The sequence below is a fragment of the Knufia obscura genome (genome assembly GCF_036327395.1).
Source record: "Knufia obscura strain CCFEE 5817 isolate CBS 148926 chromosome Unknown scaffold_23, whole genome shotgun sequence".
NCBI lineage: Eukaryota > Fungi > Ascomycota > Eurotiomycetes > Chaetothyriales > Trichomeriaceae > Knufia > Knufia obscura.
In genome coordinates this window covers 1-136,264 of record NW_027042709.1, presented here as the reverse complement: position 1 = coordinate 136,264, position 136,264 = coordinate 1, and the positions used below count along the sequence as shown (strand labels likewise).

At 51.6% G+C, this 136,264-nt stretch overlaps 40 protein-coding genes across 40 annotated transcripts; 20 read left to right on the top strand and 20 right to left on the bottom strand.

The window, feature by feature from the left end:
- Positions 1-762: 762 nt before the first annotated feature.
- On the bottom strand, positions 763-2,415 carry PMZ80_011020 (uncharacterized protein; the record flags this gene model as incomplete). Its single annotated transcript, XM_064879408.1, has 1 exon — positions 763-2,415. One exon carries the CDS (start codon positions 2,413-2,415, stop codon positions 763-765), a length of 1,653 nt encoding a protein of 550 aa, XP_064724847.1.
- A 7,348-nt stretch (positions 2,416-9,763) lies between these two features.
- On the bottom strand, positions 9,764-11,350 carry PMZ80_011019 (uncharacterized protein; the record flags this gene model as incomplete). Its single annotated transcript, XM_064879407.1, has 1 exon — positions 9,764-11,350. The coding sequence occupies one exon, from the start codon at positions 11,348-11,350 to the stop codon at positions 9,764-9,766; it is 1,587 nt and encodes a 528-aa protein (XP_064724846.1).
- An 854-nt stretch (positions 11,351-12,204) lies between these two features.
- On the top strand, positions 12,205-15,435 carry PMZ80_011018 (uncharacterized protein; the record flags this gene model as incomplete). Its single annotated transcript, XM_064879406.1, has 3 exons — positions 12,205-12,700; positions 13,293-13,299; positions 15,216-15,435. The coding sequence occupies 3 exons, from the start codon at positions 12,205-12,207 to the stop codon at positions 15,433-15,435; spliced, it is 723 nt and encodes a 240-aa protein (XP_064724845.1).
- A 962-nt stretch (positions 15,436-16,397) lies between these two features.
- On the bottom strand, positions 16,398-17,797 carry PMZ80_011017 (uncharacterized protein; the record flags this gene model as incomplete). Its single annotated transcript, XM_064879405.1, has 2 exons — positions 16,398-17,336; positions 17,387-17,797. The coding sequence occupies 2 exons, from the start codon at positions 17,795-17,797 to the stop codon at positions 16,398-16,400; spliced, it is 1,350 nt and encodes a 449-aa protein (XP_064724844.1).
- A 6,864-nt stretch (positions 17,798-24,661) lies between these two features.
- Positions 24,662-27,812, top strand: PMZ80_011016 (uncharacterized protein; the record flags this gene model as incomplete). Its single annotated transcript, XM_064879404.1, has 7 exons — positions 24,662-25,664; positions 25,720-25,905; positions 25,975-26,268; positions 26,321-26,671; positions 26,722-26,776; positions 26,825-26,851; positions 26,906-27,812. 7 exons carry the CDS (start codon positions 24,662-24,664, stop codon positions 27,810-27,812), a joined length of 2,823 nt encoding a protein of 940 aa, XP_064724843.1.
- Positions 27,813-29,511: 1,699 nt separating this feature from the next.
- Positions 29,512-30,522, top strand: PMZ80_011015 (uncharacterized protein; the record flags this gene model as incomplete). Its single annotated transcript, XM_064879403.1, has 1 exon — positions 29,512-30,522. One exon carries the CDS (start codon positions 29,512-29,514, stop codon positions 30,520-30,522), a length of 1,011 nt encoding a protein of 336 aa, XP_064724842.1.
- A 2,160-nt stretch (positions 30,523-32,682) lies between these two features.
- Positions 32,683-33,555, top strand: PMZ80_011014 (uncharacterized protein; the record flags this gene model as incomplete). The annotated part of the gene is made up of 1 exon (XM_064879402.1): positions 32,683-33,555. The coding sequence occupies one exon, from the start codon at positions 32,683-32,685 to the stop codon at positions 33,553-33,555; it is 873 nt and encodes a 290-aa protein (XP_064724841.1).
- Positions 33,556-35,335: 1,780 nt separating this feature from the next.
- On the top strand, positions 35,336-35,652 carry PMZ80_011013 (uncharacterized protein; the record flags this gene model as incomplete). The annotated part of the gene is made up of 2 exons (XM_064879401.1): positions 35,336-35,345; positions 35,474-35,652. 2 exons carry the CDS (start codon positions 35,336-35,338, stop codon positions 35,650-35,652), a joined length of 189 nt encoding a protein of 62 aa, XP_064724840.1.
- Positions 35,653-39,068: 3,416 nt separating this feature from the next.
- PMZ80_011012 (uncharacterized protein) lies at positions 39,069-39,596 on the bottom strand (the record flags this gene model as incomplete). Its single annotated transcript, XM_064879400.1, has 2 exons — positions 39,069-39,335; positions 39,588-39,596. The coding sequence occupies 2 exons, from the start codon at positions 39,594-39,596 to the stop codon at positions 39,069-39,071; spliced, it is 276 nt and encodes a 91-aa protein (XP_064724839.1).
- Positions 39,597-40,593: 997 nt separating this feature from the next.
- On the top strand, positions 40,594-41,628 carry PMZ80_011011 (uncharacterized protein; the record flags this gene model as incomplete). The annotated part of the gene is made up of 1 exon (XM_064879399.1): positions 40,594-41,628. The coding sequence occupies one exon, from the start codon at positions 40,594-40,596 to the stop codon at positions 41,626-41,628; it is 1,035 nt and encodes a 344-aa protein (XP_064724838.1).
- A 4,450-nt stretch (positions 41,629-46,078) lies between these two features.
- Positions 46,079-47,800, top strand: PMZ80_011010 (uncharacterized protein; the record flags this gene model as incomplete). Its single annotated transcript, XM_064879398.1, has 1 exon — positions 46,079-47,800. The coding sequence occupies one exon, from the start codon at positions 46,079-46,081 to the stop codon at positions 47,798-47,800; it is 1,722 nt and encodes a 573-aa protein (XP_064724837.1).
- A 3,161-nt stretch (positions 47,801-50,961) lies between these two features.
- On the top strand, positions 50,962-52,970 carry PMZ80_011009 (uncharacterized protein; the record flags this gene model as incomplete). Its single annotated transcript, XM_064879397.1, has 2 exons — positions 50,962-51,332; positions 52,307-52,970. 2 exons carry the CDS (start codon positions 50,962-50,964, stop codon positions 52,968-52,970), a joined length of 1,035 nt encoding a protein of 344 aa, XP_064724836.1.
- A 281-nt stretch (positions 52,971-53,251) lies between these two features.
- On the bottom strand, positions 53,252-53,539 carry PMZ80_011008 (uncharacterized protein; the record flags this gene model as incomplete). The annotated part of the gene is made up of 1 exon (XM_064879396.1): positions 53,252-53,539. The coding sequence occupies one exon, from the start codon at positions 53,537-53,539 to the stop codon at positions 53,252-53,254; it is 288 nt and encodes a 95-aa protein (XP_064724835.1).
- A 197-nt stretch (positions 53,540-53,736) lies between these two features.
- PMZ80_011007 (uncharacterized protein) lies at positions 53,737-56,235 on the bottom strand (the record flags this gene model as incomplete). The annotated part of the gene is made up of 2 exons (XM_064879395.1): positions 53,737-56,085; positions 56,137-56,235. The coding sequence occupies 2 exons, from the start codon at positions 56,233-56,235 to the stop codon at positions 53,737-53,739; spliced, it is 2,448 nt and encodes an 815-aa protein (XP_064724834.1).
- A 2,915-nt stretch (positions 56,236-59,150) lies between these two features.
- PMZ80_011006 (uncharacterized protein) lies at positions 59,151-62,415 on the top strand (the record flags this gene model as incomplete). Its single annotated transcript, XM_064879394.1, has 2 exons — positions 59,151-59,727; positions 60,938-62,415. 2 exons carry the CDS (start codon positions 59,151-59,153, stop codon positions 62,413-62,415), a joined length of 2,055 nt encoding a protein of 684 aa, XP_064724833.1.
- Positions 62,416-63,341: 926 nt separating this feature from the next.
- Positions 63,342-63,827, bottom strand: PMZ80_011005 (uncharacterized protein; the record flags this gene model as incomplete). The annotated part of the gene is made up of 1 exon (XM_064879393.1): positions 63,342-63,827. The coding sequence occupies one exon, from the start codon at positions 63,825-63,827 to the stop codon at positions 63,342-63,344; it is 486 nt and encodes a 161-aa protein (XP_064724832.1).
- Positions 63,828-64,092: 265 nt separating this feature from the next.
- Positions 64,093-64,728, bottom strand: PMZ80_011004 (uncharacterized protein; the record flags this gene model as incomplete). The annotated part of the gene is made up of 2 exons (XM_064879392.1): positions 64,093-64,237; positions 64,292-64,728. 2 exons carry the CDS (start codon positions 64,726-64,728, stop codon positions 64,093-64,095), a joined length of 582 nt encoding a protein of 193 aa, XP_064724831.1.
- A 1,072-nt stretch (positions 64,729-65,800) lies between these two features.
- Positions 65,801-66,394, top strand: PMZ80_011003 (uncharacterized protein; the record flags this gene model as incomplete). Its single annotated transcript, XM_064879391.1, has 1 exon — positions 65,801-66,394. The coding sequence occupies one exon, from the start codon at positions 65,801-65,803 to the stop codon at positions 66,392-66,394; it is 594 nt and encodes a 197-aa protein (XP_064724830.1).
- Positions 66,395-67,520: 1,126 nt separating this feature from the next.
- On the top strand, positions 67,521-68,393 carry PMZ80_011002 (uncharacterized protein; the record flags this gene model as incomplete). The annotated part of the gene is made up of 2 exons (XM_064879390.1): positions 67,521-67,701; positions 67,981-68,393. 2 exons carry the CDS (start codon positions 67,521-67,523, stop codon positions 68,391-68,393), a joined length of 594 nt encoding a protein of 197 aa, XP_064724829.1.
- A 473-nt stretch (positions 68,394-68,866) lies between these two features.
- On the bottom strand, positions 68,867-71,268 carry PMZ80_011001 (uncharacterized protein; the record flags this gene model as incomplete). Its single annotated transcript, XM_064879389.1, has 2 exons — positions 68,867-70,903; positions 70,930-71,268. 2 exons carry the CDS (start codon positions 71,266-71,268, stop codon positions 68,867-68,869), a joined length of 2,376 nt encoding a protein of 791 aa, XP_064724828.1.
- Positions 71,269-72,311: 1,043 nt separating this feature from the next.
- On the top strand, positions 72,312-73,721 carry PMZ80_011000 (uncharacterized protein; the record flags this gene model as incomplete). The annotated part of the gene is made up of 1 exon (XM_064879388.1): positions 72,312-73,721. The coding sequence occupies one exon, from the start codon at positions 72,312-72,314 to the stop codon at positions 73,719-73,721; it is 1,410 nt and encodes a 469-aa protein (XP_064724827.1).
- Positions 73,722-77,589: 3,868 nt separating this feature from the next.
- PMZ80_010999 (uncharacterized protein) lies at positions 77,590-78,413 on the bottom strand (the record flags this gene model as incomplete). Its single annotated transcript, XM_064879387.1, has 2 exons — positions 77,590-78,299; positions 78,350-78,413. 2 exons carry the CDS (start codon positions 78,411-78,413, stop codon positions 77,590-77,592), a joined length of 774 nt encoding a protein of 257 aa, XP_064724826.1.
- A 48-nt stretch (positions 78,414-78,461) lies between these two features.
- On the top strand, positions 78,462-79,813 carry ICP55_2 (aminopeptidase; the record flags this gene model as incomplete). Its single annotated transcript, XM_064879386.1, has 3 exons — positions 78,462-78,469; positions 78,768-79,583; positions 79,633-79,813. 3 exons carry the CDS (start codon positions 78,462-78,464, stop codon positions 79,811-79,813), a joined length of 1,005 nt encoding a protein of 334 aa, XP_064724825.1.
- Positions 79,814-80,936: 1,123 nt separating this feature from the next.
- On the top strand, positions 80,937-81,581 carry PMZ80_010997 (uncharacterized protein; the record flags this gene model as incomplete). Its single annotated transcript, XM_064879385.1, has 1 exon — positions 80,937-81,581. The coding sequence occupies one exon, from the start codon at positions 80,937-80,939 to the stop codon at positions 81,579-81,581; it is 645 nt and encodes a 214-aa protein (XP_064724824.1).
- A 345-nt stretch (positions 81,582-81,926) lies between these two features.
- Positions 81,927-84,602, bottom strand: PMZ80_010996 (uncharacterized protein; the record flags this gene model as incomplete). Its single annotated transcript, XM_064879384.1, has 8 exons — positions 81,927-82,082; positions 82,129-82,539; positions 82,584-82,656; positions 82,715-82,901; positions 82,955-83,801; positions 83,852-83,970; positions 84,024-84,130; positions 84,190-84,602. The coding sequence occupies 8 exons, from the start codon at positions 84,600-84,602 to the stop codon at positions 81,927-81,929; spliced, it is 2,313 nt and encodes a 770-aa protein (XP_064724823.1).
- Positions 84,603-87,443: 2,841 nt separating this feature from the next.
- On the bottom strand, positions 87,444-89,299 carry PMZ80_010995 (uncharacterized protein; the record flags this gene model as incomplete). Its single annotated transcript, XM_064879383.1, has 2 exons — positions 87,444-89,111; positions 89,162-89,299. 2 exons carry the CDS (start codon positions 89,297-89,299, stop codon positions 87,444-87,446), a joined length of 1,806 nt encoding a protein of 601 aa, XP_064724822.1.
- A 2,503-nt stretch (positions 89,300-91,802) lies between these two features.
- PMZ80_010994 (uncharacterized protein) lies at positions 91,803-92,577 on the bottom strand (the record flags this gene model as incomplete). The annotated part of the gene is made up of 2 exons (XM_064879382.1): positions 91,803-92,501; positions 92,551-92,577. 2 exons carry the CDS (start codon positions 92,575-92,577, stop codon positions 91,803-91,805), a joined length of 726 nt encoding a protein of 241 aa, XP_064724821.1.
- A 1,463-nt stretch (positions 92,578-94,040) lies between these two features.
- PMZ80_010993 (uncharacterized protein) lies at positions 94,041-94,565 on the top strand (the record flags this gene model as incomplete). The annotated part of the gene is made up of 2 exons (XM_064879381.1): positions 94,041-94,070; positions 94,122-94,565. The coding sequence occupies 2 exons, from the start codon at positions 94,041-94,043 to the stop codon at positions 94,563-94,565; spliced, it is 474 nt and encodes a 157-aa protein (XP_064724820.1).
- A 1,530-nt stretch (positions 94,566-96,095) lies between these two features.
- PMZ80_010992 (uncharacterized protein) lies at positions 96,096-98,879 on the top strand (the record flags this gene model as incomplete). Its single annotated transcript, XM_064879380.1, has 1 exon — positions 96,096-98,879. The coding sequence occupies one exon, from the start codon at positions 96,096-96,098 to the stop codon at positions 98,877-98,879; it is 2,784 nt and encodes a 927-aa protein (XP_064724819.1).
- Positions 98,880-102,919: 4,040 nt separating this feature from the next.
- PMZ80_010991 (uncharacterized protein) lies at positions 102,920-103,320 on the bottom strand (the record flags this gene model as incomplete). The annotated part of the gene is made up of 2 exons (XM_064879379.1): positions 102,920-103,024; positions 103,081-103,320. The coding sequence occupies 2 exons, from the start codon at positions 103,318-103,320 to the stop codon at positions 102,920-102,922; spliced, it is 345 nt and encodes a 114-aa protein (XP_064724818.1).
- Positions 103,321-103,591: 271 nt separating this feature from the next.
- On the bottom strand, positions 103,592-104,692 carry PMZ80_010990 (uncharacterized protein; the record flags this gene model as incomplete). The annotated part of the gene is made up of 1 exon (XM_064879378.1): positions 103,592-104,692. The coding sequence occupies one exon, from the start codon at positions 104,690-104,692 to the stop codon at positions 103,592-103,594; it is 1,101 nt and encodes a 366-aa protein (XP_064724817.1).
- A 1,676-nt stretch (positions 104,693-106,368) lies between these two features.
- Positions 106,369-108,145, bottom strand: PMZ80_010989 (uncharacterized protein; the record flags this gene model as incomplete). The annotated part of the gene is made up of 2 exons (XM_064879377.1): positions 106,369-107,003; positions 107,047-108,145. 2 exons carry the CDS (start codon positions 108,143-108,145, stop codon positions 106,369-106,371), a joined length of 1,734 nt encoding a protein of 577 aa, XP_064724816.1.
- A 149-nt stretch (positions 108,146-108,294) lies between these two features.
- On the bottom strand, positions 108,295-109,206 carry PMZ80_010988 (uncharacterized protein; the record flags this gene model as incomplete). Its single annotated transcript, XM_064879376.1, has 2 exons — positions 108,295-108,942; positions 108,991-109,206. 2 exons carry the CDS (start codon positions 109,204-109,206, stop codon positions 108,295-108,297), a joined length of 864 nt encoding a protein of 287 aa, XP_064724815.1.
- A 1,580-nt stretch (positions 109,207-110,786) lies between these two features.
- Positions 110,787-111,119, top strand: PMZ80_010987 (uncharacterized protein; the record flags this gene model as incomplete). Its single annotated transcript, XM_064879375.1, has 1 exon — positions 110,787-111,119. The coding sequence occupies one exon, from the start codon at positions 110,787-110,789 to the stop codon at positions 111,117-111,119; it is 333 nt and encodes a 110-aa protein (XP_064724814.1).
- A 2,769-nt stretch (positions 111,120-113,888) lies between these two features.
- Positions 113,889-115,148, bottom strand: PMZ80_010986 (uncharacterized protein; the record flags this gene model as incomplete). Its single annotated transcript, XM_064879374.1, has 1 exon — positions 113,889-115,148. One exon carries the CDS (start codon positions 115,146-115,148, stop codon positions 113,889-113,891), a length of 1,260 nt encoding a protein of 419 aa, XP_064724813.1.
- Positions 115,149-123,229: 8,081 nt separating this feature from the next.
- PMZ80_010985 (uncharacterized protein) lies at positions 123,230-123,850 on the top strand (the record flags this gene model as incomplete). Its single annotated transcript, XM_064879373.1, has 1 exon — positions 123,230-123,850. The coding sequence occupies one exon, from the start codon at positions 123,230-123,232 to the stop codon at positions 123,848-123,850; it is 621 nt and encodes a 206-aa protein (XP_064724812.1).
- Positions 123,851-124,888: 1,038 nt separating this feature from the next.
- Positions 124,889-125,407, bottom strand: PMZ80_010984 (uncharacterized protein; the record flags this gene model as incomplete). Its single annotated transcript, XM_064879372.1, has 2 exons — positions 124,889-125,074; positions 125,120-125,407. 2 exons carry the CDS (start codon positions 125,405-125,407, stop codon positions 124,889-124,891), a joined length of 474 nt encoding a protein of 157 aa, XP_064724811.1.
- Positions 125,408-126,874: 1,467 nt separating this feature from the next.
- ure1_1 (Urease) lies at positions 126,875-129,505 on the bottom strand (the record flags this gene model as incomplete). The annotated part of the gene is made up of 9 exons (XM_064879371.1): positions 126,875-126,955; positions 127,027-127,186; positions 127,261-127,306; positions 127,369-127,385; positions 127,464-127,792; positions 127,873-128,209; positions 128,260-128,475; positions 128,532-129,319; positions 129,401-129,505. The coding sequence occupies 9 exons, from the start codon at positions 129,503-129,505 to the stop codon at positions 126,875-126,877; spliced, it is 2,079 nt and encodes a 692-aa protein (XP_064724810.1).
- A 1,496-nt stretch (positions 129,506-131,001) lies between these two features.
- PMZ80_010982 (uncharacterized protein) lies at positions 131,002-131,835 on the top strand (the record flags this gene model as incomplete). The annotated part of the gene is made up of 1 exon (XM_064879370.1): positions 131,002-131,835. One exon carries the CDS (start codon positions 131,002-131,004, stop codon positions 131,833-131,835), a length of 834 nt encoding a protein of 277 aa, XP_064724809.1.
- A 3,316-nt stretch (positions 131,836-135,151) lies between these two features.
- PMZ80_010981 (uncharacterized protein) lies at positions 135,152-135,580 on the top strand (the record flags this gene model as incomplete). Its single annotated transcript, XM_064879369.1, has 2 exons — positions 135,152-135,315; positions 135,457-135,580. Coding segments are annotated over 2 exons (288 nt in total), but the record flags the coding sequence as incomplete, so codon positions are not given.
- Between the last annotated feature and the right edge of the window lie 684 nt (positions 135,581-136,264).

The window sequence follows — 136,264 nt, the reverse complement described above, 5'->3', positions numbered from 1 at the left end:
TTGCATGCTGGAAAATCCAACCGCAGAGTGCCACGTCGCATGTACGTAACGTCCCACGGGAAAGTGGTTGTCATTCTGACAGTTCTTCTGATGCAAGGCAAGCCGCAATTTGTAGAGGCCGACGACCAATTGTGTCAACCGTTCATGATTTTGTTACGTGGGCAACGGTAACAGGAGGGCAGACTGAAACGGCTCATAGCCGAAACAAAAAACAACTATTCGTGACCAGCGGAGGAGCAATAAGCAGGGCGTTAGCACATGATCTCTAACTCTAACGCCCAACGCCCGGAAGGAGCTCGAGACCCCCGTTTAGGGGCCCGTGGCGCAAGTCAAAAGTTGGTTTTAGCGACCGTAGTTAGCTTTGCTAATTTGCAAATGGGAAAGAGCCTGCTGCAGAATTGCAACACATTATTATTCCAGTCTATGTGTAATAGACTACTGGGCCCTTGAAGGTACACAAATATCCCTCCAATGTTGGTGGTTTCGCCAGCCAGAACAACGAGGTAATAGACGTGAAGCATCAAAGAGTTGGAGTCATGCGTCAAGCATGCAGATCAACAGACACGTGGAAATGAGATAGAATTGTTTACAACTGCTTTTGCAGGTTAGTCCGTAAATTGATGTACGTTGCAGCTATAGAGTAGCTATAGAAAGTAGCTTGCGTGGAATTAGGCTCGTGGCTGCCACATCGCTCTTCTGATCTTGCTATGCGGCTGTTGCATTTTCATCCGTAGCCTGGCCTTCCTGAGGTTTCGATCTAGCTTAGAAATAGTCCCGATTCGTGTAAGGAACACGATGCCAACCACTGGTCAAATTCCCCCTGAAGTTGTAGTGAGGGTCGTAATACTCAGGCTGAATGTTGTACCCTTCATCCACTGCTTTGACAACAAAACTCCTTCCCGCTAAGCGCCTTGGCAAAACCAGCCTCCATTGTGTCCAAGCCCACCTCTTAGAGCCTACTGCATTATCTGGCAAAAGCTCGGCTTGTGTCCATGATCTGCCATCATCTGGGCTCACATCAACTCGAACGATCTCACGTCCACCACCTGCAAAGGCATAGCCTTTGACCTCGATAGCATCCTCTTCGAGACCGTAAACTTGTCGCAGCCTATCACCCTTGGGCAGGTCTTTCAGCGAGACAATAGCGCTTTGTACGGGTGTTTCTTGTATTGCCGGAGCGGTTGACCAATCCACGTCCGCACCACTTTGATTGGGTCCGAAACACTTGTAATCTCTCTGCTGCCATTGCGATTGACTCTCCTCTTCGGACAGAGTGATTCGTTTTAACCACTTGACACTTCTCGCTGCGACATGTCCAGGTACAAGGACCCTCAAAGGAAAACCGTGGTCTTGACCAAGTGGTTTTCCGTTCATCTTGTGTACCAGTAAGACGTCACCGTGTCGACTCAAAGCCTTGTCGATGGGTATAGATGAACCATATGCTTCTGCACCTTGGAATTGCACATGCTTGACATCGTCGTTTTCTGCGTCCTCGGCATGAAAGCCCGCATCGGCAAGGACATCTTGCAGCCTCACACCTGTGAACTGTGCAGTGCTCATTGCACCGATGCCCCACTGTAAGCCATTTGCGTATCTCGAGCCTTCAGTCATGTGTTTCCGCCTGTTTCCCGAGCATTGTAATGTGGTAGTGACATCGACTTGCCTGAACTTCTTCAGATCCTCTAGACTGTACTCCTTCTCCTCTCCATCCGGCAATTCGACGGTAAAGCGGTGCGACTTCTCATCCAATCTTGGAGCCCATAGATGATTTCGAACATAGAATTTCTCTGACGGCGTGATGAACTTATCGAGGGCGTCGACAGGTGTCTCAGCATTGCAGGGTTTGGCACTGTGAACTTTCAGGCTCTTATCACGTGGAGGGTCCTCTTCAAAAGGATCTTCAACGTCATCCTGTGGTACATGTCCATCAACGAGATCTCGTGGGTCGACGTCACCGATGTAGTACTGTTCGAGGATGTCATACACCTCCTGCTTCTTGTGGATACTGAAGATATCCCAGTATTGATCGATCACGCCGCCAACAGCACGCAGGATAACCTCCCCACCAGGATGATTCGGAATCCAATCTGTAATGTCGTACACCTTGGCATCGCGAACTACCCAGCGTGTATCTGATCGGCGGCTATGTTTGCGTACTTCAGACATGCGAATCTTCCTAGGCGCTTCTTCTGCCAGAGCTTCAGCTTGTATATCTTTGCGGTAGAAGCAGGACGTTGTGGTCACTATAGCAAAAGCAGCTAAAGTAGCGACTGGCACAAAATTGCGTAGCGGTGCATTGCCATTCCTCCATGATTGCGAGCTTGCGACACGTTTTTGAACCGTCACAGCTGGACGAAAAGGGGGGCCGCCAGCCCTTCCTAGCGGTGCGAGTATTCGAAGATGAGCACGCTTCATGCTGCAAGAGGCGACAAATGCGTTAAGATTAAATGGCAAATTTGAACAAATGTAATGTTAGAGAATGAGACCGATGAGGTCTATCGTCGTTTACAAAACTACTGTCCTGTTGCTAGCGTCTTAGCTTAAGAGCGCGAATTTTGATCCTTATAGTAATTTTAGTATAGATTAGAAGATAATAGCTTATATCCCTCGTTATCGCCTTATATCTCGCTTATATAACTAGATTTTAGTATTATTTGTTTAGTATACCTACTTACTAACCCCGCTATAATAATTCCTAGCGTTAGCTTATCGTAGATCTATTATAAACTACTTTAATAGATAAGATAATCGCTTAAATATATATTTCTAAACGGTAAATTAATAAATAAAAGTATAATATTACCGTATTTAGTATATACTCCCTAGATTTATACTTAAGTACTAGAAGACCGTGTAAGTTCGTATCCGCTATAGGAAAGAGATTAGAAAAGTATATATTTAGCTCTTTATAGTTACTAATACTTAATAAGATATAAACACTAATTATAAACGAGTTTAATATTTAGCTTAATACTTTTATTATTAGTTATTATCTTAAGACGCTTAATCTTACGTATAAGAAGAAAGATATCACGATGCTCCTTTACTCTTAGGGTAGAACCTAAGGAGGTTAGATACAAGGCGTTGGTTTAGCAGTTAGTACGTGTTTGGGGATAGTTAGCTAGAATAAGTAAGATGGAGTGCTTAAGGGGTTAAGTAAGGTGATTGAGATTGACTACGGAGTCAGTAACAAGACTGACGAACTATGAAAGGTAGTATCCTATATACTAGTAATGAATGTGCTGTTGCTTAGTGCTGCTCAGTATGCTCAGCGTGCTCAGTACTGATCACGACTGATCATGGTGATCACACTGATCACTTTGTATCACGTGACCCTGGCGCCTTACCTCCACGTGCTAGGCGTCCGCCTAACTTTCCCATATACCTAGAGTGGCCGCAGGTCGGTCGTGATTCGTAACAAAAGAGAGGGTATACCTAAATTAAGATAAAGCACTATATAGGTTTCTAAGCGCATTTTATACCTACTTATACGGCTAGATAACTCGTATTCCTTAACGAAATAGTATATAATAAACTGTCAAAAGTGTGGTACCGCCACAACCCGCAAAAGTACAATTGTACCCGCAAGATATGGCGATTCGACCTAAGTACCTAAGATTCTCAACATAAACGTAGCCTTAATAAATAATAGGGTTAATTACTAAAGGGTATCGTATATAGGATATAATAGTTATTAGTAAATAGATTAAGGAACTAATTAATATTACCTATAATTAGTATTAATAGGTATCTCTATTATAAGATATTCTAAGGCTCGTTTAATGGTATATGTGGAAAATGGTAGGTAGCGGTAGGCGAATATTCGTAGAATGACTTGTATTCTCTATCTAGAGGCGGTATCTAGCCTATCTATATACCTATAGGAGGTACAGTAGAGTGGCAAGAAATAACCCCTATTAACCCCTATTAACCCCTATAGAAAGGGGTAGAAAGGGGAAGTGGAGATTAGCTAGTCTTTTAGCCGGTTGGCTAGATTGGCCTAGCCAGTTGGCTAGCGAGATCAGCAATCCTTAACTCTAACTTTGTTCCTCCACTTTGCTAGAGTACCTATAGCCTATTCTTGCCTATATTCAACAGTATAAGATTCGTGGATTTTATTATAAAGGTATTAAGTAAATATAAAGCTTTTCTAAGGCTAAGATGAGTACTTATAATAGATAATTACTTAATATATTATATAAAAGAGATCTAACCTCTCTATAAGTAGGCTAGAGTACGTCTTAAATACCTACTATTCTAATTTTTAGACTTAAACTCGATTAAAGAGTCGTTTATAGTACTTAAGTTATAGGTAAGATAAAATTAAGAGCTTAGTACTAGATTTACTTATTTTAGATTATTTTTAAACGTTATAGTTTAATAATATAATCTTAAATACTACGCGAAACATTTATTTAAAGGCTACGGTTATACAGTAACTATCACAATAGGGGTTGCTTGAGCCTAGGGAAGAGTGATTCTAGCTAATGTCTCCATTACCGCTATCTTCTGATATCGACTGAACGCTGAGGAAGTGAAGTTCCTCAGCGCGAGGGCGCAGGCGATAAGCCTGTGCATCACGTGCCATGCGCATTCCATGCGCATAGCGTCATCCATCTCCGTTCACCCGAACGGAGTTCACTTGTACAGCCTTGCTGTAACAACTATCCTCCCTCCAACAAGGCGCTCGTCCCGAGCCCAGTAATCTTGATTGACCATTTGACCTGTCTGTCTTCATTTCGCGGCGCAGGCGCTGCTCCTGCGTTGAACATATGTGACACTTTCACTTTGATTCCTTTACTTTGCCCTTGTTGTTTGTTACTTACATGTTGTCACCACACAATGATAATTGTATGGCAACGCATTATTGTGCGGTAGTGACGCGCCATGAATGTACATGTAGTTCGCTGTCGCTTCGTTTATTTTCGTTTTCTTCTTCGCTACATAATTTTCACAAAGAGTAAGAAACGGCTGGCATCTCTTCCGCTGCGCCTACGCTAAGCCTATACTAATGTGTCGCAGTGTCTGCAACAGTCGATTCCGCGCCCGGCTCGACCGCGGCCGGCTCTCTGGGTAGTGGTAGTGGTGGTAAGCGTCCGCCGCCCCAGCGTAGCGCTAGCGAGTCTCCGCCGTCGCCGCCTCTAAAGCGCCTTCGGGTAAAACCGCCTTCGGGCAAGAAAACGTGGTGTCTTCGCTGTGTGCGTGCTCTGCGCCAGGGTACCAACGGCGCCTCGGCAGGGCCCTGCCACGTTAAGCCTAGCCGGTCCGTGCGGTGTACGCGGTGCTAAAGTGGCCGCAAGAACTGCCTCCCCGTAAGTGCAGCGCTCTCGCCTCGCCTGCGCATTACGTTCGCTAATATCTCAGCCCCCCGCCAATATGGTCTCCGCCGTGGAGTCTCTGGTGAGGTTGGCTGGCCGCGTCCAGTCAGGGCGTGTCTCGGGCGATGAGCTGGAAACGGCTCTCGATACGTTCGAGAACACCTTGGCTGGCGCGCAGGCTGCCGCCTCGCCCATTAAGCTGTCCCTGCGCCCCTCCGCCGCTGCTCCTGCGCCTGCTGCCGCTGTCGTCGCCCCTGCCGCTGCCACTGGCGTTGAGCTTGGGCTCAACACCCACGCTGTTCGCGTGCTGGCCGAACTCTATGCAAGAGTTATAAGTTTCCACCCTGCGCCTCTCCTGCGCCTCGTATGCTGACCTCCGGTGCAGCACGACCAACCCCTGCCTGTGTGGCCTGAGCAGCGCCAGCTGTCTCTTGGCCTGTCGTCTTCTTCTGAGGAAGAGGAAGACCCAACGCCCTCCCGTCGCCGCTCCGGTGGTGATCCTGCGCCTCTCCTCCGCCGTCGCCCAGCGGCAATATCACCTGTTGGTGGTGAGGAGAGCGAGACAGGCGATTCGCCGGCTCCGGCCAGCGATCGCGACATCGTCTCTCCTGGCGGGGGCGGGGTGCCGGACGTCGAGGAAGTTCTGGCGAGTGAGGACGAGGAGGAGGAGGAGGATATGCTATCCTTAAAGTACCTCCGTATGAGAGCAGCCTACGGGAAGCTAGCTGATCCCTTCCTAGGGCCCTTCGAAATCATTACTCGAGCGGGTAATAATACTTATAAGTTGAAACTGCCTCCGAAGTATGGGTTACTGCATCCCACCTTTCACGTCTCCCTACTAGAGCCGTACGTACGCCGCGAAGGTGCAGCGACGCCGGAGCCTATGAACATCGAAGACGACCAGTAGTAGGAGGTAGAAGACATACTTAAAAAGAGAATCTCAAAAGCTAGGAAAGAGCTCTTCCTCGTGCGCTGGAAGGGATTCTCTACTACAGAAGACACATAGCAATCAGAAGGAGATCTAGGGAATGCAAAAGACATTCTAGAAGAATTTAAGAAAAAACAGAATGCGATTAAGCCCCAAGGCCCACCTCCAAAGAAAAGGAGGAGGTGAAGCGCCACCTTGGCGCAACCGAAGCGCCGGCGCAGCGCCGCAAACTATCAAAACAAACAAAAGAAAAAAATCCACAAACAAAAGAAGGACGGCACAAGGCCAAACACAGCGCACCACCAGCGCACCACCGGGGTCCCGAAGGTGCCACCCCTACCTCTTCGTCCTCTTCCCCCTATTCCTCCTCCTCTTCTTCCCCTTATTCCGCCCCTAGAACCTCACCGCAGGCACTCACGCAGCCGCCACCCCCTCCTCCTCTCCAACCTCGCGCTCTTTTGATGGCTTGTCCCTTGTCATTCGTCTGATCAACATCTTCTCAGCTTACAGGCCAGCCGAGAGTGGTGCCTGCAGACCTCTTGCTAGGCATCAACATTGCGACGATACATCGCGACAAAAGGCTACTTACCTTTTCAGCCACCTAAAATAGGCATCCATGAACAGCTGCTTGGTCGCACTTCGAGAAGCCTTTCCGTTGGACATGATGGGTGGGCTTAGAGCGACGAGCAACCACCGCGGGACCCGATCTTGCCGAGCCGACCAGGACATTAACGAGAACTCTGTCCTGCGAACACATGCCACTAATGCTTCCGAGTTGATATCCAGGGGCGACAACCTTGCCAACTCGATGTCAATCAACATGTATGATACCTCGTCACGGTATGGCTGGCCGGGCGCGAACACAGCCCATAATCCTTTCGAATTTGAACCCTATCATCTTGGCATGAACAACGACATGTCGGAGCCGTTATTGTGGTCAACACAATTTGTTAATGACGAAGTCAACCCGTTCATAGGTATGTAGTGCAGGGGGAGACACAAGTTCTCACGATGCTCGAATCGAATTGGTCCCGAAATGCAGCCGGCAAGGGTGTAGGCGCATCTCGTGTGCTTGCCGTCCGATCCGGTCGATCATTTCCAATCATGACATAGGCTAGCCCCACGACAAGGACTACCATATGCAGAAAGCTTTGCTGCGACACGACACAAGTGGCAGGAAGTCACAAGATTCCGGAAAGAAGCCTCAAGCTAGGTGAGGACAAGCTCTTGTACAGTCTAGAGTTTCTTGTGAACCACACATCAGACTTGTGTCAGTCCCAATTATGGTTGTCCTCAAAACCTGATTCTACAACATCCACGACAAAAGTAATGACTCTGTCAATTGAGCTTTCAAGACCTCCAGCAATCCCATACAGTTTTGGTGAGACTATCTGTGGCATAGTCAAGCTTCATGCCAAGAAGGAAGAGGAATTTCAGACAATTTCCATCTTCTTCCAAGGTCATACCATCTTTGTGGGGAGGTCTTCACAGATAGACGCGACAAACAACCCTCGTGATAGGAGGTCATCAGCGTGCTTGTTTCGACAGCATATCATATTGCGACAAGGCGGGTCTCCCCTTCAGCCAGGAAAGCATTCGTGGCCATTCTCCTTCAAAATTCCATCTCACGCCCAGTACTGTGACACCGTGCAAGGTCAACACGAGTTTGGCTGGTTTGACTCACAGAGTCCGTTCCTTGGATCCGCAGATGCCGAATCGCACATTCTGCCGTCGACGTTCGAGTACTGGGGCAAGAATCAGTGTTCTGTCAAGTACACCATCGAAGCTAGGCTCATTCGAACAGCTAGCTATTTGCTGCTTGGTGAGCAAAACCTCACTCATGCCAGAAGAATCATTCTACGTCAGGCGGGCGCTGCGGCTACCACTTCGTTCTACGATACTGCAGCTGCCAGTTCCGAAAGCCAAACAATCAATATTGGGTCTTACGCAGAGGGTCATGATTTGGGAGATAATCTTAAGAAGGCCTGGAATCGTCTGAAAGGATGCGCGATAAACACTCATTTTAAACAGACCATCCCAGAATCTCAGATCAATATTGCTGTTGAGCTGCCCAGAGTCTTGATCCTAAGCGACACAGCTCCTGTTCACATCTTGGTAAATGCTACTCAGGACACACTGGAGGAGAGCACCAATCACCCTAGCGAATGCACAAATGGAGATCTGCAAATCAAGTCCTTCTCGATAGATTTGATCCAACATACAAAGGCTCGCCTGGACAATTGCACATCGACGGATATACGCTCACTGACACTTGCTCAAGGGTCCTGTATCGTCCCTGTGACGAGGAGGGTACTATTTCAGGGGTCTCTAAGTCCTGAACATCCAACAATAACGACGTACAACGATGACGCCATGAAACAAGCACAACTCTACAGTCCAGATGTCGTACGTTCCAGCAGCATTGCCGCATCAACTTCTACAGCCTCTTCACCCGCTAGCCTCTACTCGACATCCACGGACGCTGTCTCTGGTCGAGATTCAGACTTGGCTGGGCGCAGATATTGGAACCAGAGTGCGAGCCAAGATCCAAGAACACTTATTGAGGTGTCCAGACTCGATCGTCCCGGAGTTCACGACATACAATATTTTCCAAGCCTACAGTATGCGGATCAAACTTACTGTAGAGCGCAACGGCAAGACACGCAGATTCGAGAGGGGAGGAATTGGCATTCGACTCGTCGAGCGGTACCTCCCATCAACGCTTCCGTACAACCAAGTCCCATTGGATAGAGACTTAGTAGTTGCTATGGGTAATACGAGTCCAGATCTCCACAACGACCCTGGTGACATTTTGGGGTCGTTCGAAGGATTGAAAATTGATGTTTTGCCTCCTTATTCTCCACGAGTTCGAGTTTAGCTGTGGAGTCCCCAGCATTGCTGCATTTTGGAAGGGGTACCGGAGTACGGATGAGGCGGAACCGTTGGCGAACGGCACGGTGCTACGTACGGTGGGAGTTTCTCGATACCCTTAAGCAGAGTTATTCAACATGTTACGTTCGTCCCAGAAGCACTTGGTCCAATATTGCGGCTAGTCATAGTCAGTTTCGATGCTACCTACTTACGTTGGCATCAAATAATGACCTCCACGTAACACGGCTAAATGATCAGTGCTCGTTACTTGCGAAACCCTGTGCCCTTCTGAAACCTCCCTGGTGCTTGTTTCGATGGTTCAAGGTTCGTTTCTATACTAACAAGTAGCCTAAGAGCTCGCCTCTATCCGCCTAGGTCTATTGCCTAGAACACCTCTGATTTGATCAAATCGATATTATGGGAGTGTCCTTCTTGATTAGGTTTAAGGCCAGGCCTTGAACCATGCGTACCTTCAGTAATATAATTGGAGACCACAAAACACCGAGGAACTGGTTGTGGAAAGCACTGTTAACAATCCGAAAATGTAGTCTGAGCATCGGAACACACGTGTATCTGCTCATTTGGGGCGACATTTGTGAATCCTGTACAATCCGGCTCGCCCGGCGGCCAATCCTTGTTTACCAATTTACGCTCTGTAGCCACAACGGGCGTTGAATCCGCTGGTCCAGGCCACAGACCCCATGATTGCTACTTGGAGACCCAAAGCAACACTAACGGTCATCAGGCCATAGAACCATGCATTTCGCCGCCGCAAACCATTGAGTTCCGCGACCCACGTGCTCACCGTCGTTGCACAACCACAGAATCCTTGCATGACCCCTTCAAGCACAGCACACGGATTGGCATCGCCGTTCGACACAGACGCGATAATGCTGGTCGTGTGCTGGAGGTTATAGCACATCCCTTCGATGCAGGTACCGAAAACGTTGACCGCAAATGTTCCGAGAGGAAAGCTGGGGATGCGCGAGTTCAGATGTTTGCTGGCGTAGAAGCGCAGGAGACAACCGAGGGGGGAGAAGATCAGTGCCATGGTTGCACGACGGCGCCAGTCTGAGGCAGGTGGCCATATGGTGAGAAGGACTGCGCCCAACCAGCAGCCAAAGGCTATGGGAACGATTAAGACGTCGAGGTAACGTTGAATGAAGCGGCTCGGAAGGCTGGGCATGACCTTTTCGAGCCCAACTGCGATGTGAGCGCCAGTCTTGAGGCCACAGATCGCTACCATCGGGTGAAGAATGAGTATGGCGATAGCTGCCTCGAAGGAAAAGCCGCCATTGCGGAGCAGGATCTCGGCGGGGGCAATAGTATGGTAGGGCGATGTTGGACTGGCTGTAGCGAGGTCGTTGGACAGGGCGAGGAACGCATCAGTGATATATGTTGAAAATGAGGTAAAGCTTCCACAGAATCCGGTCGCAAGGCCGATGTACAGTGGCAGCGTCTTCTTGCGTTGATCAATGTGGTCGTTCAATTCGTCCTTCTCAGCCTTGTCAAGAGGCCCTACGCTTGCCCTGAAAAACCTCCTGTCCTCGATGAGAAAGCCAATGATCAGCGACCCGCCAAGGTTGGCCCATAGTACCGTTGATGTGACTGATGCGTATGGGTAGGTCGTGATGGTCTCGACTCCCATGCGGGCGAGTGTGCCCCAAAACGAGAAAAAAATGAGCCACGAGATCGTTGAAAGCTCGTCCCACCGTGACGCTTCCTTCTGTGGCACACCTGGACTGCCCTTTTCCACAGCCTCCTCCTCGTCCTGTTCATGATCATTCGAGTGAGAGTGACTGTGAGAGTCTGAATGTGCCAACGGCACCGGGACTGCCATTTCTGTCAATCCTTCATCGCCCTCGTCGCCTGACATACTCCTATCTGCATCTTTTCCAGCTTGAGACTCCTCGTTCTCCAGGTCGTCGCCGTGCTCGCTTTCTTCGACAGGCGCAGGAGCAGCAAGCTCTGTCAGTCCAGCATCGTCCCCTTGAGCAATACTACGCCGCTTCTCTTCAACGGGAGATTGCTCGTCCTCCAAGTCGTTGCCGTGCTCGCTTTCTTCGACAGGCGCAGGAGCAGCAAGCTCTGTCAGTCCAGCATCTCTACGTTCGTGTGTACCGCGTCGCAAGCACTCATCCAGACACTGCTGTTCTCTTGGCTCATTGTGCACAGAACTTTTACGACTACCACGCCGCCATACGGCTTCTGGTAGGAGTCCGGATTGGGTCATGACCGTTTTTTACTATTTCTGCAGGCGCCAAGCGGCATAGTCTGCCTGCGCTATGCTTGAAGAATAACAACTTGGTCCATGCGAGTAATGGATGATGAGCAGGTAATGCTGGTGACGACAAGATAAATCCGCAAGCCACTAGGATTATTCGACTTACGAAGAATGCAGACGAGGAACAAAGCCTTCAATCCTGGATGGTAAGGGTAAGAACAGATCCATCATTGCAGTATCGTCTTTAGCATGGCATAACCAAGACATCTTTGGGCAGAATGTATGATGCGCCACATGTGAAGCTGCGGCATCGTACTGGGGGTCGATGCCTTGGCGACCGCACGGGCCGGGCGGAAACTCGCTACGCGGCAGGTCTGCCGAAGTCCTGAGGCCCTTGCCATTACCCGCCACCCCCGCCTTTTGTCGACTTCCAGTCATCGTCGGGATTGACCAACGTGAGCGGTCGCAACCTTGTTAAGGCAGGTCAAGCGCTCTGGTTACCTTTCTGAACGGTGCCAGCACCCGTCACGTTGCATGCTCGTAATCTGGATGAGCACAACCCAGTCCGCATTTCAGCACGACACCAGTGGTTACAGGCTCGGCGGTTTCGTCGATTATGTCATGCCGCGTTTCCCTGTCGATCTGCCCAGATTCGTAGACTGAGATGTCGAGGGTTCACAGCATGTGTGAATGTGACAGTTTGGACCCGTGGTTTCTGCTCCGAACGAGCCGTTCCCTTGTTATGCGATAAGAGCATTGCTCTGAAATAAGTACTTATTATGCCATACAGACGAAATATATCAGATCAAGCAATGTTTAGATCGAAGTTGAATCACATGCGTTCAGATCAACAAGCTCAAGCAATGAACGTTCGATCACAGCGACAGGACCAAGGCGTAGCAGACCTGTACATAGCTCACCGTCTTCTGCGAACGAACACCGACAAAATCACCTACCAGTCCCGCAAGCACGATTTCGAGCTTCGCATCGTGGTTGGCCTACTGGCTACTCACAAAAATCTCGAGCAGGCATATCACCAAGCCAGTCTGAGAGGCCTTTACAGTGATCCACCACAAATGTCGAGACCTACAATAAGAAGTGAGCTTGTGCAAAGCTCGCATGTTGAATGCGTCGAGGACGTTGAGAACCAGGAGGATGAGGAAGACCTCCCGGACTCCAGTGGGGTACTTGTATCAGTGACCTGTGGTGAACAGGACAAAGCAGCCCAGGCGGACGACAAGGTCAACGATTGGGAGGACGATAGTGGGATTTGTCTACGGACTGCCCAACGCCCAACGCCCAACGCCCAATCTCGTGATTTCAGCCTTGCCGTCGCACATCAGGCTGTCATAGTAAATTGTATGAGGGAAAAAATTAGGCCGGTACGCCTTGAATGTGAGGATGAATCTTGTATATTGCTACTTGCTGCTTGCCTAATTAGTCGACAGTGAAGCCCGTCAACCGTTTGGTATAGTAAATCCGTAGTGTTGTAGTTCGCAGCCTAGTATAGTAGTATTCCTCCTCTTGCCTTGTCTTCCTCCTCTTAAAGCGCAATGGCCAACTTAAACGCAGCAGTCGCTCTTCGCCTGCGATAGAGTCTAATTTAGCGGGTTCTATCGCCTGCTTATCGAGATACCTAGGTGACGTCTTATATAAAGCTGCTAGCCGGTCGCTTAGAGTATCCTAGAGAGGGAGAGGTCTTCGAAGTAGCACCTAGGGATACGATTAGCTCGGTCGTAAAAGAACGGTTTAATAAGTACGGTCTTACTATTAGAGTTAAGTTTATTATTACTAAAGTTAGAGCTAGTCGTAGTATTAAAATCCACTATAAGCACTTCGGTAAGTAGAAGGCTAATAAGTATAAGCTAAAGGATTCCCTTATACGTAAGGACCCGGTAACTAGAGAGGTTAAGTCTAATAGGTCTCGAGATCGTCCTAATTAGAGGACTAGTTATAAGGTTCGTTATTATATTAACTATAGTCGTAAGCTAGACTTAGACTACGACGATAAGCACTAGATTAGCCGTTGAATATATAACCCCGCGAGGCACTCTAGTTATCCGTTCCCTAGTAACCCGGTACTATACTTATCGTTAAAGAGGATACTTAACGATTATTAAGCGATAGAGTCTATCGGTCGGTTACTTAGAGAGTCGAGAATACCTTATTCTAAGGCTCGTACCTACTTCCTTAAGCACGGTATTAATAGCACTATAACTCTAAAGTAATATTATAACCTAGCGATAAGGCTTGCAAAGGACCTAAAGAAAGAAGACTGCGCGGGCGTACTCGTCGCAGTGTTTAAGGAAGCTAGCTAGCGGTACTACCTACGTAAACAGATTACCACTAATTCTAATAGTTATACTGTTACTAAGATCGTTTAGATCTTCTTCTAGTGCACGCGGTCGCTAGAGGTTATTTAACGGTATACTAGTAATACGCTGCTTATCGTTAATACAACGTTTCGTACTAACAATAAAGGAATACCTCTTATTATCGGTATAGGCAAGTCGAGTACTAGCTAGACCTTCCCTATCGCCTTCTCGTAGGTACTAGAGGAGGACGTAGAGTCATACGCCTTCTTCTTCTAGTGCTTGCGAGATAAGTTATATAAGGGCATTCTAGAGCTAGCGATAGTGCTAATAGATCTCTCTATAGGTATAACTAGTGCCTATAACCGCTTAAAGTACCTACCTAATTTATAACTACAGTATTATAATTAGTATATAGTCTAGTCTATAAGGGTATATCTCTAGGCGACGAGTTACTATACTAGCGACTAAATAAGCTAGATTAAGTCTCTCTACTAGGCCTATATTAAATCTAATACCGAGTAGTACCTAGCTAATAACCGGTAAGCACTAGAGGATACGCTATACTAAGTAGATAAGACTTACCTAATAAGTTGGCGAGGGCGTAAGTAGAGGTTAATTTAGTGCTATACTAAGTATCTTACGAATATTAGCTAGTATACTACCTCTCGCGTTAAGTAGTTTAATAGTAATATCTATAAGGTTGCTAACTATTAGTTGTCTATTTATAGTACTACTAAGCGGCTAATAGCCTACGTTAACGACTTCTTTAGAGACTTTAACGAGTAATTAGAACTGTTACGTATTACTAACGTGCCCGGTATCGATAAGAAGTACTTCTCTCGGTTGACAAGATCTATGATAGTATAGGCTATTCGAGAGTAGATCGCACCGTAGTAGCGAAGGCTTATTAACTAGAGTTAGCTACCTCCGTATATAGGCGCCTTCCGCAAGCAATAGCTGCTTCCTTACGCTCACGATATAAAGCGTTCTTATAAAGGTAGCTATCTAATCGAGAAGCTAATGGTATACCTACGGTAGTAGACCGACGCGTATATAGTTATAAGCAGGTAGTAGCGACTATAAGACGTTGTCGCTAATAAAGTAAGACCTCCTCCTCCTCCCCCTCTAGACGTTAACCCAGTACCGACCGACCTTTAGAAGCTATTCTATAATGTGATAGCTATTAGTAACTAACTTCTAAGCGACGCTGCTCGTAGGTATAAGCGACAACTATAGATACTACTACAAAAGTACCTCGACTACGGTCACTCCACTCTCGCCTTTAAACGACTGCCTATAGGTATACCTAATAATCAGCCGCGGGCAGCCCGTAAGAAAATTGCTATTAGAGCTAAGCGTAAGAGGAAAGAAGCACTCAGGCGAGAGAGGTTAGCTAATCGGGTAGAGAGAGATGACAGAATTCGTGCTGTTTAACAAGCAGCAAGAGAAGCAGCAAGAGAGGAAGTAAGACGAGAGTCACAACTGTAAGACAGTATTAGAAGCCATATAACTGTGCGCTTACGTAGTTCCCCCGTCTATTGCCTCTCCTCCTCCTCCAGCTCCTCTTCCTCAGACGACGACGAGCCTCTCGTCGCAATAGACTCACAACCGCACGACGACCGATCGCAGTCTGAGCCCCCTCTCCAACCTCCTCCTCCAGCGTCGACTGCACCACCTATAACGGGAAGAGTAATGCGTAAGAGGCAGAATACGGGCTATTATACTACACTACTGGGGGGCGACAGCCAGGAAATCAAGAGGGCCAGGCAGCAAGAGTAGATAGGTAGCTTGCGCAGCAGCCGTTTCTCAACACTACGAATAGTCTATACCAATCGCTAGCGTAGCTTCATTCAGCAAGCAAATGACAGCAGCAATGACAGTCCCTCTCATATTTAAGGCGTGCCGGCCTAATTTTTTCCCTCATACAATTTACTATGACAGCCTGATGTGCGACGGCAAGGCTGAAATCACGAGTTGGGCGTTGGGCGTTGGGCGTTGGGCGGTCCGTAGTCAGATCCCGATAGTGGCTATGACTCGGACGAGGCATACGAAGAGTATGTTGACCAGGACCAAGAAGCGGAAATTTATCGATTGACACGGCAAATCTCCCCCTGCAACTTGCTCACACCGAAAGATGTGCGGTCAACCTCACTCAGATTAGCGTGAATTGCATACCTGTTGCCGCATGACACATAGACCTGAACACCTTACTACCAGGGTGGTCAGTGGATAAGGTCATGCAGACTTGTTGGTCTCAGTATCCAGATGGAAACAATAGTGATCACCGACGAATCATAAGGATTGGAGCATGCTTCGTAGCAGCCTTCGAACAGTTTTCATAAAAAGCGTTATTAGCCTTTTCACGAGTACCTATGAAGCTGTTGTTTATACCTATTTCCAGCAGCCTGACGCTGATACGTAATTTATCTATACTGCCACAATTTCGCTACAATCATGTCAATACCAGTATGTAGGACGAGAATTGCAACACGTTCCAATAATCTGACCTGCTGTCTCGCTGTGTCAGAAGGACTCGATCTGGTCACGAGTACAAGAGGTGACAAGACGCAATGTATTAGTTGGTGGCCTCCGGACCCCAGGGTACTGCGCAACAACAATTTTCCCAGCCAGACGTAGGTTAAAGCCACTTAAGCTTACCGGCATTGTACCTTATTCATTGCTCAGTTGGCTATGTGCTTGTCCATCAAGACCCCGAAAATGCGCTCCTGGGGGAAAATGTTTTATGCTTGGTGAGCAGTCCGGAAACCTACACCTGCAAACTTGTTCGGTATGTTCCTCGCCTCAAGCTCATCCTCAATATCCATTAGACGGTTGTACTTGGCAACACGTTCTCCTCGGCAAGGACTACCACTTTTGAGATGCCCTGTAGCAAGGGCGACGGTCAAGTCGGCGATGAAGTCGTCGGTGGTCTCACCACTACGGTGGCTCACAAATACACTCCAGCCAAGCTCGTATGCCCTCTTTGCTGCATCGATAGATTCAGTGATGGAGCCAATCTGGTTGATCTTGAGCAAGAGTGCGTTGCACGCTTTCTTCTCATGCGCCTCCTCGATCCTCCTGATATTCGTGGCCAGTAGATCGTCACCCACAAGCTCGACCGGACACTCTTCGTTAAACGCAGTCCACGCTTCCCAGTCATCTTGTCCAAAAGGATCCTCCAATAAGACGATCGGGTATTTGTCCAGCAGCTTGTGGTACAAAGTCCGCATTTCCTCCTTAGACAAAGACTTTGCTGTATCCCACTTCATACCCAGGTTGTATGTACCACTCTTTTCTTCATAGAATTCTTGGCTTGCAGGGTCTACACCGATTTTGATCTTACCTTCGTGACCAGCGTCTTTGATTGCCGCGATCAGCAAGTCGAGTGCCTCGTGCGGCTCTGATGTAGGCGGTGCAAAACCACCTTCGTCTCCTATACCTATAGCTGACTTGCCAAACTTGGACGTTATGATGGACTTGAGCGACTGGTATGTCTCTGAACCCCACCGAACTGCTTCCTTCATCGAGGTGGCGCCGACAGGCGCAACCATCATCTCCTGAAACGCCATGGGATTACCGGAGTGGACGCCACCGTTCAAGACATTGAAGAATGGTACTGGCAGCACGTATGGGGAGTTACGGTCCGCGACTTGAGCTAGATGCTCGTATAATGGAACGCCCTGTTTCGAATTAGCATAGATTTAGCTCATGAAGACGTCCTAAAATGTACCTTTGCGGCGGCCCCAGCTCTAGCGACAGCCATGCTGATGCCGAGAATAGCATTGGCGCCTAGGGCACTCTTATCGTCTGAGCCATCGAGCTCGCACATGAAGTCATCGATCTCGCGTTGCTGAGTGCCGACACAGAACTTCTTCGCAATCAATTTCGGACCTAGCGTGTCAATGACATTCTTGACAGCGTTCGTGACGCCTTGACCGTGATATCTTGAGTTGTCGCCATCTCGCAACTCAATAGCTTCATAATCACCTTTGGACGCGCCGGAAGGAACCAACGAGGAGAAGCGGCCTTTTTCTGTAGTTAGAGTGACTTGAACAGTAGGCTTTCCTCTCGAATCAAGCCGCTCTGCTGCAGACACGGATTGTATAAGAGATCTGCTGGTTTGGGAGCTTGGGCTTGTCATGTTCGTGTTGCGCAACAATTCCCGAGGATAGATCTTATGCTGTCGGACTTTTATGTTGCAAGGGATGAATTGTAGCCCAGAACCTTTTATGTCTAGTTTTGATTAGTATCAGACTTGTCTCGAGCCTATGCCACCACATGCGATCCTTAACCTGTCCACGAGAAAAACGGCGGCATATATTTGGACGACCTGCACTTCTGACAGAAGCGGACGAGCCACTGACATCATCACAGATGGGCCTCTGTGTACTCAGTGACAACCACTCAAGCCGTCGCAATTCGCAAAGAACGTGCAAGCCGTGACTGCCGACGAAGCCATAGAAAGCAAGAGCTCGAGCTGTGCTTGCAACTCAGGGTCCTACCGGCCCGGGCGGCTAGGGCGGTGTGGCAGCACTAAAAAAAGGCTCAATGCAGAGAATTAGCCACTTCCCGGATCATAATTGTGTTCGCCTGAAACACGAATTTGGGCAGGTAAAGCGGCCATCTTGATAATCGGGTGGTGTGCCTCACCGATGCTCACCCCAATATGCGCAGAAGTTTCGTGGCGCAAGCTTGCATGTCTGATGAAGACGCGCTAGGCTAAGCAGCGGAAAGCCACTTCTTTCAAGTCTCAAGATGACGAGGCTGCAATCGTTGCAGTGCTGGACTTGTGAAGTGGTAGAAAGGAGTGGTCTTGAGGATACTGGACTGAGTGGAAAGAGTGATAGCATCACTGCGGGAATAAGAGATCGTGGTCACTTGAGACATGGGTACAGCGTGGCTCGAGGACAAGTCGTTCGGCCTTTGACTTGAAGTCGATCGATTCTAGATGGCGCATGGCTGTATGGTAGTTTTCACCTCGCTTCGGGATACTGTGCTCCCACCTGACGAAATTTAGACCTCTCTTGAAGAAGGTGGATTATTATACACTTCATTCGCTACCGAGCTGCCTATATAAAAGATAGCCCTAGTATATATATCCTCGATCCAGCATTCCAGTCGTGATCCGGACTCTAAAAGAAAATTTAGCTTAGCTTTAACCTAATCGGTAGACCACTAGAAATTGTGGATATCTATTAATGGTTGAACTAGATCTTCGAGACGGGCGTCGTATCTCTTTTACAGTCGGGAAAAGATTACACGGTAGGCCCGCCGCAGTATCGTTGCCTTAGTATCCTACCGCTCGAGCTATAGGTGTTAAATATAGGTAAGGATAGGCTATAGTTACTCTAGCTACTCACCTCGGCTATAGTAAGATACTAATCTCGTCTAAAGAGACACTAATCTCGGTTAAAGAGATACTGATCTCTACTAACGAGATTACTAATCTCGGCTAGCTAAGAACGAGATTAAGGGGCTAATTAACCTCTCCTATTCATTGTACCTATTATAGGTCTATAGATAGCGTAGATATCGCCTCTAGATAGAGAATATAAGTAATTCTACGAATATTCGCCTACCGCTACCTACTATAATTCTACAGGTTATAAGCCCGGCTTAGCCAATCTTTTAGGCACTATTCTTTAATTTCTTCCGGCCTATAGGCACCGTTACCCGCCTATAATAGACAGCTTAAGCCTAAAGTTCCTAAAGCTTAAAGGCTCTTCTAATTAGGATATCTAGTCTCTTAAGGCTTTAGTAGCCCTAATATAAAAGGGCTATATCGACGTTATATGCCCTATAACTATCCCGGAACCAGCTATTCTATAAGATAAAGCCTATTAAGCATACTAGGCCTAGAGAGATACCTAATTATACTAAGCAGCAGCCCTTATAAGGCTATTACTAGAAGACGGCCCCCTACTATAAACCCGTAATATTAACGATACCCTATAGCTATAGAACCGCCTATAGGCCCTATATAAACTAAAGGGCTTTAGTTCCGAATTTCTAACTAGTCGGGAACTCTTTACAATAACGCTAGGGCATTATAACGGGTCTATAGAGGCCTATCTTACTAGAATTAAACGTCTAATAGACGAACTTACTGCTCGGAAGCTACCTATACCTTCTAAGGTTATAACAGCTTACACTCTCTTAAATCTTAGCTCGGAATAGGAAAATACGGTGGCTATTATAAGCTAAAGCTACCGAACGCACGAAGGTCCGGAAATCGACTTAGTAGCCTTATTTAGCCAACTAGTCGACGAATCTCGGCAAAGAAAGGCTAACTAATTAGACGATATAGTTATAGCCTTTTAGGTAAGGCCTAATAGGCCTATATACCGCTACTGCAAGAAAGAGGGGTATAAATCTAAGAAATACTAGAAAAAGCACCCACACCTTAAGCTAAAAAAGGGGAAAGCCCCTAAGAAAGATGAATAACTGGATAAGCTAGAGGCTTATATAGCCGAGGAGGACGAGATTATTCTTTACTCGACTAATCTAGACCCGGTTAGCACTTAGTACCTAGATAGCGTAGCTACTAGCTATATTAGTATCTATAAGGACCTATTCTAAAGGCTAGAGTCTTATAATATACCCCTAAAGTAAAGAGACGAGAAGATTATAACGATTAAGTAGTATAAGAAAGTTAAACTTCGACTATAAGTAACTAGAAAACCTATAATCCTAGAAAGAGTACTTTATATCTTAAAATTTAGGTTAAACCTTATATTATAAGGTTAATTAGTAAAGGAAGAGGTATAAATTATAATAAAAAGAGAGGGTTATACTCTATACTATAAAGAAAAGATACTAACTAAAGAGATATATCGAAATAATCTTACTCTTATATTAGTATAAGTATTAGGGGCTAGTATTAGCGGTTAGAATAGTCTAATAATAAAGGATAAGAGTGATATTAACTGGTGGTATTGATAACGACTTAACGCTTATGGTTTCATCTGTAAGCGATCATTCGTTGATGCTTGTGGCTCCAGGTGCCGGTTCAGCTTGCACGACCTCCAAGACGATAGAAGCACTAGCATGATTTAGCCAGCAGCAGATGCAAGGCAGACCGGCTAGGTCCATACTAATCCACATCACCTTGAACACCAGTCTCGACTTCACTGCGATGGCTAAAAAGAACGCGCGGTCTTTCTTCTTCACATCGCTCCAGAACCTTTCATGAATTCGTCGGCGCTGATAAGGCGAGCAGAGTCTGCTTCCTTCTCAGCGCACCATCAGGTGGTACCACCGGCTGTCGGCATCTCTCATTCTGCTCACGTCCACTGTGAAAGCTTGCCGCGACCGTGTGTCACTTGGACGTCGGTCAGTTGGATACGTCCTTGGAATGGAGGCGCACAAGGGATAGTGTTCAGGACCCCTTGCATGGCCCCTTGCCCGCATACGGTGCAACAGTGCACCAAACATCATATCTCAGACCGAGACATTGTGATGGCAGCCGCCGGACCAACTATGCTGTGTAACGCGCGCCTCCAAGCCCCTTGCACTCCCTCCCGTCCATTTTTGTAGATATGGCTGTTCATCTTTTCACATTCTGTCCCTTCGTCGGTCAAGCAGACGGGTCGATCACGCGCGCACAAGAGAAGAAATCAGGCAGTGGTGCTGCTCGCGCCATGTCGTTCTCGCTAGATACGGTCCTCGCCATCGTCGGCTTGGTAGTGGCCATCGTACCGATCGTGGGGCTTGTGGTGGGCAAGTTGAGGCAACGAAGATCACATCTGTCGTCAACTTCCGTCACCGCAGGCATGTGGCCCAACCAGCCGCGTCTGCAGTACCGCCCGTAGTAGTGCATATTAGCTGACGAGGGTGAGCACAGGACACAGCATCGTCGAGAACGGAGAAGCAGATCTCCAAGTCGGTGAACACAGACGCGCGGCGTGATGACAGAGCTAGCTGACCAGGGAGTCGGCGACCACGATTTTGGCCTTACAGTGATGGTTGGAGTGCAAACGCTGGTTGCTAGGCCATTGGGAAGCCCCGGCCTCTGGCTGGAACGAAGGCGCAGTTCAGGCTAAAGATTAGTGGACGAGGCTGTACCAAAGGCTTTGAGTCACGTGATCAACACGGGTCAGGATGCCAGGTTGAGTAGTCTTTGCTGTAGCTGGATCCTTTGCAATATTGAAACGTACCGCCGACAAATTTGTTGGCCATGGTATGAAAGCACAACACTGCAAACATTCTGTTCCGATAGAAGCACGCAATCTATCTGAGCGTCGTGATGTGCAGCACTAGCACCGGAGGACACCTCGACTCTCGATACAATCTATAACATCAGTCTGCTCTATACTGATCAAGGCGGGATGCTCCAAGCGCGGTGGACGTACACATGAGCATTAGCTGTCTAAAAGACAACTGCGTCAGAACAAAAACCCAAGCGGACTCTCGATGAGCTCCATATCCTCGGTGATCTGTGTCGTAACCAAGGGATGCTGGATGAGGGCGGAGCAGATGTTTGGACGTGCTGAAACACAATGAGATGTGTTTCAAATCTAGCCTCGGACAGAGTGCTCACCACAGCAACGGGAAGACGCCGCAGCTTGAATGGCACCAACGTCGATCGGATGGAACGTGAACAAACCTGTCACCGACACCATCGTGCGACAGTCTCACTCCTACACGAAGACAACGAATCTGCTAGAAGTGTCATTCACAACTTCACAACTCAAATCCTCGAAATCCTCGGCGCATCAGCGTGGTGAGCGCACTCGTCGACCTCTCGATGAAGGTCCGGGATGGTGCACGGAAGGAACCGAACTTCGGTGCAATCTTTGAGACCGATATACCTTCAGCACCACGCCTCAGGAGGCAGGCTTCGCAGCATCGAAAGTGTCACCTACAGTTGAAGGCACTCTCGGAAGGGAGCTGGCTAGCATCAGAGCGTGGCTATATCTGATACAGTATCTCTATCTAACATCGCGCCGCTATTCCCATACGCGAGGAGGGTCTCGCTCTGTCTGCAGCCGATCATAATACCAGTCTGCCGGTCCTGCGCTAGGCTGACGTGCGTCATCCGACACCGACATGGTTGGCTGTCCATGCGATCAGTACGGAAGGAGCTCGACCGCCGCTTCCCGGTGCTGGTACGGCAGACCAATTCCTGGCAAACCTATCCGTGGTCCATGGTAGTCCTCCGCCCGAAGCTCGGCTGGAAGTGCAAATTGACACGGCTTGCTCTCGACGTCGAACAAGCTGCATGCAGAGATGTCGCCGCTAGAGTCGGTGCACTGTTCTCCGGCCGACTGCAACAAAGAGGGGTCCCAGCCCGATATGAAGTCGCCGTGGTAGCCGAATCCCGTGGGATCGCCGTTGGCCAACACGAAAGACCCCGAGCGGTTGGCAAACACCGTCGTTTGCCACGATACCTCGTACAGAAGCGTGGGGAGCCGCCAGGGATAGCCGTCGGGACAAGCACCGTCCTGCACCAAGCTCGGAAACGCCACGTGGCTGCGGTGGTCGCTCGAGTCTCGATGCAGGCCATCCCAGCACGAGGGAAACATCAGCTCCAGACGCAGTCCGATCGAGCAGGACCGGTCGAGGAGGGCCTTGGACGGGAGCGAGTGTCGCCGCAACGACCCTTCCGGCGGGTCGATGCCCAGACAGTTGAAGCCGATGGCTTTCTGTCGCAGCGCGTCCTGCGTGATGTCTGCCTCCGACCAGAAGGACTTGGGAGGATCCGGGACGGGGATCGTGATGGTTCGTCGCTTGCTGTCACCGCTCAGCATGCGGAAGTCGGGTGGGAAGGTCGCCATGGTGCCGTTGGGATGGCGGTTCATGAAATAGTATCTGGAACGTGCATCAGCCAGGCGCGGGGAACCAGCCCCTCCACTTACACCACCATGTCCCCACGCTGCGGGACCATCGAGAATGTCCGGTTGTCCGGAGTGAAGTACAACGCGGGCACCCAGTATGCCGACTTGTCTTGAACGACCGAGCAGCTGGTGCACACCGCGGCCATCAGATCGGCATACGAGGTGTTCAGGCCAAAGTCTGGCCACGGGTGAGCAGAGGAGCACGGTCAGATTGACGACCACCTACTGCGACTGCCAAAGACCACGTGGGTGTGCTCACTGGGCACACCTGGACTCATCAAAGGATCGAGACGTCCTGTGCCGGCGCGAGAGGAGCAGGGCAGACGCCAGAACGACGCGTAGACACGACACGCACACAGGAGCAAGGCCAACAACCACGTCGACTGGGCCATGTCTTGTTCAGTGTGTTGTTTGTGTCCGCGTCTAGGTGCGAACGACGGACCAGGAGGTACTTGGTTGTCGACTAAGGAAGTCTTTAGTGCTACACAGGTGGTAATACGACCAGTAGAATGCGGTGGGCATGTTCATGCACCGTAACGAGGACGAGTAATGGTGGTTCTCTAATGATAGGGGATGCGACCGAGGCGTGGAGTCGCGGTGTACTGCCCAGAGCCTGTGGCGGAAGGTGCTTCGCCAGCATCGACCTTCCGCCGGACCGCTCACGACCACAAATACATGTTTCTGGTGTTTGATGTCTCACCAAATACTGATGCTCGCCAAAGTTGACGAAGGATCTGCAGCACTCTTACTTCCTACAGACCCTCGCGAGATAGGCTCCCCAAAGAAGACACACAGAATGATAGTCAGAAGGGTGCATCAGCTCCACCTCCATGGACACCTTGTCTGACTGATCAGCGTCATACATTCGACCGAGAACAGAAGAGCAGGACCCGTAGACCACCATGCCACCAATGCAGCATCAGGTTCTGGTGGAAGAGGAAGCAATGTCGCTCCCACCACCAAGACTGCCTGCCTGCACAGATGTTGGAAGGACACCCTTCCACAGCACGGCGTATCGGGCCGGCCTAAGGACCTTTCCAACTAGCTAATCAGCAAAGTTACGCTGTTTTGGTGGGAGTTGTGCCCAACCCCCGCCTGTCGACATAAAAAGGCAAGATTTTCTGGGAATCCAGGGATCGTTCTCTTTCTTTGCACCCTTTGATGCGGCGATGGTCTCTATCCTGCTCCGCTGTGCGCATGTCCAGTGGCTCGATCTTGATCAAACCGACTCGCATTGGACACTGACCGATTCGGGTCGGCTTCGGCGCATCATCAGCGATCTGCCGCATCCCGATCGGCAGCAGCCATCCGTGGTGTTCTTCGTGGGGAGGCGCTGCAAGGCCGAGACACTACGAGCGCTGTACACCAGCAACAACGTGAGCAGACGAGCGGTGCATGGCGTCGCCAACGTTCTGCTCGACCAGACCAGCGATATGACGCCGCACCCGGTCTTGCTGGCTGACTGCACCCCGGATGCTACACCCACAAGCCTGGCTGGCCCGTGGAGGATGTGTCATGAGGCTCATCGGGTCACCCTTGCTCAGCACGACCTGCTCGACCAGGACATGGTCGCCTTCATTCAGGTCAATCTGCTCTTCTCTTTCTCCCACGTGGTCTGTGTCTTCGCGGATGATCTTGGTGGTAATCGTGCTGCCGCGAGACATGTCGAGAAGTGGACGAAACTGCGTCTCGGAACGGCAGGTGGGTTAGAGGTTCGTCCACATCTGCTGATCGTGACCACCGAAAGTCGGGACATGGATGCCTTGATGCAGGTCGAGTGTCATTCGTGTTTCGACTTGACCTTCGAATCGTTCTATATCGTGGTGCTCGACAAGACCGCGGTCATGTCGAACCGCGAGAAGGTGCGGCGGATACTCAATCACGTGATCGTGGATGCCCGCCAACTGCGGCAGGAGCGACACCTACTGCTGAGTGCTTCAGCCCTGGCAGATGTCTTCTCGCGTGCCGTGGAGGCGATCGGTCAAGACGCGGCGACACGCGTCGACTTGCTGACGTTGTCGCAGCATCCGGCACACTCACTAGCCCGCTCCCAAGTTGCACGTCGTCTGCAGCACTTCCTGTCGCTCGCCGTCGGGCAATGCCCAGCATCGACCATCGACCAGTTGCTTGCCTCAGCCTTGCTGGTGCAAGGATATATTCCCACAACACACAGTAAGGAAAAGAAGTTTCACGATCACGAAGACATGGGTGCTGACCAAAACGACAGGCTTTGCGCCTTCGATCGTGTTTGACCGGTTCTTCCGACCCATCCTCGACCTGGTTGCGCTACCTCCGAGCGAGTCAACGGGAGGAGGATCCGTCACTGCTGTCAGCATTCGAGAACAGTTTGCGTCGTTGTTCCTCCACTTAGGCATCCACTGTACGGCTCGCGATCTGCGCCGGCAAGTCCTTCGTAAGCATAGATCGTCCGGAAGGTGGTTGAAGAGCACATATACATGTCTCTGGTGCTTATTACGGCCAGCAGAGCGCACCTTGTCCTGCGGTCATCCGATCTGTGAAGAATGTCTTGACGGATACTACGCTCCCGGCTACGGCGTGTACACGTACGTGGTGGACGCGTGCCTTGTGTGTGGGCGTCATGTGGCCATGGCATTCAAGGTCAAAGGTCCCACGATGATGCCATCCCTGCTGGGCTTTGACGGGGGTGGCGTACGAGGCGTTGTCGCGTTGATGCTGGCGCGACGGCTGCAGGACGCGCTGGATGTGCCGTACCCGTTTTGGGAGTTTTTCCACTCGGTAGTGGGAACCAGCGTGGGTACGGTGGTCGAGCCGTGTGGGCGATGGTCATTGCTGACGAGAGTTTTTAGGGGGGGTGATCGCCCTAGATCTGATTGTCCACCGTTCGTCTCTGGATGAGAGTCTGGCTCGCTTCCGGCGTTGGGTCACCCAGATTTTTCCTCCCAAACCGTACCGCTGTCTGCCACACTGCCACAAGCTGCGCGACCTCTTCATCTGGCTTGTCCGAGACAGCAAATATGACTCCCGAGTGTTAGAGACCGTGATGCAACAGGCTTTCGGCACGACACAGCGGTTGTTCGAAGCATCATCACAAAGCTGGTCCGGCCTCCGACTCGCCATCATGGCGACGATGGCGTCCACGTCCCAACTCTGCATTTTCACGAACTACAGTGGACGGACTGACCATCACCGGGACCCCGGTGAGCTGTTTCCCAACGGGCACCGCGAGGATACACTGACGGTGATCCAGGCTACCGACTTCTCCGGCCCACCAAGATGGCCGAAGAACCACTGGTATGGGAAGTGTAAGTCGACCTGTTCATCTGCGAGATGTTTTACTGAAGCTCTATCAGTGCCCGCGTCACCGTGGCGGCACCGGGGTTTGTGACACCGCCCTCCCATCCTGCGTGCCGTGCGAGCTGACCTGGCTCTAGGTATTTGCGGCCGAAGATGGTCCAGGGTTTCGGCTTGCTCCAAGATGGAGGACTGCGCGCCAACAACCCCATCGAAGCTGGTCTGTGGGAGTTAGACTCGATCTGGCCCGGTCACGCCCGGCCCGGCTTGGTACTGTCGGTGGGGACTGGCTATCAAGGCTCCCCCACTCACGAGCTGGGAGGCCGTCGAGGTTTCTGGTACGACAGTTTCATGCCTCGCATCATCCGCGCCTTTCTCTCGTCTCCGTGCCTGCACGGACAGAACAGTTGGATCTCCCTGCTCAACCGAGTCGACAAGGCTGGGCAGGCCGATTTCTTTCGCCTCAATCTGGAGTTTGAAGAAGAGGAACCCGCGCTGGACGACGTGGCGCAGATCCCCTGGTTGTGTGAACTCACGATGAACACGACCTTGAATCTCATTCCGTACCGGAATGCCATCTGGGCCTCGGCTTTTCTCTTCGAGTTGATCGAACAGCCTCTGCTTAGCCGCGGTCTTTACACTTGTGAGGGAGTCATATATTGTAGCTTCCAGGACGCCCGACCACTGCTGCAGGCCATCCATCGTGCATATACAGGTCCCCACATCGCGTTGGATGCCAAGGTACTGTCACGTTTGGGGAGTGATGACGACTGTTGTTCCGGGTGTGGGTTCTTCCAGTCCCGCGTCAAGTTTGAGGTACGTCACTTGGACATCACAGTCGATCTCAGCATTGTTTTCGAGAAGGAGACGCGCCGTCACATCTCCAGCTTCCCCAACACCATGCAATGGTTCGTGGACAAGCAAACCCGCGATGGACAGTTGAGGTCGTGGCATTCGGTCGCCAAATGTCCCTGCTCTGGCTCAGAGCGAAAGCGGAAGGCATCCTGGTCAGGAGGGAGCGCTTCGAAAAGGGCGAGGAATGGTTAAGAAGGCATACGAAAATTCAAGGAGCAGTGTTATAGCATGAATGAGAAAGTCCATTTGCCTATAGTGTTCTTTGGCACGATGTCTGCCTCTCTACGCTGGCACTATGATGTGGACGACAAATGTCTCTTTCTGTCCTGCTGACGTAGCTTCTGTTGCAGCAAGTCGAGCCTTGGCACCCTGCGTTGCAGGATAATGGGCACAAAGTGGCAGAAAGGTGCTACCGATGCGGGCACACCGATGGCCGAAAAGTGACCTTGGACATTTGGCGGTGAGGCCCGTTATGTCAGCACCACGGCCACCGAAAGGGTCGCGGCGACGGTGAAACACTCTAGTGCGGCCAAGCAGGCGGGCCGCTCGGCAGGCCACAATGTCACAGAAACTGCTGCCACACCCGGACGAGAGGCAGACAGCATGCATGTCCTGCTAACCAATTGTGGTCCTGTCGACCTGCTCATCCGCAATACATTTAAGATGGGCGGGACCAATGCCGAAGTCTGCCACCAGATCGCGAGGTTGTATGTCGATCTACCAACCGTTCTGCAAACACTACTGTACTGCTCCCTCACAAACTGGCATCCCTCACAAGACCGACTCGGTATGTGATAAGGTTGCCACCAGAAGTCGAGGCTGCGAACCGATCTTCGTATCCCCTCTCACGTCCTCGAGGCTGCGTGTCAGTCTAGGTATCTCCACCTGTTCCTTGTACGTCAGTTGATCGTCTCGCCCCCAATGCTGCTCCCACCAACAACGATGTTGCGCACTCACACAAATCCTTGGCCACTGGTCAGGGTCCAGTCGATGCCCTTGGTGGTCATCTTGCACTGGTGTTTGCCATTGCCCGCGCTCAAGGCCATGGAGATAGGACAGGAAGAGTGACGTCGGCTTTTGATAATGCCACTGTTTGTGAACGGAGCCTTAGTCTTGTGCACAGTCAAAAAGTAGCGCTGGCCAGACGTCATGCAAGAGGCTAATAGTCACATCACATGACAGCTGATCATTGAACTCGTGTGGTCAAACCAGCATGTCGTCCCCGGGGTCTAGTACTGAGCGGGGTGAAGGAGATCTCGGCCGATTGGCGCGAGCTTGCACGACGCGTCGACTGCGTCGCCGTCATTGATTGACACTGTTGACCCGCTTTCTCTAGTGGGTGACACTACATTCAGGGTCCCGCATCACGTGACTGGCACGGGACAGGAGGTGAAGTCAAGTATTCAGCTTTCACCTAGCTGGATCCTACCCACGATTCCATGAATCCTATCCTGCCTGTTGGCTCACGATATTAGGTGGTGCTCCATGCCCTAAGGATGGGACAGATGCACCACTCTCGGAGGTTGCGTATACATGATGCTGAGTAGGACGTTATGTCGCATCTGGCGCCAGGTCTGGAAGCAACCAGGTAACTTATGGGTCTTTTTCTCCAAGCAAAGTCGATGCTACACCACCCTCAGCGTGATGCTTCATGACCAGTACGCCAAGGTCTTCCACGAGAAGTTGTTGATGCCCGTCAGACAGGGGTGCTGTACTGGTCCGCCTGTGAACGAGAAGAGCAGGTCACCTGGTTCTACTCTTCCACCTAAGAGTCGAGGCTGTCCTTTCCCTGGTCTGATCTTGTTCTCACCAGGTACCGCAGCTCTCTGCTGCGTGCCGCTATCGTCTCTCCTCCAACCTGCCACGACTTCATCACAGAATACCATCAGCCATGACAAGCACAATCGCGACCAACACAGCAATGCTAGTTGACGCCTTGTACGGCTCAGAAGCAGGAGCCATGCCTAGTCAGCATCTAGTGCAGGCACAAAGCTTGCCGTTCTCCGGGGAGGAGCAGACTGTGGCAGACCGCGTCCTGTCCAGTCTTTCTGAGCAAGAGACGGCCCCAGACTTGGGGATGGCATTCTCAGGGTGGGCAGCTGAGTCGTCCGTTGCCGCGAACCTGATGTTCTCAAGCAGCGTCATGGGCGGTGCCGTGCCGGAAGCAAACCACCACACGGCCTTGGATGTACTGCCATGGACCGACAGCGGCCGTGCGGCGCATTCCATAACTGTCGAAACGGCGCCACCGATCTCACGTCCGACACTCGAATGTATCTCCCCCCACCGGCTGTGTCTGCAAGACTTTTCTGTCCTCGCGCCCCGGCCCTCGTCAGACACGTCCTCTTTCGCACCGTTGTCTCTAGGTGACGCCAGCGAAGCAGAGCGCACATTGTCCCCGAGACATGAAGAACAACAGGATAGTCACCAGTCTCCGGAAGTCCAGGTCAGCACTCCCAAGTCCGGCGTTAAACGCAAACGGCGGTTGCCGTCCAGACTTTGCTCAGGGCAACACGAGGTGGAGCGGGAGGCCATCGTCCCCTCGAATATGTTCAGCTGTGGTTTCCCACGTTGTGCTGATCAACATGGTCGACCGAAGCGGTTCAAACGCCAAGAACACAGGAGACGGCACGAAAGAACTGTGCACAGGCAGGGAGAGGCTACGCCGAGCTTTCGTTGCTGGGTACAGACCGGCAGGAAGCAATGCGGGCGCGTCTTCTCGCGCAGTGACAACTACAAGGCTCACCTCCGCAATACGCACGGTCGGCGATCCAGCAGGAAACGTAACGCCTATGTTGCGACGCTGGACGAGACTTCAAGATACGCCGACATCGAGTGGCGTGGACAGCTCACCGAGGAAGGCTTGCCCATCGGCCATCCGAAGTTCCCCGAAATTGGTTGAGTACTCATTTATTCCAGGGCGTTAATAGAATAATCCAGCCATCGCCTTCCCACGAGCATCAATCTCAGCTGTTTCCTCAGAACTCAAAAGGCAGTGGTGCCCCACGAGTTGCTGGGAGATGTTCGTCGAGAGTGTGACCCATCCGCCAGAACGCAGTGCGTTTTCAGGGATATTACGACCCTTGTCATCCCCGATCCGCACTGCTTCCGCAAGCCGAACGCCATTCCACATCTTCTTCAACCAAAACGACGGGCATGAATGAAAGTGTTCTTGGGTCGTAGGTCCATCTCGCTGTCGGTGACAACACCGTAGTTGGAGATTCGGCGAAGGTCAAAGCAGAAGGACGCATTAAAAGCTTCGTGGACGCTAGGACTCATGCCATGAGAGTAGAAGAACCAATATTGTAGATGTGACTATCACTGTCGTCCACCATTGTGGAGCTGTTGGGAACTGTGAGCATGATGCACGCTCGTCGAACAGCATCATATCGGTATCGTGCCAAGCATGGACATCATGAATCCTCCAGTCCAGTCAATGATGGTGTCCCACACGCCTTGCCCACAATCTGTGACCTTCATCTTTCTGCCATCCCTTCGCCGCACGCGGACATATTCATCCTGACCGTGGCCTAATGGATATAGTCTGTGTACGTGTCGTGACGTGGACACGTAGTAAAGCTCCTCACCACTTCGTCTTTTCGTAGTGGCATTACTTTGGAGAGTGTCAGTCATGGCGTGTTCGTGCCGCCTTTCCACCCAGTCGAGCGGCGCTTGTCCAGAGGCCTTTCCCCACAGGCATGACTCGTGATGAGCAAGCCAATGCCACGACGCAGACGGTGGATCATACGGTGATGGTCGATACACTACAGCGTGATTGAGGTGCTGAGGCTGCACAGCAACGGAAGGAGAATGCTCCCCTGGGACCTCGACGAAAGATCCGTGCTGGCACAGTGAGGCACCAGCCGGAGCGACGCATGGCCGGTCGAGCTGACGGTGACCGCTCGTGTCGAAGGTAGAGTCATGTTTCGTCAAGGGACTCATGGTCTGGTAGATATCAGGAGTAAAGACTTTCAAGGCACAATCTACCCCCTTCGAAGCGTAGGGTAGGGCGTCAACATTCAGTAGCTGTCCTCCGACTGATGTCGAGTAGGCATATCTATTCACGATACTCCTTCAGATCGACGGCCATCTGCGCGCCGACCTGAAGGCTTTTCACCTTTGACCACCGTTGCCCGTACGGTTCCGCGACCACGCGAGGCAGACTCAACATGTGCGGGCTGAGGTCAGTGGTTTGATCCACAATGCGGCACACATCGACGCGGCACACACAGTAGTTGGCCTCCTGGCGCGTAGGGCAAACCTAGCCAGAGCCTACTGTTCGGCGCCGATGGAGGTCAGCTTGTGGTCATCCTTCGAGCTACCATGAGCAGACCGACGCCGTGAACTGTCTTCTCACCTCGCTGACCAAGGCGAGAGGGACAGATCACGATGATCTTCAACGATGTCAAGCTCGAAAGATCGTGGTGCTCAAAGGTGGTGAGGTCGGAGCAGGAGACCGACGGGCAAAGAAAAGCACAAGCGCGGACGTGGAGACATGTGCCTGGCTGAGCAGTTCGTCTACCCTGACGAGACGAAGCTGGACGGAGCACAGGGTTCGACCACAAACAAAGTGAGGTGCTCCACCCACCAACCAATCAGGTCTGGATGTGACGCGCCACCGAGGCTGAGCCAGCCTGGCCAGTCTTGGTCACTGCGACCTCGAGAAGCAAGCATCTCTCCCCTCCGCATCTGGTGGAGGGAGGCATACCGCACCGCAGGGGTGCACTCTTCGTCTCTCATCGCGGTCTTGCTGCCGAGCACGCACTCTGCCTGCCATGCCGCGACCTGGCGATATACCATGCGTAATACTCCTGCGAGCTGCGCCGCACGCAGAATATCCTCCTGAACCGCCGGCCCACGCGCTCTTAGGACATCTCGTGGCCGTTGTGCCGCATGGGTGCGACTGGAGCCGTCGTTCGCAAGAGTGGGAGCAGGTACCGTATGCTTGCTATATAGACCGCCGAAAGTGGCACTAAGGAGCCCGTGTACGCTTCTGTCATCCCGTTCCCCTCTGTCACCACCGAGATTGTGCCTCGCCACGTGTGATCACCACTGGCGAACCATGGCGACCGACACGGCGCCTCTGGTCACCACCGCACTCATCATCTTCGCGGTGCTGTTCGTCGTGTCTGGTGTGTTCTTGATCGTCCACCGATACTTGGGCTATCACTACCGAGCGAAACTCCTGAACGATGTTGAGAAGGGAAGGACCAGTTCCACGGCGGCGGTCGAGGTTCCTCCGCGGCCGCAGCCGAGAGACTGCACGACAAGTCGTCCGCAGCACCCGACCATCTCTCACACTCAAGACCTCGGGAAGGACAGAAAGTACGACACCAAACCACTGCCACTGCGGCCAACACACCCACAGAAGCCCGCCCCAGTGGCCCGTGCGGCCCCACGCCGAGTTGCTCCCAGTCCTGTCAGACTCGGACTGGGAGTCTGTTCCGACCGTCCTGTACCGTCTCCCGAGCCTCCCACATTCGAGCAGAGCCACTTCAGTGACGAGGAGGAGGAGGAGGATGACCACAAGAGAGAAGAGGATGAGAAGGACAGAAGATGGGTGAAGAGCTGGTTTCCACCGAAGCCGCGGCGCGTGTCGTCGCCAAGGCCTCAGGTCGTGAAATCAGCGCCACGCCTGTCCCGACGAGTGTCCCAGCTCCGCTGGCTTCCGCCGAGAACGCACGTCGAGACGGCAGACGTGCCGATCGTGTCGACACCCCGCGATCTACGCATCGACCCACCGCCAGCACCGCCAGCGCGGCCCACAAGCCGTATGCTCGGGTCCCCCTTCCCGCATCACTGGCGACGAGCTTCCAACAAGCGAGAGACGGTCATCGGACCCGGTGACCAGCTGCGTCGGGTGTCTAGTGACTCCCTCAAGCCGAGTCGAGAGCTCTTTGCACGGCAGGAGTCAGAGCAATCGAACGTCATTTGAGCACCTGCCCATGTTCAATGTCGTAGGAACAGCCAGACGGTGAATCCTGCGGGCCAGGGTTGTGTCGCTAGGCAGGACGCAAATGTTACAGACGGTGCGGCCGCAGGCGGACAGGAGGCAGAACGGGACACAATCATACTGTAGCCATCTGTCTTTAGGAGATCAAATGTGATTACGTTGCCACTCCTCCTCATGCCATTCACTCTCCTTGACACTGGGTTCTCAGTGAGGCATTGCTCATGTTGACCATAACCTCAGCCACTTGCGTCTGAGCATCGGCAGCGGTACTGCACGGCGTTCTGCCTCAAGGCCGACCAGAAAGCAATACCCGATTGGGACTACATGCAGATCCACAAAGGTCTCTTCTCGAACGACGTTAGTGAGTGGGCCTGTGACGGCCACGGTCGAGGACGCCTTTACAGATGTCAAATGTCGGTTATCAACCCCTTGCCAGACAAAAGAGATGCCGCTCCACTTTTCAATTGCTCTGATTCGTCTGAGAACTCAAGTTACCATATACCTCGACGATGCCGGGGAGAGGCAGCTACTGGTGCGGTCAAAGATGTTTGCTATTATGTTATGTATAATGCCCATTATACTTCCCAAGTCGCATGAGCGTGTCTCGTGCACAATCGGATTTCTCAAGGCGACCCTTACTACATGTTGAGCAGCCAGCCTTCGACCACGGGTGATTTCATCGACTCGTCCGCGTCGACATCGACCATCTTAGCCGGCGATAGGACGAAGGAGGATAGGAAGAGCCAGTGGTGCGTCCTCACGGACACAACTCCATAGACCACGTGTCGGCAGAGTTCCTTGCAAAACCGCGTACCTTCGTGGGCTTGTGACTGGAACTGATTTTCTCTGTAGGAATATAGCCCCAGGCTCCCGTGAGGACGAACAAGCACAGGAGAATGCAACGTGCTGGGACTGGCCGAAGTCGGTGCAGTCGACGTGAACAATCCTCGGATTTCACGAATGTTCTAGCCACGAAGACAGGCGGTAATTCTGAGTTCATGTATCCGAACATTTTCCAACTCTCTTGATGAAAATCACGAAAGGACTGCAATAGTCCGATAGCCACCGACAAAAAGTTCAGCTCCCTTCAGCGGCACGTCGATAAAGAGAGGATTCGCGGTGGCTATATTCTGGAGCGTTTAGTGTCGTTATGAATCCTAGTTGCCCACAAGAAAGTCTTTGTCTCTTCCGTAGCCGAAGAAGTGACGTGAGCCTTTGACGCGAAATGGCTCTTGCCATCTGTAAAAGCTAGGAGAGGACGCTGCGAAGGCTTTGCACACGAATACAGGGAGAAGTACCAAGCTTACAAGAGTCACGACAACAAAATTCCCAGGGAGTGAGACTGCCGTGAACACACTGTTTTGCTCTACCTAAAATCGTAACGAGTGTAGGTGAATCCGCTAAGTCAATCGAATAAGATCATTCTCGAACGCTTGTTTTCATTTCCCCTTCAGCATCGCCAAGTTGCGTATTGGTCGAAATTGCGATAGAGCTCAATATTGGCTTCCAAACGACATGTAGTGTCTGGAGAGAATCATGCCCATCGTCAGCCATAATGCTGTGAGTGTCGTGAGCACTCTGGCCTGAGAAGCTTCGGAAGAATACGTCGCAACAGGTGACAGTGACGGCGACGACCAAGCTGATGATTGGTTGAGCATCGAGGACACGGGTACAACAGATTGACTGGAGGAGTTTGCCAAGGTCGAAGCGGTGCCGAAGATCATCCCGGACGGCATAGCTGAAGGAGCGCCGGCACAGCGACATGTCCGATGGTGTGTGATCCTTTGTACAGTTCGAGTATGAACTACTGTGCGGGTAATGTTCAAGATTCTACCTTCTGGGTAGCAAGAAGTCGTACTAGCAAGAGTCAGCGCAGTCCCTGTCACTGGGATATCTTGAGAAGAAGGCCTCAACGACGACGACAACGGCAACGACGACGACGATGACGACGAAGCCGCAGTCGAAGCCGAAACCGAAGCCGAAGCCAAGGCTGAAGAGGATGATGACGCGGTGATGGCGCTCGTTATCGAAGTTCCGGTGCTATCCTCGACCGAGGATGTCTTCCCCCAGCTGACATAGTAATCACTGATGGACAAGCCTCCCGACGATGGGACGGACATTGACAACCTGTTCAGAGTCAGTCACACCCTCGTCCTGCGAGAGGAGTACATTCCCGAAGCAGGAGAGCCATGCCACACCAACGAGAGTGATCAAAAAGGCTTGAACAGACATGTTGATGGGACGCAGAAAGAGAATGGAAGGTGATCCTCAACTCTATAAAGGTGGCTGTTTGGAAGTCTTGAGCTTCTATATATGGTGGAAAACTCCCACATCTAATTGCAAGTCCTAGAGCGGATTGCCACGAGAAAGCATGGTTTGAGCATCCATCAACACTATGTGTGACGACACCTCTAATGAAAAGAGGACCGAGTTACTAGGCCGTCCATTGCAGCTGAACTCCAACCTTGTGATGCGGGACGCAGTCATCGAGCCTACAGCAGTCGGATGCCTGCGACCGATCGCTCGCAGACCACATAGATCATGGAGCCGGTGTCAAGGCTGTGGCCGAGACTCCTCTTGCTTTCTGTGTCTGTATCCTCTCGTCGTCTCGCATCCGAGACGTTGCAAGTCCTTGGATGTCTACGTCAACTGGCAAGGCCACGTTGAACTCGATGTGTGAACACGGAGAGCTTGTGTTACACATGCATGCATGCCGGAACGTCCTCCGGCAGATGAGGCAGGTCCAGAGTCCATCCAAAACCCGCACGATGAAAGCCTCCATCGACGAGACACGCAGAGCCGAGGACACGCGGTCATGGAGTGGACCAAGAAGGCTGAAGCGAGTTCGATGGCATTACTCGGTTTCCATCTCCTTGACATCTGAAGTGATAGCAAGCGACCTTGCTCAGGCGAATCTGCCCTTGTTTCACACGTCTGGATTTCAGCTGACGGGTCTGACTGCTTCTTCATAGCCTCAGGGTGGCGATCAAGTGGTCTTGTTCCTTTGGCTGCATTGCTATTGTCTTCAGTAATACCTGATTCGAGTCACCACAATGATATAAGTGTCCATCATCATCATCAGGGCGTGACGGTCACTCAGCCAAGTTGAGTCTGGACATCCTGCGGTGAAGGATAGGGGACATGAAGTGGTAGGACGGTTGTACCGATGCGGGCATACCAGTGGTCGAAAAGGTGACCTTCGCATTCGGTGGTGATTCCGATGACGTCAGCACCGAGGTTCACTGCATGGATTGCGACGACAATGAAACACGCCAGTGCCGGCCAGGCTACATGCATGTCGTGTGGACCCATCATTGTCCTGCCAACCTGCTCATCCACAACCAATCTGTAGATAGAAGGGGAAAGTGCCGGCGAGGTCTAGCATCAGATCGTGAGGCTGTTTGTCGATCTGCGAATCGATCCACCAGCCTTACTGCTCCCTCGTAAGCTGACCACTTACACTAGAGCCAATCGAAGACACGGTCCAAAGCACGAGCGTTGCGAGCGTGGTGAGGAAAGAGCAAACGTGATACGTGGAATAAGCACAATCAGTCTAGTATATGGACTTGGAGATGAGAGATGCAGTATGAGCAAGCTAGGTGGCACCAGACTGAGCTCCGACCATGCAGCAGCATGCGGCTGAGCAGCACACTGACTATCAAAGGAGGAGACAAAGCAGTCTGAAGTCACATGGGTGTCAAATGCTAGCCCAAGAACTCGTCATCCTAACAGTCCTTCGAGATGTCACCGTGTGATCAATTTGTCGTCGCCGTCCGATCAGGACACGGCTGCCGGGCATGTAACATTTCCTTTTGGATTTCAATTCGCAGATCAGAACAGGCTTCGTTGGCCGCTTGGCGACGAGCTCGCTTCTTGCTTCTTGCTTCTCGCCGTAGCCTCGAATCAAGGTCCATGGAATGTGACGCTGGCTTGAAGAACGGATGGAACGCTGGACAAGTGTCGGATACGAGCACCCGCGCGAACCCCCAATAAAAGTGCTCGCCAAAGAATTGTGTGGCTGGCCCGGCCCGATTGGGTCAGCGGGCACTGCGCTCAATTCAAGCCCAGCCGAAATGAGATTGTTGATCCGCTAAGCCAAGTGCTTTCTGTGCCTCATCCGTTTTCCCCGGTCAAGGAACGTCTGGCGTATCTTGGGGAGAGGGGGCACCACGTTATCTTTTGTGCGAGGTAAAGATCTGAATGTCAAATCCGCAAGCACTTTCGCCAAAAGCGTTCTAACTCATTCCAATGGGATGTTTGCTACTGCGCGAGTCCTCCCAGGGGTCGGGAGGCGGCTGTGTTCCTGGATTTACTCTATCCATCGAAACCTCGCTTGCTCGATCTCTGTTACGAGACCTGCAAAAAGCTCCACTAACTGTTTTCGCATCCACTTCGCACGACGCAGGTACACCAAACAGGCTTGCTTCACGTCGACGGCGGGCGCAACAGAAATGGATTGAGTATGGTCGCCGACATACTTCTGTCGCCATTCAACGTGGAACCGTTTCAAGCTGAGAGGGAGTATATCCGATGAGACCAATTTTGGCAAAGGTCTGGTGGACCCGACGTGGCCCGGACTGAGCATGGGTGCATACGGCAATGTCGAGGGATCAGCATCGGAAATGGAGAAGCCCTCGGCGATCGCAGCTGGACCGCCGCACTCTTCATCTCTGGAGGGGCGCGGGCTGACCTCGGGAGACAGACTCTGGACGGAATCGCCGACCACAATATCGATGTTAGCTCCGTGATCGCAGCCATGAAATGACACGCTTTGGGAAGCTTCCGCGTGTTTGAGCTGTTGAACACCCTTTTAGGTGCATGAGATGGCGCTGTTCCGTGTGACTCGAGCTTAGCGCAATACGATTGGCAAGATTCTTGTACAACTCAATAGGTTCTCAGGACCGGTAGAGCGAAAACCGCGGCTTTGTCGATTCATTCTATTCGTCTGACCATATAAAGCGCAGGCACCTCCTCGAGCCGTACGTTCTGTGAGTGTCCTCCGACCAAAACACTCAGAAAGTGCTCATCGGATGCTGAAAGAGTATGGGATGTTCGACATCATGACTCTCCACCAATCTCTCTCGGGGAAACGGGTCGGGGAGGACGGGGAAGGGTGTATCCTTGATGGATAGCTCTGTGCTTATGTGCCAAAAGTTCACTGCAAGGCGTTACATATTAAGGTCTCTCTCCAAGTTTTCGTGATCTGTACGATCAGCTCTCCCACGTACATCAATCCAGCTGAATGTGTCTTGAAGATGCCGATCTTCAGCAATTACGAGCCACTCGCCGACATTTCAGCACGTCTATCGATACCTTCATTAGTGTTCAGTATTCTTACCCCCCTTTTTGTCATTTGCCGCTTGCTTGCACGGTCTATCCGGGGCGGTAGGCTTGGAGCAGATGACTGGACCGTCCTAGCATCATTGGTCTTCACACAGACGGTGAACATCCAGATGATCATTTGTTGCAAATGGGGGTTTGGGAAGCATACAGAGCTACTCAATCAGCACATCGTCCGCAGAACTCTCAAGCTTTACTGGTTTGCGCAGATCTTGTACAAAATTGGCATTGGTCTCACGAAGGTTTCTATCCTGGTATTTTACCATCGGATATTCGGGATCGTTCGCAGCTTCCGAATATCCTGCTTGGTAGTCACGGTCATTGTCGTCGCCTTCACCATCGCTAGTGTGGCGACCTCTATCTTCCAGTGCTTCCCTATCCAATTCGCCTTTGACAAAAGCGGAGAAGGCTCCTGCATCAACCTAGGGAAGTTCTGGTTCGCCAACGCAGGATACAACATCAGCACCGACGGGATCATCGTTATCATGCCACTTTTCGTGATCAAGACACTCCAGCTTCCCAAGAGGACGAAGCTCGCGCTCTGTGGTGTGTTCGCACTTGGTATATTGTAAGTATTCACTTTCCTTGACATCGAGCACGGGTTGACAAGCATACAGCGTCTGTACGACCTCGATCCTTCGCGTGACCACACTCAACCTGTCAACTGCCCACACCGATACCATGTGGCAATCCATCGATAGCAGCATGTGGACAGTGATAGAGTCCAACTTGGGCATCGTCGTCGCATGCATGCCTGCTCTGCGTCGTCCAATCTTGATGTTCTTCCCTGTCCTTCTGGGTAAGATGGGTCACACGGTTGCACGTCGCTCTAAAACACGGCAGAACGGTTACCCGAGTCATGTAAGCGCGGCGCTGGAGTTTGAGATGTCCCAAAAAAGGTCGCCACCCGAGGGTGCAACCTCCACCCGTAACGGACTGTGGCGTGACGGAGATAAGCCACGCTCAACACGTACCCCATGGAGCAACGTTCAGATTCTCGGTAAGCCTTTTGATGCATATGGTGGTGGAGACACGGGAAATATTAGCGACGGGGACCAAGGAAGTGATTATGCCATCTTGAGAAACAGCAGGAGCTACGATCGGATGGACATGGGGAATGACATAATTAGGACCACTGAGATTATGGTTGAACCAAGCATCGCGAATGCCTCGAAGAATCCTGTATACTACCCCGGATAGCGATGTGTCTAGAAACGACATGGTATCAAGGTACCAGAGAAGTCACGAAGACATTTACTCGGGTCAAGGCCGCTCTCAGACATTTCGCCAAAGCAACGGAACAGTAAACGAATGCACAGGCCGACATGTGCACTATTGCTGTCATGTCTTGGCAGCATTCAGTGGCGCGGTGCGATGTTGCACGACTCTTCTGCTAGTAGAAACTCGGCCAGGGTCGTTGCAGCACTAATGCAAAAGCGGTCCACAATCCAAGCACCGATTTGGAACGTGCAAGGGCTGCGGGGGCCATCGCCTCTGGTGAGATCACTATGTATGGATTTGAAGTGCTGATAATTCGCCCCGCCCCTGTCCAGGTTCTGGCAACATTCTGCCGACCACACCGTAAGTGGCTGGTACTTTGGATGAAAGTGTAGTTGCTACGTCCACGCCTAAATTCTCGACCTCTGCCATACCGATCACCACAGGACAGCGGCGTGAGCAATGGCTGGTTTCAACATATTCATTCTCTGCGCTGCCTTGGCAACTATAGCGCAAGGATCCAATTGTCCATCGGGTCCTGCAGAGGTCGACACGTTCAGTGGCGGCTTCGACTACACTTACGACTGGCCAATACACTATCAACCACTCGACACGCAACGTCAGTCGCTATGTCAAGCCTACATGGACGTTTCATCAAGCGAGGACAATCGCGACCAGAAAGTCGTGATGATGCTACACGGCAAAAACTTCTGTAGTCAGACGTGGAATGCTACGGCCAAGGTAATGCTCGACCAAGGCTACCGGGTCATTCTGCCTGACCAGATTGGCTTCTGCAAGTCCGACAAACCGGACCATTACCAGTTCTCCCTCCATCACCTTGCTCTCAATACCAAGACCATCCTCGACAACTTGGGGATCAAGAGACTCACCCTCATAGGTCATTCTATGGGAGGGATGCTCTCGGCACGTTTCGCACTCATGTATCCTGAAATGGTGGATCGTCTGGTGATGGTTGATCCTATCGGTCTTGAAGATTGGAAAGCTAAGGGCGTCCCATATTTGCCTGTTGACGACATCTACAGGCAAGAGGTTGCTTCCAACTACACTTCCGTTTCAAGCTACGAGAATGCGACGTACTACGTTAACCATTGGGAACCCGAGTACGACGTTTGGGTCAAGATGCTACTGAAGGTCTACGACGGTCCCCTTGGCAAGGCCTATGCTTACAACCAGGCCCTCGTGACTGATATGGTTTACACGCAGCCAATTGTCTACGAACTTCGGCTACTAGGCGACATTCCCAACTCGTTGTTGATCGTTGGCGATAAGGACAACACGGCGATAGGAAAGCAATGGTCGCCTCCTGATGTGCAGGCACTTCTGGGCCATTACGACGTCCTCGGACCGGAAGCTGCCAAAACCATCGGCAGCAACTGCACGTTGATCCATTATCCCGATCTCGGCCATGCACCACAGATCTCCGCCCCAGAGATCTTCCATAAGAATCTGACGGATTGGTTGAACCGGACTGATTAGGTGATGGGTGGAGAGGCTGCGATGCGGAAAAGGCATGTCAAGATAGTCCTGCTACAACGTCAGGTCCTGATGTATCGACAGATGCAGGTCAACAGCCGCACCATTCAGTCTAGGGTCTGCTTGTCGCGTTCGAACGAGACATGCCGTGTGGTGATGATTGAGTTTAGAAGCCTGTCCGTCTCGGCAGAGATCCCGAATATCCTGCTCCGGTAGCCTGGCCCGGTCTCTATCACTCCTCTCAAGGCACTCGAGTCACTTCGTTTCTGTCACGCGGGCAGCGCGTTGGTTTACTGACGGCGCTGGGTGAGAGATGGCGAGCGGCTGTTATGATATGACCTGATACGGCCGCTGGCAGGGCCACATTCGTGGGCATGACGCCATACACATAGGAAGGTAGAGCGAAGAAGCCTGGCATGTGAGTAGATCACGTAATGACACAGCGCTCGCAGTGCTCAGTGCCAAGCACTCTCCTTGCTCTCCTGCCCTATAGAGACCATGGCCTATTGAGGACTAGAGGATACGGGTATATAGCTGACGACTCTCCTCTGTATGATTTGTAGTTCCATAGTCAAGCCAAGTTATCCCAGACCCCCACCAATGCATGACAGACCTTGCATTGGAGATCCATCGCCCTACCCCCTGCCTCAGCAATCTTGAGTAGACCTTTGAGTGTTTCACCCGTACCTTCATTGATCATGTGAGGCAGTCATGTCGAAGACAGCTCATAAAATTGCCAGACCGAGATCGAAGGATGAAGCTCAGAGCTGTTTTTTCGAGCGGACACCCGGCGACAATACAAGCTCACAGCAGTTCCGTCACTTCTCTATCTGATGCCACAGCTCCGGCTTGACGCTACGGGCTAGGACAACCGCTCTCCGGCTCGTCGGTTGACTCTCGGCCGAGAGCCGCGGATAGAACGACGTCGTGGACAATCTCTAGAAGCGGCTGCTTTAGGAAGCTACGTCAAAGATGTCTCGATGTTGGGCGAAGAGACCGTGCTCGAACGATCTAGACACAAGGCGGATGCTTGCCGGGTCCAGCGACGACAAGAGGCCAAAACCAATGACGAAGCACACCTTGCCGAGACTGATGAAACGCACATCCGGCGACTGAGCAAATCACAAGCCGAGTTGAGAGACCATTGGCGGGTCATCAGGTATCGTGCTGCTTCATCGGGTGACCGGCCTCTGAGCAGTCACGGTACACCGGACCACGAACAGATCTATCACAAACAGGTTGACTGGTCGACTGGCCGACCACCGCGAGCTCAAAAGCAATAACATATACTCACCAACTTCATCTGTACTCTGCCGCCACGGTCTTGCAGGCACAGCGAGAACAATCTACGGCTTTGGATCAGATCACTCAAGAGCTCAGCGAGCTAGGGAAAACTTTGGTCGACTTGGACAAACTCGTCGCTGACCAAGACCAGAGCCTTTGTATATCAGAGAACGATCTGAATCCGTGAGACGGCTCACCGACACCCAATCACCTTCGATAGGTTCCGTCAAGTCTCCTCACACAAGAAGCAAGATTATTCTGGCCCTTTTGACCCCACCCTGGACCGAACATCTGGCGATTGCACCGTATGTTGTCGGCTGCTCGGCCACACGACAACACCAACGCCTCATTCTTTCTCCGTACCATACCGCATCGCTTGACATCGGGCCTCTGTCAGTGATGCCCGTCACGGACCGGCCTTGTTATGGCGTTGCGTGATCAGGAGGTCACACTGTTGTAGCAGTGCCACGAGTCCGTGCCTCATGCCCTGGAGACCAACGTCCGTCAGCTCGTGCTTGCCTTCGTACCATGCCAGCATCTTCGATCGACCCTGCTCTTGCATGTTCCGGTGCTGGAGCGTGCTCTTCAACTGCTGCACCTGCCGTTCCTTGTCCACCAGCGCGTCCGCCAAGGATACAGGCTGGTCTCAGGCGGACGGTCGTTCCCATCCGTGGTGACGAGGGTGCTGGAGCAAGCCCTCCAGGAGCTCGACATTGTCAGCGGGCGTGTATCACAGAATGAAAGCGGCTGAAGGGCCATGAACGACTGACCTGGAGCCACGCATCCTCAATCGACGGCACCGGGGTATCGGCGTCGCCTCGACCGACGGCCCAGAACGAGCGACCCACGTCGCAGATCAGTTCTTGACACGCCGCCGTGGTGTGCTTGCGCAGGGGCCGGCGGAAGAGATGTTCCTTCTCGGCCGGATACTGCCACTCGTAGGGGTCTTCCGGCAAGGGCACCAGTCGAACGTCGTCGGGCTCCACGACGAGGCCAGTGTGACGTTCTGTATCGAGTCAGCACATGCCGGGCGGACGATGGACGGTGGACATGCTGATGTGGGCTGACAGCATCTGGCGGCAACAATGACGCCAGCGTGCATCTTGGATGGTGCCCACCCGTCTTACGGTCGGTCGGTCGTCCGTCGACGTGTCGGATCCTGTCTCGGACACGACCTCGGACTCGACCTCGGACTCGATCTCGGTCACGCAGTCGGACTCGCTCTCCAACTTGGTCGGTTGCGGTTCCGGCATGCTGTCCGTGGAGCAGACGCACCGAGCATGCAGCTGAGACGAGTGTTGGTCCAGCTTTGCTTGATCCCTGCAGACTCGGGCCGCACAGTTGGCGCCTGCACCTGCTGAACGCATCACGTGAAGTACACGTTAGTTCCGACGTTCGATCAACCTGTCGACAGGCACAATACGAGCTCCACCAGCAGGACGGAGGCTGGCTGCATGTATCCCGGTCTCTAGCAGCTGTGTTTGGTCAACCAGCGAGAACAATGATCACTGCTGGCTGGTGTACACTTTCACCCAGCCCTCCTTGCTTTTTCTTTGGGTCGACCACCACCAAGCACGTAGGCGTCAGAGACTCGACTAACCCGGTTCAATCCGTCACATCTGCTGGAACGGCCTTCGTTCGGCCATATCCACTGGTGCTCCGGCTGCTTGTCTTGACTGTTTGTCAAACACACTATCGCACTTGTGCAACACCATGTCCAGATTTGACCGTCGTCAACAACAGGAACCACGGCTTGATAGGGCCAGAGCCGCCCAGGCTCTAGGTCATCTATCCCCACCTTCATCACACGCACGCTAACCACAACCATATGCACTGCCCGGAGAACAAGGTTCCAGTCCAGCTTCCAGCACTATCAGCTTGATGATATCGTCGGAAGCTAATCCACACGATGCCGCTTCCAGATGAACTTGTGGCTGTTCACGCTGCATAGGTATCCGTCACCTGATGTCTCTGCTTACGGTGACGAGATACACAACTCCTATCACTCATCAGCAACACGCTAACGTGTGGGAGAGAGCACTTGCTCTAGACAACAGGTACCCAGGCAGACCACGCCTGAAATGACTCCAGCAACGAAGGAACTGAAGTCAATTCATCAACCGATACGGTAGTCGTGCAGCTATTCCTTATCACAGTCATCTTTACGGCCAATTTGTTGAATCCAACGATCGCAGGCTCCTATCTCTTTTCTGCGCGGTACTCTGTTCAGAGACCACTACCCAGGTCAGCAACGTGTTGACGCAGTATCTGACCCTGAGGCTGACCGCTTGCAGAGCTTGGCCCCTGCGGTGGGTGTTTTGCTGGCCGAACACCACAAGCCATTTACACCATACACCTATCTCGCCATTCTCTGTGGCTTGCCGATGGCAGGCATCTCCGTGGCTCTGATATGGACATTACCAAACTACCAAACGCTGTTTCCCTTCTGCTATGTCAGCCTTACTCAACTGACCATATGGGGAGCGGCGTACTCCACGTACGAGTATCAACTACGCCTACGGAGTCAATGCATGGGGTGGTACTGGAACTTGCTTCGTTCGTTGTTGATCACGGCCGCGGCCATCACAACCAACGCAGTTCATTACGAGACGAGCATGCTGTCTGAGGGTCTGCTGCTATCTGTAAGTCGACTATGACGCGTGCATGCCTTTACTGAAGCGTGCAGGTGAATCTGCTGTTCTGTTATCTTCCAACGGTGTCCGTCTGTCATAAGATCCACAAGATATTCCAAGGACTTCAACCCCGGATGGCGACAATGGCACGTGGAAGCTCAGGCAAAACACCTGGATGGGGGCTAAGTCATTCTGTCCACTCTGCAGGTGCTAGCTCACAGCGCACTCTCACTTCATCGGGTCATGGGGATGAGGTTGACGTGCACGAGTATGTCTAGCGCCGCGTATAAGGTTTCGAGAGGTTGGATGCCGTGACGGGGGCAAGTCCTGCCCTTGCATACTACTATCGTGTAAGATGGTCACGTACCTAAAAGTGACTCAATCTGTACCCTCACCTGGTCTTTCAAGCAGGAAGGCGTTACCGAAACAACCTGCCGTGGTCTAGCGGCAGTACCCTCTTGCATCTTAACATGAATGACTATTATTTATCGGTATCATGTTCTCTGCTTTGTTTTCCTCCTTGCTAGGTCGCTAACATGAATACAGCCTATCCAGGACTGTTGAAGCCTATCGACTGTGAGGATGTTGAGGAGGACGCGGCAGGAGCTGTCGAAGTCGAAGAAGACAACAGAAGCATTACGGCACCTCGATTGCCCGATGGGCAGGACGTGGTCTTGAACCATTCAAACACGGCTCGATGGTCCACCTTTCGCTTTCACGACAAAACCTTTCTTCTTTTCGACGACAACCACCTGCGGGATCAAGTCAACGAGTTTCGAAAAGGCTACCCGGTCCACGAAATCGAGGCACTGCCGGTGGTGAAGATCTGCCACATGTTCGAGGCGCGGGCGATCAGTCGAGTCCCCCACGACTTTGATGCCTACATTCGAGGGCGATTTCATCAGGAGATATTACACATGGAGCTGCCCACTCAAGAGATGTGGAGCTGGAAACATGCTCTGGCCTACGCCAGTGATCAGCGGGGCAACACTTTCACGCTTGGGAACGAGGGTGGAGCGGTCGTTGATGCCTGCCTCGAGTCCATCCAACCTACCCACGACCATCTGAAGTTGGCTTTCCGAGAGATCATCGACCGCAAGGAGACAGAGAGTTTGCATCACAGAGACATTCTCTGGGCGGCGATGTGGAACATCAACGCCCTGCAGGTCTATCCGAGAGAGCCACCGGCGCTGAGTGGTTGGCAAGCTCGACCTGGGGGATCACAGCGTCCAGTCCCAGCCAGGAAACGGTCGAGACCACCGAGTAATGACCACTCGCTCAACATGCAGCAGGCGCCCTGTCCAGCATGGGGCTACCCTGACCTTCCTTCACATTGCGCACAGATCGGTGCAACGCCAGGCAGGTCGAAAGCTCAGGTCTTTGCGAAGATAGACCTTGGACTTGTCAGGAAGAGCACAGCGAGTACAATAGCGGTTGGGGGTTCGCTTGCGGGTCAAGAAGATGTAACCGTGGAGTTGCAAGATCGGCTGAGAGAGCTTCATCCAGATGGTACGATTTCTTCGCCGCGTGGCATTACCAAGAAGGACGACAAGGACTGGCCGAATGTGCTAGAGACTCTGTTAGAAGACGAAACAGAGGCGCTTGTCCTCGCCCCGCTGCCGACCACGACGGTCATCCACGTTCGAGTCCTCGGTTACCGCACTCACTCTTACGCCGGGAAGCTGGTCGATACGTACGGCCACATGGTGGTAACCACGACCGACATCGATGTCATAACATCGAAGGAATTTGCCGCCGAAAAAGATCGATATGACTGCGTTCTCCTGATGGACGTCGAGACGTGGGTCCGCAACATCGACTCGACCCTCGCTTGGGCGTATGAGCATCTGAAGCCGTATGGCTACCTCGAAGTCCATGGCATGGACTCGGTTGCAGTTCTGGACAACGATGGGGTGGCAGAGCATTGGCGAGCGACACAGAACCGGAAAAGAGATCACTTCGGCCGAGACCTGACGAGGGAGAAGGAGAACTGGGTGGCTGCGGTGCAGAAACGCTCACAGAACATCGAGTTTGACGTCCAATCATTTCACGCCGAGCTGCGCCCCAGCGTCTTTGATCGGTTGGCGGAGTCGGAGATGACCAAGCTCGGCCGCATCAGCTTGAAGAGTCGGAACAGACTGGATCAGAAGATCGCCCCGGGGTCTACGGCAGGAGAACTCCTCGGTAGCGATGGGTCCATGCAGGACCTGATGGTCGATGTCAAGTACTTTGTGTGTGTAGCGTTTGGATTCAAATAGGTGGGCCATGACCAACAGGCCCTGAACGACTCGTGCCGTGCAACCGCCATTCTTACCATCAGCCACTAGGAAGATCGTGTTCCTGCGATAGTTGTGCCACGTATATTGCTCTATTGGCTCGACTGTCTGTCATATCAGAGACTTGACTACGTTGAATAAAGTGATCGTGCGTCAGTCTCACAAAAGGTGGCACCAGCCGAGCATGGCGTATATGTCCTCAAGACTCCCTGGCAAGGCAGACTTGCAGTCGCTTGCAGTCCATTCCCATCAATACCCACGGATGTACACCACCCACTACTCCACAAATCACTCCGTCGTTTCCAGGTGTAACGAGACCCATCAACAAGGACATCGTTCGAAGTATTGGGGAAGCGGTACTGAAGAACTGGGCACGTTGAGATCATGTCCTTTTCGGTGCAACAGACCAGTATGCAAAGGGAGTCTATCCCGCGGAAGGACCGGCAGTTGGATCCTAGTATCCTCGTGTGTAGATGAGCCGTTGGAATCTCCGGTCTTGAATCGCTCGTTCTCGTGCGACGTCGCCGTCTTTGCGGGCCCGCCGTTCTTGCTGGAGGTGCTGAGCCTGGACCATACGGTTGCTTCGATACTCCTCTTCACTTGGCCAAAGGGGTGCGGCTCAGAGGACTTTCTACTGATTCGCGGACTCCCATCTATTCTGCAAGCAATCGCAAGGTTTCAGCGGCAAAGTCAGATATCTAGGCCTAGCCGCACAAGCCTATAAAAAAATAAGGAGCCTGTAAGCTTACAGACAATTACATTCAAGAGATGGCTTTCCGACTTCGTGGGCTTCCTGAAAATGTCCGAAAGGAGCTACAGCTCTCATGAACATCCATCGAAACAGGCTGCTAGCTCAGGTCAGTCAGATATTCATCGCATCCTTCCCTTCACCCTTTCGCAATGTGACGACACCCGTGCTGTTCGAAAATGATCCATTGAGCAAGCTCGAAGCACTCAGAGGAAGCATCGACGTTGTAGTGCGAATGCAGCTTGCAGATTTACTGCGCTAAGGCCAGCAGAGGTTATTCGTAGCTCGTCCACTAGCGAGGTCAATGACGCAGTCTAGGAGCTCAGCTCGCTTTAAGCCGAACTTCAGACTAAACCTTGCTGTTGGAGGCCCCGCGTTGAGTCCATAGTGGCGGCCTCGGATCGCGAGTTTCCAGGGTCCATAGCCTTCACCTAGTTTCTCGTATACGACGAACACAGATCACATGACCTAAACTCAACGACCACAACAGGTTTGGCACGTCTGTCTGTGCTGATTGTTCGCTCATGCCTGAACGGATTTACTCCGGCTGCACACCGCGTAGCTCGCTTCCCGCCGTATCCTCAATAGCACCCGGTATCAGCATTAGGCTGGCCAATTTGCATCCAGATTAGAGCCCTACCTTTGAGACAGGCTGCTAGCTCAGCCTGTCGTGTGGAGGCAAGCAAGAAGTGGGTGGTGTCGTCCGCTAAGGAGCTCGTCTCCAAGAGGGTTGAGTTCAGTGCGAAGGGTCCACAAGTTCGAAGTACACCAATGTTTGTCGACATAACGAGGGGTTTGCGCTAGCCGCACATGCACCCTTAGTGGCTGCGTATGAAGGTTCATCCTATCGTTGAAAAAGCTAGGCCGTGGTAGGGTCCGGCAGCCTCGAAAGTGCCCCAGCATAAAGCCGGTCTTCGTTGCCAGTATCTTCATTTAATTTCGCTTCATCTTCGACATGAGCGCTGCTCTCTGTATCAACTATCACGGAACTTATTCTTCCTACACCTTACTCTACTTATCATCTAGGCCGCTACCATCAAGCATGTCATCCACGTCTTCCAAGCCCAACCAAAGGGCGGACAGCCGGACTCTTGGAGCTTTAGTGGACGAGCGCCAGAAAAGTATCCACGCAATTGAAGTCGATCACAGAATTTTCGCAGCGAACGTCACCCGTCAGAGGTATTTGTGGTCACATATGCTCCTTATTGTGCCGATGGTTTGCTTCGATCCAGGCAATATTCCACGTGAGGCGGTCCAAGTTCGGCGACAGATCCAGGGGCACCATTGGGAAAATTGGAGCCTGTGGAGGGAGATGCGGCGGGACCTTTCGCAGCTCCATGTTGACGTCCTGAGACGGCAGGATGTGCAGCCATCCACACACCTTTGCAATGCCCTGATGTGTTATCGGAACAACCAACTACGAAGAGAGTTAAAATGCAACCGAGACGAAATATACATCTTCACGATCCTCTCGATAATTTGTCAAGAGTTTCCATCGTCAACTGCACTCTTAGAAAAGTGCGGTGTGCTATCACAAACCGTCATACGCTGGGCTAGCGGTCGTGGACGAACAGATTGCAGACATAATTCTGGTCACCGTCAAAATCCCCCAGATGGGCCTGTGCCATACGTTGGTATTCGACAAAGACCTCTCCGGCAGCAATGCTCACGCTCAGTTCTGTGCCCTCGTTGGCTGTCCTCCATCGAATCTTCCTAAGGACAAGAAGTTGCAGGCACCCAAGAAATCACTTTATGGCCGGACAATCTCGCAGCTTTCTTCGCAGCGTATTGCTTACAACTTCAGCGCGGCACTGAATAACACCCTGCTTCTCACTCAGGTAGTCCTTGGTGCAACCCTGACAGCGTTGGGTGCATCGGCTTCATCCCAATATACTTATTACGGTGTTTGGCGTTTTGAACACAATCATAGCAGGACGGGTCGCGTACCTCAAGTCGCGTGGCCAGCCAATGAGAGCTCGGATGTATCGCGATGACTTGGAGCGGGTCGTGGACGAGATCGAGAACTCTGAGGTCATGTGGCGAGGCATCAGCGACGGCATATATGGGTACGACGAGATCGATACAGACGATGTTACCGTACGGTAGGAAGTGGCTCGACTGACATGGTTGTATGAGCGGGCCATTCGACCGAATGGGATGAATAGCCCAGATATGTACATGGCTGGGGCTGGTGGTTTTGATGGTAACACTGCTGGGTGAGTGCGCCCTAGTCGAGATACGACCGCTGTGCCTCTCGGAGCTCCAACCGTTGCATTGCCAGCTATCACTGCACCTGCTGTACCTCAACCATCGGGAGAGAATCCAGGTCCTGCTGTGCCGTTGGTGCGACCAAAGCAGATGTGAACAAGTCTGGCGACAAACCGAAGGAGGATAAATGGAAGACAGTCAAAGTGATGGCAAGAAGCCAATGGCTGATGGTGCGTCGGATGATAAGATCAAGGCCCCGCCGCGGACGGCTTCGAAACCAGCAAGCGAGACGAATAGCACTTCTGCGACTTCCAGTCCTGCGGCGTCAATATCTGCTCCGCCACAGGCTACGCAGCCCCAGACCCAACCACGACCTCAGGTTCCTACGCCTGTCGACAATCCAGATGCCTCGCCCGCGACTGCTGCTCGACTGAAGCCGAACAGGACAAAATCTGGGGGCAAGCAAGGAGAAGATAGTGGTGAAGCCAAGAAAGTGTCTGGAGATGACGAAGAATTCGACAGGCGTGCAGCCATATTACGCGCACCATGCGTATGCAGGTAGACTTTAATGATACAAGCAGCTTAGTGAGCTTTCGAAGCATCGGAGAGCAGGTATAAACCTTGTCTTGAGCCAAGGAAGGTTCTGAGGTCTTTTGAAGAGTCCTGCACTTGTTGGTTCAATGTGGTTGGAAGGTCTATACGAGCAGTATGGATGCGCAGCTTTGAGCAGCAGAGTCTTGTAAGCTTTCGAGCTTGGCAAAGAGCTCACTCTGAATGTGAGCCGAGTAGAGGCTTGGTTTGTCCTCGTTCCTCGAAATAGCAGTTCCATCGCGTTCCCCTTCAGCTACGAAGTACTGAGAGCCGCGGTAGCAGAAGCATTCAGCCTTCAGCCTCAACCCTGTGTCTCCTCAATCAACCTAACATCCGCAGCTTCTAGTCATGACTCCCTTACTTCGTTGCCGCTGTTGCTTCTTTCAGATCTACTACTACACCGTACTGTGCTCTAGATCAGATCAATGTCTTGTGCTAAATCAAACCTGCTTCAATTTATGCAACGTCGGACGCAACCGACTAAGGATTTTTCCTCTCAACCTTCGATCCGGAATGCAAAAATTAGCATATATTCGCAAACATTCACGAACGCTGCGAACATGAATACGACCCTTAGAGAGCCTCTGGATAGTCTCCGGACCCTCTCTAGGCTGTCTCTAGACTCTCTCCCGACATCCTTCAGACGGACTCTAGCAAGTCTTCAGAGCGTTCGAACTACGGTGTCACCTTAGATTTAAAGCACAGAAAAGCCCGTCGCACCTCCTGTGGTAACCTGATAGATCATCGGGTAGATGGAGGTGAAGTTTGGACCGGTTTCAACGCTTGCGACAATACGGTAAGTCCGGATTGTTCAGCAGACGCAGGCTTAGTTTGAACCCTAAATAGATCGCGACCCTCGGCGTTGATTTAATTCTTTTCGTCCTTAGTTATGCCATCTATTTCAACCTATAACGACGCCATGGTATCTGCTGACGACGCAGCCACATCCTGACGTATCCTACGCCTCAGCCCAGGGCTCCCTACACACGAGCAGAGTCGCTCCTTCGATATAGCGATGCATCAGAAGCTCAACAAGACACCATCGACTTACACAAGAATCAGCAAACCCTAGAAGGAATCTGGGCAGATTTGCGTACAAAGCTAAGCGACTTACACGGAGTGCTCACAGAGATCCCGGCACGCCCTCTCTCCTTGGACACACCTTTGTGTTGGGTGGACTTACCTGGCAGCAGCTTTTGGACATGTGGACTATGCCACCGCGTTCTGGAACTAGCTCAAAAGCGACCGCGCGAGGAACGAGCCGGCTACGGTCATCGGCTGAGCGAGGCTTCCATTGATCAGCACAACCACGAAGATAGACATCTGAAGTATCAGTACGGTCGTTCGAAATCCATCTATGAGCGTCTATACGACTCTAAGATCCTTGCCGAGCAGGTTGCATGGTGGTGCCACTTCGAGTACGCGCCACCTAGGATGGAGATGGTCCTATTAGTGGAGCAGCCGACCCTACTGCCGTGGGATGTTCGACTCTGCCTACCAGCAGTCATGGGTGGTGTAAGCCAATCGCGCCCCATCGTCAAGGCAAGAGGCTCGCTGGTCAGGAGTGGTATAGTTGAGAAAGAAGTTTATTGGAACAGTGAGTAGAGGAGGAGGAGGAAGTGAGATGTGAACAAATTGAGGAAGAAGTTTGTTTGGATGAAATGTGAACCAGGGAAGCAGTCTCTTCCAGACACGAATGTTGGTGTTGGTACGGAGTTAATTGCTTGGCGTCGTATGTGATTTGTCCGATCCAAGGGTTCGTCGTTCATGTCCATAGTACGTACGGGGTCTGGGTTAATAGTATCTTCGAAGCTACTCACAACACCAAACAGCCATAGTACTCGGGGCTGTCTTGCACTTTCTTGCCTGAAATTCCTTGTCGCACTTTATCCTAGGTCAACCCGACAACCCTCGGTGCTGGTCGTAACCAGGGTCATCGTTTGTTTCTCAATTCCCGCAAACTCAACCTTCTCGTTCGCTGGCAAGGCCAAATCCGGAAACGTCTGCAGAGTGCGAAGGAGTACGTAGGCTACTTCCGTAAGGGCGAAATCCATACCTAGGCATAATCGAGGGCCTCCGTTGAATGGTAGGTAACCCCAGCGCTTGTTAACAGAGTCTCTCTCCAGCGGCATAGCTTCGTTCCACCGCTTCGGTTGGAATATCTCAGCATCCATACCGAAGAGGTCAGGTCTTCTATGCATTGAGTACACACTATAAGCAGCGGTGACGCCGTTTGGAACGAACGGGTGATGTAGAATCTGGACCACCACCGACAGACAGAACAACTCGCATTCTCATCGCCTCGCAGGATCTCGCAGGACCTCGCAGCACTTCGCAGTCTCAACGTGCTCCCAGGGATAGCTCGCGCGTTCTAGAAGCCAGGCCTAAGGTATATTCCAGACACAGACCGATCAGCAGCGAGGTCTAATGCTGCTGCAGGCCGAATTAACACATCCAGTTCTCCACCGTGACTGCCTCTCTGGCCAGGATGGTCCGGCCTTTTCTCAGTGAATTGGTCCATAAAGCTCATCTCTGCACCAATCGGTCCATGAGTGAACTGCATTTGAGACGGATCAACATTTTCACCCATTAAGTAAAATTGATCGTACGCGTTCATGGGGTCAAGGAAACCGGTCAGCGCAGGCATGGGCATGTTGGCCATGGACATCGATGAGGGTGGCAGGAAGCTAGAGGCAAAGTCTTGGCCGTGCTGAACATAGGTTCCTTGCTGTGTCGAAGACGAACGTGTCCCCATGCTGACATTATCGGCGGCGCAGAGTCCAGCTGCACGTGGTGGCTTGTCTGGGATGTCCTTGACATTGCGACCAATCTTTGCCACGACATCACGGAGCATGATATTAGAGAGCTGCCATGCTCGTGCAGCAGCGAGGTTTTCGTCTCCCAGAGCGTGTAGCCATCGTATTGCCTTCTTCGCTGTGTCGAGGACATCGTCGGCCTGCTCTGGCATATGATGGGATCGGAATGAGATTTCGAGCATTAGTACTGTGACTGACTGGACCAGGTTGTGCAAGATATTTGCCCATGGCCCGATTTTCAGAAAGCCCACAGCGTTCGGTGCATCCGGGATAAGAGCTAGCTGTTCTTGTGCTGAGGTGACGCATGTCGTGGCTGCTGAGCGGTTGAACTCTTGGCTTTTGGCGCTTTGAGTAGGCAATCTCCGATCCAACCTACACAGGCAAGGTCGATGTATCACCATCTTGATACTATAGTAGAGGAAGCCCAGCGACAACCGTGGCTCCACGAACTCCTTATCTCGTTGATTGCGTCGAAAGTCGAAAGCGGCAGGCAGCTTACCATACCAGAGATCGAGCTGCTCGTTGAGCTCTTTGATTCGCGACTGCATGTCAGACCACCGTGCCTGTGTAGCAGTTGGGCTGTATAGGTTATGAAAAGCTGCTTGCATAAGTCGGCAAGCTTGTACCACATGAAGAAAGTACAACGCCGTGGTGGGCCGGGCGTCTTTCGCCCACTCTAACGTCGAGTCAGACGGAGCCTGCATTGATTGTGTGGCTAAAGGGGATCGTGACGCTTCGGCTTTTGTGTTGCAACCTGAGCGTGAAGAACGGTTGCTCGGTGCCGGAGGACTTTGGGCATTCGATGAAGGTGCTCGGTCACTTTGTTGATGCTCGTTGCTTAGCAGCTTCTGACCAAGTGGGGTGCCGAAGTCTTCCTCCAAGACAGGCGCTGGCAGAGGGCAGGTGCAGTGATCGTCCAATATGCAACTGACACGGCCTGTTATGCCGCACAATCGGTTCTCGAGGGTATAGAGGGACCACCAGACTCGGTATCGAACTTCTTTCAGGTCATTGGACAGTTCGCTACTGTCGTTCCGCATATTGACACCCAGAGCGTTGCATGCCCGCACTGCCGTTCCGTTCAAACACCATGCTCGGTGGGTTTGATCAACGGCCATCAAGTAGTAGGACATCAGTCCTAGAATTTGAATCATCTGGAGGTCGGGGTGGTTGAAGATTGTCTCGTCGGTAATGGCTAGCATACGTGCTCGAGTGAAGTAGATGACGTGGTCTCGCTCATCGCCTGCCCACTCGGCCTGAATGAGGTGAGAGTACTTTGCGGCAATAGCAAAAATTATGTTGATGATGGCCAGCCATTTGCGCGATGCTTGCTGAGAACCATTCTTGGACATGAGTTTGAAGAATTGGTTGTGCAAGTTCACACGGCCCACGATAGGAAAGGAATGGTGGACTCGTTGCATGTAGGTGTGGAACAGCATACGGGCGTGTTCGTTGGTAGGCATTTCGTAAGGGGCAACGGCGTCGTAGGCGAAGATGGACAGATCGTTGAGGTGGTAGCTTGACTCTTCTATGGTGAAACCTTCATGCTCTTCAGAAGGAGCCACGTTAGACATGTTCTGGTTCATGTGCGTTCGGAATGACGGACCGGATATTTCATAGAGACGTTCCTGGTTAGGGTCTTGAGCAGCTCTTCCCTCGCCGTACTTGTTCTCCTGTCGCAGTCGTTGCATCCAAGTGACATCTGAATTCTTTCCCATGTAGCCAGTGGTCTTTGCGCCCTCTCTTGTAAAGTCCTCCTCGGTTCTATCGACAGCACCTGTCGAACCTGCGCGTCCACTAGCCAGCTCGTTCTCTTCCCCACTCAGTTCTGAAATGGTATCAGGCTCTACACCGAGGATGGCTGTGCTATCGGCAATGGAGTCGTCCGCGTCGGGCTGATCCGCCTGACATTGTCAGCACTCATCTTTCAGTGAAGATGTAGCTAGATGTTCTACTTTTACTAGAACGTTTTTGATCATATCTGCATCAGCTTCTCCCACACGGCTAGATAGTTCTCTAAGAACCCTTTCATAGTCTGCGAGCTTGTCTTGCATAGTCCCAAATTGCCTGTGCCAGTCAACATTCGCATCTCCAGCATGTGGTAGGGGTTCTCACTTCTTCACACGGTCTCTCTTGCCGTCGGCGTAGTAGCATTGTACCTTGAAATCCTGACAATGTCTGCAAGCAGGTCTTTCGCCACTACATTTGGTCTTGCGATGCCGACATGGTTCGCAAGCATGAGTGGCTCGATGTCGCCGTCCAGGCTTTGCGCTACTTTCACCACACTCGAGCGACCTCTTCAGACGGGGTATTGCCACTTTAGCCGCCTTGGATGACTGGTCACCACTCGACATGGGGCCAGCTCGTGGCGATGCTGGTATTCCTGGGGCTCTAAAGCTGCTTGCACAGGCGATGCTGAGTTAGGTGTAAAAGGTGTTCGTGGTGTTAGTATTGACTGAGCGCTGGAGGATGTGTCCGTGGGAGAGCCGGCTCATTCACTCGATTTGCCAGATGTCTCTCGTGCTTGAACTGCAGATGCTCGTGGCAGTGACAGACTGGGAATGATTTCAGTCGGTAGTGAAGGAGGTCTAGATCGCTTCCCAGCCATAATTCTGCATTACTCTAACTGGTGCTAGGGTCATCCGGGACAAACAACCTGTAGGTAAAAACGCCTGGGGTCCACATGGATATCGTATGGAGGATTTTTCCAACGGACAAGATACCCGACACGAGGATCACAGGTGTGGCTAGAACGTTCAATGCTGTTAATAGTAGTGCTCGGGACCAGCCGTGTGCCTTGCAGGTGCAGATGCTACCTGGAGTACTGTGACCGGCCAGTCGAGCGAGCAAGGAGATATGACGCGACCTCACCGTCACTGGTGGGATGCGTCCGCTCCGGAAGGCGGATAAGTTTCGCTCAACTCTGTAAAGATGGCCCTGATAAATCTTGCTGGCTGTTGCAGTAGTAGTGTGAGTAGAAGACTGGCACTGTACTGAAAATGGATTAGAATTCGGCTTCATGCCACAGTGGAGTCTTCTTGCTTGTGCTCAAACACCTTGTAATTGTGGTAGTTCCTCCTCATTAGAGTCTTCCATGCTTCCGCGATCCGAGCAGATGGTACTATCCTTGTCAAAATTGCTGTGACACTCCGCGCACGAGCGCGAATGCATATACAGACACATTGGGAGGGAAATGGGTAGACAACAATCGCTCGATTCTGTCACGACTTTTGTCGGTAAAAAAAAAAGTGGTCGAAACTGGCGCAAACGAAAAGATGGCACAAGTTGGGCGAAGCATGCACGATGACGTAGACAGCACGACTTAACTATGGCGGAGTACCCCTTCGATCGCGACTCTTTTCCGCCGAGGAGACGGCTCGAGGGTCCTGGTGCGACAACAGCACGCTCAACCAATCAGATGTATGTATTCCGACCCCTGTTTCTTGAGTTCCTGATCGACACAGGTCGGGCCTCTATACAGCGGCTGGGATGCCTAGGGTCTTTCACCAACCCGCAAATTCATCGTTGGCGCTGCCAACTTCATCCTTAAGGGGAAGCAGCAGGATGGTTGTATAGTGCTGAATGTTGAGGGTTTGTCGCCGTATCGTAAGGCGAATATTGATCCAACCCGCTTGGCCAGTGGGCAATCGTCTCCCCCAGGTCCACTCGTCTGGCATGCAGCGCTGATAGTCTTGTTCCCATTCCGGATGTCATATCTGTATTTTATCAGTCATATACGGGTGTCAAGGAAAGGAGGCTCGATTACGTGATTTTGGTCGAAGTTCATGCCCAATTCTGCGGCGCCCAACGTAGGATCGCTGGAGATTCTGGTAGACGCGGATCTCTTCGTCGAGGAGCGAAGGGTCAACCTTGCAATGCTCTAGCTTGATGGCGACCTCGGTGTCAGTCTCGGCGTCGCGTCCTGTGTATGTGAGCCAGCGTCACAGGAAGTAATGATGAAGATGGTGCTCACCTAGGTAGACTTTGCCGAATGAGCCTTCACCCAGAAGCTGCACGAGCTGGTATCGATCTCCGATGCACAGAGCACGCGTGCGCTCGACGAAGTCACCCATGAGCATGAGGAGTGCATAGTGGTTGAGATAGATAATTATGCTCCAGAAAAGATGGGTTGGACGTGGTTCATGTATCTCGTCGGCTAACCTTCCTCACTGTCGATGAGTGATCTGCTTGTGCCTGTGCTGATCTTGCACTCCTCACCCATCACATGCAAACACAACCATCATCCTGAGATTGCGCGCCATGCACTCCCACCTGCGCACAAGACCATCGCATCAACTGTGCATGAAGGAGCTCTGACACGCGACTTTCGATCCACGGATGACCAATCGTTTCGAGCTACGCGTGCTGGTCCCTTCCACCCATGCATATCTCTGCAGGAAGCGCCCACCGACCTGACACGCTAAGGTGTCGACTTGATGCGGCACAGCTGAGGGTGGGTGGGGGACTCTGAGCGTCAATTCATAGGACAACTCAGCACACAAAATGTCACGCTCTGATCGCCGTCCATCAGCCGGCCACTCCTTCTCCTTCATGCCTGCGGTTGATCACAGTCCATGCTCTCGCAAGCGACGCGCTCCTTCTTCATCTGAACACCCTGCCGACGAGTGTCGTCCTCCTCCTGCGAAGAGACACCAGCCTTCGACCTCTCCGCATCGCCATCGCCAACCGAGTCCTCGCTTCTGGGACAGACTCTCGCGAGTACAGCTCAGCCGGCAAGCCCTGCGAGAGTTTGACCGCAGGACACTGAATCGCGGAGATCTGGCCACTCCTGCTCCTCCTACTGCATTGCTCCTTGGTATTACTCAAGGACCTGAGCTCACACGACTCCGGCGTTTTGCACGTCGTGGTGGTCCTGTCCTTTCACATCTCCGTGGTGTAAGTCGGGTTCTTGTAATGACCTTGCCAAGCTAACACGAAATCAATCTAGTTTGCCTGTCTACCCACCACCATGAGCACCTCAAGTTCCGGGAGCCTGAAACGATCGCTCGGCTCCAGTCGAACCAACACGACCAGATCGAGCAAGACTAGTCCCTACAGTGGCCAGTACCAACAAGCTTTGGACGATGCTGGGGTCCACATGAACAACCGGGTCTCGAAGCCCGCCAACTGGCAGGACATACAAGAGCGCATGGGCCAGCCCCGTCCTTCGTTGTCGCCGTCGCGGTTCGGCGATGCCGAGTTTGAGGAGTTCACCGAGGCGTGCGAGCGAGCTATGAACGAACCCAAAGCGATGGCGCAGGTCATTCCCATCATTGCTGGCGCGATGGACAAGCAGCACCAGTCGATGGCTGATGTACAGTTTGACCGGACTGCCCCCTTCGACAAAGGCCTTGCTTTCGCCAAGCCAGACCTCTACTACGGAGCTGCACCAGAGACCATCAATCGACGTGCCCGGCATGATCTGGGCCATCAGATCATTCCTTCGAGTAACACTCATTACCCGGCCGTTCCCAATTTCTTCCTTGAGGGCAAGAGTGACAAGTGCTTGCTCTGTGGTAGCATTCATTGTGCCAATGTTTTTAAAGGTGAGCCGCCGTTTCTTGTGAATAGGTCCATTTGAATCCAAACCATGCTTGTCTTTGAGATGACGTATCTGAGAGTGCGAGCCACCGGTGCTGGCATATAAGGTGGGGAGAGGGACTTTCTTTGCGATACAAAGTCTACACAGCCAGTAAAGTGATGTATGTTCTTTTATCAGGAGACTACAATGACATAGCCCGTGCCGAGCGAAAAGCCCCCACAAGCCTGAAAGATGAAAGTATCGCCTCTGTGATCAAAACTTGACTTTTGACCTTAAGCTACTCTCTGTTATGCTTGATAACCACTTCTAAGCCACCGCTAAACGCAAAAAGGGATTGCCTAGGCCAATCGATTTTTGTACACAGGGGATGTTTGAACAGCTTCCAATCCTGATAACGCAGATTCCACACGCGTCATATCGGCTTCGCTCCGCTCGGGAACTCAATCTCAGAGTGACCGCTTCACCTGCCAAGTCCGTAGAAGGTGGGGCGGAGCCACCGCAGTGACGGTCGACCAAGCTAACTAAAATCCCCGCTATCACCGTTCTGCACGTTCGTTTGGGCCCAATTCAGTTCGCCAGCCTCTGCTAGGATGGGGCTTGGCTGCGACATAGAGGATACAAGTAGAAACAACAATGCCTGGAGGCGAGAATAGCACGCTAGCGTGCTACACGAACCAAATTTATGCTTTTAGCTGCATTTCGTTATCTTTCGGACAGAGCCGCTCGAGCCGTTCGTCATGTTGACTTCATTGTTGAGACTTCTGTTTTGACAAACTCTTCAATAATTGGCGCCACCAAGCCTCCCTTTACCGAACAGTACATCGGCAGCCGCTTCCTACCTCTAAGCAAATCAGAAGCGAGCAGGTCTTTTAATGGTCGTCATTTTCTAGATGCGTTGCACACCAAATGGGTGTGGCTTATTCCCCGGAGCTCTCGGGTTCAGGCATCCGCTTTGGCTTTTGGCTGTACAGCGGGTCGCGGAATTCTGGGGCGTTGAGTCCATAGGTGCGGGTTGAGTATACGAAGAATTAACTCTGAACGTGCCACAAGGGTGATGTCAAGGTCACTCAGTGCGACCTTTCAGGAGAGCTAAAGCTGCGTTGCCAGATAACCGTGCATCCTTTTCTTTCCACTTGGTCTACACCTAGCTTATAACTGTCTGATACTATAAAGCTGTTGGAGAAATCTAAAATCCATGCCCATCTCAATCCCAGGACCGTGGCGCCACCGAAATGGTAACCATGATTATACGGCACCACCACGTCTGCGCATCCTGCTTACCAACGGACGCTTCCCCGTTGCAATAGATCTTGCACGGCAGCTATGGACAGCAGGTCATGTCGTCTTCGTGGTCAACCCAATGCAGTATCATGTCTGCAAGTTCAGTGCCGCAGTACACCAGTCACGCAAAGTACCTGCACCCCACGATGATGCGGCCGGCTACGTCGCTGGCGTCAAGGAAATGGCTGTGAAATGGCACATAGACTTGATCATCCCCGTCCACGAGGAGATCTTTTTTCTGGCTGAGTGCGACGAACGCGAGATCTTAGACAGGCTTTTCGCGCCACCATTCGACCTTCTGGTACGGTTGCACAATAAGAACGAGCTCTTCAAGCTCATGGAGAGGATGGGGCTGGACGTGCCCGCATTTCACCTCTGTCGCAACGGCGATGATGTACGGAACCTGCCACTCGATAAGTACGAGCACGGTCTGGCGCTCAAGCCATGCTTTGGCCGTTCCAGTGTTGGCGTTCATCATCTGAAACAAGGTGAGAAATTACCTAGCGATGATGAACTTGACATTGGCGAACACAACCATTACGTCGCTCAGGAGTGGCTCAAAGGAAAGTCTTACTGCAGCTACTCCGTCGTGCGTAAGTCTGAAGTGATTGCAACTAGCTTGTATCCCGTATTCGACACCATTGATGGAAGCTCGAGCGTGTATTTCAAGCAGCAGTATCACGAGGGTATCTACAAGTATATCGAGAACCTCGTCAGCCACCTTCGCGACACTGGCTATATTTTCGGTGGTCAGCTCGCATTCGACTTCGTCGAGATAGGTGAGAGGTTGGTGATCATCGACTGCAATCCGCGATCGACGTCTGGCTTGCACCTGTGGACAGATACGCCAGACCTTGCACGGGCGTTTACTGACTCCTTGCCGAAGAACACTGGTCTTCCTATCATACCTCCTGAGACACGGCTCGGGAACTCATCGCATGTACAAATTGGTGCAGGTATGATGATGTGGGAACACAAGGAGGCCTCGTTAGGGGTATGGGCGAAGCACATAGAGCGATTGATGAAGACCAACGACATCGTATGGAAGACGAGAGACCCCATGCCTACGATTGCACAACCGTTTCTGCTCACGACATATTACAAGATGTGTCATAACGCTGGGTTGCAGCTTCCGGAATTATTCCAACAGCATGTGCTCTGGGAGCCGCAATACGATGCGAAAGACCCCGAAGGTGGTCAGCTAGGGAAGATTCGAAAACTGATAGACGATGCGAATAAGCGAGATGAGGAGAGGAGCCATGGTAAGAAAGATGGAAAACCGAGTACAGATGATGTGGCAGAAGAGCTAGAGAGGACGAAAGAGCGAGTTCGTGAACTGGAGGAAGAGAACAGGCATCTTGCAGCTGTGGCCGGGGAAGCTAGGTATAGTCAGCACGAGATTGTCGTGTAGCGGTATGTTCTGGTGTTGGGGTAGGGTGTAGGTCGTCATACCATAAGTACTATCTCAATAATATTAATATGAACCCCTACTCACTCTTCGTTAAACTTACCTAAGTGACTCCGAGTATTCGAATGGTGGACTCTCCGGCCTTAGGCTGCAAAACTACTGTGCTGGCAACTCGTGAGTTTTGTCCCAGTAAGGCATCAAGGTTTCCGTGACTGCCAAGATTTTTGTGCGATCCGCCAACACCGAGCAGAAACTGCGCTTCGAGACTGCGACCCAAGCACTCTCTCATTTGTTTCAATCCTCAAGGCGCAGGATCAGACTTCTTTGCGACCACCTTCAACCTATATCCAGATATCCCATAAACCGATACAATGGCCCAGCAAGACCTGTCACCCCTAAAGTGGTAGGTCAACTCGCAGCACCACCATGAATCCAGAAGCACGAGGGACCAGAAGACGAACAAGCAAGAGTCGGAAGACCATACGGATATTCCAAGATCAGTCGCTTTGCTGTTCAAACTTTGATCTTCGTGGCAGACTACAGAGCCTTGGACCTAGACACTCTGGCTGAGAGGACTCACTGGTCTGCCGTGTCAAGTCCTTCCGACATGTGTCTCGCCACCGAGCTCGATGGTGGTTCGATCTGCGGCGGGATGGCCCGCTGGGAGAGCTTGACTGACGGTCAGCCATGAACAGGATCGATGGAGAGGTATTTGCCAGGACAATGGACGAGCATTTCACCGTGTCTCAGTACGATCCTGAACCACGAGAAAACCGAGGACTGGGCTAGATAGGGTATATAAAAAATTCTTCTGCATTTGTTGGGCTGAGAGCAACGGCACGACAGACCAACCACACTTCTGTGGGCATATCCAAGGTCCGTCATTTTTGGTGGTCACTTTTGGTTCTATTCAGACGCACACAACGACCTTAGATCTGGCTCCATCGGTCGCGCACTTGTTGCTGTTGTTTCAGCGCCATCCAGTCCTGCGCCGCCAGCTCGATCACGTGAGCAAAGTCCGACAGCACAAAGTCCAGCTCGTCCGCCAGCGACAGCCAAGCGCCGTCCGCCTCGCCCGCCTCGGTCGGCCGTACGTAGTAGTGGAGGGTCAGGTCCTGCACCACCGAGCGGATGCGGTCCTGCATCTCTTCTGTCGCTTGGTAGACCGTACGGAAGAAGCGCACTTCTCGCATCAGCGAGGCGTTGTCTCGGATGGCCTCGACTAGCCGCTGCTCGTGCGTAGGCCGCGGCAAGCGCTTTTGCCGCATGAGCACGCGGGGCTGGAGACCGAGAGCGAATGTGGGCGCGTTCGTCTGCTGCATCTGCACGTCGAATGGCTGCAGAGTCGCTGGCTGATCGAACGGTGTGGTTCGGTCGGCACGCACGTGGTCTATATCGTCGACCAGATGGTCCATGGTCGAGCACGCCATGGCTCGGTTGGCATGCGAAAGGACGAGAAGGGTGTGCAAACACGGCACGATTAGATGCTCTTTTCATATTGTCAATAGCTCCTTCTATTGGAGGTGGCACACTATATCGGTGGATGCTCACCGAGGATGACACCCCCTATCTCTGAGTGTGATCTATCGCTGAGCGTGAAAGCTTCAGTAAACGGTCGAGTGCCCTAGATGGTGACGTGTCTTGCTCGGGCCTGCAACACCTGTCTGGCGACCCATGAAATCACGACCGTTCCCCCATCTGCTGGTTGAACGACTCGGCAAACTCCAGCGCCCCGTTCACCTCGCTCATACACACGCGGAGTTCGTCCTGCGTACGCTGCGAGTTCACCTCGATCTGGCTCATTCGGTCTTCGGACGCTTGCAGTCTAGCACCCGGGTTAGATCAACGTCGACCAGACGGCAGTGGACCCATCTCGGACCTAGCCTGCAATGCGGCCATCTGACTCTCCAGCGTCTGGATCGACGAGGCCCGGTGGAGAGTCTCCTGGAGAGAGCGCCTCAGCGATCCCGAGGTGGGGACGGTCGCAGTCGGCGGGGTCGGGCGCGACTTGGAAACTCCTGATCCCACGCTGCGGCGGTTGGTGGGGCTGGTCAGTCGACGTGGAGCAGTGCCGGCGGCATCGGGTCGCGACGTCAGCTCTCGACGGCGAATGGCGCCCTTGCTGAAGCCCGATACATTGCTGGTGCCCGCCTGTGGTCCCGGGTGCGGTCCCGCTTGTTGTGTGCTCGGCGGGTGGACGGTCGTCTGAGTGGGAGGAAGGGAGAAGTCGTCGTCCGCGGCATCGGCAAACAGCCCAGTCTCGTCAATCTCGTCGTCCATGCCGTGGTCGAAGGTGAGGTGGCCGCCGAAATCCATGGTGAGCCGCGATGTTCGAGTCAGATCGGAGGGGTGGTCCTGTGCGGCCGGAAGATGGGCCTCTTTAACCGTCTGTACCCCACGCCGTTCGTCCACTTGTTCTGGTGGTCTTGTAGCCGATGCGCGACGCCGCAAGTATGAAACACAAGTGGTGTCAGAGGTCATGCATGTACTTCCGATCGACCCACATTCGATGGACAAAAGCCGTCATAACGGGTTCGCGCTATAGTGGTGACGAGCTCCACGCGGGTCAGCCGCGGTTGATCGAGGGGGTCAGCATGACCGTCCACCAGCAACCAAGAGAGTGCAGTCCATCCATCCACGGAACGGAAAGGCTCGCCATGACAGGTTTCGGTGGCCAAGAGCTGTCTTTTCCACCATTTTCTGCGACGACGCATAGCACATAAGTAGGACACAGACATCGCTCAAGAACTGTGGCCACAATTCTCGTCTCCTTTTTGTCTCGCCTGAGTGCCACTCTTGCACATTGTTGTTGACCGCACGAGTGACCCACATGCCTTTCAAGATCCGCAAACCCCGCAAACGAAAGGCTTCGAAGCGGACCGCCAGCCGACAGGTCAAAGACGAAAAAGCGCGGTACGAGCGATGCCGTCGTCGTCGGTGGGGCCTGGTCAAGAAGGCCCGCGAGTACAGTACGCTGTTCGGGGCCGAGGTCTACTTGCTCGTGAAGGACGAGCACAACGCCCACTACTTTGCGTCGAACAAGGCTCATGCTCGCGATGGACTTCGGATTCGGTCAAGCCGAATTGGTCTATCTGTGATTGTAAGGCGAATTCGGTACTGGTGAGGCACATTCGGCGGCACAAACATTCCAGGGTACTTCATTGTCCCCAACTCCATTGGTTAGTCGTGAGTGAGTTGGCATCATCGCGCCATTTAGGGGCCGAGCAGACCTTGTGCCTGTGGAAGGTACTTAAAGCCAGCATGCGCCCTCACTCTGCTGGCATGCCTTCTCTTCTTCCATGCCACTCTCGTTCACACTATCAATTGTCAAACCAAGTTTCTAGCCGGTACCACAGCTTGCCGCTCTACGACGGCCCCTTAGTCGATCATGACTGACATCAACCTCTTCTCGTCTGCCGACTTCAGCGATACATCCGACTCCGAAGCGCTGAGCATCGGTCTGGAGGGTCTGAGGCAGCACATTGCGAAGCTGAAAGAATCACGTCGAAGAAGCCGCAGCAGAAAGAAGCAGGAAATGGCGAAACTCAAAGAACTGAAGGAAAGGTATGAGCATGACTACCAGCACGAGCTGCACCAGCGCGAGAAAGACAAGGAGTCTTGGCGGCGGACATTTGCGGACAAGGACAAAGAGACCAAAACCTTGAAACGCGAGACAGCCAATCTCAGGGCACAGGCGAAGCAGTTGCGCATTGAACTCAAGGCCAAAACGAACCAGTTGCAGCGGATGGACCATCTCACCTGCGACGTCTGCTATGATCAGGAGAAATGCCGAGTCACCAGGTGCGGTCATGGCTTCTGCGCAAGCTGCCTTTCTGCCTGGTTTGATGCTGCCGCCGAAGGGGCAATGCTGAGCGGCGGAGGAGTGCCAGTCGTCGGAGAGGCCAGTTGTCCAACTTGTCGCAGAAAATTGGACCAGACAGACGATATTTGGCCCATATACCTGTCGGAGGAGGTAGAATAAGGAGGCACTCAGGAGCAACCGCAAATTGCGAAGATAGGCGTCGGATGAAAATACCAAACGGGTATATATTAATACTGATTTGCAGCCTTCATAGCACTTCAAGACCTGGAAAGCAGGGTACCCAAGAAGGGAAAACCGAGCGAGCTTCAACCTCGCCACGTCCCGTGATACCTTCAGCGAGGGTCTGCGGTTTACGTTTCACTTTGAATCGCAAGGTTACGCATAACGACTGATTGAGAGACAGGGACACTGCTCTTAGCTGTGGCCATCTCTTTTGTGGCCGTTGCTTGTCTCGCTGAGAGCCACGACCCGAAGTGCAAAGTGATGGAATCACCATCTTACATCCTCTACCGTGTTCAGTTTGCAGGAAACGCCATTCACCATTGTCTCCTAAGCTCAAAACGTTCAAGTCTTTGCGAAGGTTTCACATATATAGCACGTAACATAGGTATCGTCTTTTACAAAGTACTGTTATGATTGTATGCTTCTTTCCGAAATTCAGTTTTTTCAGTCGAACTATCAGCCTTTGGTTTTCGTACGAAATCTGGGGATGTTAGTGTGTAAACGCGCGTCTTCCCTACGGTTATTCTTCTTCGCTCTATCTAAGTAGTAATTATATTGTACTCCGCCGTGCGCTGCTTCTAAAGTTACTGTATCTTCTGTTCTCTCTGGAAAAGGGACGCTACATTGCAAGGCTGGATCGTCCTAAAACTAGCTATCTTGGGCTAGACTTGGCAGCCTTACACGAGACACGTGTTGCTTGTGATAAGTCGTTCAAGGAAGGTAGAGCGGCCGAGTGGTCGGGGAGTGGGACCCTCTCCGCACCGGACCATCGTCCGAAGTGAAGACACCCAACAAGTCGTAGAAAACCGTACGTCAAGAGAGCGTGTCTAGAAGGGAAGCTCCCCTGTCCTGCCTTCGAAGTGCAATCTTGTGTTGCGTAACTCCTGCTCGGAAACTCCTCTGCCATTTGATCGTCTAACCAATACACATCTTGGTGTATCATTAGGAATTTCAGCTGCATCATTCTCGCTGGTTTCGATATCTTCAGCTGTTAAGCCCAAAAATTTCGGTCTTCATTGGATCTAGGCAGGACAACAACCACTTCGAGGCAACGACCGTTAAGATGAAGAACTCTTCGCCGACCTTTGACAACCTGTCCACCACCTCCTCCTCCGAGCATGCAGGCGTACATATCATAACAATGCACAAGCCGCCCAAGAACCGGTTGAACTCCGCCTATGCTCAGACCATCATCCGCGCTCTTCGACATATTGAGCGTGACCTCGTCAAGCCGAGTCAACCAGGTAAACTAGGCCTTATGCATGAAGCAGGTCTTCACGAGGTTGGCACACGCTCTACCCTAAGCTAAACCCGTTCATTTGCCTGGCACAGCAGCCGCTCTCGGTCACTAATTAACAGGGACAACAGGTGCAGTAGTCATAAACTCCTTCTCCGACAAGTTCTGGTGCACAGGCCTCGAACTTGATGAATCGGACACAAACCCCTACGCCAACGCCGACGGCTTCTACCCCTGCTCGCCACTCTCGTCGACTACCCATTACCTACCATAGCCTGCGTAACAGGGCATACCTTCGGCGGCGTCTGTCCCTTCGCACTATCCTGCGACTACCGCGTCATGAACAGCAAATGCGGATTCCTCTCAATGCCTCCTGTTAATCTAGGACTGCATTTTGAGGGTATCGGTGCGCTGCCAAGACTCAAGTTGGGTCCAAGGATCGCACGGAAGATGCTGCTTGAGGCGCATAAGTGGACTGGGAAGGAGGCGTTTGCGGATGGCATTGTAGATGCTATTGCGGAGCCCGGCCAGATGTTGGAGGTTGCGTGTAAACTTGCAGCTGAGCAAGCGCTCAGAGCGAGCATGGGTGTGTACGGTTTGTTGAGGAGTGAGCTGTGGGGTGAGGCCTTGGAAAAGTTTAAGAGGATTAGCTACACGCATCGAAAGAAGGAGGGCACAGAGCCAAAGGCCAAGATATGAGTAATGCAGTTGTAGCACCTCAACGCGTATGGACTACGTGCCAGACGTCCTCACTCAAGGAAAGTTCTGCTCGAGTCTTTTGGTCAGTCTACCTCGCAACGAAGCTTCCGTGTGCATAGATATGGCGATAAATACCTTCAGTTACTGCTTCGTTCCTGCTTCGTTGTGTCCAAATAATGGAAACACGGAATGTATACATACATTAGGTCCTTTCCTTTCATCGCAGCACAGTCCTGGTGCCGTCGCATCGTTGCAAACGTCGTGTTCTCATCCCTTATCGCCAACCACATCGCATCTACTGAATCCTCGACCGTGCCTGTCTGATCGTCATATTGAGCTTCATAGTACAATTTTGGCACCCTAGAAGTCAGTGATAACGAAACGAGCTTCATGGCCCACATTGCTCTTGAGTTCATTCAGCATTCATTGCTGGCTCCCTCTCGATAACATCGTTTCGTGTTCGTTGCGCCTTTTCAGTAGCTATCTGGCAAGTCACTAAAATCAGGCACATCACTGTCACACTTGAAACACGGCTGATAAGCCTTTTGCGGCAGTATCCCAGCAGCTAGGCCCAATTTCCAACTCCACTGCGTCGCACTCTCCGTCTTCCAAGTCCAGTAAAACCAACCTTGCGCCTGCTCGAAACTGTGCATCTGTGCTTCGGCGTACATCTGCAGAAACTGCTTGTAGCTGCTAGTGTATGTTGAAGCGTCAGCGTTTGCCATCGCACACGAGCAAGGTGGTGTTGCACAGCTTGATGTGTTGACAATGACGGCGCCAGCGCCGATATTCGTGTTGAGGTTGCCTGCCCACCTGGAGCCGGCCCCTATGTTGTTGAGGTTGGGCGTGCAATCTGTATCGGCCTGCGAAAATTCGCCGTTCATGGTCGGACCCCAGCCAGTCGAAGGATTGTTCGATACTGTCATGATGCCTGTCCGGCCAGAACATGCCAGGTTGACTTTGTCGGCATGTGATAGTTTCAATTGTCCAACTTTGAAGATTTGGTATTGATGTGTGTCGAGCATGAGTTTGTCGTCAACTCCTTTCATCGTGTCGTCCCACTCTGTCAGAGCCAGGAAGCCGTCGCCGAAGACGATCTGTTGCTCGATTCCGTTCTTGCGCACCAGCGCGATCGCTTTCTCGTTCCAATCGATGACTTTTGAAGGGTCATCCATATAGATCATCTTCGGCTCATTGACCAAGCCATAGAAAGTGACGACGTTCTTGTAGCGGTCTTGAGCAAAGAATTGCGACAGCTGATCGTGTATTTCAAGACTGCGCTGCCCGTTCTCGTCCCCATTTGCCCCATTCAGCCAATTGATGGTCCCTTGGTGACCACTGTGAGCCCAGCCGTTCTGAGAGCCTGGAACACCATGGAGATCCAGGTTGACACGCAGACCATATTCTCGACACCATTCTATTGCTCGCAACAGGTATCGCCAAGAGACCTGTTCAGCGTATGGATCGCCATCATAGGTCTTTACCGCCCAATAGCCATAAGGGATACGGACATGGTCCAGGCCAGCATCTTTTATTGCTTGGAAGTCAGACTTGGTTATGAATGTAGCATAATGCTTTTCCATAATGCTGGCACAGTTCTGACCGAGCTTCTGACACAATGTCCATTCATCGACTACGTTGTCAGACGCTGAGTAGTTGAACATCGATGGCGTGATAAAGGGCTCGAGGTTCAACCACCCTCCAACGTTAGTGCCTCGAACAGGCATCTTGCCATATTGCCACTGCTTGTTTAATGCGGGGGTATTCGTATTTGCTTGCGCCGAATCATCCCAATCCGAGTTGAGTCCCATCACGGACAAGTTGCCAACTGTTTCGGCTCTATATGTGCAATTGAAATCCGAGGTATCTAGCCACGTAGAAATGTCAAGGTATGTGCCTTTCGCGCTTTCAGGGGTGTCGCCCGCATCGCAGTTGTTCAACGGTGTGTTCGCTGAGCTCGCGTCATCACCACTGTCGCCGCTGTTTCCTCCAGCTTTCTTCTTGCTTTTACTTGCGACCACTGCGACGACGATTATGATGATCAGCAGCAGAACCGCGATTGCACCAACTATCCATCTCTTTTTCTTCATGCTCATCGGTGCTTTCGTCTCATTTCGTAATTCTCGTTTCTCGTCGTATTCGTCGTAATAGCCGTAACCACCTCGATCACCTCCTTCGCGACGTTTCCTCTCACCACTTCTTCCTTCCTCGAGAATGGCGCCGCTAACGTCTCTGTTCTTTGCCCGCCCCTTCTTTTGGTTTCTCTGTTCTGCGCCTTTCTGTAGCTGTTTGTACTCCTTCTCCCGTTTCTTTCTAGCTTTCCTCTTTGCGTCGAATTGGGCTAGATCGTTCTCTTCGTTGAGCTTCGATAAGGCATTGGAACTCAGCAGTTGCGTGCCGCTGGTTGCAGAGGAGCCTGAGGTGTATTTGGCGCGATCACGCTCCTTATCGCCCGTGTCGTATGATAACGGTGGCTCGGAAATCTTGCGTTTGTGCCTATCTCGCTGCTGCTGACGCCGATGTTCGTGGTCATCACCTTCTCGGACGCGTGCTTTTTTACCGGTGACACAGCGGGTGGTGCTTTGGCCTTATGAGGTTTCGTCCTCGGCCGCTTTTGTGGCTGTGGGGGTTCACCTCGCCTACGACGCTCCAAATCCGACCAGTTGTCACCGTCAGAAGTCCAGTCTGAGCGGTGCCGCGAGTGTTCTCTGGATCGCGAACGCCGACGTGCAGGTGACGGCTGTTGTGAAGGGTAGGATGAAGGTGGTGTTGCTCTTGCGCCTGGTGGTCGTGCGAATGAGGGCCGTGCATCGGCCCCAGCGTCGGCGTCGCCTCTGCCTCTAGCCTTCGAAGAGCGACGATGTTCTTTGGACATGTGATGTTGTTGGCTTTCAATGTAGTGACCATCTACTTCGACACATGGCGCTTCGGAGCATATTGTTGTACTTTGGCTGATGATTGGCGGCGCTGTTTGGCACAGCAACTTTGGTGCTTTTTCCAGCATCAAATAATGACTCGCGCAAGCTGCAATTTGGGGATCCAGGCTCTTGCCCTACGCCCTACCGATTTTCCAACCGTCTTTTGCCATGCAGGACTGCAAGACACGAACAGCTCGGAAAGAAGACTCTGTCATTGGGAGGATGCGAACCTGCTCTTCGAACTAACAAACGAGGTGTGATGCGTACAATTCACCATGCGGGCCTCACGTCGCACAGACTGCTCTGAAACGACAAATAAAGTAGTGAAGACGACTCTAGAAGTGTCCCGTCGTACGCAGCATGTGGCATCTCATAGCAAGATCGACACGCCGTTCGATCGGAGTAACGTCTTTCAATTCAAGCTGCAGCGTTGTGTCTCGAGATTCTGAACCTGATAGGGTAATGGTGAGGTAGGCCAGCCTGGCCGGATTCAATCCCCGCACTCAACCGCGCTTGATGTGTTCCTCAAGTGATCCAGGCTCAACCGCCTCGGAAAACAAGGCTGGGCTAGCTGTACATCTCCATCGAGGATCTGTGTCTGCATTATTACCGTGCATAGCACATGATTATTATTGACTCCCTGCCACGGACAATAGGTCAAGCACGGTGAAGATCACGTCCGCATGCGACTAAAGAGTTTCCAGTAACAGCCTCCTAGCCCCTCAGCTCGAACACATGGCCATCAGGTTTCCGCTAATATTCGCAACCCAACTTCTCCTCTTTACACATTCCTCCCAACGAGATGCATTTCCGCTGCCTCCATTGCTGAGCTACACGTCAAATGCCCACTAGCCCACCCATCAGCGCCCGCGGGTCTTCCAAGACCTCCGTCGCTTGCCAAGCGTGCAAGAGCCGTAAATCGAAATGCTCCGGAGGTCCCGGAACCTGTAATGCTTGTCGAAGGCTCCAGACGAAATGTGTCGTTGACCCTAGTTCCGACATGAGACGTCGCGACGCTAAATACAATTCAAAGGCTTACAAGGCCCTGTTTGATGCCTTCGTGGAAAGCACGCGGAGTGGTGATGTTCAACTCTCTACAGCGATCTCTCTGGCTATGCAAGCTATAGATCCCACTGGACAACTAGCGACGATAGGACAATCATACGCACAAGCACCTACATCAGATGTCTGCTTACCGCAAAGCACGAAATCTGCGGTCGAGTTCGTGTTCAAATTCGGCACGCCACATGTCAAGGGGCCTCACACCATTACTACGTCTAGTGAGCGTTCAGCAGATGGCGACGTACTACGTTCACCATCCTCGACTAATTGCTCTCCAGCTACCGCAGCAGACAGTGATCTTCAAGTCTCACCAATAAGAGGTGCACACGACCCTGGGGATCACTGCCGTTCTAGGCTTATAAATATTGGTACTCATATCGATGCCCCAATGAGCTTCATCGATATTACTATGCTATGGGCGAGCCTGGCCAAGGCCGGTCTAGCTACCCGGATTGACGACGACATCTTGCCAAGCTTCGCGTACGACATCTGTAACATCAAGACGGACGACCCTTTGTCGAACGCAATCACATCCTTTCGCGACGGCGCTCGGCACATGATCAGAGCAGGTGCAAACCCGAAGAACCTGATCGGAGATTCTACTCCTTGTCTTGATGCGTTCATTGGCCATAACAGCAACAAGGACATTAACGCTTGGTCCTGGGCCTGTCAGATTGCCAAGGCTTCTTCCGAACGGTCTGTTACGTTTCAATTGGCACTTGTGTACATCGCAGGAATTCAAATGAGGGTGGGTTTCATACGACCTGAGGCCGCGGTGACTTGGCTGACAGCGTCCCAGTTCTTTATCGCCCCTTCTGCGGAAACTTACGACGATTTACCTCCGATGCTCAGACCTCTGTCCAAGCAATATACTGTTCCGCATATTGCAGCAATCGATATTTGCCACCTTCCCGTGTTCAAAGACTTTCTCTTATCCGGACGAGATCACTACAAAAACGTCTTGCTGTCGAAGCAGAGCTGCAACTGGCCATACAGCGACGCTGCCTGTCTCGTCTACGAAGAAACAGAACGAAAGTCTGTCAAAATGTCTCAGGCTTTTATCGAGCATGTCCGACGACTCGGCAATTTCTCCGTCGACCCCGACATTTTGAAAACAGCACCTCAGATGGCTTGCCACGTCAGACATACTTTTCGTCATCAAACTATCGGGCGAGGCCTCCATGAAAACCCAGACACCCAGACGCCCAGACAGACTCTACATATCTCAATCTCGGTGCGCAATAATACAGCCTTACAGCTGCGGGCAAAACCAACGATCGCTTCGAACGAGTGTCGAAGCACAACTGGTGTAATTGCAACAACCGAAACAGCCGCCGCTCAATGCTAAGTCGTGGTATAAGAAAGGCATTGAAAGTTTGCACTGTTATGGCGCCACTTCACCAAGATGCTTTCTCTCTTTTACAATGCATATCAATGTTTTGCAGCAGGGGCACTGGCTGCTGACGATACTGCCATCTCACATGGTAAGAACCGCGCTTGAGCAATTCGTTAAGGGGGCATAGTCCACCCCAGATGTGTAGCAAGAAGCTTGGCTTGAACGCTTAGAATGTTCCTTGCGCAGTAGGTACTGGATCACCAAGCCTACAACCGAACGTGCTGTATGAATCGCTAGGCGAAGACCAAGACCTTATAGACAGAGAAGCGAACAATAGCGAGAGGACGCAGAGGTGGGGGCCATATGCATGCGGCTGAAGTGGCATCGATCGTTTTCTATCGCTGAATCTGACGCTAACCGATCGATGGGCTATCAAGCGCCACTGCTAGTACTACAAGCTTTGAGTATACTGAAGCGCTAGCAGAGGTTTGGCAAATGACCGAGACGACGATTGATGTCAGGAACACTAACTCCTAGCAAAATAGAAGCGTACGGGGATTCATGCATATCAGCTTATGCCACTTTTGCAAGAGCGCGCCAATAGGGCCAGCTTGCTATGGCGTGTCGCGGAATTGTTCGAGAGCCAACTTCTTCAGGCTGGACAATCTTGCAGTGGTTTACAATGCTCTCTGGCTACCTGTATGCGAGCACTAGGTCATCGGAGAATCGAGACGTCGATCTTACCGATGCAGCCTTAGTCTCAACGGTGGACCTCAGACGGCGGCAGCTAGACGGACAGAGGCTTAACGTTCGGCCAACTTCAAGCCCGGAAAATTTATCCGGCCTGTGGCCTCGCATACACGTTGAGCCAGTACGGCCGTGCTTACCATTTCAACCAGCCGTCTGCTGATTGTGATCGCCTGAAGAACTAAGAGGTGTTTGAATCACTCGTATTCAGTCCGATACGAGACTTGGCGATCATAGTCAAGAACACACTTCGGTCGGTCTCTCTCCCTGGCATCGAAGACATACAGACCCAGTACTGCCACATACTATTCCTCGGGGAAGGAAGCGAGTTGCGCTAGCCATTGAAAGTGGAGCACCCAATATCGATGTCTACACGCTCTTGCCCGTCAAGCTTCAGCACAATCGACACACCTTTTACTATGTATCACCGGATCGAAGTTGTGCTCATACAAACTATCTCAAACCGCGTCTTCAATGGCCACTGCACAGTCGTCCCAGGGCGCACACTGTCACAATGTTTGCCGAAGCCCGATACAGTAAATTGACGACCGGATCACCAGCTTCCTCGATGTGGTGTTCGAGCGCAGCCACGCCAAGATCCAGGAAGTCTTATCCGGGCTCCCTCGGATAAGGCTGTTTATTGGCTGTGTCCCTGATCAGCTGGGCTATCATGGACCAATGACATAAAATGCAAGGGCTTGATGTCAGGGAAAGGGCTCGGGGCCCGCCAGAGCCTGTACCAGGGGTTCAAGATGCGAACGCAGAAGTTGCGGGCTGAACGAGAGGTGATGAGCGCACGGTGTCCGGAAACTCCATGTTACTAGTACATCGGCTAGAGAGTTCGCTTTTTGATAACTCTCAGTATTGCTGGCTGAGACTTCTGGCTGGAGTCTTGCCGCGCTCGGGGGCAGGGCGGCCCCCGGCCATACTGTGCAGGACTCGCTTTTCCAATGGACTTGTGCTTGTACGTCCGCGATGTGCTGTCTCGAAACCTCAGAAGTAGACTAATAGTACAGGATTTTCCAGAGTTGCCACAGACATATAGCGGAGCATCGCATCATTAGTATTGCACATCACTTGTGACAGGAGAGCGGTCCTTCATCCTACCTTAGTCCAGAGACATCGTTGCACGGTCTCGCCACTCTCGGATTCTAGATCTCGCCTGCAGTCATGTCATTCCTCCTGTACGAAGGTCGCTATAACGGTATCGAGGAGATGCCAGTCGTGCCCCTCGAGGGATATGCATGATTCAACGCCACAGATATGGACAGTCCGTCAGATCACGAACAACAAGAGCTGCCTAATACCGCAACACAAAAGCGATCGAGGTCCGTTGCAAGCTCATCTGGAACTCAGTCCGGAAGGCGAGGTCTTCGCACTGGAAATGCATGCGATCAATGCAAAAGACGAAAGACGAAGGTAATGGTTCACTCTGCCCCTATGGTCTCGTGTCTAACGAGGATAGTGTTCTGGTCGTTCCCCATGCGATGCACGCCAGAAGGCTGCCTACTCCTGCCGTTTCGACGACGGACGCATATCGAAGGCACACCGAGTAAAGGCACCTACGGATGACAACCAGGTCCAACACCTTCTGAATGCAGTGCTCAATTCCATCAAGTACAACGAGACGCCAGTCTTCGACGGCCTTCTCTACTCACTCCGAAATGATGCCACCTCTACAGAGGTAGCTGATCACCTTCGACACAACCTTGATGCCCTCCAAAGCCGCGGAATAATACCAAACGAAAGCATAGACCAGAGTTACTTGTTAAACTTGGCTAGCAAAGTAACAATCGATAATGTCGACAGCTCATTGCGACCGGGGCTAAGCACGGAGGATAGAGAATACTCATTCATCTTCGAGGACCCGAAACACGGGAAGGAGCCTATCAGCCAGCGCGGAGAATCAAGGCCTTCTCCTCAGGCACCACCGTACTCGCAACAGACTCTTTTACGCACCCCGAACTTCAATTTTGAAGGAGCTGGCGAGTCTCAGACTAGTACTGGCGCGAATGTTGATGGATACCCCTCTACCACAACGTATCGGGCATGTGATCCGGCACCGCCCCATGCATTGGCATATACTTCTAATGCCTACATGCATAACCAACGTGCTCCAGGGGCGGGCCGACAAAGTGCACTCCAAGACCTCAATCTTGACTACTTTCCGATATCCTCGAATGGGCAACCATACAGTTTATCAGGTCTGCAAACAAGTCAATACACACACTCTCATATCCAGGAGAATGCCTATGCCTTCCATACTATAGATCAGGATTCCAGCATGACGTCTTGGCCCTGGTCGCACACAGTGCCTGCAACGGTAAGTCGCGAAAGCACTGAGGTCCATGCGGACGGAACCTTGGACCACATGCAGTCTTTGATCCTAGCGGGGCAGCAGCGCCAGCAGATGCAGACACACGTCTCGACGCAGGTATTCCTGCCGCAGTACCATCATCATAATGTTCAGCTACTACATCAACAGTACCCCAATCCGGGACCAGCATCTCGAAGACCAACGCAGCAACCAAACACGATTCGACAAGGCTCGTCCACTTCATTGGCCAACAATAGCGTACCACAAGAAGGGCTTGAATCCGCCGAATGAGGGCTAAATTCTTCTTGTGGACCTCCAAAGGCCTAAGCAGTATTTATTGAAGAGCATAAGTAAGCATGGTACTTGTGTTACCAATAGTTGAATCTCATGCTAGCCCGCGGCGTCCTCTTTGCTTGCCCTCTGGTTTCTTCCAGTCCTCTATGCTCGGTCCCTTTACCAGCACGACATAACGCCGACATTCACGTGCAACGCAAACATTCTGCCTCTGCCCGAGATATCAAGGCGGTTCCTCTAACCGTAACTTTGGGCAGGTCTGCCGGCCACGTCAATGTTCCGCACGGAGCCTGCGCACCAAGGTCAGGGTTCATGCGCATAAAATGCCATACTTCGGTGGGTTACAACCAGTCAGTGCGACGAGCTCTGAGGTCGACGCAGTGGTTGTGCTTTACTTTGGTTGGTTGTCGAAGCATGCGTGACGGTAGGTGCAGAGAGCGAACACAAAAGAGTGGTAGACATGCTGTGCGTGTGTAATGAATGACAAGGGAAATCTGCTAGGTATGCAGATAAACTCGGCCCTCATTCTCTGACGGCTTCCAGAGCCTGTTCCCTATTCGAAATTGTCGCCTCTTTAGCATACGAGCTGATGTATAGAGGAGTCTCCTTGACTTTGTTGGTTGCTGCTGGTACTGGTTCTCCGAACGTCTCGTACACAGGCACAACTCCAGTCCAGACGGAGCTGGTAACGTCTTCTCTGTCCAGATCTTTGGCTTCATCGTGTGGCTCGCCATGGCGTATCTTCCCACTTCCAGTCTCGACCTGCACCCGCAGAATCATGGTCGAGGTCATCTCAACGTTATCTGGAGGGACTCTCGAGTTTCGCCAACGATCTGGGACAACCTTGTTGGTGATCTGCTCCATTGCCCAAACTTTCTCCTTCACTTCCTCTACAGGCCGTGCATAGCCTTGCAGCACGGCTGATCGGTAATTGTAACTATGAGAATTGGGCGTTAAGGACAACACAAGGCCGTCAACTTTAGGGGCAGAAATGCAAACTGGAAGGCCCTTTTCAGAGTCTCGAGCGAGGCGCATCAGCCTAGAACTGACGTAGCCATGGAGGTAACAGTCGAAAGGCTCGTCAATGCTGGAACTGGGGTACTCGTACGAAGCCATAACACCGATCATCGGCAATATGGCTGGAAATTGGTCGTCTGGACTGGGCGCAAAGGAAACATGGACGACAGGCGAGTTGTTGATGACCAAGTGGATCGGTCCAAGTTGATATGTACCTGGCTGTGGTCAGTTGTTGTCAGCTAGCCAGAGAAAAGTACAGGTCTACCCCGATCATTGTATCGCTTGACAGTGTTCTGCTGCTTCTTAGGATATTCGAATGCGCGCACCATCTTGACGAACTGCCTACTGGGCTATGGTTTGAAGTGGTGTTATGGCCTATGGCTGCGTGACGTCTTATATGCTTTCTACGTGACTCATTGGTAATTGAGTCCAGTTGATTGACCACACATCCGTGCCCAGGGGTTCGAGGGTACTATGTAACATAAAGCGAGGCATGGCCCATGAAATGCCTGATGCGGAAGGCGCAAGCGAGTCGCCGCAGAGATCACCGCCGCGCATCTCACCTGGCTGAGGGATTATTGCTTTTCAATTTGTCGTCGACTCATCCCTCGTTCCTGACCAGTCGTAGTATGTCACATGGTCGACCGATAGGCAGGACTTTGCGAACACTGCTTGACGGCCAGTCACGCCCTGCAACCAGGAACCTCCACTCATCAGGACGATGCGCCCGAGCCACGCAACGACACACGTTCTGCCATTCAGGCCATCGGTCTCGGTCTCGGCTATACTCTGTCCGAGACCCATCCTCATCTTCTCAAGCCTGGAGAGCTTACTCCAGGAATCACAGCCCAGGAATATGCCAACCGAGGCACGCGACTAGCTCAAAAACTCCCCAATGGAGCCGTGGCTGTCGATGCAGCTGCCGACGTCATGCAGCGAACAGGGTCCTGCTTCTACGAGTTCTACCAAGACCCAGATTTCCTCTACTTGACCGGCTTTAACGAGCCTGAGGCGCTCGCCGTGATCGGGCAACATGCAAGCGGGCAAGATCACACATTCCACCTTTACGTGAGAGAGAAAGACCCAAAAGCTGAAGTCTGGGATGGCGCTAGATCAGGGACGCAAGCTGCAGCAGATGTCTTCAATGCGGATGAGACAGGCGATATCAGCACCATCAAGACCATCCTTCCGCGAGTGCTCAATGATGCCACACTGGTCTTCACCGAAATCACACAACCAAGCCCGGCTGCCTCAGAATTATGGCGCTTTCTGTATAGCACTCCGAGGCGCAAGACCGATTTTGCAGAACTGATCGATTCGAGGAAGATAAAGCAGCTCCGACATACCATGAATGAGTTGAGAGCATATAAGAGTCCAGCCGAGATCTACGTGATGCGCGAAGCTGGCCGCGCCTCAGGAAAGGCGCATACTGAAGCGCTGCGGACGCACTTCACAGGCGAACGAGAGCTGGACGCATATTTGGCGTTACAGATTGATCAGTAATGGGTGCGATCAGATCGCCTACGAGCCGGTTATAGCAGGCGGCAGAAACGGATTGGGTATCCATTACGTCCGCAATGATGATGTTCTCCATGACGACGAGATGGTTCTCATTGATGCAGCAGGCAAGAAAGGAGGATACATCTCCGACATAACACGCACATGGCCGGTCAAAGGCAAGTTCTCCGCGGCTCAGCGAGACCTCTACCAAGCTGTCCTCAATGTGTAGAGAACGCTGGTGTCGATGTGCTGTGGTAATGCTAACATGTCACTTGACAAGCTACACTCCATCGCTGAGAAATTCCTCAAAGATCAGCCCAAACATATTGGGGGTTTGATATGGGGCAATGGCAATGCAGATTTGCTCACTTTGGTGGGATGCAATTCCTGATTTCTCCATCACGTCTTCCCGCTTACAGTCCTAGGCCCTCATTCAACGATGCGTTGTGCTTCAAATCTGTCTCACGATGTGGACAAATCTGCCTTACCAGAGGCAAGTTGAGCAGAGACCAACTAGACCGAACTATTCTGCTTGAAGACCTTACCAGAACCTGCCAAAGACAATCTGCAGGAATCTCCGACCAGTGCCGGTCCGGCCTTTTGGATGATGTGAGCCATCAGAGTTCGAAACCCTGAGGATCGTCCAGTCATGGTCTGCAGATTCAAGGTCGATCCAATTGGCCGTGTCTCAAAGACAGGAGGTCAATCCGGGAGATCACAGCATCTTTCCCGGCTACAGTAGTGGTTCAGTGGCCATCTTATGGACCAAGATGGGCAGTTTTGCCTGGTCGACGGTGAGCCGCATTTTGCAGTGAAGACACAATGTATTGAAAGAGGCCCATCCGCTCCGACCTCGTTCATCTTCTTTCTGCTCATCCAAAAATGATCCTCGCCTTCAGTTGAGTGAAGCACGGCAAAGGGCGAACAATTGAAGATTTAGCTCTGTAGGGGAAGGTGGCCCCCTCTAATCCTATGCGGAGCTTGCGACAATTCCAGAGTGGCCAAGCTAAGAAGTTTTGTATGCACAATGAGACTGAGTCGGCGTGAACAACGAATCAACCTTGGCTTGTACCACCAATGCTATGCCGCACTGCCATGACAGGATGGATGGTCGTGCTCGAGGCTTCATTGGTCTATCGCAAGCAGCGGCAGTGTAGTAGTGGCACTGAGGGGCTGCTAGACCAAAGCCTCGCAAGGTACTTAAGGTGGGCATACGGCCCAGTTCTCTCCCGTCGTCTTTTCCCTCCTTTCATACCTCTGCCACCTCTCTGATCTACAGTACTCCGCGTCTGCGTCTTAGCCTTTACCGACATCACACAAAGTTACGTCTCAGCGACAGTATTCGACCAAACATGACTGACGACAACGTCATCACGATCATCGACCTCGACGACGATTTTGACGGCGAGGCGCTAGATATGTGCCTCGAAAGCACAAAGCAAGACATCGCTAACCTTCAAGAGTCCTATCGGAAGTGCAACAACAAGGTGAAGCAGGAGGTCGGCAGACTGCGCGAGTCTCGTGATAAATATCGGCGCGAGTACCTCCAAGAGCTCGCTCAGCGCCAAAAAGACAAAGATTCCTGGCTGCAAAAGTCCGCAGGCCAGAGCAGTGTTATCAAAGACCTGAAACTAGAAAAGGCTGTACTCAGTGCGAGCAACAAGCAGCTACGCCTGGAGCTGAAAGCGATCAAGCAGCGTTTGGACCGCATGGGCCACCTTATCTGTGACATATGCATGGAACAGGAGAAGTGTACAGTCACCAAGTGTGGTCACGGCTTCTGCTCGGACTGCCTCGATGAGGTTATTCATTACGCTGCGGTAACCTGTCCGACTTGTCAGAAAGAACTAGACCAGGAAAGAGATCTTTGGCCCATATATTTGACTGAGGAATGGATAGGGCTATATTTACGTCGTGCTGATTGGATTTGTCTTATACTCTACGCGTCCAGATCACTGTGGACGTCTTACTTTCCGAATCACCTCGCTCAAGATTGAAGTCCTGTTCAACGGCTCCAGCCCGGGAAACCTCGAGAGGCTTAACGGCTCGTGACCAAGCCTATCCTCCCCAAACATCGTCCGTATGATCGAAAACGCTTTCAGAACGAGAACTGGAACCATTCCGCGAAAGCCTCACGCAGGGAGTGCGTCTGCTAGAGCAAAGCTTAGAGAGATTTAAGGAAACATGCAATCATTGCGGTCAGGGCTATCTTGGAATAGAGACACCGCTCTTGGTTGTGGTTAAGCAGTCAGTCATTAACTCTACTCGAGCATAGTCGAAGTTCCTCTGCCTTCCTTCACAGTCTGTGTCGGGTCTTGTCGCACAATCAGAAAGAGAACATTTTACAAATAAGACCTCTGGCTGTCAAAATACCCTGCGCCTTTGAAATCAGATTGAAATTGCTTGCTCAGTTCCATCGCCTGCTCGAGATACGAGACCCTGAGGACGGTACCATCAAATGCAGCCATTGCCAGTGCTGTGGAAGTGACGTTGGTAATCTACTGCATTTAGCTTGAGACTCTACTTTCGTGGAAGGAAACATACCTCTCGCCCGTTGAGCTTCTTCCGTGCTAGACGGTCTAGATCATCGACGCTGCATCTCGCTCCTCCATGCTTGGTGACAGCCTTGGTCAGATGACCCGTCCACACTTTCTTTCGGGCTGACTCGTTCAGCTCGTTATACCTCAAAGGCATATGAATTCGGCTCGCGAATGCCTCATCGATCGTCTGTACTCGATTGGTGGTAAGAAACATGATGCCATCGTAGTATTCGAGCTTGCGCAGGAAGATGCAAACGAGCGCATTCCGGTGGATGTCACTGGTCGACCGCCTCTCCACGAAGACATCCGCTTCATCTAAGAGCAAGGTGGCCTTCCAATGGCTCGATAGTTCGAATATTTCGGACAGGTTCTGCTCGAGGTCATTCGGATTGGTGCCCAGGTCGCCGGCGGAGATCTACAATGTCAGCTACGGTCCGATCTGTAAAGGGTGGATACTACCGTGTAGAAGGGTCGGTGGAGGTGCTCGGATATCGTCTCGGCCGTCAAAGTCTTTCCAACACCAGGAGGTCCACTGGAGAAGGTGATCAATATCATCGTCACGCAGAGGCTGACCGACTTGACCAACTTACTGTAAGAGCGTGATCAGGCCTTGTCCTTTGCCAGCAACAAAGTCTTCAAAGACCAGATCCGAATTTCGTCCTAGGTGAGCCTCGCAGAGCGCCTGGACGGCCTTTTTGTTGCCGGCAGGTATCGCAAGGCGATCGAAAGAAGACTCGTCCCACACGATGTTCCTGATGTAGGTAACCGCGAATTGAACTGAGCTTGTTAGCCACTGCCATGAGCTTATATGTAGGGTCAAATCGACGTACGCCACATTTTCAGGTCCAGGCTGAATCCATACACCGTTGGGTTGCAGATTAACAGATCTTGCTCCTGTAGTGTCTCAGGGTCTTTACCGACCGCTTGCAAGGGGGCCTCTTCTTCTCCTGATACATTGATGCCACCGAGGAAGGACGATAGACTGAATACATCAGAAGCTTCAGAATCTGGTGATGGCTCGACATTCGCCCTTTTGTAGTTGGGGTTGCGTTTGCGGAAGAAAGATGGATCCACCATGATTCGGCTCTTCTTGACAGATGTGGTGATGATATGTCCGTCTTTGTTGACATAAAAGGCTTTGCCTTCATATGTACGGTGATGCACACCAAGCAAGGAAACAAACGCTCGGCCACGCTTGATCAGCTGCGTCTTCAGTTCAGCCGATCGCCGATGGTAAGCCAGAGGATAAGTTGGGAGCAGATTGATCTGCTTGGCTCCTCGAAACTCCTCGATTGCCAGTACTGCAGTGGCCTCGCCGAAGGTCTCTCCGTCGAAATCCAGATAGCGACCTTCCACGTGGAAATACTTGGTGCCATTAGTGCGCTTCTTTTCCTCGCCGAAGTTGCATCTGACACATCGAGCAACGCCGGTACCAGCGCAAGTGGTGAATATCTCTGAATTTGGTTTGAAAATCGTCCAGAGTAAATCGTAGGCGATCTCATTGTTGTTAAGCAACGACTGAAGACGGGTTTGGAGCGGTTTATACTCTGCTTGAAGATAGTCGAGCAATACGTCCAAATGTTTCAAGACAATGTCCCCTTTAGGGTGTGTGTCCGGCTTTAATGTGCGATACGCCGTGATCTCGGAGAGGAAGTTAAATAAGAAGCTTTGTTCGATCTGTGGGATGTTAGGAGAGGAGTAAGCAGGTCTATTCAAGCATTACGTACAGATGGTCTGTCCTCGTTGAGAGAGACAGTTCGTACGTTCCTCAAGACCAGCCGAAGCACATCCCGAAGTACTGTTGATTTGATGTCGACGTATTTGGTCGCCTTCTCCGTCGATTTATCTAAATTTCGGTCTTCAGCAACTGATCACGTATATAAGCGACATCATGCTTACCAACTCGAACTCGCACTCGCACCACGAATAAATATTCATCGTAGTCATTCACTTCCTCTACTGCCGGTGCTTCGACAATCTTGTATTCATAGTCCTTTCTGTTCCATCTAGAGAGCCGTATCAATGAGTCAAGATTTCCAAGCAATACAGGTTTTGAAGCACTTACACTTCTTTCACTGACAGATAGGTCAATTTCGAGGCTCGTTTCTTTGTTGGAACAGATTGTGGAGCTGTTGGGGACTCAGCAGGAGCAGTCGTCACTGACGAGCTCGACCCAGGAGAAACATTGGAGCCGACAGCTGTTTTCCACAGCTCCAGAAATTGCTGCATATGCTCCAGTGTAACGATATGCTGCGTTAAAGGTTGCAGGGGATCGCCAGCAGCATCGCTATGCGCTGCAGCAGGTGCTTTTTGATGCACTATGGGAGTCCTACTCGACGCAGGGGAGCCAGCAATGGATATTGCGTGGCTGGACAACTGTGTGGTAGGACTGCTTGGAGGGGCGCCCAAGCAACCAGTGCTGGCAGTTCCGGCCTGAACAGCGTTGGTCTGTTTGGTGGCATTGGATGATGAGGGCATTCTTGTAACTTAGAGGTTCAAACTTAGAGGTTGGATCTGCAGTAGAGCCAATGGGTTGTTTTAGAAATAGGTTGATAGCACTGAGTTCGAAAGAGCATCCGGAAAGTTTTATACCTGTTCGCACAGTGATCCAAACGCTCCAGATACCGTTGCACGTACCCTTTTTGAGCCTGGTAAACTGAACATTTAGATTGTGGGTATCGTGGAATATGTGAAGTATGCAATGCACCTCGCCTGCAGTAGCGACGAGCTTCTCAAGCTTCTTGATGGGGCCATTTTCTCTATTCTTGATCTGTGGTGCCTTGTCAACTCTGTTCTGATGTTAGATTGCGGTGTCTTGCAGGATTTGTTAAGCACATGACTCGAGAAATGATACACTAGTGGACCGGGGAGAACGGCCATATAAATGCCACATGCATGGTAGATAGAGCTGTCTTGCAGTAGCAACGGACCTATTGCATATTTGGATGTAGGTACATATCGATTGTTACTCGAAGGTACCGGATCGACACATTGTGACAGAGAAGATGAACACGAGCTTGAGGTTCGGACAAGGTGTGGCCCAATGATCACAGTCATAGAAGATTAGTCCTTCGTTCTCTTTTTGGTGGAAGCCTAATTCGTCGTCAGTTATACAGTTCACGGGTGTTCCTCAATAAACTGGTTTTGAAGAAGTTGGGTTTCAGTAAGCTGGGTTTGGAGAAGTTGGGTTTGGAGAAGTTGGGTTTGGAGAAGCTGGGTTTGGAGAAGCTGGGTTTAGAAAAAGCTGGTTTCGCTCAAGATGGATCTTTCATTCCCCAAAGTCACATGGCCTCCATGAAGTTCAGTGAAATTGACGTCTTGGAGCATCCTGAAACCTTAGGAAGGGTGAGAGAAAGCCTGCATATCCTAAAAGCACAGATCAAGGTTGCGGAAGCACTTGAACATGCCAAGGACCGTCTAACAAAGGCTCGGCCACTGGACTCGAATACGCTTTCAAAATGCAATGTATTCATACACTACGTCAACCAAGCCGAAGTACAGAGTAACTTCAGCTTGGAAGTCTCTAAACTCAGCCTGAATGAGCTAGTGTTCTCTTCAATCAGCTTCGAGGAAAGACGCTTGAAAACTTTACTTGACTCATTCAGGGCTTCGGATGTCGAAAAATATGTACGGAGGCAAAACCTGTCTTGCATTGATCGTTCTGAGATCTTTACTCGATTTGGAAATATATTGGCAGGATGCAAAGGTAGCAGATTTGATGAAATTTACAAAGCTTTGGTCCAATCCAAAGGGGACCCGCTTGAATCTGAGAGGTATATACATGTTGGTATGTGCAGCGCAAGATTTGGAGCCGGACTCCAGGCTAATTTGAACAGATGTTACCCCAGAAATATCGCCAGAATTTTCTAATCTTGCAACTGCTGCTGAAGATCCGGACGCGTTCGAATTGCTCGGCGCGCCTTGGGAAAGTGTCAGGAACATGTTTGGAGAACAAATCGCTGATGCCGTTCGAAACTGTCAACGACTGTGCCCTGGGGAACTTGCGCATGGCGTAAGATCAAGATACCCTCGAGTTAAGAGTGGAGGTGATGCAATAATTTCTCTCGATCTTGCGTCGGCGAAGAACTTATTGTCTATGCTATGGGAAGAAGGTCAATTCGGCGCTCGTGTTGCTAGTATACCAGACGTTTTCGGCGATTGCATTGCCAACGCTATCGAAGAGAGCGACCTGCGAAAGTGGGAAAAAATGAACGGCCAAGTAAGCACAACGAATTGTGTCAAAGTGCGGTATCATGTTGAGCTTCGGATCTGCTATGACACAAATGTCGCTGGCATCTTGCATTCACACGATTAAGTACTTTCCCCTATATATCGTCGCTGAGACACCCGCTGGTAGCATCATTTTTCCATCCCGACCGCTTTCTTTAGTGTTCCAGATTTCTTTGTCTTCAACGAAGAAGACCACCTCCTCACACCCTTTGCATAAGAGCTGCCGCTCGAATGCTTTTGACTCAATCGTTCTGAGAGGAACATATTCCTTGACGTCCTTCAGTTCGTCGGCCTCGGCAGAGATCGGTGTCCAACGCTGCTTCTGTTATGAAAGCGTTAGAAATGAGCATGATAGAGTCCCGCAGAGGCGATATACCAAATTGTCTTCGGTTAATGTCATTACAGTTCGTGCAAGAACGACTTAATGTACGAGAGCTCTTGCCGACGCTGGCTGCTTGGACGTGAACGGTTTTGATGAACCGCGACAGCTAGAATTGGTGAATTGGAGGAGTCAAAGTATGGCACTGTTATCTTTCTACAAAACTATACGCAGGCTTTGGGCACAGGCGGCATTTTCGCCGTGACTGGGAAAAAAGTAAGGTGGGGCTCCAACATGCCCACATGATCCATAACTTCGGGGCTTTCGTGCATTAATGCAAATTAGCTAACAGTTCTGTAATTAATAACTCAACCGCAGACGAATTTTGGTGCCCAACTGTCGTGGCAGCTTTCAGCCTTCGCAGCTATTTTTGTGATTCCAATCGAGCTAGCAAGGACATAGTCGTTCTCCTTGCTGATGGGTATCAAATCACTGTGTCTGCAATATGCAAAAGAGGAAGTCAGCTTGAATGGACCAGATGCCTTTCACCTGCAAGACCCGTTATTGGTGTGCACACAGTCCTCACGTCTCAAGCACCATTGCAACACGTGTCAGGGGCGACGAAAAGCTAGGTGACTTGTTTGACTAGTCAAATTTTGCCTGCGATACTTCGAGCCAACTTAATTGTCAATCTGCAGTAGCGCAGAAGATCTTCGATTTCTCTATGCATCTATGCCTCTCACAGCGCTTCTTCGCGTAGCCCCCATCTTTTATCGTTGATTGAGTAACTGCTTCAGCAATTTGATTTGTTGCTGATATTGTTCCTCTTGCCGTTTGATTTGTTCCTTATAGTGTTCCTCCTGCCGAGCCATCTGTCCTTCCATCTGTCTTTCCAACAGCGCCATCTGCTCCTTGCTCTGCCGCTGTTGTTCTGCCATCTGCTCTTTGCTCTGCCGTTGTTGTTCTGCCATCTGCTCCCGCAGAAGGGCCAGTGCACCCTTTTGCTTCTTGCTGGCCGGAGTACCGGGCTTCTTGAACTCTGCAGAAGTCTCTTGGGAGGAACGAGCGCTCGGATCTTGCTCCTGGGATCCGTCTTCCTCAATGCTCATAGTGGAAGTCATCGACACGTTCCGAGGATCCTCCATTGCTGCTAGTGCATCGCGGATCCGCTTCAGATGTGCTGGGTAGAATGTGTGGTAGATCTCTCGCACGAAGTCGTGTGTCCTCTTTCTGCCTTGACTCTCTTCAAAGTTCAGCACAAAGGACGCAACGGGATATCGATAGAAGGCCAACTTGTCTCCGTCGATGTTGGCAAAGTGACCATATAGTTTCACAAGCAAATTGTCGTGAGAAATTGAGAACACCAAGATCTGGCCGCTCAAGTCGGCTACCTTCGTCTCGTCAACAGCTCGACGGAGTTGTATGATCGCATTCACAGCCACGCTGGCGCTCTGGATGTTTTGGCGATCTGCCCTGCTGATCCCCTCGTCACCGCATTTGGCCTCGCAAAGCAGGAATGGAAAGTAAATATTATCTGTGAATAGGGTCGCTCGTTCGAATGCTGTATGGTTCTTCAACTTGGCTTTTTCTTCCTCATCGAACGCCGATGGAGCAATACCAACCGCGAGATCCGGTTTTGGCCTAGGCCCTCCCAGGGTTTTGCACCTTGTCCACTCAACGCTGATCTCTTCTGCAACGTGCTCAAGCTCTTGATGACCAGAGGCCCAAAGAAGCTCGGGCGACGGCACCAGCAGCGGCGTGAGGTCCCGATAGACCCTGGCCTCGTTCCGCTTCTGCACTCTCTGCCACACTGATAAGAACTCAGGCAATGGAAAGGCAGTGTGCTGCGGTTCTGGGTATGTGCTTTGTAACAGACTTCTGCAAAATGACTTGCTCTCTTCTCGCGCTCGTGATCGACCTTGTAACTCGTCCATGTGCACACCGTGATCAGCCAAAGTGTTCTCATGCGCAGCAGAGTGTGCCTTAGGAACGTCTCCAGCTTTGAAGCTTTGCGCATAGCTTGAACTTGATGGCCGTTTCTTCGACGAGCTACCCTGTTCCTGACTCATGCTTGCAAAGTCCTTAGGCCACCGCGCAGTATGCGCCCAATGTGCTACCGGTGACGCTATCGGTGGTGCTATCGGCGATGCTATCGATGGACAAACTTCCGTGTCGTCTCGCTCGTAGTCTTCAGTGGGTGCCGGACCAGTTGTATTAGACGCCTCCGCGGTGATCCGAGATAAACGTCTCTTTTTGGGGTGTCTGGACAGGTCCTCCTCTGTGTCGGCCCAAAGTATCTTCCTTTTTTGTCCTTGTAGTTGACGCGTAGATCGCTCGACGCTGAGGGGGGAATCTAAAACTGCCGCAGAAGCGTCCGGGGCAGATTGCGATCTCTTCTGGAAAGTCTGTAGGGCTGATTTGGATGGTCGTCGGATCTGCTGAAGATAAGTTAGCGTTGGGATATCTCCATGTGTTACGTCTTTCCTACCTCTTGTTGTGCAGAGCTGCTTGTTGACGGCGATGGGAGCAGACGACGTTTCTTCTTTCTCCTCTCAAACGAGTCGCTTCTGGTGCTGCACGCTTCGTGGTGCTGCGAATGTTCGCAGTCAAGAAGAAAAGGTGTCATGGCAACAGTAGTTCCTCTGTCGCAAGAGGAACGGGACGACCTATTAATCTGTTTTGCAGTCGCACAATAAGCGCTCCGTCTCCTGGCGCCTGCACGTGCTAGACTGCACACTCATGTTTGATACACCACACGCTCTTTCACACTCGATTGGTGGTCAAAGCGCAGGTCCAGGGCCAAGGGTATTTGGAGCTACAAGAGTATCACGTGGGGATATTTTGCGCTAATCTATAAGAAGAAGGAAGTTTGTACTAAACCCAAAAGCATTTCTTGATATCTGTTCATCATTCCGCGATTTGCTCTACGATTCAATCTGTGCTACAGCAACAGTCCGCTATCCTGCCGTATCTTGAAGCACGAAGGCACCCTGCCGCTGCAGACTAATGCGCCCCGCTCCTGTGCATTTTACATTCTGATAAACTTCTAGTCACAGTTTAGATCCAAGTCCTTGATCCCTACGCTGTACTAGTTCAAGGCAGAACTTCCGACCATTACTTTCTCTGCGAAGTGGTTGCATCGACCAACCCATCTTTCTTGTTTCTTGCATTGCCATTGTGGCATTGGGCCTTCCTAGGCACTCGTGCACCCGTATTTTCATGACCAGACTCATGCTTTCGCCTTCTTAAAGACTGGAGACGACAGCTTCGCACCGCCTCGTTGTTGTACTCATGGATTTGCTTGTCCGGTATTCCGGTCTCAGCCCGAAGCCAAATCTCAAACCGACAGAAGTATTCTAGCCCCTGACGTGTCTCTCGCTGCCCGTACACGCCAGGGAAGGAACCGTCATCGATATTAGTCAAGATCTTACCAACTTCTATCGCCCGGCTCTGTGCATCTCGGTCCTCTGCCTAGAAGTCTCCGTAAGACGTTCGAGCCGAAAGCAGCTGCTTCTTGGACGAAAGGGTCGAGCTTGAGCGCCCTTGAACGCTGCATAATCGTGCTGCTAGCTTCGCCATTAAGCTTAGAGGATAGGAAGACGCCGATACCAATGCTGCTGTTGCTGAACCTCGCAATCACCTCGTCTAGCAAAGCCGCCAGACCAAAACACACATGATAACGCATGCAGAAGAGCCTGTCTCGACCACGCAAGGCACAAACGACTCAGGTCTCACCACGCTGCCGAGGCGTAGACCTGATCCTGCCGTTCTCGACCAGCGCTACATATCCACTACGCACAGGCTCTTCGCTAGCGGGCTTCTCGCTAGCACCCTGCGTAGCTGGGGCATGTTGGCAATAGCTCATTGCTGGAAGAAGTTGACGACCCACCGACATAGCTCGAAGAAAGCGCTAAAAGTACTTCCTTTAGTCTGCAACTGTTCCTTCTGATGCAGCGTGACCGTGCGTCGCCTCCCCTCATCCACTTCTAACGCTGAGCTTCGGACCAATTAGGCTTGTATGACATGTTGTGCCCCTCTTACGACCAAATCATGCCGCCGCCGTTCTGTCGGCTGAGCTCTGCTGTCGCTCTCGGTAGATTGAGTTGGATAGCACCGTAGCACACTAAGCATACTCCGTCGCTGTGTATCCTATGTCCTGACCCGTACACTGTACCAGTCCAAGGCAGACTTTCGGTCATCATAGTCTCTGTCCAGAGTATTTCACATCCTGCTGGTCTTCTTGTGACTGGTCTATGCCCCAGTCTTTGACCCCTGCGCTGTACCGGTTCAAGGCCGACTCCGGACTATTCCAGTCGCTGTACGATGTGGTTGCATCAATCGGCCGATGGGTCTTGCTCTTTACTCTCTAGAATGCCACTGGCGACAGCTGGGCCGTGAGGCATATTTGCCATTGGTGTTTTCACCATCCATGAGAATGCTGTCTCATCATATTCCTTTATCTCATCGCCAAAGTATGCACAATGCACTTTTTGCGGCGTAAGGGTCCACCGCCTTATTCATGTTATCTGCGTGTCATCGAGTGGTACTAAGAATGCCAAAGGCCCGACCGCTTGTACAACGGCTAGATGAGACGTCGTGAGTTCGGCCCGTCTGAAGGCGCCCTGGCGTGGTTTAAGATCGAGCAAGTCGGGTAAGGTGATCGAGCTGGAATGATCAACTGCACACAAGTGGGTGTAGTTCGTCATTATAACGAGGCAGGGGTGAGGATCGCAAGCATGACGCTCATTGAGTAGGCGAATTGAAGCCGTTCGTGGATGACCGGTGACAAGATCGCAAGGGAAAGCAGGTGTTAAAGCTGTACTGCGGTGAGAGCCAGACGCAGTTTGGACGAAAGACAGTACACTAGCCCCGAGATGTCACAGCCCCGTCGCTGGTTTAGTGATCCTTGAATCTAACGGACTTTATTGGCTTTCACATGCCGCATTCGGGCTCCGGCCAAAAGTTGGCTTGCCCTCGACCGCGTCGACACGCGTTGCGTCCGTGTACGGGAGTTTATCTAGATCCACACTAGTACAAACTCTGCGACTTTGAATCCCCACACAATGCCACATTCACCGTATACCCAAACTGTCCAACCTCTTATACAGCAGACTTTATATATTGCTGCGTTACACCAGGCCGGCCTTCCACCGTCGGACCTCTTGAAAAACTTCTGTATCTGCGTCACGATCAGACCAGTATCTTCGCTTTCTCAAGGACCGCCGACGACGGTCTTGCGCCACCCCTCGGTCGTACTTCTGGATTTCGTTCCGCGGTATCCCATCCTCAGGGCGGAGCCAGGTCCCAATCAGGCAGCAATATTCTGGGCCCCGACATGTCTCTCGCCGCCCGTACACACCAAGGAAGTCATCGCGGCTAACGCTGACCGAGATCTCACCAACATCTGTTGTCAAGATTTGTGAACCCCGGTCCTCTGCCTGAGAGTCTCTATAAGACCTTCGCTCCGCATCCAGCTGCCTCTTGGATGTCGAGCTTGAGGGTCCTTGCCCGCTGTGCACCTTGTGCAGCTTAGTTCGCTCTTTCCTCGAATCGCCCTTATCCCGACTCCCACTCATAATTGTCGTAACGCCCAGATTGTGCAAATCACTCGTGTAATCGCTCCGACTCGGAGACTCGGCGATTTCGATAGATTCACGTCTTCCAGCAGTAGTTTGGCGTCTGTGACGACTCTGGCGGCGTGACCTCTTCTGTTGCGCACCGTCCTCGATGTCTTTTACGTCAGCGATGCTCCGCTTTCTGGGCCTCAGAACATCATGGAGGGAAGGCAAACTAGAGTCCGAATTTGAATCACTGTCAGGGTCGCTATTCTGGCATCATAGTTAGCTCAGGCTCGCTACCATTCTGAGTACGACTTACATCAACATTTTCACTCAGACTGATCATCTCAGTTGAACACGGAGACTCAGGATTGTCAACTGAGGCCCCGTGTTCACTAAAAGATTCCATGCCGAACCAACGCTTCGAGCCTCAAGGAAAATCCGAGGTTCTACCTGCGATAATAGAAGATTTGTACGAATTATGAGCCAGGAAATATGTAAAGGCTTCAGCAGCTGGTAGTGGGAGTGGGAGTGAAATTGCAAGATGCTGACCAGAACTTATAGCCTAGAGAACGGGACGCGGCTGCCAGTGTTCCTATTGCTCAGGCTTGCAACTTCCTCGTTTAGCAAGGCCGCCAGATCAATGTGCACATGGTGAGACATGCAAGAGGTCGGCTCGACCGCACAAGGCACACACAACCAAGGTCTCACCACGAAGCCTGGCGTACACTTGAGACCTGCCCGCCATTCTCCACCATCGCAGCACACCCACTATTCACAGGCTCTTCGCTGGGCCGTCTCAGACGTTCTGGCAACACCTTGCATAGCTGGGGCAGCTTGGCAGGCAGCTCAGTGCTGAAAGAAGTCGTCGACCCACCACAGTAATGCGCACAAAGCGCTAAAAAGGATTTTCTCCGGTCTCCACCGTTCATCCCTATGCGGCCTGACTATGCATCGCCTCCCTCGTCCATCACTAGTGTAGATGCTAATCAGGCTCGTATGACATGTCGTGCACCTTTGGCAACCCAATGATGCCGCCGCTGCTCGTCGAAGCTGGGAGCGGATCATCCAGACACGCTGACCATCATGAGCAATCTTGCCTTCACGCGGAAAGGGCTAGGTCGAAATGCAGAAGCGATACAGCTGATGAGAGACTGTGTCAAGCGTGGGACTTGTATCGTAGGCGCTACGCATCCTCAGTCTTTATCGTCTAAAGAGGCTTTAACTGAGTGGGAAGCTGAGCGCTTAGATACAAGTACCGACGTTACCACTAGAGAGGATGTGACTTGACGTTTTGATGTGCTGCAATCTAGATTCAATATTAGTGTATAGATGATAGAACGCGTTTGATCATACAGTAGACGCTGTAGTGGAGGAAAGAAGGTATAGTGAAGCCTTACTATTCTGGTATCGACGAATCTGACCGATCTGACTTTCGTATTAAGAGCCAAGTTAAGTACGTGTGGAGTTCGAGTCGTGGTCTTCTAATGATAACCAAAGCCAGGTACCGACAAAACGTAATTTTCAGAGGCTGACTCATCCGGAGTCTGACTGGTGTATAAGCATGTTCCAAGCTTATCTGTAAATAGGCAGGTCACAGCCATAGTGGATCCGACCTAGGGACATTGAAAGTTTTTTTGTGTGTGTAAGGAGTGAAGGCGATTCTGCAACGCACTGTAGCAGCCGACAGCAGACAGCGTAGATGAAGAACGGACCGATTTTCGCACTGCGGGAGACAAAGCTTAAAAGGAGACCCTGAAAGACCCTGCATAAGGACACGTGGCCTTAGCGCCGGCTGCACCCGTCAGGATGGTCATCGACACAGCAACACCACGCCATGTACCTGAAGCGTCACCTCGAGTTCGAGCACCACGGGTGTGACACAGCCAGAGAAACATCAAGCTAAGCACCAAGGCGCGAGAGACCCAGAGAGTCAACCCTTTGTCGTTCCGAGACATTGAAACAGCAGAAGATGACGATGAATACGTGGACGAAGACGACAACGAGAATAAAGACGAGGGCAATGGCAAGACAGCTCTCCAGACACTGGTGAAGCTGGTGACGACACTGAAGAGGACCATCGAGCGACAGAATGCGATCATCAAGAACGTGGAGGCGCAGCTGAGCGAAATCGAAACAGAACAACAAGCCCTGAGAGCCCAGAATGGCGAACTACAGGACGAAATGCGGACCCTGCGCAATATGTATGTCGTCCGATTCCGCCTGTCGAGCACAAAACTGGATCTTGCGGTATCCCAGTTTGGTCCCGCTCTGGCACAAGGTAAAATCATCGAACGAGACCTCATCATCGTCGGCACCCCAAGTGTGGGATAGAATGGCATAGCTGGCAATGTCGCGAACGGAGTTCTTGGTCCGAGTGACCTCGCCGCCGGGCTGACATTGCAGAAGATGCATCCTTTCTATCATTAGTCGAAAGACATGACAATTATCTGGAACGACCAAGACTGAAAGATCAAGATCACTCTACCCTAAAAGCAACATAGATGCCTTCATCTATGAAAGACATCTACATCGTGGTGCGATAGTACACAGAGGTGCTCAAGCGAAGAAAGGCTGTGTATTGAGGCTATGCTAGCATGTGTGAGGCAGGTATATTTTCCGGGAGGGCGCTTCACTATGCGGAAAGTTGCCGTTAGGGCCAGAAATTGGATCAGGGAAAAGGGCCTTTAGGTGCCGCTTTTGACACCCATTGCACCGGCACGCCCTGGTTTACAATGTCTCGGGACCGCCGCTACCGCTAAGCCAAGCCAACCGCAAATTGCGCACCCAATTCCGCACCAAATAACTGAGGCTGCAGTAGACAAAGCGCCAGCATGGGATGGGCGATACTCACAGCGGCTGAGTCTGCCTTGTCAGGTCTCGACCTCCGCTGCGCGCCTAGCTGCTTCCGCACTACCACTAGCGGTACTGCAGGCGCGGCTGGTTGAGTCACATGCCTGCGGTGAAGGAAGTTGACGACAGATGTAATCGTCGTTGCCTCAGCTTGCCCACCACAAGCCCCACGATCGGTACGATGGCCACTACCAGGCCGACGATGGCGAGGACCGTATCTAGCAACAACGACACGGCGCGAGCAGCACCACTGCCTGACTTCTTCTCTTGTGTGCGCGTGCGATCAACCCATCTGCTTGACCGACGAAGGGACAGAATGTGAAAAGACGAACAGCCATATCTACAAAATGGAGGGGACGAAGCCGGCGGCTGCCATCACAATGTCTCGGTCTGAGATATGATGTTTGGTGCACTGTTGCACCGTATGCGGGCAAGGGGTCATGTAAAGGGTCCTGCACACTCCCTTGTACGCGTCCATACCAAGGACGTATCCAACTGACTGACGTCCAAGTGACACACGGTTGCGGCAAGCTTTGACAGTGGACGTGAGCAGAATGAGAGATGCTGACAGCTGGTGGTACAAGCTGATGGTGCGCCGAGAAGGAGGAAGACTCTGCTCCCCTTATCAGCGCCGAGGGACTCATGACAAGTTCTGGAGCGATGCGAAGAAGAAAGACCGCGCGTTCCTTTTATTCGTCGCCGTGAAGTCGAGACTAGTGTTCAAGGTGAGGTAGATTAGCATGAACCTAGCTGGTCTGCCTTGCATCTGCTGCTGGCTAACGATGCTAGTGCTTGTATCGTCTCGGAGGTCATGCAAGCTGAACCGGCACCCGGACAAAGCCACAAACATCAACGAATGATCGCTTACAGATGAAAATATCTCTACGCCCGACTGCCTCTTCACGTGTGACGTATCTAAGGTCAGCAGCGAAGACCTCTTGAGACCACCACGAATACCATTCCTTTGTCCCCTCTACTGTTGATGTCTCTTCTGCTTCCTTTGATACCGCCATGGCCTTGCCTTTTTCCACCATCTGTTTGCTTTGGGAGCAGCTCTCATCCCCGGACGGAGTCAGCGAGGCAGACCAAATCATGCAACAGTGGTTTGAGCAGCACGTCAGCAGCCTTAAACAGGAAGACCATGCTTTGGCGTTGTTGTCGTGCTTGCTGCCATGCAAGCGATACGATCGCGTCTATGGACTCGGGGAGAAGCAGATCACGGCCATCGTGGTCCGAGCTTGGGGCGTCGGTTCGAGCCGGCGACAGGCACTAGAAAAGCAACAGGATAACGGAAACATTGATTGTGCTTCAGCCATTCTGAACGCGTTGGTCGAATCAGGCGAGCTTCACGGGCACAAGACACCGCTGACGTTGCAAGAAGTGGAAACGACCTTAGACCGTGTTGCGGCAACCTGCGACTTCTCCAGCGCAGACCTTCGCGGACGGCACGGCACCAGCTCCCGCACCACGGCGTTCAACCTGCTGGTCGACATGTTTCGCAGTATGTCGGCACAGGAAGTTCCATGGGCGGTCCGTTTGCTGCTCAAGGACCTGAGACCAGCCGTCGTCCCGGAGACGTTGGTCTTGCAGCTGGTGCACGACAGTCTGCCGCATGTGCTCCACGTGCTCAACTCAATGTCTAGTGCTCTGGCATTCATCCACGACGAAGAAGAGCGACGGGGAAAGAAGCTCAGCTGCCAGGAGTTGCAGATCTCGCTTCAACCACAAGCTGGAACGTTGGTCGGGTTACCCGGTTTCGAGAAAGCACGCAGCATTATTCATGGTCACCGACTGATGCGCGACCGAGAGGTGAGTGTGGAGCGGAAGTACGATGGGGAATATTGTCAGGTGCATGTCTGGAAACAGGGCGGTAAGAAAAAGCCAGAGGTTAAGCTTTTCTCGAAAAGTGGCCGCGACTCTACTCACGATCGTGTCGCGATCGTGCCAACAGTACGACAATGCTTGGGGCTGGACAAGACACGAAGTAAATTGCAAACGCACGGTATCCTGGTCGGTGAGCTGGTCGTGTGGAACGACAATGCCAACAACATCATGCCATTCTACAAAATCCGCCGGTATGTTACTCGCGAAGGTCGTCGTCTAGGGTGTGCCGAAGACTCACCTCCGGACCCTAACGAACATCTCATGGTCGTCTTTCACGATATCCTGCTCTGGGACGAGCGCAGGTGTGTCGATGAGACCTACAGCCAGCGACGACGCTACCTCCACGAGCTTGTGCAACCTATTGTCGGGCGGGCAGCGATCGGCGAGCAGATTGTGATGGACTTTTCTACCTCGGACAGTGAACGCCGCCTCGCTAGTCAAATGACTTTCGCTTTGGCGCAGAACTGGGAGGGACTGGTATTGAAGGCATGTCAAGACCCATATGTCGGCGCCGACGACGCGATGGCACGGCATGTGAAGCTGAAAAAGGACTACATTTCTGGTTTGGGAGATTCGGCCGACCTCGCCGTCGTTGGAGGTCAATGTGACCCCTTAACCGCAGCAAGTCTTGGTCTCAGGCGAGGATCCTGGACGACCTTCTTCCTCGCTTGCCGACAAGTAGAGGCTGGAGATCACGACCAAAGGGTGACCACGTGCTTTCATATCGTGGGACAGGTATCGCCACCGTCGATCTCTGCCGCCGATGTTCGATTCTTGAATGCGCACGGTCGGCTGTCGCAGAAGCCGTTCTCTATCCAGAACGAGGGATTACACATCGTCACCGAGCTGAAAGGCAATGCCCTACCCACGCATCTGTTCTCGCAGGCTGCCGTGGCGGAAGTCATCGGAGCTGGGTTCGATCGTCCGGCTGATGCACGATACAGCACCCTTCGGTTCCCTCGCGTCGTCAAGATCCATCACGATCGTGGCCTTCAAGAGGTCGTTGACTTTGTCGAATACCAAGCGATGGCGCAAACGAGCCGCGAGGCGCTGCAGGACGACCCTGAAGGGACTGATCAACATTCATGGTTAGCCAGATTGGGTTATGACCGTTCTGACTGCGAGAGTGAAGCAGCCGCTCCGTCCCGAGCCAGCGAAGTGCAAGACTCAGCGTCCCCATTTGACGACAGCCAGAGCGTCCAGAACGACTCCGCGACAGGCACGAAGCGACGAGCTAGCGGTTCATTGACTTCAACCAACTCTCTCAAGAGACTGAGACGGGCGAGTACTGGGGCAGAGGTCTTGGACAACGCAGGTCCAGAGAGGAGCGCCGAGCACCGCCCGATGGAGATCCCCGATAGTCAGACAGACGGTGAGAGCTCGTGGCTCGAAGCAGTACCAGATGCTCAACAGGAGGACACCCAAAGTGCCACATCTCCTAGCGAGGGGGAGAGTCAGCTCTCGTTTCGTCTTGGTACTGTTCTCTTATGGGGTGTCCAGAAAGAATCACTATCGGCGGAAAGTCGTGCTGCTGTCGCACAACTCATCATCTCGCACCAGCTGGACGTCACCCATGACGAAGATCGATTCTGGTCGAGCGTCCTAGCACGATCGGACCAGACACAGATCGAGGGCGGAGCATACCGGCAACTCCATCTCGCTCTCGTCGGGCCTCAGGCAGAGGGTGTCCCTATCACAACGGCCAGCTTCATGCTTTCCGCGTTAAGGCAACACTGTCGTCTACTCGACAGGTGTCTACCATGCAGGATCAACTTCGTAGCATGGGACGCTGTGGTGAGCCTGTGTCCTCCAGATGCCGAACTCAACGACTCATCAGCGATGGAAGCGTCGAACTATGTAACCATCGACCATGGGAGATGTTCGACTACCATTGAAGCAAGCTACTCGTAATGACTGAAACGCGATGTAGCATGGGAACGGGAGGATGAACAAATGGCACATCGCGGGTCAGGAACCAGCTGGTGAAGACTTGGCAAACAGGGTCCCAAACGCGGTTTCGTCGCCAGATTTCAGGTACTTCGCTGCCTTCCAGATGTTGTCGTTGTCCGCTAGAAATTCATTCCAGTGTTTCTTCTTCTGCTGTCGGATAGCATCGTGGTACTGCTTTGCGGCGGCCTTTGCCGTCTCCTCCAGGCCTGCGACGATCTGCCCTGCCCGGCGCTCGCTCCGGGCGCGGTTTCTCCAGCAGGTATATATGCGCCTCAGCTGCGTGAGGTCAGTCGTCCACCATCGTTTTGCATATGGTGATGGCGTGGCCTTCGGTGTGAGGGCATGTACAGCCTCCAACACCAATGACATCAGTGTATCCGTCTTGGTCTGTACTGCTCCCCCGGATGGTCTAGCGTTCAGCGTCTTTGCGATTCTGGCATTGATTTCCTTCCATGGTGCGTTCTTGAGCAGGAGCCGTTCCTGCCGCTTTGGTATCGGAACCGAGACGTCAAAGCTTGTCTCTATCGCACGGTGATCAGATCCATGTTCTGTCCCGTATATCGAGCATTTGACCGCTGATGCCGTCAGTTCCTCGGAAGCCAGGACCAGGTCGATAGTGATTTCATATTCTCCTCCCTGCCACGTCTTTGTCCCTCGTCGGAGCAGGCTGCTGAGGCCGAAGTCGCTCATCAGGCCGATAATCGTGTCGGCTTCGCCCTGTCTTTCTAGAGAGACATCATCTCCTCCCCATAACTGGTCATGTCAATTGAAGTCTCCTGCAATCACCACCTCCACCACTGCGCCCGCATCTCTCCTTACATCCCTCACAGCCTCGCGCAGGGTGTCACATGCCTCTCGAAGAGCCTGCGGGTCTCCTCCTGGTACGTAGACCGATATAACCAGGATCCGCCGGTCCGGGAGCCTGATGACTGCTGCCGTTATGTCCGGGGACTCTATCTGTACCTGCTCTGCTTCTACCTCTTTGTTTACCCACAGCATGCTCCGGATTGGCCATCTCCCTTCTCTCCACGAAGAGGGGACCATCTTGGTCCACTTGTGGTGACCTATAGGTGTTGTCAAGAGTCGGCCCTGGATTTTCCGTGCATGAGGTTCCTGGATCGCTAGGACCGCCGCATCTTGTATCTCCTCATCATTCATCAGGCTGTCGTGTATTTCGCCTTGTTTTCTCACATTAAGCTGGATCATATGAAACGTTCTACTCATGTTGAGATGGGTAGAGCTTTCGGCAGTTCCGGCTGAACGATTCGTGTGGACTCCCGCACGGTACACACTTTAAGACGGACTCTGCGCATTCGCTGTGGCGATGGCCTCCACCGGCGCATCTCGCGCATTTCTGAGGGTTCTTGCATTGGAATGCCTTATGCCCTAGCTCTTAGCAATTAAAACATTGCTCTGGGCGTGGCCGTCGTTCGAATACCCCCGCGTAGCCGGACTCTCCCACGACGTGGAAGAAACCCTCCCTCAGAAGGTGCCTTGCGTCGCTGCCTTTCGTGAGATATACCACCATGGAGTCATATGCCTTTGCGATGTTTTTCTTGCTCAGCCATGCCATCTTTGCCACAGTCGTTTCGTTCTCTTGGCCGAAGGCCTCTGCTGCGCCGGTCCGGATTTCCCCATTTTCGTCGAGGACCGCTAGGCGGTTGACATTGTCTACCTTGATCTGGTAGAGTTCGTCCCTGAGCACTCTGATGCCAAGTGCTATTCTGCCACCTGTTTGACCATGTGTTGTTCGGTTTCGTCTCTGCATGCAATTTTGATGCGATTCGCGTTCTTCGCGTCTCTGGTCACCGCTCGGCAGCGCCAGTTGCCTTGTCCATTCGTGGCTCGCATCTCTTTCTCCACAGCCGCCCTGATTGCGCCTGGCGAGGTCTTGTCGGTGTCCTCTTCCGTCACTCTGGATATGTCGATCGTGCAGTAGAGCGTATCCGTTGTGGCTAATGGGTTGGGAAGGTATCTCGCGAGATCGTTAGTTCTGTCCTGCTGACGTAGCTTCTATTGCAGCAAGTCCAGCCTTGGCACCCTGCGTTGCAGGATAATGGGCACAAAGTGGTAGAAAGGTGCTACCGATGCGGGCATACCGATGGCCGACAAGTGACCTTGGACATTTGGCGGTGAGGCCCGTCATATCAGCACCACGGCCACCGGAAGGGTCGCGGCGACGATGAAACACCCTAGTGCGGCCAAGCAGGCGGGCCGCTCGGCAGGCCACGACATCACAAACTGCTGCCACACCCGGACGAGAGGCAGACCGCATGCATGTACTCCTAACCAATTGCGGTCCTATCGGCCTGCTCATCCACAGTACATCGAAAATGGGTGGGACCAATGCCGAAGTCTGCCACCAGATCGCGAGGTTGTATGTCGATCTACCAACCGATCTGCAAACCCTACTGCTCCCTCACAAACTGGCATCCCTCACAAGACCGACTCGGTATGTGATAAGGTTGCCACCAGAAGTCGAGGCTGCGAACCGATCTTCGTGTCCCCTCTCCTCCTCGCCAAGTGGTGTTTCGGTCCATGAGGTGCTCCACTGCCAGATGGGTGAGGGTCTTCCTCACGTCCTCGAGGCTGCGTGTCAGTCTAGGTATCCCCACCTGTTTCTTTGTAGAGTGGTGTTCATACATCAGTAGTGCAACGTCAGTTGATCGTCACGCCCCCAATGCTGCTCCCACCAACAACGATGTTGCGCACCCACACAAATCCGTGGCCACTGGTCAGGGTGCAATCGATGCCCTTGGTGGTCATCTTGCACTGGTGTATGCCATTGCCGCGCTCAGGGCCATGGAGATAGGACAGGAAGAGTGACGTCGGCTGTTGATAATGCCACTGTTTGTGAGCGGAGCCTTAGTCTTGTGCACAGTCAAAAAATAGCGCTGGCCATACGTCATGCAAGAGGCTAATAGTCACATCTGAACTCGTGTGGTCAACAAGTCGTGCCTGCCAGCATGTCGTCCCCGGGGTCTAGTACTGAGCGGGGTGAAGGAGATCTCGGCCGGTTGGCGCGAGCTTGCACGACGCGTCGACTGCGTCGCCGTCATTGATTGGGTGCTGGTCTGTAGCACACTACACTGTCTGCCTGCCCGAGTACTACGCATGCGTCACCTTCGGCGATGTCAGGCTCGAAGCTAAAGCTGGCGAAGCAAGAAGACCAGTTTTCGCATTGAGCTCGCTCATGATCACGACCTGCAAGAGGAGAGCAAGGACCTCCCTACGATGGACAAGGGGACGTGGCAGTGAAGCAAGATCACGACGAACAACACAACGGTGGAGGCTTCCTTGACCAGGCACTGCGGATGTGGGCCGAGGCCGATCTGTCTTGCAGACATGCCATTTTGGAGAAAGCTATCGGCGCCAGCACGACCTCCGATCCCTCACACATCCTGATCTTTAAGCCTTCCTCCACGCCTGTGCCCATGGCCGCTCTATGATGATCTCCATGGCTGTCGGTGATCGCAGTCGGTGGCTCGCGGATTGAAAAAGGAGCCGCGTATTCACGTGGCCACACTGACAGAGCTGAGAAAGCGCCAGCGATCCTGGGCAAGGACTGCAGACCTATGGCGAGGCGACCGAAAAGGCCGTCTGCCCGTTGCCCAACACCAAAGAACCCCGAAGGAGACAGCACCGGCTGGTGTGAGAGACGCGGGTGAAGGTCTCCTGGACCCGGCTCCACACACCGCCCTGGACGTGCAGCTGCTCCAAATCGGTCAGGAAAGACAAGTCCACGAGTGGCCAGCTCGACCTGTTGGCTAGAGGAGCGCTGTGATAGACAGCTATGGTCCCCGTATTCTGTCGCCCTCCGGACCCGGGGCGGCCTCTATCTCAAAATCCGCATCATCGTGGTCAACGTCGAGGCGTCGCAGGGTGCCCAGTGCTCGGTGCACCTTTTTCAGGCGATCGACGAATCCCGAGTACGCGCTTTGTAGGTCTCGACCCTTGGAGGTGGCGCGGAGAGGACGTGCAGCAGTGGTATCATCAGAGCCTTAAGAAGGGATGTCTTCAGGGTCATCAGAACCGGTCTCCGCAACCGACAGGTCTTCTCGGACTCGATGGACCTGGCGTCCGGGTGCTTCGACGCGCACGGCTCGCTGTCACCCACCATCAGCATCAGAGGGGTGGTGATCGACGGACACCGCTAGCTCACCACATTCTTGGGGGCGCCGATCCACTGTTCCTCTGATGCAAAGTAGTGGGCGTTGTGCTCGTCCTTCACGAGCAAGTAGACCTCCGCCCCGAACAGCACACTGTACTCGCGGGCCTTCTTGACCAGGCCCCACCGGCGACGACGGCGTCGCTCGTACCGCGCTTTTTCGTCTTTGACCTGTCGGCTGGTGGACCGCTTCGAGGCCTTTCGTTTGCAGGGTTTGCCACTCTTGAGAGGCATGTGGGGTCAGCAAAAATGTACAAGAGTGATACCCGAATGAGAGAAGGAGGGAGCATGAGAGGTGGCCACAGTTCTTGAGCGGTGTTGGTGTTCGACTTATGTGCGGTTCGTCGCAGAGAGTGGTGGACAGTGCGGTTCTCGTCCACCGAAATGTGTCATGGACGAACCCTTCCGTTCCGTGGATGGACTGCACTCTCTCGGTTGTTGCTGGTGGACGGTCATGCTCACCCCCTCGATCAACCGCGGCTGACCCGTGTGGAGCTCGTCACTACTATAGCGCGAACGCGTCATGACGGCTTTTTATCCTTTGGTGTGGGTCGATCGGAAGTACATGCATGGCCTCTGACACCGCTTGTGCTTCGAGTCGATGTCGTGAAAGAATCGTCAATATTGTACCAGTGAACTCGACTTGACTGAACTTCTTTCCTGGACAAACTCGAGGTCCTACCGTCCACGGGACGAAGATGGTTCCTTCTGGTGCATCCTTCAGACTCTCTTTGCCCGTGTCTGAGTCTTGCTCAATCCACCTCGAAGGACGCCATGCCTCGCTGTCGGGTCCCCAATACTGCGGATCTCGAGAAAGGCTAGCGGCGTTGACCCCAAAATATGTGTTGCCTGGTATAACGAGCTCCCGGTCTGAAAGTTCAAGAGTTTGATTCTCGGGATTCACCTTGAAACTGTGTTGTAACGCTCCACGCAGTCGAAGGGTTTCGTACATCACTGCCATCATTCTGGTGAGTTGGGGGAACACTTCGTCGTACAAGTTCGAGTTGCGTTCTTTCGTGACGCTATCAATTTCTTCGACAAGCCAGCGTTGCACAGCAGGGTACGCTGCTAGATACGGGATAGTGAAACCTAAGGTGGTAGCAGTTGTCTCAAAACCTGCCATGTTCAAAATGAACAGATTTGCGTAGAGCTCATGGTCTGTAAGGTACATCCTGCGACCTGTCGCAACAAGCTTGTCCTCGCGTGCTTTGTCATTCGACTGGATGATAGTCGTGATTAAGTTGGTCGCGCTCTTCGTTTTGTCGTCGTTGTACTGTAACTCTTCGGCAAATTCGGCCATATACCGTTGATAGTCCTCCTTCGTCTCAAGCACTTCTCTGATTGTGGAAGGCAGAAAAGTACGTAAGAAGGCTGGAATCTTGAGGTTGCCAAAGAGGATTATCCAGAGGAGCTGCTGCAAGATCCATCTCTGCGTCACTTCAAGTGACTTTCTGTTATGAGCAGCAACTCTTTGACGTCCACCGTTAAAATCTAGGTCCTGACCGAAGATGCCCGCCGCTAAGACGTGCATGGTCAATGTATCAACTGCTCTTTTCACATCGAAGAGATTTATAGCTTTCTCGTCCGCGAAAGCTACGTCCAACATCTGGCTCGTTTACTTCATGGTGGCCTTCCAAACCGAGACGAGACTCTGTTCGGCGAAAGCTGAGTTAATGATTTTCCGTTGTCTCTGCCAGTCTGTACCTTCGATCGTAAGCACATTTTTCCCGAAAATTTCAAATATGCGATAGAACGCTGATGGTTTGTGCCATTTTTTCCAGTTTGTGAGAAGCTCAGAGACGGCTTTTGGATCGTCGACCCAGATTTCGTTTCGTCTAGGGATCACCAAGCAGATTGCATGTCCATACTCGTAGTGAGGTTTGTAAGCATTATTGTACCACCAAGAAAGGTCCGAAAAGTTAATCCAGACGCCAAGGTCGAACGGTATCGCTTTTTGCATAAGTACTTGCGGTGCAAAAACTTGGCAAACCTCTTCGTTTTGCGATCAACACGGATTGCAGCTCGTGTACGCACCAGTACGGCCTTTAATTAGCTTTGTAGACCTGTATGTACAAGTTCGTACACCTTTACCCTACTCTATAGGGAAAGAGAGACTAGCAAGAACACCGTTTGGTGGTGCGCACACGAGCTGCAATCCGTGTTGATCGCAAAACGAAGAGGTTTGCCAAGTTTTTGCACCGCAAGTACTTATGCAAAAAGCGATAAGCGAGTCAACCAGCGGAGATATGGTCTAACAATGCCGAAAGGGAGATCTTGCCAACTAAACCAGCATACGATGATTGGCAGTCCAAGCTTTCTCGCCTCACGATAGTTTACAGCGAGGTTGTAAAGACGTTTCGACCACCACAGTAGAAAGGTTATCGAGAGGCCGATGGCTAAGGCAGTAATCAATCGGGGAGACATCTTGACAGAGAGAGCCTTGTGGAAATTAAGCGAGCTTACGGTGCTGCCTTACGTGTTATTTACATCTGCTTCGCAAGAGAAGGTTCGCAAGGTCCACGGAGGACCATTTAGGAAATGGTGGGAGCACCCCTCTCCCGGGAAGTTTTGATGCCTACCCTAGTTTCTGACACATCCCCTCGGGAAGACTTGGTAAATCGGACCCGAAGCCTAATTTCTAATCAACTTCTAGGCACAGTTTAGACCCAAGTCCTTGATCCCTACGCTGTACTGGTTCAAGGCAGAACTTTCAACCATCACTGTCTCCGCGAACTGGTCGCATCGACCAACCCATTATTCTTGTCCCTTGGATGGCCATCTTGGCATTAGACCTTCCTAGGCACTCGGGTACCCGTCTCGTCATGACCAGACTCATGCTTTCGCTTTCTTAAAGACAGGAGACGACAGCTTCGCACCGCCTCGCGATTGTACTCCTGAATTTGCTTGTCCAGTATTCCGGCGTCAGCCCGGAGCCAGATCTCAATCCGACAGAGGTATTCTGGCTCTGACGTATCTTTCGCTGCCCGTACATGTCGGTTGAAGTAATATCTCTGAGAACGTAGAAGGTCCACGAGCTACTGATACTCTATGATGTCGTCTCAACAACGTAATTGACTATTCCTTATCCATGTTCACCACAGTTCCCTGATTTTCGACCTTCGGTGAAACGGGATGGGATGTGAGATAAAAGCAGGATGGGCTGAGAGCGGAATGAGACCAGGCGGGAGGAAATTGATGCTGTTGTTGTTGAGTTCTGAACATTGACAATGCTCGCAACTCCTCATAGTCACATCAAGTATCACCACGCATCGTCGTCCATCATCAAAGCACAGCCGTACATCCCGGTCTAAGAACCTCATAGATACTTCTGAGTTCCTCCCAAATTCTGTTCCCTGTGACCGCTCCCTCCTCACTCCTCACAAACTCACTCGCATTTTTCACCACACACTCACTGAGATAGGCACCGCCTGTCTCCCGTCCCGCCGTGGCTCCGTGCACTAGCGTCCTCGCACCCTCTTCACTCGAGCGACCAATCACTTTCAAGGCCACTCTCAATGGCGCGTCCGCGAGACGAGTTTGTTCGCGAAACAAGTTCGTCACGCAGAGGCCTGGCGCTACGTTGTTGATGACCACGAGGCTTTTGGTTATTGGGTCTGCTTGAGCGGATGCGGAAAGTAGAGAAGAGAGGTGACGGACGAGGAGCATCACGGGGAGTTTGGATAGGTTGTAGCGGGATTTCATATTTGTTTTTTCCGGATCGGAGATAGAGGACAGAATCTCGCCAGTCGGTGGAGTGGTGAGTTCTTTAGGATCGGCCCAGAAGTGCACTGCTGATCCGACAACAGCAATGTGGGGTGTTATCTTGTATTTCTGTGCAGACAAGCGAAGAACCGGTACCAGGAGTGTGGCGAGGAAAAACGTGGACACGACATTGACGGTTATGGTGGTTTCGTAGCCTTCGGTAAGGGAAAATTCAGTAAGATCGAACTAACTTTCCACTCTTTGGTCTTGTCGTATAGGCGTCTACTTCCTCGATGCCCATGTCGCCTCCCTTCACAATCTCCATTTTGAAGTTCGTGAACACTGCCGCAGCAGTGAGCTTAATCTCTTGCATTGCCAGGTGTCTTCCGATGCACATCCGTCCACCACTGCGAAAAGCCCAGAAATGGCGCTGCATCTCTGCCAGCTGCTCCTCGGAGGAGCTGAGCCACCGATCCGGATTGAACGTTGCTGGAGCGGGAAAGATCTCGGGGCTCTTATGGAGAGCGTATGCCATTGCTGACACCCGAATATTGCCGGGTAAGGCAGCATAGTGATGCGGTGTGCTTAGAGGCCCGAGACTCACACCACCTGGCGTGGTGGGTGTTACACGTGGCTGCATGCCAGGAATTGGAGCGTGAAGGCGGAGCACTTCCATTACAACAGCCTGGAGGAAGGGGAGCGCGTCAATATCTTTCGCGGCGGGAAGCTTGAGTGGATCTTTTGAAGACCACCTGATCTGAGGCTGTAGCGTAGCGAGTTCTTCACACAATCGGTCCTGTAAGTGCGGGTGTTTGATGAGCTCATAGTAGAGATACGTCAGAGTTATGGCGGAGGTTTCGTGGCCCGCCGCGAGTTGGTCAACCATTTCAGAGTATACTTCTAACAATGTAGTATGGTCGTCCACAATCGTCGAGCCTCCGGCTTTTGAGTTCGTTGTGAAGTTCATGCCCTCATCGAGGTGCGGATGGAGTTCCGTACCTGCGGCGGGGTCTTTTTGCCGAAGAGACAGCAGACCCATTTTGTATTGTTTGAAAACTAACGGCTTATCGCCTTCATATAGGTCCTCGGAGGAGGATTGGAGACATTCATCTGCTGCCTCGCACATGTTTGTGGGCCATGTTTCGAGCCATGCGCTAGCTTTGCGGATGAAAGAGGGGTACAGTGGTATACCAATACGTCGCAGACATGTGCGAACCATGGGCGAAATCTCCGAGGAAACGAACTGCCAATTTCGTCTTGGATGATAGAGATCTAAGTACTTTCTCCTGACATCAACATTCTCTGTGAAATTTCTGGATCGCGATATGCCGAATTGATAAGCTGTTATGAAGTCCATGGTGAAGGCATTATTAAGCTCATGAATGTCGACGGGTTCCGCCAAGTACGCTAACGACTTGATCAGAGCAGCGTTGGCCAGCTGCGCAGCGCTGTGAAGCTGTGCACGTGACTGGTATAGACAATTCATGGTGTTGTAGTTTACTGCTGTTAAACGCTTTTTTCCTCCTCTACCTCACCGCTATCACTCTTTTGTAGTACAATATCACCTCGCCACCATAGTAGTTCGATGATCTCGAGTGACTCGATTGTGAGGGCATTACGGTCCGGAGTCAGGGTGCGTTTTGTAGAGGAGAGGACCCGTTCTACCTCTGCTGACATTGCTGGTATTGACAGTATATCGAAGGCTATTCGCTGTAGCTCGATAGGACCGTACTCTGCCCACCAGTTAAGTACGTCGACGTTGCCAGTTGTTGGCTGATGAATATATTCCATGAATGCATCGCTATGATGAGTGGTTGTTGAATGCCCACTCCTATTACCAAGCTGAATCTCTAGTGGTGATATCCTTATTACTGGCTTCGGCTTGTCGACTGTGAATAGCTTGTCATTGTAGTGCTTCTTCCAGTATTGACGGACCTTCTTGATCATCGCGTCTTTGCCAAATGATGGCCCATCCCACTTCTGATCAAAGTAGGCCTTCCGACCGCGTGGAGCGAGTAGTGTCGCTGCTGCATAAACGGTCTGCGCGTCGTCGGTTGTATGCCGCCATTTGTCAGGCTTTTGCCAGCAATTCTGCCAACAAACAGCAATTGGGTGTTTTGGCCCGTGCTTTGCTTGCGCCTCGACAAGACCTTCCTTCGTGTGCTTGAGGAGGTATTCTCATGTAGGTAGCCACTCTCGGACAGAGCCATGACGCCCGTCAGTTGCGTTGCTTTGGAGGTCGATGGTAGTATCGGCGAAAGATTGGAGGGCAAGCTCGATCTCGCTAAGTTCGTCCCAGTCTGCGTCTGTGAGCGTATCGGCCTTGATTTGGTCCTTGAATTGGAAGCAGAAGACCTCGCTGGCGTATACATTGGGCGCACTTGATTTGTGCGTGATGCGATGACCAGCGCGTTTCATTATCTTGTAGTGCTTCAAGATCTGTGTATTCATGAGTCAGTTCCTGGTGTTGCAAGAGGGGAAATTCTTGATTATTCGCTGCACCTACCCGAAGGGGGACTAGCTCAACGGAGCTTTCCTACTTTCAGCTCAAACTCCGCACACCGTCCGGCCTCAAGATAAATTCTCGACCAATCAGAGTGATGATGCCGTCGCGTTTAGTCATCTGCACGTGCATCAATCTCCAAGCTGCAACGTTCTTGTTATCAATCGTTATCTTTCTGAATACCTCTGTACGCTGAACGCTTCCTCTGATGTATGCGACAACGTTATGCAACTTTCCAATCGCGCCCTTGCGTTCGTCATTGCAGTCTTGTTGAATCGAGCCCTGGCTGTGCCCGCAACCACAAATTCGAAGGCGTCAACGTCTTGACCTTAATAAAAAGTCCCTCGCAGCAATATTGAAAATACGACCAAGATGGCGAGCTCGACGAGTGATCCAGTCGTCTTCTAACGGGTCAATTCGCTGCAAAACGTCTCGAATAGTGTTGTCATTGTATGCTGGGTTATCGCTCTGGAAACAACCAAGTTGTTGCTGACCAATCCCATAGTCAAGAACGAGCTTGACAATCTTGTCAGCCACCTCAACAGCACCGTGCTTATCCTTCATCCTCTTCAAACCGAGCAAGATGGCCTTATTGCGATACCTCGCCTTGCCCTGTACGTCGAATCGCTGTACAAAATGACCAACCACAGCAAAAACAGCGTACTTATTGGGCAACGTCTACACACCAAAAGAGAGATGAACCTTCGACTCCGACTGGTACGATAACGTCTTGACAGCAGTCTTTTCATGATCAAACTCTTCTCGAGCCCAGCGTCGCAACGACCCGCAAGAACAAGCGACATCCATTGCTGGATTCAACAGCTTTATAAACTCCCTCTATTCCTTCGAGTCGACCTCGTGGAAAGCTATTTGCTGGTTAATAAATAAGCGTACAAGCTGCTTCTGGATCTTCTGTAGATTGGTAGTATGTACCAGTGATCGGAAGGCCAATGCAGTCGCCGACCAGCTGCTTTCTGCGACCTCTGACTGACTGTTATAGTACTATCGGCCTCAATATCGGTTATCTTCTCCCTCTCGCATAGATGGCTATTTTCGACGTACTTCTGTGCTGTCGCAGCGCTTTGCCTCGTTGCAACAATAAATGTGTGACAGCCCTCAGTATCCGCACATCTAGCCAGCAATTACATCCTTATGTGGGAGGCGGCAATACCTCACTCCATACACCCACCACAGCGAACTCTTCTTTGATGAATCCCTCTCTAACGAGATCTTGACGACGATAAAGCTCCCCGTCATGACGCATCTCAGCAGGCGCTTCCCACGACGAGTTAGCACGAAGGCTTTATCACTCATATTAGCCACGAGGAAGAGATTACTTCAAAACTACAACACTACAAATCCGCAAGAAATCAAAACCGACAAGACCAGGCCGCAGACCGCTATTTAGGCGAAAAATACACCTATTCTATGGAGCTATATCTGAACAAAGCATGATGTCGTGCCTAGACCAGATGACGCGATCACTGCCGCAGATATGTTTGGGGTCACTGAGCTCAGCGAGGAACCATTGATGGTACTGTTGCCGAGCAAGTCGGCATTGTTGCGACTAACCTCGGTCTCGGACGCTATTCCCCAAAGAGTATCACAATCGTCCAGAAAAGAGTATCTAGCCGATGACGATGAGATGGACGACCTGTACGTGGCCATTGGCCAGCCAGTGACGTGGGGAAACGCAAGGGACGCCTACCTGGGACCAGAGAACCATGATATGGCCACCGCCACGGTGAGGACACTGAGGAACCACATGCTGGTGCAGCAGCGCCTTACCGTAGGGGCGTCGTTAACTGTCAGCTATATGAGACGGTAGCCCCTGATTTCCGACGTTCACGAGGTGGCCGATCTCCCAATCCATTCGCAAAATGGTGGACCGTCCTGTGTTGATGGCGGGCCCCCTTCGAAAGCAAGGAGTGCAAATGCACTCACACCGGGTCTTGTGGCATGAGAGGTGCTGAAGCTCGAGGCGTGAAGGCTGCTTTTGCTTGTTGCTGTCGATGTGGGTATGATCCAGTGCTCAAATGACGTTGGGCTGCTCTGAGGCCTGTCATGCAAAATGCTTTCGACTCGTGCTGGAGTAGTCGTGAGAAGCATGATGGTGTCTCGCTTGTCGGAAGACGGACAAGGGTGATGCTGAAATGGTGAGCCGAGCAACATAACGAAAAGGCAAGGACAAAGAAGCATCTTGTTAAGCCTTTGTCGTAAAGGCAGTGCACGTCCCCTGAAAGTCATGAAGCTATTTCATCTTGCAATAAGTCGAGAAATAGATCACCATAGGCGTTTCATGTCTGCGGCATTCCCAAGGGACCATAGCACCACGAAATACTCCGACCAGGCAAAGCCAGGGAACCAGGACGGTCAAGCCCACCTATGCCCGCAGACGAGCGAAAGAGGCAAAGAGAAGATACACGGAAGAGCGTCTTGCAAGGAGCTTCTTTTCCACAAGGAATCTATGCCGCTAACTGGAGCAGAAACAGGCTTGCTGTGTTCAGCCGATACCCTTCCTTACTTCGTATACCATCCCATAGGCTTTGCTCCTCCGGCAACAGCACCCCCTTCGCCCTTGTAACCCCACCTATAGGGATTTGCACCAATATAGATTTGCACCACCGCGTTCCAAACTACTCTTACAACTGCGACGACTTATTACTCAACCAACTCATCATCAACGCAATGGATAACGAATATATCATTAGCCAGGCCCTCAAAGACCTCGATACCGGTCGCTATTCCTCCCTCCGAGCCTGCGCAGCCGCCTACAACCTCGATCATACCACCTTATCACGACGAAGACGTGGCCAACGAAGTCGCGTCGCTGGTCATTCCAACCAACAGAAACTCAGTCCGACACAAGAGGATATGCTAGCCAAGTGGCTACTCGAAGCCGAGCGAGCAGGACACGCGTTTAACCATCGTCAACTACAAGATATGGCCTCGATTGTCCACAAGGCCTCTGGTGGTGATGGAAAGCTTGGAAAGCTATGGGCAAGGAACTTCATAAAACCACACCCTGACTTGCATACCAAGAAGGGTGTTTCAATAGCTAGCCAAAGAGTTCATGACCTCTATTCTTCGAACGTTTCCCAGTGGTATATTATCCTCCTCTCGCTACTTACTATCTACAAGATCAAAACCAAGCATATTTATAATATGGACGAAACGGGTAACGTCCTTGGGCCTTGCACAAACCAAACTATCGTTGGATCCAGTCTTTCGAAGCGATCTTATGTCTCGAGACCTGAATAGAGAGAATGGGTGTCCGTTGTCGAGTGTATTAGCGCAATAGGCAAGGCCCTCGTCCCGTTGGTTATATTCAAAGGGAAAAGCGTCCAACAGCAGTGGTTTCTTCCTCATAAGACCCCAGATTGGTACTATACATCCTCAGACAATGCCTATACTACCAACGACCTCGGATTACAGTGGCTCCGCGAGATATTTATACCTCAGACTACGACCGACCTCGATAACCGCGAATACCGTTTTTTAATCTTAGATGGCCATCGCAGTCACTGTACCACCGAATTTATGTGGAAATGTCATCAGAATAAGATAATACCTTACTACCTTATCGCACACGCATCGCATATTCTTCAACCACTCGATCTATGCGTATTCTCGTCCCTCAAACGCAGTTATCGAGCTGTGGTCAACCTTCACAGTCAACTAGATGATACTGCGCCAGTAAAGAAGCAACGGTTCCTAGAATACTACCAATCTGCAAGAGACGCTGCTATAACTACGAGGAATATCAAATCTGGCTTTCAATCAGCAGGGATAGTGCCCTACAACCCCCAATAAGGTATTATCCTCGCCCTTCATCCTTCAAGAAGCCAGCAACAGCGAGCAGCAAAGCCTACAGGTGATAACAACATCTACTGAGGTTCAGCGTACACCTACCAACCACAGGGAGCTAAATCAGGCCGTTACCACTCTTCATACCCTTACACCACTCGATTATAAGATACGAGAGTTATTCGCCAAGACAGGTCGCACAATAGACCGGCTGCAATTTCGCCTTGCGGAGGCCCAGCGTCAAACTACCACATATAAACGCCTCTCAGATGACCACGCTGCAAGATCCAAGAAACAGGGACCAGTCGATCTCAATAAGACCTTCGCAAATATCGACAATATCAAGAAGGCCTATGACAAGGCGCAGTTGCCTCCGACGACGACGAGAGGGCCAACCAGGGCAGGGAGGCCCTCAACACCTACCCCTACATATCCTCCTACGTCTACCGAGCCCTTTCTGATGGTTGTTGAACGGCTACGAGCAATTGGTGGTAGGTGACGAGAGAGGACAATTACAATAGCAGTATTAGACGTGGTGTTGCAAATCTATATTGGTGCAAATCCCTATAGGTGGAGTTATCTTGAATTCCTAGCTTTCCTTATTTCATCCGCTATAGGTAGGTGACTCACGAAAAAATCGTGGTGAGGTCTGACAGGTGTTTGGTCGGTATGACCGCTTGCGGGCATTTGTGAGGTGTTATTGTGCATGAAGGGTGGTGACTATCTACAGACTCTGCGACGACTCATCGTCGGACTGGATCTTTCGGACAACGTTTCTCAATGTACATTCCTATCCTGAAAGTCTCTGGAAATCTATCCAACATTCATGCTCTGTCATTTTACTCATGGACTCGTCGCAAAAAATCTCGTACCTGCTAGTAATGCCGGGTGTCGTATCTGGGTATCGTGCGACGGTGGTGTACTGACGGTATAAAGCGGCAAGCAGCATGAGCATCTCCGCATTGGCTAAATACATACCGATGCACATGCGCGCTCCGTTGGAGAACGCCCAAAACCACTTATTTTGAGGTGCAGACTCGGGTAGAAGGGTGCCGTCATCGGCCAGCCATCTCTCAGGCTTGAAGACACGTGGCTCAGGGAAGACCGACTCTTCTCTGTGCATACAGTATGGCGACATGCCAACGACTGTGTCAGCAGGTATAGTGAAGCCATCGATAACCGTATCAACCGGAGCGCTACGTTCCTCGAAGGCAGGCAGAGGGGTGTAGAGCCTCAAAGACTCCCTGAGAATCGCAGTGAGCCAAGGGAGCTGGCTTAGGTGCCTAGGATATAGCCACCCTGCTTCATCGACTTGTGAATTCAAAAGCTCTTTTCGCAGCTGGTTTTGATATCTTTCATGCTGCGGTAAAGAAAGAGCCCAGATCAAAAACATGAGCGAGTCTGCGGTAGTGTCAATACCAGCCAGTAAATGATCGGCGCATTCCGAAGCAATGTCCATGTCCGACAGCCTGTGCTTTTCGCGAACCTGGAATAAACGTCCTATCACGGTGGTGTCCTCGGCCACTTTCTCTCCACCCTCAATGGCGTTCTTGTGCTGGTAAAAAGCTTGAAGAGCATGCCTGCGAATGCCAGAGTATGTGAAAGGTTTGTTCATGGGAAGAAGTCCTAATCCGTCAACCATCTTGCCGACAAGTCCGGTTCTTGTGGTGACCCATTTGGTATAAGCGGGAAAATGAATACCAAACCAGGCTAGTCGTCGCCTGGCTGGATCAAGAATGTCATTGATCAATCTCCTGTCAGCTGTGTTGCCGCTCAAAGCATTCGTCCCTCCATACTTTGTCCCAAAGACAAATTCGCTGATAGCATCGAAGGAGAAATAGTGCAAAGTGGTGAAAATCTCACTGGCGGAGTCGGACTCTGCTTTCAGCATGGTCAGAAATGCCTGGACCTTCCTTTTGACCATTTCGACAGATTGTCGCTCCATGAGCGTTTGGTTCGAGTACATGTGGCTGACTAGCTTTTTTCTGTTACGATGCTCGACACCTGAAGCAAAGGTGAACATATTCGGTGTCCCATAGGCATCGAACATCCTGTAGAACGAGGTCCGTTCGAAGCCACTGCCGGCGCCATAGATTGTACGTAGTGCTGACAGGCTATTGAATGATACCTGATTGGGACCAACGCGAGCGATAGGTCCGAATTGCTGGTGTAAGGCTTGAATCGAGTGAACAGAACGGGCATGCCAACCATCATAGGCAAGCCGAAATCTTGTCAGCGCGTAGCTTGTTGAACCAGGAACATGCCGCAGGCGTCTGTAAGACTGATATCCCGTCCAAAACAGCCTTATACATAATGCAAGAGCGCACAGTAGCGCATATAGACCCATGCCGTATGCCATGACATGTGCTTGGGTCTTTTGAAGGGCGTCTGTGCTGCTCAGCATAATCGTTTCCTTCTCCTCGATTCTGCAAACGCGTGTCCTTCTTGAGAATCTGCGGAAGGAATACAGCCAACCTTTTCCAAGCGATGTCACTCATATACTGTTTTGCCGCTGTGCCTTTCTAAAATGTCTTACTGCGGCCATGTCCGTTGAAATCACACAGGCACACGTGGCGACCGCGGTCAATTCCTTTTCCAAGATGACAATGACACAGGGCGGACACAGCAAGACATGCATAAGCAACATCATGTAATATCGCTTGTGATCATCGGAGTGATAGCTCGCGAGCTTACAGCAACAATCGTCCGATCTCGTGGACCCAACTAGATTTGCTGACTCAGCCACGCGGTAACGATGCTGCAAGGCGACGCTCTCCTACCAGCGATCACGGTATGCGCAGAGCTGGCGTCGTTGAATCAGTGCAATAAGAATCTATTTCACCGTGGGCTCGCCTGTTCTCTCGAATTTGAGCTGATTGTCTTGAAGCTGAATTGCGTTCTGAAGGGTTGCTGAACCGCAGAAGCCTTCATAGAATCAGATGGAAATGTTTCTAAGATTAGGCCTAACACAAACAACCTTGAGTTCCTCGATCATGCCTGCGAGCCCATATGACATTGCCAAATTAGGCCGTACACCCTGCAGTCATGCTCATGGCGGCATGCAAGCCAATCAGATCTGCTGTGTGTAAAAAGCCGTCCAACAAGCGCCTAAGCTAAGCAGTCGGAGAAAAGCAGACGGATTGTCATTCAGATATATGCCGGGATTAGGTGTTCCACTTGCGGAAAAATGACGCCATTTCCCTAGCAAGAAAATTCCAGAATGATAGCTCGCTCGGGGTTTCGACGCTAAACTTGAGGCGTGTTCTCAGGCGTTTCATATATAGCCTTGCCGTCAGCCGTTCTTTCTACAATAATTTCGCCCCGCTACTAACTGCACAATATCTCGTACAGTCCAAGTGATTCGGCTGTCGGCTTGTTACATTCAGGTGCAAAAAGCTCCTTGGATGAGGAAAGGACGCGTCCAGCCTCCGCCGACATTGCTGGTGTCTACAGAACATCCAGAGCCCTTTGTCGCAGCTCAAGAGCGCCAAATCGAAGTTACCAATTCATACGATTTTGGCCTATCGGATCTCGATTGTGGTGCGAAAGCGGATTACTGCGCGCAGCTGCGTTCGACAGGCCGACAGTCACTAATATTACAGCTTGTAGTATAAAACTACAAAAGTTGTGGTACTATTGGCCAACACTGTAGATCTTGTACGTGAGACTACATATCTCGGAGTCCGTTCGTAACTCACGTATATACATCTTTGCCACAGGCGTGTGCACAAAGCTGGTTGCCGTGATAGCGGGGGCCTTTAATTCGTCTTTGTCAGTAAACAACATGGACAGATTATCGTGATCCCAACTATAGATATGGCTACAGATTTTGGCAAGTATGCGGAGGATGGATAGGACCATCCTTTTAGCAAGAGGTCGCGAGTACCAAGATTTTACAATACCAATTGCTGTTCCTGAGAAGCGTAGGGATGAGCGAGAACAGGACCCTCTTAATAATCCTCGGTGCTAGGTGTACGCCATAACGAGACGAACATTGTTCTCGAGTGACAATGAACGACTTTTAGTGTGAGACTGAAGTGTAGCTTTACGCTTAGTACAATGTGGAGGTTTTCTTGAGATACCAGGCAGCGGTTGTCCACTCGGGGCTGATTTTAATCTGCTTCACCATTGCCAGATTGTTTTCAGGCTCTCGAACAATCCGAGAATCCTATAGGACTCATGCTTTCGCAGCACATTCACGCTTGTAGATCGCAAATATATCATCTTCGATGTACTCGACGAGGGTACGGGTTGTCAAGGCTTGTTCCGCTTGGTACGGACCGGACCCTTTTTAGGTGTTAGAGCAAAGCTTTGGCAACAGTCAAAGTGTATGCATGACGTCAAAAAATGACGTTACTCAGTAATTTCAGTAATTCACCAAACCCCTGTCGACAACCTTTTCCCAAGCCCCAGCAGGTGATATCTACTGTGTAGGGAGCAAATAGGGTCAATCTAAACGTAGCGAACGGATGAGCTGTTACAGGATGTTCACAGTTGTGCGGGGCTCGAAGGTAATGCCGGCAATAAGTCGTTAATTACAGCCTCCATAACGGTAAGGGTTCAGAAATCTGCATTGTTCACAAGCACAACGCATGGGATGATTATGCCCACTAAACGTAGATAGTTCCTGTGGCCGTCTAGCCGTTCCGAACTTCATACACGTCGAGCTACAAGCAGCTAATATGGGCTTATTCAGCAGGAGGAAGAAGGCGGAGGAAGAGCCTCGGACCGGAAATAGAGCGACCTTGGAAGACACACGCAACGATGAAGCCGCATTTTACAGCAGGCCGGCAGCCCCTCGTTTGTTCACAGTAGCCATCTATCTCGTTGCTGTGGTGTTCCTGATATTGGTGGAAATTGGAAACACTAACGGAAGTCGGCCTTGAACTGCTACAGCGCAATGATGATGGTCCGGATGGCGGGGGATCATCCGGCAAGAACCGACGCAGGTCGGTGTAGGAGCGATCGTTCGGGTTACTGATCGAGCGTCATCACAAACGACCACCTCTTCCCAGAACCATCGCTTGATCGCTGGCACCGCATGGTGCGCCTGTATGGCGCCTTGGGCCGCTTCCAAGTGCAGGTTGTACAGCAGGATGTAGACTTGGGTGCTCCATCGACTCGCGACTGCCGGCTTCGATCCAAAACAGGGCCGAGAAATTATGTCGATGCCGTTGGATGTAGTCCAGGACGAGCTTAGTCTTTCCTGCTCTTCCGATCCCCTGCACGACGAGCGTCCGTGTTTTCTGGTCAGCATCGACGATGCTGTTACATATGCAGTTGCTCCTCCGAATTGTGATCGCAGGTTGGCCCGGTCGACGTAGGTCGAGACAGGTGCAAGGGCGTTGTGGGCATAGGACCCATCAAACTCCAGCAGCGGCGCTACCTGTGGAAAAGGTTCGTAAACAGCATGAGTATAGAGTGTTCAAAAGGAACAATCTCAACATGTAACATGTGCTACTATGGCTAATATTAGAAGTAACATTGCTTCTGGAAGTCCTGCAGTACCAGTCGGGTTGTCTTAGCTCGCCGTAAGTGCAGCAGAGCTCCTAATAGGCATAGGCAAGGACGGCAACCAAAAGGCCGACTACAGGTCGCTCAGATTTCGTAGTTGCTGGTACGGGTTTGAACCAAGACTTTTGCAAGATGACAACACTTCCACCCAGCCATTGAGCATGATTTCAACCAGAACTGCTGTCGTTAAGACAAAGGGCTATGAGACGCATCTATCTTCTGCACTCGGTCGTGCGAGGCATGAGAACATTAGCTGCTGGTGACTGGGTACCAGAAAAGGCTTGCTATAACAATCTCATGTTGGTGCCAATGAGAATGCAGATTGGAGCTTAGGATTTTACAGATGTGAAAGCGAGCTGAAAGGCGTTCTTGTGAGAATTTGAGGAAGCTACTTATGTGTAGAGGCATTATGTTGAACGATGTCAAGGACTTTTCGCCCCATCGAATATGTCGAAGACGCTCGTTGGTCGAGCAAATGTTCGAGGCTCAAGACTTTGAACGAGCCAAACTCAAGTTGTCCAGCTGAATAACAAGCCCTGTATGTTTTTCTACAGACAAAACACCAATATCAGCCACGGCGAGAAGTTTTGGGAAGCACATGGCCAAATGCTTCGTCCTACATGAGGTAGGGGCAAACATGTTCGATGAGCAGCACTTCCAGTATCTTACCATCTCCTATCCCTGGCATCCTGCACCATATGAATCCGGCAAATGTGGGAGCTTTCGAATCAGGAGGCTTGATGGTGAAGAATGTGCCAGCGTCGTCCGGGATACAATCATACGCCGCGCTGTTCACTATGTACGAAATCATCACTTGAAGAGCTTTTGGATTGACCGTCAGTTTCTTGATCAAGAGGACTCTGAAAAGCAGCGCTGGCCAATAGCGCTACAATACAAATAGCGCTACGGCGTGGACGGCTTGTGGTGTAGTGTAGCGCTACAATAGCACTATTGCGCCAAGACCTCGTCGTCACCTGCCTCGTCGCCACTGTCGCTGCCTTCTATCTCTTGTGGTGTACCATCGTCGTGCCTCTGCATTATTATATCACTTCGCCACCAGTTCCGCAGCCATTCGAACTTCTCCAGCGACTCGGTGGTGAGGGCATTCCGATCAGGTGTAAACAGCCTCTTGGTGGAGGAGAAGACTCGCTCAATCTCGGCTGACATTGCTGGGCATGGGATGATATCTATAGCCATTGATCGCAGCCCAACGGGCTCAAATTGTTGCCACCAGTTAAGCACATCGACCTCGCTAGTCTCAGAAGTACTGTCACCAGCTGCTCAAGAGTCGCCCAGTCGTCGGATCCGAGAGGTTCGAGCTGGTAGATCTCGCAGTAGATAGTGGAGAAGGTTTCCAGTCGTGGCCTAATCAGAATAGCTCGTTCAATAGAAGAATAGTGTGATAACCATCTGGTGTCATTTTCTTGGATGGATTGCAGCCCTGTAAGGTAAGGAAAAAGAGTTAGCCAAACAGTGCAAACATGGAGAGGCCTTACCCAGATAGGCCTAGCCCTGTACCATGCTAAGCTTATTCGGGTAATTGATGCCTGAATGCGGCGGCATCCACCAAAATGCAACACCACGCATTCTTGCGATTTTATTCATCCCACCAGCAAATGACTTATTATCGACCTCGTTGTTGCCCGTCATTATCTTCTTCAACGCCTCCTGCCTCTGTGGACCAATGAGAATGGCCTTGATGAGGTTGTGTAGCTTTCCAATCGCTCCACGAGATCCCCAGACGTCCTGGACACGTCGCATTGACTCTTTACTGCGTTTGAGTTGAGCATTCGTCTGGCCGACAACTTGGTCATAGAATGCGTCGACGTCGGTACCAAAGATCAGATCTCTCGCGCTGCGAGATTGATAATATGGCCAATGCAACGGCCGCGACGCTCTTCCCAGTACTGGTAAGTTGGTTCTAGCGACTTGAGCACTCACTGGCGGACGGAACAGGAGCACGGAACTCTATCGTCATCAAGGATTCTGATGGTAGCTTATCTATGTTGAGAACGGGTACAGACGCTTCGCACTTTGTACAAGACTTCCCACCTACGTCGCTTCGTTCTTACCTTGTACCTTGGAAAAACACCTCTGGTCGGGTCAAGAAGTTCCCCATTTCAATGTTTGGCAGAGGAGGAACCCCGTAATGAGCTTCAGGCACGCGCAAATCGTTCGCTATATAGCATTCCTTCCTGTCTTGAACAAGGGCATGAGTTACATACGATAAAGTGATTGTTCCACTCGTTGTGACCATACGCCTCTCAAGCCGAACTGCTTGCACTACCTTCGTCTTCATATCGTCCTTCTTCATCACTTTCACCGCTTGCGCCACCTTCATCTTTGTTGTTCTCTTCATACGCTGTTCCGTTGTTGATCTCGATAGCTACCAGAGCCTTTGACGTATCCGGCGACATGGGCAAGCTCAGCCGAGCAGGAGGATGGGTGAGGTTGGCAAGCAACGGATGATTGGGCGTCATGTAGAACCACGGTACTGGAAGGCACGAGAGTCCACGAACCATGAGGTAGACATAATCAACGTTAATGTCATAGTCGCTCAAGACACCGTCGTTGTATGATCGATTGAGGCTGAGTAAGGTCTTCCAATAGCCCTGAGTGTGTATGCTATATGAAGTGCACACCAGCTGTTGGTGAAGATCGCTCGTCTTCTCGATCGTAAGCAGGAATCTCGCTGCGATGGTCTGATAACAACCGTGAAGATACAGGGAGTATTCGTTGTGGGGAGAGTGTCGTAGAGAGGTAGTCGTGTCGTGAAGAGCTACGTGAACAGGCACACAGTCCTCTTCGTAACGCAATTGGTAACGATCGAAGTCGAGTAATCTATGCAGTGGCTCAGTGGAGCAAGTTGGAACCGTCCACGGTCCCTCTTGGTTGGACATGGTTGATAGCAAGGCCCGTCACCGGGGTTTGTCCAGGAAGTTGATGGTGCTAGATTGCTGTCTCCTGCGTCGGAGTATGATGGCGAGAAGTGAAGCAGACTGCTAGGATGCAATGTTGTCTTTTGTACACTTTTCGTGCCTTGCTGGAGAAACACGCAACTGGTTTGACGCGTAACATTCAGGCCGAGCATGAGGTAGACTTAGTGGAGTGGTTTTCGACGCGTTCCCCTGATCAAGAGAAACAAGAGGCTGTCAACGGAGGTTCTCGGATCGACGCTGACGTGGTAACTGTGAAGGAAAACAACGCGCCACGCAAAGTTTCAGGCTGAGATGAACACATGCTGTTGAGATGGCTGGGAATGTGCACGGGTTGACAGGAGTGGCTGGGCTCATCAGGCACGTTGCTGCTATCTGCTTTGCACGCGTCGTAGCCGATTGTGAATCTTCGGCGAAACAACGCCTTTAGGCACGTATCTCCACTACTAGCTAGACACCCGACATCAGATGGGTGGGCTAGCGGCGAACTCGGCAGGCTGGTGATCGCCTTTCCAAATCTTCTCTCTCTGCGGCCGCTGCGAGCACTGCGTCGATGCTTTCCCGCACTTCTCCCATTTTCAAGGTGGAAGGCTGCTTCCTATCTTCTGGCTCGTAATGCGCGCGTGCTCTTTGCTGGTATCTAGTCAGGTGTAAGCACTTCGATTCGCGGAAGTCACGAGCATATCGTACCTTCCGTTCCCTCTGCTAGATACTGGACCGTCATGTCCTAGGCGCCAGGCTCTTGCGGCAAAGGAGTGATCAAAGTCCATGTGGACGGGTTCGTAAAGACGCTCGCTCCGCTCATGTACGATAATGCCTGCTCGCTCCGGCTCGACTTCTTGATGGGCACCCGTGTCTGTGCGTAATTGCTTTAAAGCATATTCGTAGAGAGGCTTATCATGTGCGATGATGTCTTCATGCTCCGGCTCGATTTGTTGATCGGCCCCCGAGTCTGTGTGCAAGTGTTCTGTCACACATTTACAGAGAAGCTCACGCTGCTTATATGCTATGCTGCTTTCGACCGCTTGAAGGCGCTTCTCTCGATCCATGACTGGAGGTGATGCTTCAGACGTGATGAACACTACGCAAGATCATGAGGATACGACTGGCTTTTAAGTAGTGGAGGACCCTGCCTACCCTTCCTGCCTGCCACCTGAGTTATCGCGTGAGTGGAAGCCAAACACTAGCCTGTGTGATTGGTTGGCGCGCTCACTGCTCTAGCAATGTGTCACAGGTCAAGACCGCGTCCAATGTTGCCACAGACCGCCATATAACATGTTCCTTTCAACCGAGTCTGCAGACAGTACGGCCATGGTCTCACAGGCGCGCAGTACAGGAGTAAGGTACTATCCGGTTTGGTGCCGAGTTCCAGTCCTCTGAACTGTGTGTTCTCGTCAGGGGACTGCCGGAGTCGAGAAGGACACAAAAGTTGCGTGCGGCCAATGCCGCTCACCATTCCGTTATTGTTGTGAATGTCGGCGGGAGCAAGTCTGTGAGTGGAAGCCTAAGTGCAATGGGTATTGGACGTTCGTTCTCCCATCTCACGTACAAAACCGTCGAGACTGAGTTAGCAAAGTGCAATTTGTTCTAAGTGCCAAAAGTCAATATAGTGCTCACACCGACGATCTTTCCCCAGCGCACGGACGTCGCAGCACTCCCGCATAGCATCGAGCCCTGCACAATGCCAGGGGGTTCGTCTGCCGTCTTCGAGCCAACGAAATTGCTGCACCGCGATATGCCGGGGCCATCGAACAAGCGCATCAAGGTGGAAGGAGATCTCAAGACTCTATCCATCGTCGACCATGCGATATCGTTGTACGAAGACAAATGGCTGATCATTCGGCCAGCGGACGAGATGGCATTCAAAGTCCAAGAGTTCCAGAAGTCCATCCCCGGCTATCAGCATTCAGATCTCGGAGTGTGTCAGCCCCACGAGTACCTCGCCGTTGACAGTGATCGGTCTGCTCACTGCAAGATTGCTCAGGACCAGCTTGAGCTGATGTTGAAGAGGTGGGATCTTTCCTCCGAGGCGAACTGGAACCAGGTCGGACATCATGCGGCCCTTGCATTGTTGGCACTGTGTAAAGGAAAATGGTTTGATGTGGGCGAGACCCGAGCCGCTCTGAGACGGTGGAGGGTATGCGGAGAGGACATCGAACTCATATTTGAATTTCAGTCTCAGGTATTTCAACGCAAAGTGGGGTTCGCAGATGCGTGGGATCTCAGGAAACAGGGAATTGCTCTTGTAATGCCCATCGCTCGCATACCTCTTCCTACGACATGGTACAAGGAAACGACTTGAAGCTCGGGGCGCAGTGGGTTGGGCGGAACTTGTCGCACTTTCCCTTCTTTTTCGAAGCTGATTGCTCCATTGACGGAGCTGGTGGATAAGGCTGCAGTATTCCCATTACGGCAGAACTCGAAGCCCACTATGAGACAAATGATATTCTCTTTGTTGCTGACATGGTAACCTGAGAGTGTGTTAACCACTGCGGGAATATATCGAAACACTTCATCTCGCTGGAGTCAGATCCCGATATGTTTTCCGAACTGACATGCAACCTTGGCGGGTCCGCGGTAGTTATGTGGAGATGGATCGTGCCTGGGTGACGTGCCTGTCGGAGCAGATTATCGACGGTCACACCAAGACGTCAGTCGATGAGCCCGCTCCGACGGTCCAATCGAAACCTCTAGGCGATCTCGGCGAGGTGCAGAAGCAGACATTACACATAGGGTCGTTATGTAAATGTAGCGCCGTCGTCAAAGATGCACATGAGGATCGGCCTTTCACAACGCCAGAGCTACACGATGAAATCTGGAATGGAGAAAGGGCTTCAGCCTGGGTCGAACACTTCTTTGCCGCACCCCAAGATAAAGTCATGTGTATGGGTCTTTTCCCTCAGCTTCTGTTCGGTCTGGATGAGTGCGGCATCGAGTCTCGACGACATTTCATCCACAGGTGGGTCTCTGCCATCAAGCCCAGTCAATGGCGATCAGTTCAGCGAGGTGAATATTCCAGTGAGATGCCGGTCCAATGTCTATTTGCTGCATTTTCCTCAGTGCCAGCGAGGGGCCCATCACTACCACGGCAGCACCCAAATTGGAGATCTTGGCAGACCCATCGGTGAAGAAAACTCGGTCGGAGCTGTGCATGATCTGGCTGGCCCCGCCGAGTGCTTCATCGGGGTCCTGGATGATTTCCACACGGTCGAAGGCGGGTTCGCCCCATGGCGCCATCGGCCTGGGGACATGCAAGATTGAAATCGATCAAATCGTCTTCATGTTTAGATCCTCTTGCTTTTCTGCAGCACGTCGGCTGTTCAGCATCTGCTACCGTCCCCTAGAACATCTGGATTAACAAGGCGCTCAGATATCCGTCCTCTTTCGCGTTCTTCTTGCTGAATATCTTGCCCGTTGTGATCGAGTACCTTCTCAGCCGGGCCTTCGAGGCGAATTGCTGAACTGCCGAGCCGGTCGGACGATGGTCGACCAGATCGACAATATTGACAGCAACCTTGGATAGCATCTATCAGACATCAGCGAGTTTCGTTGTCTAGCGTATGGACCATACCCTTTTACATTGAGTGATGGACTTCTGGGGCTCAATGCCAACTTCCCGACACAAGTGCTGCCAGTTGCTCAACTTGTTGGTGTCCTTGCCGAAGTGTCGGTGAAACTCCTCAGCAAAACATTTCTGCTTTTCCTGCCTGCACCGTTTGCTTTTAGAGGACCAGCCCTGATGAAGGGCTAGGCGGTCAAATTCTTCAATAAGCGAGGCGCTTTCGTCGTGTTCGAAGCCACCGAAACGACCAAAATATCCGGCCTCGGGAGAGGGTCCGCCGCTTGATGATATCGACATTGATGTGGTCTTATGCCATAAAGCAAGATACAAGCCAGATGGAGGTCAATACTTACACATCTCCCTACACTGGCACAGGACAAAATTGGGACAAAATATGGAGGAGACGTGCAATTCTTCACTTTGTCAAACGTGCATCCGGTCTCTCCCATCATTGTCATGCACTTTATGTACTGTTGGTGCCACATACCTCTGGATCTCTATCTTAACATCGATAGAATTAGTGATCGTTTATCGGATTACTGTATGTGTAACGCAGTCCGTCTTTATCACGACCCACTAAGCGCCTAGGATCCCGGTCAGAGAAAGAAGTCGTAGATGTGGGATGAACCCGCTTTGAGCACCTTGTTCTTCGAGCAGCGGATTGAATTGAATAAACCGGCTCCTGAAGGCTTAAGACACTTCGTTGCAAACGACTGGAAACTGCCCTAGTCAGGTCGCCATCAAAGCGCAGTATGCATCTCCGCGTCGTTCTCCTCGCCGAGCATGCTGAGCAGTGGTTTCGAGAACCATCCACATTCTGGACGTGGCCACGACCCCGCAATCTGAGCACCCTTCCAGCGCCGGCACAGATTATTGGTTGTTTTCTCGAAACTGAGTCAGACAGTGCGTAGTCTCCCATTCCAGAAGAAGAATACAGCTGCATCTCTGAATCATGGTCAAGGTCGTTTGGATCCGTCAGCGGAACACTCGCAGCAATTGCTCCTTGCTTGATGCACTATTTCGGCCACAACGAGGGCCAACTTGCGACGACTGTTGAACAGTTGACGGCTACTGTGAAACGCATGGTTGGCATCGGAAGTCGACACAAAAATCTTGAGGATTCACTTTCCGCAGGTGTTACGCTGTGTCTGGGGACGAGCGTGTCAGAGTCATCGTGAGTCTTGATGTCCAGGAAATGGGTGTCTAAGAGCTAAACTCAGGTTGCAGCTGGTCAAAGTTTCTGCCCAAATCTGGAGTAAAGTTTGATGCGATGGTCGAGCGCATTCGATCCACTGATGTCGGAGATCTCGCCCCAGGGTATGCCGAGTTGAGAATCAAACTCGTCTCGTATCGCATGAATACTCTTCAGCCCACAACCATTATCCCTCAGCCTCCTTCGTCACTGCACCAGAGCCGATATAGTGGGCACCACCACCACGATCACGTCTCTTCTCTTTCAGAGACAAACTATGCAATCCCAGGATGTCTAGATCCAATGCTTCTGTGGACCACAAACAGCGACTACGATACTACACAATACTCCTGTCGAGGATCAGTTGAATTGAGTTGGAGATTTTACTTGCTTGACCACAGATGATATTATGTGTCAACAGTAAACCCTAAGCACGCGACGGAGGCTAGCAATCCAACCTCAATACGACTTTGTTCAATCAAAATCTAAAGCTTTTCCCACTCTGCAACTATTTTCTTCGTATTGATGGCGTTTCATTGTTTTTCGTTTAGAAAAAGATGCAAGTACGCAGCTCAGTAAATGAAATATGGGTGTGCCAGTGGCAGGGAGGAAACTGCTTCAGCCTTGCACTGTTTGCCATCGGCGGTGACAACCTGCATCAAAGAAGTGTTAGCTACGCCCAACATGAAGGCGAACATGGTAACAGCGTATTGATCTGACTTACGTAAGTCTCAGGATCTACCTGCATCTCAGGCATTTCGCCATTGTACTTCATATCATGCTTCTTGACCGTACGGCAGTTCTTGACCACTTCTATCCGTTTCTTGAGGTTGTATGACGCGACGGCACCACTGTCAATTCCTGCTTTGGAGACGAACAGAACACTGGCAAACGGTAGCAAGGGCTGTGCGTAATGTCAACCATCAAGTTCTGGTTGAGACTTGGGAGAAGGACTTACAGAGTACATAGGGCGAGAGATGATTGGCTGAACCGTAGTGATACTGCTTGTAGTAAGCAACTAGCTCAGATGCCAGGAAAGTCTGCGTTCCAGAAGCTAAAGACTTACGACGCGTTAATGTCACCCTATAGTGTTCGTTAGTCACAATGTCATAATGACTCAAGAGTTCGTCCTCATTTGTGTAGAACATACCATGAGCGCACAGGCCGATCAAACCACTCTTGAGCACCTGGAATGGCTTGACACCAAAGTTCCACGGTTCCCAGATGACGAGGTCTGCCAGTTTTCCAACTTCTACACTTCCCACAACGTGGCTGATACCTTGCGTGATAGCTGGATTGATCGTGTACTTACTGATGTATCTCTTCACTCGATGATTGTCGGCACCAGTGCCTTTGTCGCCTTCTAATTGACCACGCTGCAGCTTGTTCTTGTGGGCAGTATGCCAAGTACGAAGAATCACTTCGCCGCACCTGCCCATAGCATGTGAGTCGGAAGACATCATGCTGATAGCTCCTGTATCGTGTAGAACCTGTCAGAGTAAGTAAGCTGTACTGAGGCAACCAGGATCCCGTTAGGCTTCGACTTGAGATCTAGCTGTCAAGGACTCACATCTTCAGCCTCGATAGTCTCTGCCCGTACACGACTATCTGCAAAAGAAACATCTGTCGGTATGTTTTTGGATAAATGATGGCAGGACATGACCATATCGATATGTTCTTCGATTGTGTTGATAGTATAGGGTTTTGTCGGGCTGGTACTGCTTGGAAGGATGTTGGGCCATTGAACAAGAGATATCATGTCCGGAGCATGACCACCACCAGCACCCTCAATGTGGTAGGCATGAACCGTGCGATCCTTGAACGCCGCAGCTGTCCGCTCGACGAAGCCTGACTCGTTGAGAGAGTCACAGTGAATATTGCATTGGATGTCATGCTCATCACAGACTCTGTAGTAATGCGTTAGCAGACTTCGTTATTTGGAAGTAGCGAAGCTTACCGTAGACAAGTATCTATGGAGGCCGGAGTGCATCCCCAGTCTTCATGTATCTTGAGACCTGCAGCTCCTGCTTTCACTTGGTCGTGCAGACCCCCTTCTGCACTGTCACTGCCTTTACCTAGGATACCGAAGTTCATTGGGAGATGGTCGCACGCTTGCATGATTTGTCGGATATGAGTCTTGCCTGGCGAGCAATTGGCGGCAAGGGTGGCAGTGCTGAAGAGATGTCAGGTCAGGAACGACGTGCATTGAGGCATAGAATGAGAGCTTACCTAGGGCCTGTCCCACCAGCGAACTGTGTCGTGATTCCTGTTGCCAATGCCTCGACTGCTTGCTGGGGAGCGGTCAAGTGGACGTGCGTGTCAATGCCACCAGCAGTAATGATTTTGCCTTCGCCAGAGATGACATCCGTGTTAGAGCCGATGACGAGTGTAGGGTCGACGCCATCCATCACATCCGGGTTACCAGCCTTGCCTATCCCAACAATATAACCCCCTTTTGTCCCAACATCAGCTTTGATAATGCCATGCCAATCAATGATCAGAGCGTTGGTGATCACCATATCGAGGCACTCAGCATCTCCTCGCCCACTCTTGACGCCTATGCCGTCCCGGAGTGTCTTGCCAGCTCCGAATGTACATTCATCGCCATGTGATGTGAAGTCTTTCTCGACCTTGACCCACAGATCTGTAGCTCCGAGACGCACCAGGTCTCCTGTGGTAGGGCCATACATCGAGGCATAATCTGATCTTTCCATCTCATATGGACCTATCTCATCTTCGTTGTTGGTAGGTTCTTCCGGTACATGCTGGAACCCTTGCTCCCCTATATTGCGGAGGATCTGGCTGACACGAGATGGGTCAATGAGCCCACTAGCTATGCTGCTTCCTCCTGTGATGGTACGGAGGCCAGCGATCTCCACCAGGGTGACTGTTTTCATATCACCTGGTTCGAAGCGTGTAGACATCCCCGAAGGTACGTCTAAGTGATAGCCATACGCACGGATTCTATCAAATGCCAGTTGAGGATTGGCTTCGATGAACGAGTAATGAGAGCCAATCTAAGGTTTGCATTCTGGTCAGCGCTGGATCTATCATCGGATCAGGAGCGATCCTAAGTCGCTTGAGGCCTGATAACATACCTGAACTGCTCGATCTCCCTTGTTGGTCACCTTGAGTTTGATCCTGTTCCTGCCTTTGTTGAGCACTATCTTTCCCTTCTTCGCTGGTATCACGGCCCCGGGCATGTTCGAGTCTTGGTACTCGGATTCGTCCCATGCCGGAAACACTTTGCTCGACGGTACAGGTAGAAAGCTGCTATAAAGAGCCCTCTCCAAGTTACCGTGTTCGCTACCGATCGGCTGATCAACCGTAACCAAGTGCGTCCCAGTTGGGAAGGTGCCCTCGATCTGGAGTGATGTAAATGTCGAAGTTACCGAGGGAAGGACATGACGACGTCCAAGCACCTGTTTGCCGAGCGACATAAGCTGGGAGACCGTGTGGTTGCCATCACGCATGAGCTGAAGATACTATTTAGCGGATGACACAATTTCACACAGGAACTATATCGGTTCACGGACCTCGTGTAGGACATGGGATAGCAAAGCCTGCACCACAGTTTTAGATACAGCTTGATCGAGCGAGACATTCATACCGTAGCTTCCGCATGATTAAGCTTCACTCCTCTTGCGAGTCTCCGTTGAGCGAGGTCGCCAGTTTGGGAGATGACGAGTTTGTCTAACTACCGAAGGTCGTCAGCACAACCCAGCTTGCTTGGAAGTGTTACAAAGGGTACCTCGCGAGGTAGCAGATGCATGCTGTGCCTGCTACCAAGAATGTCAATGCGGTCTTAAGCAAGGGAGAAGTCGTAAGATAGAGAGGCAACCATCAGGATGTTTCTCAGATAAAGCGATTGAGCTAACTGGTATGGAACCCAACATTGTTAAGGCGGGGGGTACAAAGAGTATTCTCCACTTGAAACTAGGCCAACGTTGTGGTGGTCTTACTTTGTTGGCATATTCGACCCCACTACTGACTACTAACAGTATGAGCTTGACCAGCCCTTGTCTCTCCATAGTTGCACCCCGTACACCTGGATGCCACTACTTCTCAAGTGTAAAATCTTGTTGCTGTTGGTCAGACTATGCCGCTGAGTCAGCCTAATTTTCTGCCTGGGCCGCCTTGTGTAAGGCTTCTGCTTCCAAATTCGCAGTCCTGTTTCTTTTTAGGAGCGTTTTGCCATGGAATTTCAATCTGGTGATCTCAGAAAACCGGTTTTGAAAAGAGCTGAAGTCTCCACTGTTCTTGGTAGGTATGCCATTTCCACCTGTCCGTTTCCTCCGTCTGTGTGTCAGGTCGGCGCGCAACCTGCATTGCACCCAGAACCCACACTGAGGACGTCGATCATCAAGTTCCACGCGTCTCCACATGATATCATCCTTTTGCTGTTGTTACTGGGACAGCTCCGGCAAGAGCATCAACATTGACACATTCAAGCGGACATCTGCGACCTAAAAAACTGCTTGGCTCCTCGCGCCGTTCTCTCTGCAGTCTAGTCTTCTGGTTACTCCAGCCTAATCTACTAGGGTCTAATTTCGTGCGGTAGACGATATGAGACTGCCACCCGTATCGAACGTTGGCAATTCCGGAAGCAGACCCAGAACACCAAATTCCTTTTTCGGTATGGTTTGCAGCAGTCGTGAATCTCTATTGTGACTTCTCGCAGCTTTGCATCGTTACAATCATGGCAACACACTCCCACGATGGCGGCCTCATGTCGGCCGCAGATCACGGCCACACGCACGAGATCTACAATGGCCCCGGCTCCTACCTTTCTCGAGAAATGCCTTTGTCCGATGGCCGCGACTTCAACGAGCGCGCATTCACGGTCGGCATCGGTGGTCCCGTCGGGTCAGGCAAGACAGCCCTCATGCTCGAGCTCTGCCTTGCCTTTCGAGATCATTACAACATTGCAGCCGTCACCAACGACATCTTTACACGCGAAGATGCCGAGTTTCTGACCAAGCATGGAGCCCTGAGTCCTGAGCGTATCGTTGCCATTGAGACTGGTGGATGTCCGCACGCCGCGGTGCGGGAAGATATCAGCGCAAACTTGCTAGCACTGCAGGGACTACATGCCAAGTTCCAGGCTGACCTGTTACTCATCGAGTCGGGCGGCGACAACTTGGCCGCCAATTACTCTCGAGAGCTGGCGGATTTCATTGTCTATGTAATTGACGTAGCGGGTGGTGACAAGGTCCCGCGAAAAGGCGGCCCCGGCATTACGGGTTCGGATCTTCTGGTAATCAACAAGTGCGATCTGGCGGATGCGGTTGGCGCTGACGTGGATCTGATGGAACGAGAGGCGAGGAGTATAAGGGAAGAAGGACCGACTATCAGATCAGTGGTGAAGAATAGGGTTGGTGTGAAGGAAACTGTGGACTTGATCTTGTCCGCTTGGAAGAGCACGCAAGGCTATGAGATCAGTCGAAAAAGGTGGGAGCAGGGGGTGGCAAGGGGCAGTGGCCCACAGCCAGAGGTGATGAGAAAAGCGGCCAGGACGAGGGCAAATGTATAGACACAAGAACGTATATACAACTCCATAAGAATAGCAGAAGCCTTGTCCGACAAGCTCTTACTTGGGCTGACACAGTGTTTGGAAATATCATTACGCATTCAATCTTGTCTCACTTCTTATCCCCTCCCTTTCTCTGTGCACGGACATCACACTTAAAAGTTTAACATTGACCACTTCACACTTCAGGGAGACATGCATATGTCTTCTCAAAAGAACTCGACGTAGACTGTGACCTCATATGGGCGTTGTCATCGTTGTTTTTATTATTGGTCATGGATCAGACAAAATGTTGCTCCTGGAAGCTTCTTTGCATTTGTTCTGCCTGTGCGTACCAGTCCTTCATCGTCAAGTGGGAAACAATGACCAATCCTATGGGATCTTGGTCTATTTGAATAGCGAAAGTCGTTGCTTACATGTTGGCTCCGACCACTGGGAAGTCATAGGACATGTTGGAGTCCATGTTCTCGAGAAAGTCGGGCGAATCCAGTTGCCGTTATTCATACGTGGGCACTTCTGATTTTAATGTAGATGATTGTCCCCTCCCGTGCTCATTACAACTGCATGTCTTCTTGTCATTGACCCCCACCAGGTGTGGGAGCCAGACGAAGAGGTACACAACGTTCAAACTGGTACAGCACAAGCTCAACAAAATGAATGGTCCTAACGGCCGAGACCTGAAATCGGAAAGGACCAAGAAGTTGTTTCTCAACGACAACAGATCAAGCATGCACACATAAGAGTGGCGGTGACATTACTGTTGGTAGGTCCAGACAAGATAGAACCTGCTCTTCGTGCCACCTCAAAATTCTGCATCCGCCCAGTCTTGGAGTCTCTCGCGCGTCCAATACTGTCTTTCGTAGCTTCCGTGGCCTCTCCTCATGTCTTGTTGGTTTTCGTCCAGCATCAGACTGAAGATTTTGAATGCCGCACTTAGCATGAAAATCGCTGCGTTCAAGGTTTCTAGATCGCAAACCGTAGTGAGCCGACCTTCCGGAGTGCACACGTGCATTGTCTTGTGTAAAGCATGCATCTCCTGGCTATTTGGAACGTGTTGCGGGTGGAGGGGTTGTCGTACAAACAGATGTGTGGCTTTCCCATGCCGACAGATATAACCGCTGACACCAAAGGCAGCCGACAGGTGAATGTCACAAGCTACCAAAAAGGGCTCAAGTCGGTCCGATAGCACAGGGTTGAGGTTGTGTAAGAACGTGCAGACGACGTAGAAAGCCGCGAGCCCCGATAAGGCACCGACCGCAGTGGTGCTACGAGGTGGTTCGAAGCAGTTAGAAGCTTGCGACGCAGGATGGCCGAAGGCGTCGTCGACAATGAAAGCAGAGGAGTGGAATAGTATGAGCTGACAAATGAGGTGCGAAACGCGTCGCACACTTGGAGCGAATGCCATCTCGTGAGCCAAGCCGACTTCTCACTTCCCAAGGGTTTGTAGTGCAATCGACAGTCATGTCCCTAGAATTTGTGACGGATTCTCAACCATGTTTGAGTATCGTACTGCTGAAAAGCTAACGATACATAATTTGGCGTCCTTTGACCTCAATGCCCGGGCGGAGTTCGTTTCTCGCAAATATCTGTGTCATGGCTAGCTTCTTCGGGGGATGTAAAAGGCGTATCCGGGACAAGAGCCTGGTAAACCAGACTCGTAAAAATATGAACCAGTTAGAAGATATTATCCTTTCTACTGCATGGAGTCTTGCCAAGTTTGGGAACCAAGTAGGCAGAAGTGCCTCACAAGGTTTGCTGGCACGCCTAAGCATTGCGACTGTTACATGGTATAAGGTGTACTTCAATTAATCAGGGTCGTCGAGCGAGCAAGATCTCAGCTCTGAACTGCAAAGTTGGTTTCTGTTACATAATGTGGGGTCTTCCATCTCTGTCCGATTATTTGGTTGGTGGATATTCCCGCATCATGGGTACGCAATACTGGTCCACCTCTAGTATGTGCCCAGATAAGATTTTCTGGTTTTTCGCCAAGTCGTCAAGAGCGTGCAATTGACCCTGACCCTATCCTGTTCCAAACATCCCGAGCGGGTCATATTGTAAATGAGGTTCGAAGAGCCTTTACCATGTCCCGGACCAAGCAGCTACTGCCTGCAACGCTTCCGAACGGGAGATTGGAAGTTTATACGCCACCTTGAAGCCTGTTCGTCAGATCAAATGGTGGAAATAGCCTAGTGTATGCCTGCCCTGGGAATGAAAATGGCTACGTCGACAGAACCTGGCGAAATACATCAGTAGGTCGCATCGACAATGGCGCTTCCATACAAAACTTCCAGCTGAACAACAGGCTAGCAGCCTCACCTCAACGTTGCGAAGACCCGAGTTTTGCCTCGTTACCGGCCCCGAGCGTCCTTGCCTCTGGCTATACGGTCCAGAGCAGCGACGCTTGACACTTGTTGACAACAGTTCGGCAAGCACAACATCAGTGCATAACGCCTCATGTGTAAGACCTTGATCGTTCATCGCAGGTATCTACCTAAGATGGTCAGTGTGTGTCGTAGACGTGCGTATCGAAGTCAATATTGTTAGACGAAACAGCTGTTCAAAGAGCTAGACTGAAAAGGTGTGGGTTGCCCCATACTCCGAAGATGACTCACCGAAGCTTGCTGCTATCCTCCTGCCCGTTTTTTTTTCCCGGTTCATGAGCGTTAACGGCCAACGACCAAGCCTTACCCTTGCGCACCCCCCTGTTGGAAACTCACGGGACGATGTGTCCGTCCATACCTCATCAGCGCTAGATCCAGTCGGCGAGCTGGGGTTGCGAGTGACCCAGTATGAGCCATGCATGGGGAAACTGCCTCGTAAACGCGGGAGAATTTGCGCTCGGCGTTGCGTGTTACATGCCATTCGACATCAATAAGGACAAGGTTCAATACGGTCCAGGAGGAGATATGGCTCTTTGGCATAAAACTCTCATGCCAAGGTTGACGCCAACCTTCATGAGAAATTGACCGTCGATTGGCTGACCCGGCATGTGAAACTGGAGCTTCAGCAGTTCCTCGGACTGGTCAAGAGGTTTGGACCATTCGCTTACTCTCTCTAGCCGAGGCCACCGTCTCGCTCTACGCTTGGACGGAACGAAAAACACAACTGAAGGGCACCAATCTGACGCGTTTCAGGCGGATTTCCCCATTGCTGTCACTAGTAAGACCCTTACAGCCACCAGCGCAGCTACACCCCAACCGGGAGTACCACTGCCTAGCCAGACTTCTCATTCTTTGATCTTCACTCGTACGGAGACTGATCTCACCCAATCTCGTACTGTGCTAAATTGAAGCTTCCAACGATTCACACAACGGCGGTTATGGCTCGTGGTGAAGCACCACAGACCAGGATCTATTTTAAGGGCAAGGATGACGAGTTCGTGATCTTTGTCAATAACGCAGAGGCCGCGGAAAGGTGGAATTCAGACAAGAGTACCCCCCTGGTACGGGTCGTAAAGACGTTCCAGATCTTTAAAACTCGAGAGTAAGCACTGTGTGTCGATCATTCAATTCTTACTCCCACCAGGGAGGTAACATCCACCGTCTGCTCAAGCCCCCTTATATCATTGTCACTCCCATGCATATCTGAAAGACTAGCATGAATTGCTAACCTATCACGAGTCAGGCATGGCTCGCAAGGGGGACTCCTGATTGCCTCAAACGCAGACCTCCGCGACGAATTTGAGAGCGACGATATAGATAAGATCATCGAGATCATCCTCGAAAAAGGTATTCTCAAAAACGCAAAAGTTTGTGGTCTTGTCTTCTCAATGGTCTCGGGAGTGGCGCAGACCTTTTGAAAGTAACCCTACTGATTTTTATCTCTTGTTCAGGATGCAGCGAGACAGGGTTCTACGAATGACAGCATGGGTGCACGCGCCGGGCACTAAATTTTGACCACGAACAGCGAATGTAGGCTCTAGTGAGAACTGGTGAGTTGCTCAGGATCATATAGCTGGAGCTCGGGATCACCGAGGATTGAGACCATCATGGAGGGTGTCAGTGAAGGCTCTTTGCATAACGTTCCGACGTGGTGGTAGAGAAAGCAATCCTTACAAGAGTTTGGCTCGTTACAAAGGCGAAGCAGTGCAGGTGTTTCGTAGTTGTGCCAAGCTGCGGCGAGTGCGTGAACGAGGCTCGTCAACCATGTGGAAGCTCCTTGCTGAATAGAGTGCCATTTGTGGCGCTCTCACGTAATCACGGACAGCAGCGGAGGGCATCTGGTGAGACGCATGCTCCTTATTCGCACTTTCCTCGTGAATTGATATTAGAAATGTAAGCACGCGAAGCCAGTGTCTCAATCAAGTCCACTAGCATTGATGCTTTGAAACAGTAGCTTTTGCATCGTGATCCAGAAGTTTCTCCACGATCAACAGATGGTTCTCGCAGATTTCAGTCGTCTGTTAAACAACATATATGCTGCGACCTTGCGA